Below are 122,331 nucleotides of genomic sequence, written 5' to 3'. Positions count from 1 at the left end.
GGTAGCTGGGAAGCTTTGGGGTCAGACAAATGCCTGCCTTTTACGCATAATAAAACAGACCTGGAGAGGTGAAGTATCAAGTGCAAAATCCAGCGCTCACACTTAAGGCCGTGGTACAGCAGAAAAAGAATTGGATTTGAAATGAGGACAATTTGAATTCTATTACCTGTAAATTCCTGGCCAGGGGATTTCAGAGATTCAATCCCCTTCTCCAGTTGTATCAACCGATTTAGGAGATCCCTTTCACGCTACAGTTATGCACCTATGAATTATTCCGACACCAAGTCCAATATTCTTTCCGGGATGCCTCTGCACTCAAAAAATGTCTAATTGTCAAAGTTAATGAGGCCAGTTTTTGGTCCCATAACCCACCCAGTTTCACACAAACCTTTTTTTTTTTTTTTTTTTTTTTTGCTAAGGTTTTGAATTCAAAGAGATACTTCTATACAATTGGGATTAATACATTCAAAATTTATAACATGTTCACTAAGTGGTGTGCAATAAACACTGAAAACGCCTAGGAATGCTGCTTCTTGTTTCCTTAGTCCAATTCTGAAAGAAGCTGCAAAAGTAAAAAAAACCTAGTCTTTGTAGGCCAGTGCTAAAGAATATTGATTGTAAAATAATTAAGAGTTGAATACAGATAAACTCTAGAACAGGGAGATGAAAGTTTTTTTTTAAAGTGTTTTAGGTTCAGTAGCAGGTTCTGTTTTTTTTTTAATTTTTTAAACTATTCCAGAGTTCTTAAAAAAAGAAAAAAAGCCCTCTGCAAATTTACTTTTTACTAATGTGGCCCACTGTATTCATGAGATAGCGTCCGCTAGGGTGCAGTATAATCTAAGGCTTGGAAAAGACTTGAAGCAATCACGGCTGCTAAAAGGTATAAAACTCCCATCTGACAGTTTAACAACGATTTATTTTTCGTGGAAATGATAATAGAAAGTGAGGTAGTATATTATATCTACATGTTAGATTTTTGGAGTTTTCTAAATTTAATTTGCAAATTTTTTTGCATAGATCTCATTTGCTTGATATTAATAACGGGGCTTGTGATAGTATTACAATGTTTTTCAGCAGTATCTAGTAGCAAGAAGAAATAGAAAATATAAGAAAGTAAAGATTTCATTTCATTTTCAGTTAGAAACACATACATATTCATCAGGAAAATACTAAAGTGGGTCCAAATCTAAATACTTATGTAAATAATTTCTTAACTCTAATTCTCCATGGCTAACAGTAACTCTTTATAACAGCTGGATTTGGGGAGTGCTTTAGAAATATCTCATTTTATCTTCACTCCTTTGAGGTGGATACTATTATTCCCATTTAACAAATCCAAAACTGAGACTGAGAAATGTAAGTGTCTGGCCTTGGTTCACATAGCTAATGAATGTCTGAGACCAAATTTGAATTCATTTTTGTTTAACTCCAAGCCCAGTACACTATCCACTGTGTCAACTCTTCTTATCAGTTATATTAGTCTACTATTGATTAGTTGTTACCAAGGCAATGTCTAAACCAGGAATTAAAGTAGACCTTGGCAGTTTCAGATAATTCAACCAAAACAAAACACATTCTTGCTTTATTTAGGAAACTTGGTTCAGTGGAAAGGACAATGACTGGAGTTAAAAAGGCCTGGGTTCAAATGTGTGTAATGCTTATTAAACCTAAGTAATCTTGGTCAGGGAAGCTGAAAATTAGTAGGTTGAAAACTATGAAGTATGGTCTGCTATGTATAGAAGATGTGAGTTTAAATTCGGTTTGAGATACATTTATATAACTTGCACAAGTCATTTAACTTGTCTGTGTCTCAGTTTTTACAAAATGAGAATGATAATAGTTCCTACCTTACAGGATTATGAGTTTCAGATGAGTGAACACATATGTAAACAACTGTGTGAATCATAAAATGCTATATAAAAGCTATTATCCCAAATATGTTGTAGGCTTGAATTAAATTATTACCTTAATTGTCTATTTCACTTTGCTTTAGTAGATTCCCCTCCCCCATCTAATCTACATTTAGGCAGCAAGGATTACTAAATAGTTTCTAATATTGACTTGCATTCTTGTTCTCTTGAATTCACAAAGGACATAGGCCAGGGGTGAGTTGAAACAGCTCTAATGGTCTCTAGGCCAATTGTTAAATCTTTTGTATAAGCATTTTACATTTCATGCTATGTGATTTTAAAAACACAATCCTGAGAAGGGTCCCTAGGTTTCACCGGATTAACAAAGGGGTCCACGACACAAAAAAGATTAAAAATCCCTTGGTCTAGACAGAGAGTATGTGTATTTTTCCCTGCTGTATATAGTGTCAAGCAAGCATTTACTTCTCAGTGCCTCAGAATGTTCTGACTCATGGAAGAGAGAGCTAGGATAAATAAAGTCTATTCTTCCCCGATCAGGATGTGAAATGTGATTCCCACTCAAGGGCTAGGTGCTTGTCTTGATTTTGGCTTCTGGCTTGAACTAGATAGCTAGTTTTTTAACGGTCATGAGGGGCCTGACCAAACTAATCTTGGGCAATTTCCTCTCCCAATTCAATCAAGGAAAACTTCACACTTCTTAAAAGCATGACAGGATATAGACACATTTTTACACTTAGCTTAACATCCCTTATTTTCTGTGATTACATTCCTATCTTCCTAAACTGGAAAGATTGTGTGTGTGTGTGTGTGTGTGTGTGTGTGTGTGTGTGTGTGTGTGTGTGTTTGAGATGTTTGAATAAGTGTGCATGTGTATATACACGAATAAATAACATAAATGTAGATAAAGCATATATACATATGTGTACACAAATATATGGAGTCTCAATGTGATTTTTTTGTATACCATGTCCATGCATGTATGTGTGTATGTTAAATACATATATATTCATACATTATAAGCAGGCATGGATAAGTTATATTTTTCATTATTGGAGGAAAGACCTATATCAATGAGATCATGGAATCAGCTGAGTAAATGGGGAGCATACTAATATAATAGCAAATAATAAAACCACCATTTTTATAATAATATAAAATATAAATTATTATAATTTTTAAAAGTGACACTTTTGATCATAGATGATATTTTGCTTATTATTTAAGACCTCGGAACACTGCAAAGATTCCTAAATAATATCTATAGATTCTCAAGAATTTGACTTGGCTAACTACCAAAAAAAATTAAGTGAATGAAAAATGATTATTCACAAAACATGAAACTGGATGGACAATTTATAAAACTGAGCCATCACTTTGTCCAAGATACATATAAACTAGGTTTCAAATTAAACAGGAGAAAGACAATAATCTGGGATACTTTTAAGAAACTGTGATATTCTTTTAATTATCTCCAAATTTTTCCTTGCAGCAAAAGGCCATATTTAAAATAAAAAAAAAAAAAAACAACCCACTGGTAATAATGTATGCTAAGTCATATAACATTATAATATGACAAATATTAAAGTTGAGGGTTATCCAAAAACTAATTAAGAGGTTCATGATGAGAATAGCCTATAACATATTGCAAATGAGGAATTGCACAATAAAAACTTTATATGAGTTTTAGTTCTCTGGGAAAGTCATGTGTATCAGTTCAGTTCAATAATCCCAAATTCTTTATTGTGCCCTTCAAAGTCCTGAATCTTTTCCTAGGCCCGGTTAGCTTTCTTAGAGGCCTATCTCTCTCCTTGATTCTGAGAGCTCCCATCTGAATGTCTCCAGCCAACACAAAGGGAGAAATTGGAATGAATCTTGATTCTGCCTCCAAGAATAGGATTGTGGGTTTTTGTGGACTTGTGAATCTTCCAAAAGTCAATCTTAGTTGTGAATCTCCCAAAGTTCAAGAGTGAGCTTGTGAACTCCTCCTGATTTATGTTGTCTTAAAGGTGAGAACTCCTTTAAAGGTGTAAACTCCTTTAAAGGTGTGAATTAAGCACCTTGTTTCATGTTCTGTCCCATAACATCTCCTTGTAGAATTAAATAAATCATACTGAACCATGCTAAATTAGATAATTATTGTCTCTCTTCATTCCAGTGACTTAGCATCTTGTAAGAATCCTAACACTTTTCCAAGTGAGACTTTAAATTACTGTCAGGAGGGCAAGCAGGAGGGGGAAGAATAAAAGCTGACTATTATGTTCTCAGAAAAAGAACATATCAGACTAGAATTTTATATATTTTCTTATTTAATTGACTCTGCAATGCCTGAGAGATTATTTTCAAAACACACAATTCTAGGCCCAATGTTCTTAACAAACAGTATGTTGTTATTTGTTGTTTGTTTTTGAGACCAATGACATCTTGGGTAATGACTGGGCTTGAGCCTAAATTTTATTTAATGAGGCTGAGATGCACAAAGTACCCAGCCTCATTCTTCCTCAATCATCAAATCCAGTGGCAAGACAAAAGTCAATATGATTAGTGATGGCCCAGGATGCAGTAGATGACCTTGACATCGGTGATGTTTAACCAAGCTCTTAAATACTCTACAACAGCTGCTTCAGCTACCTTCATGGTCATATATAGTGTTCCTCTCAAGAACAAGACACTTCAACAACTAATGAGACTTTCAAAAATGATTTCAAACGATTGAATTGTAAGACTGTAGAAAAGGTATGAAGAAACTGTAAACAGCGAATCATGTTTTCCTATAGTGCATATGCATCATCTAAATGTATATAAACTACTAGTCTTGAGTATCTAGAGTAGATACAATGCCACATATTCAAGATGCCCTGGTTGTTTGCTAATCAGGCTAGATCTGCATAATGGATAGTATCCAATTCCCATGACAGAAGAAAATAAGGAAATATCTTTTTTTAATCTACCCAAAAAAATCAGCATATACCATATAGTATTATTAGGACACTAACTATAGTTCAATTATTTATGGAGAAAGTAGTTGAAAGTATGAACTATCTTAGTATATACACTGATGACATCAATTATATTTGGAAATGCCTTGGAGGAACACGAGGAAAGAGTAATGAAAGTGTAAAATCAATTGGAAGAAGCCAGTCTAAAGCTGCTCATTGAAAAATACTAGTTTTATGGAGTGTCTGCTAAGTAAGTGCATCATATAGTATCTTAGCAGGAAGGAAATGCTATTTCAGATAAAATACATGTACTTGCTAACTGGCCATGCCTAATGAATCTTGTAATTAGCCAATAAGCATTTTAAGTATCAGGCCCTGTGCTAAGGCTAAGGATACAAACACAAATAAAAAGAAATAAAATCCTTGGCCTATAAGGAGTTTCCATTCTAATGGGAGAAGACAACATATAAAAGCAAAAGTGAAAAGTAGAGTAGAGACATAATGAGATGCTCAAAAAATGAGGGATGATTGGTCTGGAGCCCTTCCCCAAAATGGAAGTTACAACAAGAACTTACCAAATAGAAAAGGGTCCCCTAGGAAGAGAACTAAATATATTTCCAGGATTTGGCAGCTATTACTAAAAACATATGAAAAATTATGTTTTCTTGCTAGCTTAATTATCTGTCTTAATGATGTGTACTTGAGAAGAAATGAAAGTAAAATGAATGAGAAAGCATTGCTAAAGTGCTTATTAGGGGCTAAGTACTGAGGATATGAATAAGACAATCCCTGCCTTCAAGGGGTTCACATTATAGTAGGGAGAGACCACAGACACAGGAGAATGGGACTAGAAAATTGTAAATAGAAAATTGTAATACCCCTTCCAGAAACAATGGCAGAATAGATTTAATCATAATTGACTTTTTATTCATTTATTTACAATTCAGTATTGTTTCACTCAACATTACTTTAGATAGATCCATTTTTCTCTAAATTCCTAAGTATTTCTTACTGCACAATCATCCAATACAGTTTGTTCAGTCATGATACTACTAATGGCACCCATCTTATTTCCAGTTATTTAATATCAGGAAAAGTGTTGCCATGAATATACTATAAAAAATTTAAAACCCCCTTTTTCTTCTATCTTTGACCTCCTCTGGATGTATACACAATAGCAGGAATGCTAAGTTAAAGGATTTGAATAGCTGAATAACTTCTATTGGAATTATATATAAACAATGATTTGGGCCCAGAACTAAAATAATTGCATTTGGGAAAATTCTTAATGCCCACAATAATGATGAGTAATCTTGTGCCACAAGTCCCATCTTTTCCATTTTATTTTCAAGGCAATGGGGGTCACTTGTCCAGGGTCACATAGCTAGTAAGTGTTAAATGTCTGAGGCTATATTTGAACTCTGGTTTTCCTGACTCCAGGATTGGTACTCAATCCACTGTGCCATTTAGCTGCCCAAATCCCATATTTTCAACACTAGTATTCTGCCACTGATGCTAGTGTGTAGAAATCATGCAATACCACAGTTTTCAACCAAGTAAAAGTTCACTAATCCATTTTCTTGGGCAATGGAGAATTGCATTGAAGGTACAGGTAGGCTGCAGCATTAATAGAAAAGCCTTCACTCAAGAAGTAGCACTTAAGTGACTTGGTGAATAGAGTGTTTGAAATTAGAGTCAGGAAGACATGAGTTTGAACACTACCTCAGACACTGTGTGACCCTTTAGTTCTTCTGAAAAACAAGGATAATAACACATATCACAAGGATTGTTGTGAGAGTCAAATGAGGTAATACAAGGAGCCTTACAGAGTTATATAAATATGAGCTATTATAATAAAGATATTAATAATGATTAAAAGATGTTCAGAGTTCAGAATACATAAGGATCCATCCAATCTAGTCCTTTAACTTTACAGATGAGGAAATGTAATGTGACATAAATAATAAACACCAGAGATAGGATTTGAACCTAGGTTTTCAATTCCTTGGCCACTGCTTTTTCTTGTGCCACACTGCCTCATATATAACAAAAGAATGACAGACCAACTATCTAATAAGAGAGAGAGAGACAACAGATGGATAATCCAAGTGTTGCCTTGGCATCTATCATATTTAAAAAGGTTGTCTCCACTGCATGGCACAGATTCTCTAAGAAAATCTTTGGAATAAGTTCTTCCATGAAGGATTTGTAAAATGGCATAAACAATATAGAATACAAAGACATGAATGGGTTTCATCTATTCACACATCAATAGATCTACAAAATATTAAAGTATAAACTTATTTCAGTAATAAGAAATTCTTTAATATAGGGTAAAGAGAAGAATTACTGCCTTGAAGTCAGAAGATCTTGGTTGGAAATCTAGATTTAGTATTTATTAGTTTTATAACTTGAGGTAAGTTTCAAACTCCTAACCTTACTTTCTTTACCTGTAAAATGAGTATAATATTATTTACACCATTTGTATTTCAGGGTTACTATAACCATCTGATGCGATAATATATATGAAAACATTGTTAAATAAAGTGCTATGTGAACATAAGTAATTATATGATTATAATAGCAATTACCTATTCATACTATCAATTAGTATGTTATTTATTAGAAAATAGTTTTAGGGATAACTCAATTCAAGTCTTTTACCACAATTAGAAAAATAATGCAAAACATACGTACTACAGATGGTGAATCAGTATTCTCATCTTGTTAAAGAAAATTTATAAATATTTTAAATAGTCATGATAATTTCTTATCTTTTCATATAAAAGAAAGATAGGGGAGGTAGGTTGTGCAGTAGATAGAGCACCAGCCCTAAAGTCAGGAGGACTTGAGTTCAAATTTGGTCTCAGACACTTAACACTTCCTAGCTATGTGATGTTGGGCAAGTCACTTAACCCCAGTTGCCTCAAGGGGAAAAAAAGAAAGATAAAAACTTATTGAATCATCTTGAATCAACATAAAGCAAGTATAGAATTTAACATGAAAAAAAAAATGAAAAATGACTAAACTACTTATTTTTCTTTTGGGGCTTCCTTATAAGGTTTTCTTAAAATAAGGGAAAATGCAATTTTCCCCCCTGGTTTCCAATAATCCATACTCCACTTGGGATTTGACACAAGTACTATACTTCTGCCTTTTGCATCAGTTATAAAGCCTCAAGGTGAAACTTAACTGACATTTCTATTTCTGTAGCAAATCCCCCTTCTGTGACTATAGATTATTGTGTAGAATAAACAGCTGGAGAAGTTTGTTTTTCAATAAAGAAAGCAGATATGACTCCTATTCTACCATATGCTACATATAGTTCTCATATATTGAATCTGAGAATATTATTTTCATATAGTCAGTCACCTTTTAACTTTCCAGGAAATATAAGATCTGTTATAATGTGAAAAGGCAGGCAATAGAGTCTCAAAACCCACAATTAGTTTATGTAAAATAGAGAAAATATATTTTTGGAAAATGAGTATCTTCCTAGCCTACTCACAAGGGTTGGCATATGAATGGGTCCATTTTGAAATGCTTTCTCTAATTTTTTAAAGTGGCAACAGTCATGTTTCATGAAAAACAAACTATAAGAGATAAGTATGTATGAAGATTTAAATTATAACCAACTAAAAATTGCTGACATATTAATATGCATAATTATTAATTATACTGAATGTTAATTCAATATAAAGAGTAAACAATTCATATAAATGACTATAATTAATTGTTTTTACACAGCTAATCTCTCCTATTTGCCCCAGTCTGATTTCTACCCGGACAGGAATTCTTGACACCTCCTAATCTATCTTGTTGCTGGGCAGTTGATGTTGGGACTACTTTAGTTTCAACTCATGGTGGTGAATTCTATGAGCCGGAGTGCCAAATGAGGTAGAGCTTGTGATGGGACAGGAGAAGAGTTAAGTTTAGAATGGGAGATGCTAGGAAAATAAAGGCAGAAAAGAGACTCTAGGAGGTCTTTTAAAAAGAAAAGAAAGAGGGGGGGGAAAGGAATATTTTGATCTCTATATCTCTCGTTTTAAAATATTTTTCTTGTAAACAATATATTGTTGGGTTTTGATTTTATATTACATATTGAATTATGTTATATAATTATATTATGTCTTATAACATTATTTGATTCAACTTGTCCAAATCTACTTTTCAAGGTGTTCTTTTTTTTTCCTTGGTTAACTAGCTTTTCATAATTTTCTTGAATTGCTTTTTTTCTAAAATTTCCTCCTGATTTTTTAATTCTTTTTAAAGTTCTTCTGTGAAATTACACAAGTTTTTGTAACCACTATTAATTACAAAAATACCAAAGAGCTCACACAAGCTAAAAGCAAAAAGCTTTCTTTATTACATTGTGCTCTTACACATGTCAGAGCCTTCTCCAGTAAGAGACCTATGGAAATAGGGCTAAACCTTGATTTATATATTTGTGACCAAATAAATAATCAAACAATGTAATGTAGCTATAGTTGTAAAGCACAACAACAGTGAGGCAGGATTGTCTAGTGAGAAAAAGTCCATTCATATCAGTTTCATTTCTGGGCCTCTTGGTATTTCTTGGAGCTCAGGAACCTTCAGTTCTGTGATTTAATTGCAGTAGAAATCATCCAGAGGTTGAGCACAAAATATTGTTATGTCAAGCTTAGGGCACAGCTTGCTTGCTAGGTCTTAGTTTCAGAAAACAGGGTATCTCTTAATAGTAAAAAAGAGAGGAGTAAAAAAAAAGAAAAAATAGTCTTGGATCCTGATTAAAAACTTCATTGTTTTCCTCTGACTGTGAGCTCAGATCTTCTTTTATACCAAAGTTCCTCCCTTTTGGTTACAGTCAGATCTAGGACAGAATTTCTTCTTATATTCTTCACATTTTGAAGGATGAAGGAGGGCTTGTTAAAATATTAGAAGACAGAGTATCCAAAAATATTTTGACAGGTTAGAGTATTAAGCTGAATCTAATAAGGAAATTCAGTAGTGTTAAATTTAAAGTTTTATATATATCTTAAAATGAAATTAATTATATATATATACAAGATGGGGCTTAGGATTTGAGTCAGAGGCATTAACTTCAAGCTCTTCAAGAGACAGTACATCAAAGTGGTAAAAATTGAAAATTGCTAGTCTAAGGGGCAAGTAATATAGACTGCTAGCTTTTTTCAATATTGGCTTCTTCCTAGAATCATTTCCTTTAATTATCTGGTGTAGCATTGGCATCTTCCATCTTCACTCTTGAAACTAGAAGCTAAAAGTCCCAAACTATAGAACAAAATTAGAGATTCTAAAGAGACACAGTGACTTGAAGAAAACTGAGCAGCTTTCCTCAAACATATTCTTCTAATTCTTCCCTGCCCTTCACATGGGTGCCAGACATTGATTTCCACCAGTGAGAGAGAGCACAATATAAAGGGACTTGGGGATTTAGATTACATCAAACATATTCAATCATCCTCTCTGTAAAAGCAGAAGTTCTCAGTTTCACATTTTGTATTTTTCCTGATTTTATGGGTTACCATGGCTAAAGGATTCATGATCAAATAGCTATCCTGCTGAGAAGCTTCATGTCTTTAGTTAGGTGATCCTTAGAAAGCAGTCATAATCTTATGCCAGAATCATACTTAAAGCCTTTGCAGGACGGTATAGCCTGTCACTTGACTAGCATAGCCTTTGAAAAATAACCATTTTTACTTTTGTGATGTTATTTGGTGCTCTCATGTCTAGTGCCTTCCAATTCTTTTATAACAGAAAATTATTTTATAAGAGAATAAACTACTTTTTCCTGATGTGGGAGAAGTTCCTAAATCAGTTCTCTGTGTACTTATAGTCATACTGTTAATTTGTACAAAAATTAATCTAATTAAGAAAGAATTAAAATGGGAAAATATATGATATGCCATTAAAAACAATTCAAATTGAAAATGGAAAATAGATGTAAACAAAAAAAACCTAAAACAATTTAGGTCAACAAAAAAGCTCACTTGTCAAAAGTCTCAAAATAATGTCACTTTTAGCATGGATTTCTTTTGTCTAAGGCAACTGCTGTTGTCTTTCTCATCATACTCTTCGCCTGCCACCCTGAAGCACATCTAGGACACCCCAAATAATCTTAAGTATCTTTACTTAATACTGTAAAAAGTTTGTTATAAAAATAATTGCAGATCTTTCCCATTGTTTATCTATTTTCTTATTTGAGAATTTTGTCAAGCTTTAAAAAAAAAAAAAAAAGCTTTTTCCTTCTTCTACTGCTTGTTGTTTTATGTGGCCCATAATATTCTACTACCCTTCCCTCATAACATTTTACATACAAGATAATATTCTAAACCAGGGCTGCTTTTGACTAGCCTAACTCTCAGGAGTATTGTGAAAGTTAAGAAAATAGGGGAAAGACAGTGAATTCTCTTTTAATTTAGTTTAGAAATGCTTTTGGGATAGAGATGTCCATAGGGTAGTTGGTGATATGGAGTTGTATCTTAAGAGAGAGGTAAGGGCTAGATTTATAAATTTGGAAGTCATCTAAAAACAGAACCTCTTTAGCTATTTAAGGGATTCTTAATAGATGTCAAGGTTATCCTTCTTCCTACTTCCCATTCCTTACTTCAAGAATATTAAGAAATTGTTGGTAATCTTGGAGAAAGGGTAGTTTCAATTGAGTAGAAGAATTAGGAAATGAATTTCAAGAGACTGAGAAGAAAGTAGCAGGAAGGAGGTGGAGGCAACAAAAGTGGTAGAGATATAGTATGATAATTTGAGGTAATGGAAGGGCCAACTGAAGGGCTTTGTTGTTTGTTTTTATTACTTATTTTTAAAAACTAGGGAAATCTGAACATGTCCATTGGCATCTGAAGTCAGTGGCTAAGGAAAGATAGAAGTTGAGAGAAAAAGAGGAAATGAAAGATAAGGTTCTGTCCTGGAAGAGAAGGGCAGAAAAGGAATTAAGAGTGAAAGTGGCAACTTGGCACACAAAAGGCCCAGATCTTCACCTGAGACTGGAGAAAATGAAGTGATAATGTAGGATGAGGAAGATAGTGGGGCAGAGGGGAGTAGAAGAGGAAACTTTTGAGTTCACATCAGTTGTTTTTTTTAAGCAAGTTTCTCTTCTTCCTGATTATAATTGTTTGTTTTTATACCAATAGAAGAATTTCATCCTTGAGTCTCTTCTCTTTTGACCTAACTTCTTTTGTAGAATTTTAGTTCCTGTTGAACATTTTGAAAATAATCTACCAAAATTTCATTGTCACATTGTCCCTTGCTTCCCTGGCCTTCCCTATCACAAATTCTGTTCCCCAAGATCTTTCTCCCTTCCCTTTCCCCAGAATTGTTCTTTTGTGAGTCATTTCCTTACATCATATATATCATATGGCTTTTATGTTCACTTTAGCTAGACTTCCCTTTAATTAAAAATGTTAGAGACAAAGGAGATCACAAAGTGTGAAGTGTTCTGATCCAAAATCTCCAAGGGAAGAGTTGTATTGTGCACCCTCACTAAGCTGCCCTATGAAAGGGAACTGGAGTATGAACCAAGAGCTTCATTTCAGTCATTTCTGTCTGGTTCTCTGGGTTTTCTTTCTGGTGAAATCTACCACATCCCTTTGTGTTGTAAGAACAGGCATTTAGAAAAATGGTTGTAATTCTGAGTCCTGAGGAAACACTCCCTTGCTTCTCTTCTTTCCTTCCTTTTCTAACTTCCAACATAGCTTAAGTCTAAAGGAAACTTAGACTGTATCTTTCTTTTGCCAATGGCAACAACATGTTTTATTCAAAGACATCCCTTCTAATGGTCTTTCTGAAGGCACAAACACTTTCTAAACCAAACTCCTTCCTCCCCAAACCAGGAAAAAAATTCTTAATGATGTTATACATACAATTGAAAATTGAAGGTTACACAGAAAACCACTCCTAAGAGAAGGCATTTTCCCAAGGACACACAAGTTGAAAAAGCAGAGCCTAAATTTCTCATCTCCTTTGATTTCAAATTTAAGGAAGAATTGAGGAAGATTGCTTTCTAGGCAAGGGATCAGTCTAACCATGTCACTCTTTTGCTCAAGAAATTTCAATGGCTTCCCACTCCCTTTATGATAAAACATAAACTCTTCTAGTTGACATTTAAAATCTTCACAATATGGTTTCAATCTATTTTTCTAAGTTGATTCAACTTTATTTCCTCTCACTTACTCTATCCTCTAAACCAAATTGACCTACTTGCTGTTCCTTCCATGGGAACTGCATTCTTGACTCTGATTTTGCATAGGCTTTCCTGCAAAGTCTTCTTTTCTCACTGGTACAAATCCTTGCTTTACCACAAGATCATCCATTTGATCTTGAGTATATCATTTTCCTCTCTAGGTCTCAGTTCCTTCCTTTATAAAATGTGATGGGGAGGTTGAACTAGATTAGATTCAAAAATATCTTCCTTTATGAAATCTGTTATAAAGGAGTTCCAAGGGGTTTTTTTTGTTTTGTTTTGTTTTGGGGTTTTTTTGGTCAGTGGGATTGATAATGGAGTAGAGATTCTTTTAAGAGGCAATGAGATGTGTTGGAACTTGGAGCCAGAAAGCCCTGGCTTTGAATATAAATAGCCAACATAAATATAAATATAATTATGGCTTACATCTTAGATATTCAGGGAAATTTGAAAATAAAGTGGAGGAGGACAGAGTTAGAATTCAAAAAGATCTTAGCAGTTTAGAGCATTGAACCAAAATGATTAAAATAAAATTTAATAGCATAAATGTAAAATATTATACTTGGATTCAAACAATCTTTAGATTTTGTCAGGGAGATATATCTAGATGGAAATTTTCCTGAAAATGATCTAGGGATCTTAAGGAAATACAACCTAAATATGAGTTAATAGCGTGATATAGCAGTAAACAAAGTGAAAGTGCTTTAAGGACCATTAAAATGATGATCTACTCTATTCTGCCTTGGTAGGACTGCTTCTTGAACATTATTTGAAATCAGTTGAAAAAAAAGTGTGAAAAATGACAGGAAAATAGAATACTTTTTAGAAAGGTCATTAGTAAGCTACAAAGTGTCCAGAAGATGACAACCAGCATTGTGAAAGGTTTTGAGTTCTTGTCATTCAAAGATTTTTTTGAAGGAACCAAAGATGCTCAGCTCAGAGAAGAAAAAATTTTGGAAGATAACTCAGCTATCAAGTATTGGAAGGTTTGTTGGGATTGGGGGTAGAAGGATTAGACTTAATTTTGCTTGACTTCAAAGAATAGAACGATACTTGAAAATATTGAAAAGACAAATTTAGGCTTGGAGAAAGAGTCAATGCCTAAAACTTAAGAGTTTAGAATAAGTTACCTCGGGATACCATCAGTTCTCTCTTACTTAAGGCTGTCATGTGTTTTGTAATAGAGGGAATTTTCCCTCCACTTTACAAGTTGTATGGCTATTATGCTCCTTTCTGACTTGGATTCTGTTAAGAATTTTGACATTTAAACCTGAAGTTTGTTTATCTTAACTAGAAACTTTATATGTGTTTGAGGCACTAAGGCCAAGGACAACTAAGCTCTCTTTATTAGTATTATTGATTTCCACCACATCTTCAAAGATTTTTTTTTATTGATTTCATGACTAGCCTAGATTTAAAGCTTTCTTTTCTGCAAAAGGGATGTTCTGCTAATAAAGAGAATAATCTTCATAGAAAAAACAGCAGTAGAGTTGTCTCAGTCCCTGTGGTGGGGGCAGATCCAAGGAAAATGACAGTCTTTTCATCATTTCTATAGAATTTTCATTCTATTTTCCTGTCATTTTTTCACACTTTTTTTTCAACTGATTTGGGTAGTGAGGGAGGGGACTATCTTTTAATTCCCAAACTTTCAATTCCACTAATTATTTTCAAGCATTTTTCTTGTGTTAAGTATGCTATTTGATTTTATTATACATATGATATATAGTATTTTATAAATTTTTAAAATTATATATTTAATGGGGGAATCCCATGTAAAGGGCACTACTATTCTATCAATGACTTCACTGACAAATGAAATTGGATACAAATATGTACCACAACATACAAGTTGATTAAACTCATTAATACAACCTATGTCTAATGTTCTTTTGTCCTGGAAGCATTGAATTGTGTTTTCATATATGTATAATTGGCATCCTTGAATATAAATTTTAAAAGCCTTTCTTGCCCACTTGGGGAAACTGGAGAGCATATGTAGGACAAAAGTACAGACTTTGAGGGGCTTGAATTAGGATAAAGAAGAATGGTTTATGATGCCATGTGGGAATATGATAGGTTACCACTATCTTACTACCAATGCCAGATGGAAATCCCTAACTATTGAGTGAGTAGTAAAGTAAGGGTTAGAACAAGGAAATTATATATACTACCTATGCTAAACTGAGAGATTAGGGAGCTGGACAAAATTCCTTCCTTCTTGTGGCTGTGTTAATCAATGAACTTCTGAGCTACACTATGCAGGATTTCTTAAGATGGTCATTGTGGAAAGGTCTGACAAAAGATAACCCTCTCAAGAGGAAAATAGTAAGCCACCCCAGTGTCTTTGCCAAGAAAACCCCATGGACAGGGCCTGAGGTATTATGGTCTTACAGAGTCAGAAAGAGTTGGACACGATTGAATTGCTGAATAATAACGATTAATATAAATCACTATCACCTCTCTCTTTTTTATTATAGCTTTTTATTTACAAGATATATGCATGGGTAATTTTTCAGCATTGATAATTGCAAGACCTTTTGTTCCGATTTTTCCTCTCCTCCCCACCATCTCCTTCAGATGGCAGGTTGACCAATACATGTAAAATATGTTAAAGTATAAGTTAAATATAATATATGTATGCATATCCATACAGTTATTTTGCTGTACAAAAAGAATTGGACTTTGAAATAGTGTACAATTAGCCTGTAAAGGAAATAAAAAATGCAAGCAGACAAAAATAGAGGGATTGGGAATTCTATGTAGTGGTTCATAGTCTTCTCCCAGAGTTCTTTCGCTGGGTGTAGCTGGTTCAGTTCATTACTGCTCTATTGGAACTGATTTGGTTTATCTCATTGTTGAAAAGGGTCACATCCATCAGAATTGATCATCATATAGTATTGTTGTTGAAGTATATAATGATCTCCTGGTTCTGCTCATTTCACTTAGCATCAGTTCATGTAAGTCTCTCCAGGCCTTTCTGAATTCATCCTGCTGGTCATTTCCATAACATTCATATACCACAATTTATTCAGCCATTCTCCAACTGATGGGTATACACGTAGTTTCCAATTTCTGGCCACTGCAAAGATGGCTACCACAAACATTCTTGCACATACAGATCCTTTTCCCTTCTTTAAAACCTCTTTGGGATATAAGCTTAGTAATAATACTACTGGATCAAAGGGTATGCCCTTGAGAACCTGGCCCCATCCTACCTTTACCAAATTTGTTATACCTTTCTTCCCTTCTGTGATCCAATGGCAATGGCCTTGCTCTTCATCAAAGAGTTTCCAACTGAGTACATTCTTACTGGTTGTTTCCTATGCTTGATATGTTCTCCCTCCTCATCTCCTTTCCTTCCAGTCTCAGTTAAAATCTTGCTTTTTTCAAGAAAGCTTTCTCCATCTCCACTTTCCCCCACCCTCCTTATTACTGGTGCCTCACTTCTGAGATTCTATCCAGTTTTTTTTTATATATATATCTTGTATATACATAGTTATTTTCAGTTGTCTCCTCAGTTAGACTGAGTCCCTTGAAGAGAAGGACTGTTTTTTGTTTTTTGCCTTTCCTTATATTCCCAGCACTTCATATAGTGCCTGGCACAGAGCAAGCAATTAATAACCACTTATTGACTTGATATCAAAACAATATCCAATTAATTGAATTCAGTAGATGGAGTAAGGGTGAGGGGAACAGAAGAAAAATAGTCAAATCCTCAGTTCCACAGAATTTGTTGGACCTGCACTCCCAAACCAGCTGGCATTTGGGCTGCCTATCATTCCTCCTCTTCCCCTTCTCCCAGGCAAATTATAAAGCCTTTGTGCCTTTAAACACAAATATGTAATCAAGTTAACAACACTCTGTGAAGAGAAACAAAGACTGAGATAATAATGGTAGTACAAATGGATTATTGCTATAAAGTAAACCAACATTCATTTAAAGTCTGTTTACTGTTGTAGACAAAATAAACAATTGACTGAATTTTTCACTTTTCAGGGGATTGTTTTGGCTGGATGTCCTTAACATTAGAAAACATAATTCTGAAATTAGACCAGCCATGAAAGTCTGGGTGTGAAGCATTTGCGATTTTTAATTAACAGATCGCTCCAGTTCCTAGGCATTGCCAAAAAAAAACCCCAGATATCAATTCCAAAGGGCACCTGAAAATTCAACTGAACAATTTACACAGATGTGGAGAGAATGGCAATAGTAGCTCAGCTGGAACCTTTTGGGTTGTAGGAAATCGATGCCACTTTAATTACAAGTTATAACATCATGTCAATGTGTTTGAATCAGCTATGTTTGAAATGAAAATATATAATTTTTCTTTTCTCTGAGCCAAATTTCTCAATCTGTTCGGGGCTAAATGATTGGAATTTATCTAAAAATACTTTGGAAAAATGAAAACTTTGAATATTTGTCCCTGATTTATTTCTACTTTACACAAAATTATCTGCCTTTTTTAAGGCAATATCTTGGACAATTTAATTATCATTCGATGATTCCCATGAGTTAATATTTTATCAGAATTATGCCCCTTTTCAATATTCCCCTTATAATACTAAATAAGTACCAGATCTCAGATGAATCCTTAAGCTGGGAAGAACAAGAAATGAAAATAGTAGCCAGGATTCTTTACTGAGTTTGTTTTTGTGTGATCCCTTGTAGACCCCTTTTCTGTGGTTCCCAGAATGCTTCAAAGCTCCAAGGCATTTTGTGGATATGGATAAGCATCCACTCAAAATTGTACCCGTGTTCTGTTTTTAGGAGCAGGGACTATTTTTGCCTATCTTTATGATTTCAGAACTTAGCACACAACCTAATGCTTAATAAATACTTGTTGAATAACTGACATTTTCACTAAGTCAAACAGGATATATTAGTGCAAAGCAAAAATTATTTAATTTTTAAAAATATAAATTAAGTGTCAAGAAAAGATTTCTCTATGCTGGTAGGGAACATGCATGATTTTTTTGGGGGGGATAGGGTAAATACAGAGCAGGAGGAATTGTTTGTATGTATTCATCCTGAAAAAACTGCTAATTCTTCATAATAATGGTATCACACGCTATATATATGATTCCTTGGCCTGTAAGCAAAGTAAAATTTCATTTGAAATGTAAAATGTTAAAAAGGTTAAATGATAATGTATTCTGATTTTCCCAATAAATGAAGATAATTCTAAACTGTACATATTTATCATCAAAGAAATGAAATATTAAACCTTTGCAATGGAAAATAGTGTTGTTCATCATATATATGGCTTTTTTTTTGATCCTGTCATATTTAACATATTCTCCTACTTTTCCTATGATTAATTTCTAGTATGTGGATATTATCTATGGTCATAAAATTTGCCTTATATATTTGATTTTTAAAATCATATGTAATTTGTGAGGAAAACAGACATTTTCTATTAACACCAGGATCTATAAGTGTCAATAATAAGACTTTGAGCAAAACATGATTACACTTGTTGGCCAAATATGCTTTTGACTCCCCAGAAAAATATTAAATCAGGTGAAGAAGTCACTTCTATATTCCTTATTTTATTATTTTTTTTAAGTTATAGGGATATTTAAGTATTTGTCAATTACAAACAAATGAATCTAGGGATCTTTGTCATCCACGGAAAATCCTCTTCTATTTGGGCTCTGAGCTGGATCTCTTCCATCACAATGGAGAACATCTTTAAAATTAGCATATCTTCTATATAGGAAATTCAGGTTAAATTACTTGCTCAGAGTTACACAACTAGTAAATATTAAGTGTTTAATGTTGGATTTGAACTCAAATTCTCCTGGTTTTAGGGGCAGTGCTCTATATATTGCACCATTGTTTTCCCTTATTTTAAATGATAGATTCAGATCAATTTAAAAAAAAAATTCAACAAACAAGGATTGGACATAAACTTTAGGGGACCATATTGGGAAGTGGGCCTAAAAACATATTAACATCCAAAGTTAATGGCTTTTAAATAGAAAATTCAATTACTTGATTCTTGAATTTTTAGATAAATTTTGATTCTGTTTCCTTGACAATGAATTTGTTTGATTTCACACACACACACACACACACACACACACAAATCTATATCATTGGAGTCAATAGCAAAGCCAAGAATACAGCCATATACTCTAGTTTTAAATCTTGAACCCTTTTATTGTATCAGTCTTTGCCCAAAGAATTAAAAAACAAAGTTAAAAAGGAACAGTTCTTTTATCTTCTGACATTACCAGTATATCCAGGGTGGGTAGCTTGTTGTCTAGGTCACATGGTTTTCCACTAATAGAGTATATTTTCTACTCACACTTTTTAAAATAGGAAAAGAAAAGAAAATTACAGGCACATTTATCCAGAAAAATAAGTCAAACCAAGTGTTTAAAGATGAAAACCAAATATATTTTTATAATTATTTTGTTGGAATAGATGTAGGATTTTTTTTTTACCAACTCCTTATAAATTTCTATTTATGGTATATTTTGACAGAATTTTCATTCCTGAAACCCCAACTCTATCTTGTAATTCAACATTCAACAAATATTTACTTTAGTTTTGAGTTGACTCCTAATCCAAAATCAGTCAACTATTAAGTAGCTATGCAAATATTCAGTCATTATTCTAGAAATAAAATTATTTCTTTTTATTAATTTATTTAAAGCATTATACATAAATCTGTATGGATTAGGCAATAAAAATATAATTACAAGTATCTGATATCTGTTCAGCTGGTCTAGAAATTAAAATGGTAGTTTGGATATTGATTAAAGAATATGGAAATAGATTATATCATAACAATTTTAAGTGATATCCTTTCCAGAATTAAAATGAGAAAAAATTTTTCATAGGTTGCTGCTTATGCATCAGGTTAGTATGAAATGGAAGGAAGTTGCTAGCAAGAATGGCAAAATTCTGAGGATTTCATTTATTTTGAGTGGAAAGATCAGAAAATTGTCAGCAGTGAAGAAGCCTGCATAAATTGAGTAATGTTTGTTTTTCTGCCATGGACAAATGAATTTTAACTATGCTCAAAGTGTAGTTTTATTTCCCCTGTAGAATAAAAGATGTGGAAGGAAGTAGGATACTTTTCCACTTTACAGTTTATCATTGAAGCACCTCTTTCCTCACCATCTCCCTACTCAGGATAAATCCCAACATGCTATTCACTTGGGTCCCTATAAGGCAGCTGCTACCTTGGGTTCCAGGGTACTCTGTGAGTTTGTACTTCCAAAATTACAATTAATGAGTTCCCATTGATGTGCTTCCTTCAGTCACTAGGGATAATTAATTATTAACAAAAACATTTCTTAAGACGGTGTTTAAAAAATAGCTTCAAAACATCCCCCCCATAAATTTAAGATATATTCTTCTATATATACCCACAAGATAGGAAGAGTGGGCTCAGAGTATAATGGTAGTAAGGCACACATAGGTCAAAGGGAAGAAAAGAAGAATTTATTGCCACATTTTGTACTGGCTGGTTGGTTGATTATTGTCCTTTGTGCTCAGAGAGGACCAAAATGACATCTATGTTGGGCTCAAAGTATAGTTTGTCCAACCCTTATGAACTCGGAGGGCTCTATGACATGTGGGGCACAGATAGTCTATATGAACATTTGGAATGGAAATGTCTCCAAGTCTGCACATTTCACATTTCTTTTGAACTACTGAAATTCTGTTTTGCTCATAGAATATAGCATCTTTTTGATGTGGGCATACCATGCTAGGTAGTATCTCCCATTTTTCACAATTCCATAGTTCTTCAGAAAGCCCTTGATAGTGTCCGTGTATTGGTTTTTCTGACTTCCATGTGAGTGCTTGCCTTATATGGATTCTCTATAAAGTAGTCTTATGCAAACATACATTTGGCATTTGAACAATGTGGCTAACTCATCAGAGTTGTATCTCCACTGTAGAGTTTGAGTGCTTGGCACTTCAACTTTTTTTTTTATTAAAGCTTTTTATTTAGAAGATATATCTGAAAAGTAATAATGGAGAATTTCATCAGAAATGACATCCCAATTTTGTTTAATATAGCTTTGATAAGAACAATTACTTTATTTTATTCTATAATATGTTCTATATATAAAACCATATAAACATGTATCTATTGATCTATATATATATATACATGTATCTATATCATACACATATATGTATATTGATATTAAGATAAAATGTTGGATTGACTAACAAGACAAAATTTAATTAGGTTAAATATAAAGTTTTAAATTTTGCTTTAAAAAATCAATTTAATAAGGATAAGATGTGGGGATTATGATTAGATACCAATTTATCTAAAAAAAGATCTGGGGCTTTGATGACTTAAGCCAGAACGTGCAAAATGAAGTTGACCTGTCTTTTCTCATTGCCCAGTTTCCCTTTGATCCTTAGTCCTTCCTTATCAACAGTTGTCTTGGGTGATGTGATCATCAGCCTTCTGGGTCCTGAAGCTGCACAAACTTTGTTGCCTGTATACATCAGAAACAACATTTTGTTCTTCTTAGAATCAAAATTGAGTGGCATGAATATGACAGTGTCATGATCTTGACATTTACATAGCTCTTTGACATTTGCAAATCCCCTTATATGCATCATCCTTTTAGAACCTCATACTCATTCTGGGAGTATGAGTACCACTACAAGTATTATTTCCATTTTACAGAGAAGGAAACAGAGGCTCAGAGAGATTTAAGATTTGCTGAGGTTAAACACAGGAGATGTCAAAGTCACAAACTGATCGAGGATCAGTAAGGACAGTATGGCCAGCGATCTTTCCATTATATCATGTTTCCTATATAGCAGAATGGGTATCAAATGAATCCAGTTTTGGGACCACAAGTACCACTATTATTTAAAACCTTGGACCAAGAGTTTTCCATGAAGTAAATGCAAGAGTATTCAATTGATTTAATATTTAAAATAATAAAATTATTTTAGCATAAGGGTAAAATATTATGCTGTTCTATATAGATCTAACTGATCTAAATTTTTGCTTTGGTTTTGCTTTGTTTCCCCCAAATTCTATGCCTTAGTTATCATTCATCTGAGTCTTTTTAGTCCTAATAGGTTGTGTTTCCCTCAAGGGATAAGAGCCATATTGTCCTTTTAAAAGAAGTTTTGGGAAAATTCCAGTATGTATTTAAGAGTGAAAAGAAACATTCCTTTGGCTTTGAATGACCTGAATATACACTCTCCTCTTCACACTAATGTGCATTTTAGTACTTACTGGATCTGTAATATCACTGGTGCAAGAACTTCTTACTCAGGCTAATACAAATCACAACCTGTTGGGAGTTAATTCATTGTCTTTGAGATTTGTTCAGAGTGAAAAATTTAACACCTTGTAACCCAACTAGCAACAGAGCTCTCCAAAATAGGTAGTCATAGAATCTCAGACAGAATCCCCAAGCTGTAGTCAGAAGCCATTTAGCTTGCCATGCCCTATCAGATTTTGAGCTTCACATAACCTTCAAGAACCCAGGACCTGCTCCAAGCCATGAGGTAAAAGACAGTTAATGATACATTAGGAAGAATGCTGGATTTGAACCAGGAAGGCCTGAGTTTACATCCTGTTTCACACACTTATTAGCTATGTACCAATGGACAAGTCATTTAACTTACACTTCTCTGTTACCTCATTTACAAAATGGAGCCAAAAATTGTATTTTTGTTACAGGATTGTTGTAAATATCAACTGGGATTACATATATAAAGTGGACTGCAAACCTGAAATACTATTTAAATGTTATTAATATCACCATAAGGTGATAAGAGGACTTTAGTGAAGACAATCATTTTTTATTTGGAGCTCCAGGAACCAGTCACAGAGGCTATCCATTAATATTCAGGGCCAGAAAGTGACTGGAAAATAGCCTCTTAACTATCTACCTATCATACATTACATAATAGATGACTAACTTCTGGTTGGGATTTCACACATAGCAGAGAAGTTACTACCTCTTTGATTTACTGAAAGTCACACATTGGCACAAACTTTATTATCAGTTCCAAAACTGTCCTATTTCAGGGGTTTGCAAAGCTTCTCAAAGCCCTGAGAGGTCAGTGCCTTACAGGTATTACTAACCTTATTTCAGAGCTAAGTAAACTTGGCAGCTAGGAGGAGCAAGAGATGGAACACTAGGCCTGGAATCAAGAAGATTCATCTTTTTTAATTCAAAAATGCCCTCAGACATTTACTAACTGTGAGACTCTGGGCAAGTAACATAAGCCAGTTTACCTTGGTATCTTTGTCAAGAAAATCCCAAATAGAATCATAAATTGGACATGACTGAACAACAACAACAAAAAATCTACGTACAGATAAGTCAAGCAATTCTATCCAGATTGTCAGAGTTGGGAGGAACCTTTGAGATTATCCATTCCAGGAAGGCCTATTCCCTATTTCCCAAATTTAATGTGCTATTTCAGGCCATTGTCTAATCAATTTGAAGATTTGAATCTTTAATGACTTTTTTACTAAGCTTTGCCAGATGATATAAAATAAGGGAAATATATATTTGATAAAAACAGAATGCAACTTATAATAAGAACTGAATCAGGTTATAAATTTTCTCAAATTAATGTTTGATGTTCTAACCCAGAAGGGAAAGGGGCATATCAGTTTAATTCATAGATCAAAGTTCTAAATATTTTCTCTGTTTAGCTATTTCTCTCTCCATCTCAATATAGCACATAGCAATGGTAGACCTTTTGAGAACCATAGCTTTAGAATATATGGGCCAGTTCCATAATTCTCAACTGATTTTGACCTCTCCTCTCTTGATGTCTATGTTTCTGTCCAATGAATGCTTTAAGCACAATTACCATTTATCTCCCTTTCCTTCTCCCTCTCCCTCTCTTTCCCTCCCTTTTCCTCTCTCCCCCTCACTCTCCCCTCTCTTCTCTCTCTCTCTTTCTGTCTCTCTTTTTGTCTCTGTCTCTGTCTCTATGTCTCTCTCTGTCTCCCTTTCTCTCCCCCTCTCACTCTTTCTCTCTTCTGCCCCCTTCTCTCTTCCTCCCTCTTTTTCTCTCCCTTCTTCCCTCTTCTCCCCTTTTCTCTTTCCCAACTGTGTTTATGTCTACTGACAACTGTATCTCATGCCTTTCCAAACTCCTGTGAAACTCTCTTAGTCTTTTTAAATTGCCTGCATTGAGATATATTAGTACTTATTCCAAATATGTACTGGGCAACCATTGCCATGGTACACAGCTCCTACAGAGTTCTCTTAGGAATGTGGTTCTGAGAATTTCCTTGAAAGCAAAGGGCCAAAAGAAAGTCAGATTTTCTCTTAATCCCTTGTTGGCAGGGGCATTTTCAGAGAAAATGGCTTTTTCTTAGTCTCAAACATCGTGGGAACATGGAGTCTGTCCATTCTATAGAGTCTGTGCATTCTTCTATGTCAGCTGATGAAGCTGGTCCAAACAAATTAAGAGACTTCTTCATGATCATCTTGCTAGTTAGTGGCAAAACTTTTATCTCAGCTAGAGTATCCACTCTGACAAAAGTACCGACAATGTGCTTTTTCACACCAACTGTATTGAACACCAGAATTTCAGAAAACTTGAGAGAAATAGGCCAGAATCAAAAGATGTTTTTTGCTGACAAAAAACATTTTTGAAAAGAGAGCAAAACTGCCTTTCAAGGTAACCTAATTTTTATTTTCATCTCAGGAAAAAAAAACTTATTTCCAAAAGGATAATGAAATTTTATGTTGTTTTTTAATTTCTTGTTATCTATGAGACATTGAAAATTACTAATAATTTTTTAAATTGCCAACATGAAAAACTCCTTGTCTGTCAATTGAATTCAAGCTATTTTCATTAGCCTATGGAGGAAAGTGCATCAGCAATTTATTTTAATAGATGCATTCAAAAGAAGCCATCGTACATGATCTTCTTGAGCATTGTATATAGTCTAGACTTTGTCATTTGACTATTAATATGTCATTACTAAAAGGAATCATATAATTCAGTAAAAGTTAGGGGGAGTATTTCTTCATGAAATAGAAACTCATTTTCAAAGTAAGGGACTTAGGGAAAATATAAACATATTCCTAAGTTTTTGAGAGGGATATTTGTGTGAACAGTTCAGTGAAAAAGAAAAAGCCTGAAAAGTAAGATGTGATAAGAAGGATACAAGAGATGCTAAACTTCTTTGTTGATGTTGTTCAGTCATGTCCAACTTTATATGATCCTGTAAACATTGCCCATAAGGTTTTCTTGGCAAAGACACTGAATAGTGTTTCCATTTCCTTCGTCAGTGTGTCCCCATTTTATAGTTTAGTAGATGAGGCAAATATAGGTTAAGTGACTTGCCCAGGATTATACAGCTAAAAAGTGTCATACAGCTAATAAGGTAGATTTTTTCCCTGACTTCAGGCCTGGTACTCTATCCAATGAATCATCTAATTATCAACCTTTGGTCCTTAATACACTACTAAGAAGACCATTATTAATGTCATCGAAATAAAAGTAATTTTTCTGGAGTCTTTTCCATAAGAGTTAGTTGTTAAGCCTTTTTATTTATTTATCTATTTATCTATTTATAGAATTATGCCTAGCTTTGTTAGTCACTTGCCCATGTGGCTGAGGACTCACACTAAAAGTAATGATTGAGAAATTAGCTGGGATTGTTCTGATTGCTCCAGAATAGCAAAAGCTAAAACTTTCTCAAATGACTATAGCATATATAGCACAGCACAGAGACTATGTGGGTATATACTTATGTGTAAAACATGTCAGTGCCCCAGGCAACTCTTTCAGACTACAAATTGATGATTTTGGATTGATAGAAAAAATTATTCCTTGCCACAATCAATCAATCAATTAATAAAAATTTATAACATGCCTACTATGTGTCAGACATTGTACTAAGCATTTGAAATACCAAAAGAGGCAAAATATAGTCCCTGACCTTAAGGAGCTCAAGATCTTTTAGAAGAGACAATGATACACAAAAACATACATACATACATACATATACAGAATAAATAGGAAGTAATTAACATAGGGAAAGCCAATGAAATAAGTATAGAACAAGAACAAAAATGAATTTCATTTAGCCAAATTCTCTGCTTAATTTGGATTGTTGAGAGTCAAATGTGAATTATCCATATGGCTGTTATTCCTTTCTTAGAGCACTTATACTGATAAAATGTAGCTCTTTTTCAGTTTCTTTACTGGATGGGAAGAGAAGCCCACTCCTTTTGGTAATGCTATTGTAAATACTTTCCAGTAGTTAAAATAGACCCTTATTTTGGGAATGTGTTAATGAAGGGATATTTGTATAAGCAATCTTCAAAATAATTTAATGGAACTCTTAGGGAAAATTTTGGGATTAATGAATTTCTCTATGCAGCTTTTGCCCATTTGTCCTAAACCTAAAGATTCTGAGAACAGATAAGCTATAGAATCTTTAATAACTTGGGTATTGTCTTATTTTAGAATCTCTGTCATCAGTTTAATGCATTACTATTTTTATACTTTAATTCAGATAAGAAAGATTTTACCTTCATCTTTGGGCTTATGACATTGACTGCCAGGAATAGCCATTAAATTTAACGCAACATTGTTTTATTAGCTATGATTCAATTAACATTCATACCAGTCAACGCTAAATGTCCAGAAGCTGCCAAAAGATTCTAAAAGAAGCTTTGCATTTCTTTAAGAAATGCTCAAAAAGCAGTAATCCTTTGCTGATTTCCTTTTCATCTGCCATTATTTTTAGCATATAGTCTTAGAGACACACCTGGATGTGCTGACAAAACTTGCAGCTGAGTCATGGAGTACGGTTCCACAGCTGGTGTTGTGATAAGATGAAACATTAATACATCATTTTAAAAGATGAACATTTTCTCATGCTAGAAACCCATTTTACCATACAAATTTATTATACTTTGGTGCTGATGTCATTATAATTTTCCTGAATTTAAGAAAATTTTCTTTGCTTAATGATAGGGAATAAAATCATGGTGTCATCAGTTAAATATAGACTGTTTTCATTTTTTAGAATGGGCATGTGAAATAGTTTGTGTTGTAGTTGTTTTTCAGAGAATAATCTTTCTGGGAAAATAGTTAAACTTGTTATGGAAACTCTGGACTAGGTTATTCTTAAGAATTGCTAAAAAGTCCATCCTGAGAATTCAGTTATTTGGGAATAACTGTTTTGTTTGAATAGAATAATGAGAGGGGAAACTCTTAATATGGCAGGCTGAAACCAGTTTTCCATTGCCTAGACCTCCAATCTAGTTTTGTCAATCTAGATTGTCTAGTTACTACCTTTAAAGATCGTCACAACAAACTTGAGATCTTGATTAGTTTATCTTTAGGTAATTCCGGGACCTAGTCAGCTAGATGGATTCCACTTGGCTCCTCCTAGATCCCATTTTTATTTCCCCAAACTCCTCTTTGATTCCATCTCCTGACTTCATAGATCCTGCCTCCACTCCCCTGAAATTTTAAAAGTTATGTACCCTGAAATGCAAATTGATCATTCAGTATGACTGCCTTCTGTGTTTTATTTGCCTGAACCCATGCAACTATTTACATAAAATATAAAGCAATCCTTTGTAACTTGTGATGGATGCATATGATATAATTTCTTTATGCCATGAAATAAATCTCTGTTATAACATTTATATAATATTCTTTTACATCTATTGCTCTCCTGAATCTAATTCATATTACCACTCCTGTTAGCATTTCCCCATTTCACTTGGAAATAGGTCCATGATTCCTACATATTTTTGGCATTAGGCTATCAGCCTTTTTAGCCCTCCTGCTTCTTCCCTGATAAAATTAATATTTTCTTTAAAACTAAGGTAAACTAAAATTAATTTTGGCTGGATAAAAATAGAAACATTTAATGACATCAAAAGCTTTTCAAGCAACAGAATATACAAATGTTTAAATATCTTCTGAGATACATGTCATAAAAAGCTGATTTGATGTTGAAAGCCACAGACATGAGAGGGATCCCTGGCAAGGTTTAAAACCCTTTTGTCCTTGGAGAACTCTACTAACTCTCCTGGATGGGCCTCTACATCCCTCCTGCAGGTGGCACGTCTCCTGAGAAGTTGAAGGATGTGTCTGACCTTGCTGGTTCTTGATATCAGGGCCTTGGAGGAAGGCATGATTGCTGACTTCTAAGAAATGTGTCTGGAATACATCTGCCAGATATCCTGTTATCTGTTATCGGAATACCTTGATGTATTGACCATAGTTAAAATACAGATGTAGCAATCTCACTGAATACCTAGGCATTTGTAACTGAGCACGTAAATGTTAGGTATAAAAGCACTGATATAATTCTGAATAAATGCAGTCCTGTTTCACCATCCTCCTGAGTCCCACCTCTTCATTCCTTGTCTAAGAATCAGGGCACAGGGCTGGCCCCAGACAATTTGCAGTCTGAATGCTTTGAATTTCAAGGAGTTTTTCTGGCCCATATTGTCATAGTCCCATGAACTCTGGCACTAACCCTTTGTGTTCATATTCAAGAATGCAGGCAGTTCAAAGCATAAGACCAAGGATTTCGACACTATAGAAACACCATCAATCAGTAAGAATTAATTTCTTATTTTGCCAGGCACTGTCCTAGGAACTAGAGATTGTACAGAAATTGTTCTTGCCATCAATAACTATGCATTCCATGAGAGAAATTACAACATATTTACAAATAAGTAAATATAGGAAAATACAAAATAAGTACACAGTGATTTGTAAGGGAGCACTATCACTGAGGACTTTGAAAAGACTCTTGATGAAGAAGTTCTGATTGAAATGTGCCTTAGAGGGGTGAAAGGTCCCAAAAAGTGGAGATGAGGAAAACAGTACTCCAAAAAGGGAGGTACATCTACGTGAAACCATGGAGGTAGAGGATAAATGTTGTGTATTGGGGCCAGAAACCAGTTTTAGTTTGGCAAAAGCTTGGAGTTCACCATGTAAAAAATCTATAGATAGGTTAGAGGCAGATATGAAGGGCTTTAGATGCAAAACAGATGAGTGTGCATTTTATCCAAAAAACAGTAGAAAACCATTCATCTGGGAGAGGATCTTCTCTGTGTGGCAGAGGATTGAATAGAGATAGAAGAGACTCCAGTGTAATTAAAGGGAAGAGAACTGAGATGAGAGATTTTGAGAATGTGAAATCAAAAAGACTCAGCAACAAATGGAAATGTTGGGGTGAGGAGGGGAAGAGCCAAGGATGGCTCCAACTTTGTAAACTAAGATGGCTAGAATGACCATCAAAAATAGGAGAGTGAGTTTGGGGGGAGGGAGTGGGGAAAGGGAATAAGTTCTGTTTTGGATATGTTAAGTGCTTTACAAATTTCTCATGTGAACAGAAGAAAGGAAAAATCAATAGGATCAGAAAGGTAGAGAGGGTAATAAAGATGAGGACTATTAAAGGTCAAAGGATTTAGCACTAAAAAGATCATTGATGAGCTTGGAGCAAACAATTTTAGTTGAATGGTGAAGTGGTAAGGAGTTCATAACTAAGTGTTGAAAAAGTAAGGAAAATGAAGAGAGATAGCCTTTCCTGGGATTTTGACTCTGAAATAAGGAGACATATAGGATAATAGTTTGAGGAGATAGTAGTATGATAGCAAAGAGAGAGAGGTCCTGCATATTACCTCTCCTGGCATGAATAATTCCATTTTAAAAGCTTCCATTTTGATATAGAATGAACAGGAAAATCCATCCCCTTCTCTTTGTGTTTTTGTTTTGGTTTTCCCTCAACTCCCCCTCTTATACTTGCACAAACAAAATTTGGCATTGTTGAGAAGAAAAACCATTTCATCTTTTAAGTTAAAGAGGCTAGATGATATTGGGGTGATACGAATTGTGGAACTGGGAAGGAGAAGAGCTTGGGATGGATGGTCTTGGTTTTTCCATTTAAGGTTGAGGTGAGACCAGGTCCTCCGCTGAAAGGAAGAGGGAGGTGATAATCAAGTTTAATTGTGAAAAGAAATTTGGTTCATCTTCAGTGGGTAGTGGGACAGTGAATTGAGAAACAGCATTTCTATGCAGCAGGGAAGACCCAGTTGGAGATTGAATAACATAAAACTAAAGTAGTAAACTCAGTTGGCACTGTGCTTCAGTACTGTAAGAAAGAGTTGACTTTCAAGCAGACAAAGTAGAAAGATAATAAAAGGTTTAGGACAGTGTAAAGTTAAATTAGCTATGGTCTAGCTACCTTTTTTATTACAGTAACAACTGTTATTTTGGGAGTTCTAGTTAGCGAATAAAAATTTTGTCTAAAAGATCATTTGCCATTCAATCACAAACACACTCTTTCCTTATTGTTTCCATTATGTATTCTAAGATGGAACAAATAGAAAAGTTCAACAATTATACACCAAGAAAACCTTATTCCATGACAAGAAATCATGTCAAAAATTCAATGAGCCAGTTACATGCTACTTTCATCCCAATTAAACACCAAGACATCAAAATTTAACATGCCAATTATGCACCTAGAAAACATCAAAATCTAGCAATTACATGCCAAGAACATATAGAGCATATGCCAATTATATGTGAGAAAGCAATGTTAAATTCAACATGCAAATCACACACCAAGTCTTCTCAGACAAAACCAAACCCTTTTCACACAAGAACGTCAGCTAACCCAGTAAAAAACCCTCTCACAACTAACCCAGCCTACATTCTGGATTCTATTAAGTTTTATACTGGTTATTAGATTGCCAGTTTCTATAGCTTACCAGCTAGTAAAATTTCAGATGACAAACTTTGGTTATATTTTCTCTATTTGTGTGCAGAAGTGTAACTCTTCAATATTAAATTAAATTGGGGAGCATGAAAAGGGGTGGAAATGAGGAGGCCATGTTTCCAGGAATGCAAGGGAGCAGCTCAGGGCACAATGGATGAAGCCATGTCCTCTGCTTTTGTGTCTGATGTGTTGCTGAGTTTATATTAAATGGCTAATCTCTTTGCTGGAAAAATTATCAGCCCTATGATGTTTGAAACTTGTTCCTGCTACCAATAATTTTGTTATAAATTTATTGTTTAATATTTAAAAGTTTTACTTTTCAGGGAACAAAAATCTGTCTTTTCTCCATCTCTTCATGCCATTGAAAAAGAGAGAAAAACTAACTCTTGTAACAAGTACATATAATCAAGCAAAACAAAAATTCTTGCATCTAGCAATCATTTTTAGCAAAGCCTGAATTCATCTTAGTGAGGATTAAAAAAAAAACATTTTCCATTTTCCAATCAAGAAAATAGCTTTTACTTTTATTTCTGTGGCCTATTTTAACTCACCTAGGACCAAGAAGGTTTTTTTCCCTTGGTCATGATGATAGTAAATGCTAATTAAAATCTTCCAATAAAAGAGAGCAAATCCTCATTTAATTCACTCAATATTTTGGTTTCCATAATTCACAGTAGCTTGAATGGCTTTTCTACAGTTTGGTAGCAGGATAATAATCCTTGTATCAGTAGGGAAGCAAAATGTTATTTATTTTAAGGGTTTTTAATGTTCCTTTAGAAGGATTGGCAGGTCCGAGATCTGTAAATCTTAATCTAAACCTGATTTCAACACAGCATACAGAGGCAATGATGAAATACCAGCGATGTCCTACCAGTATACCTCAACCTTCTGCTAGAGAGGCTCTAGAGAATCACTCCTTAAGTGCTTCTGAAATTGGCCAAAGAGACCACTTAGCTATTGTATAAGCTGCTGGACAGGCCCATGAAGGCTACTATGCTGCTAGAAAGTGATAACTTGGAAAAAGCTGGGAAAACCACTCTGTTGTTTGGCAGTGGCTACCAGATAAGGCTGTACAATTTCTCTGCTGCTGGATCATACTAAAGCTTAATTAGTCATTTGGTTGCCGATTCTTCTCAGGATGTGGCATCTTTGTTAGACAAGTTCCCTGTATTCCCTGGCGAATATATCATTTATCAATGATCAATTGCAATTATTTTCCACCTTCAACCATTAGCTTGACTTGGCAGTGCTAGCTAGAATGTTACTCTCTTTAACTGCAATGTTACAATGCTCTTTTTAGCTAAACTACATTTAAAATAATAGTTGTTAAGATCAGTCAATGCTCCTAATCAATGTTGCAGGTACTTGTGACACATTGATTGTGACTGAAAATTCAAATTCATGTTCAAGGGCAAACAACATTGCAAGTAATGTCTCTTTAGAATACAAAAGGATTTGGTGTTCTAAAAGCTTAGTATCCTTTCTCTTCAAGTTGGGACAAAATATTTGTGCACTCTAGGCAAGATTTGGAAATCATATTTCTTATCTTCTTACTCCCAATGATCTTAAAAGCATGAAGGTAATTTTATTTCAATTTATTTTCATATGGTGTTTTATAATCATATTTGTATGTCTTGAATGTATTTTAGTAGACTTGCTACCATTTTATTCATTTTTATAGTTATATTGAAAGGAATTTCTTTTTCTTTTACTTCTATTGAGCTTTTTTATTTCTACATATAAATGTTAATAATTTTGAGGGATACAATATATATTGCTATTTTAATGAAACTATTTTGTCTCAATTTCTTTGCCAATTCCCTGGGGTTTTTAAAGTAAAATGTTCTATTGTCTGCAGATAGAGATGAAATTAACTCACCCTTGCCATTAGTTATGACTTTAATTTCTTTTATGTAATTGTTATCACTAACATTGCTAATGCTATGCTAGATAATAGTGAAAGAAGCTATTTCAATTTAGCATTATGATAGTAGTAGTACAAGAAGATGATAGTTACTTATATATCATTGCACATTTAACTTTTACTTAAAAAATGTTTGATGATTCATAAATTCTTGTGTTCTCTTATACACATAGAAATGCAGTTTTTGTGGCATATAGAAGGGTGGGTAAGTTGTATGTGTGTGTAGTGCAGGGGTTCTCAAACTACAGCCCTCTGAGGATGTTAATGAGGCCTGCTAGTTTATGGCAAATGGGCTGAGGGGCGGAGACAGAGTGTGAGCTTTTGTTTTTACTATAGTCCGTCCCTCCCACAGTCTGAGGGACAGTAAACTGGCCCCCTATTTAAAAAGTTTGAGGACCACTGCGTGTGTGTGTGTGTGTGTGTATGTGTGTATGTGTGCACGCAGCATAGTGATTGACTATATTTAGAATTAGCTTCAGAGTCAGAAAAGCCTGTGTTCAGAATTTCCTTGTATGAACTTTGTAGTAAGTTGTTTATTCTCATAGGCTAATGTTCTACAAAATTTTTGTACTATATCCCTAATAGTTAGAATAATTATATATTTATTTTAAAATCCTGTATATTTCCTAGCATATTCTATAAATCATAAAACATAAACAAAAATAGAAATTAAAAGGATAAGACAAAAATGAAATAAATAATATGTGAATGTTTTAAACTTTTTATTGATGCTACAGTGTTTTCTTTCTTTTTCAGTAAATCCTTTCTCTCTTTCACCTTTAAAATCCAGCATTACCAGGTGAATTAAAAATTCCACTATTTTAGAAAATCATTATGAATTTTTTGAGGAGCAGACCAAATTCATAATTAATTAGTTGATTTAATCAATGTAGCTAGCTAAATAGGTTTATTTTATACATTCATTCATTTAATTAACTTGTTTATTTTAGTCACATTTATGTCCAGGTTACAATAAAATCAATTAATACATATATACATACATACATACATACATATAACTCCTACCTTTTCTGTTATATGTGTGCCTGCTCTTCAGTTTAAGAGTATTAGAGTTGCCTAAATTTCTAGTTCAAGATCACACAGCCAAAATGCGTGAGAGGTTGTAATTGACCCCCAAATCTTCTTAACTTGGCACTCATTCATTAGTTGTATGACTCTAAGCAAATCACTTAACTCTATTTGCTTCAGTTTCTTCATCTGTAAAATGACATGGAGAAGAAATGGCAAACCACTCCAGTATCTTTGCCAAGAAAACCCCAAATGGGATCACAGAGACTCAGCCATGAATGAAAAACATCTCAGAATCAACAACCTCTTAACTATGAGAATGGCCTCCTCTCTGCTCCAACACTATGGCCTTTCTCCCATTTCATTATCTTCCCAGATTTTCATTGTGCTTCTTTGGACACCACACTCAATCCAACATGAATATTAATTATTTGAAAGTGTAACCATCAAGAGGAACTGCCTGTTCCTCTCAATTAATCAACTAACAAGCATTTGCTAAGGGCCTTTAGATGTACCTGGAACTGTGTTAGTTGATGAAGATACAAAGGCAAAATTAAGTAGCCCCTCCCTTCAAGAATCTTTTAATCTCAAATCCTTCTAGTACCTGATTGGCTTTCATCCACTGCTTCTGTCAATCAAAATCTCTGGTTAGCTACTTTCTCTTTCCCTTTACCACAGTGAAATTATTGAATAAAGCATTTACTAAGTATTAAGTATTTAACTATGTACAAAACACTGTCCGGAGAACTGGAGATACAAATAGCAGCTGCAAATCAAATAGTACTTAGGGTGTATCAGCAAAGAAAATGTTAATTCCTCTTCTTTAATAATTTTTTACTGATAGAATCATATCAGTTTCTGATGAAGAATTATTTGGCAGTGCCAAGAATTTTCCTTTCTGGGTCTTTACTACATATAGCTGCAGTACCTGCAGGAGCAGTTGCCAGGTTATATCTCCTCTATAGGTCTTGTTTCCCAAGGTGAAGGCAGTGGGCTCTGGGCTGGAAACAACACTTCTTGGGTTAGCATCCGGCTATCTCTGTTAGGATCTGGGGTGACACTGTAGCCAAGGTAGTATTGGTAATTTTATTTTCCTGGCACATGCTGTCTTCTGCCTCTCATTCAGGTACCTTACTGTTCTCAGAGCACTTTCTCAAGGGTGTCTTGCTGCTTTAAGTAGTCTGGCTTGGGGCAAGTAGATGGTGCAGCGGAGAACAAAACTAGATATAGAACAGTTCAGAAAAGGCGGTAGTTAGTTGGTAATTGATGGGAATAATTAGCCCCTTATAAGAGTTGCTTCATCAGAATTGTAAAGTTTGTAGTATGCCATAGGGTGAGACTGGGATGAATAGTGATCATTCTCAAAATCATTCATTTAACAAATATTTATTGAGCACATGCTATGGATGGAACTAGGAGGCAAGGAACCCAAGTTGAAGGTAAATTTCCCCCATATATCTGCTACGGCCCACACCATCTTTGCCCAATTCCTCTTGGCTTATCCCACCATGACATCCTGCCTCACAGTGATGTCTTTCTTCTCATCCCCTCCCTCATACTGCATAGTGTCTTTCTTTTTCTTATAGTTAACTAACTCTTTCAGGGTGCTAAACTCCTCTACCGATTTAGCCTACCAATTAATGGTGCATTCTCACTGCATATTCCCTTTGTCCTGGTTAATTGTGACAAGTTCCTATTAGGGACCTTGTCTTTTCCATTGTTAATAGTTAAAGTCACTTTCCTTGTTAACCATGTGCTCTCCCAAATTTATTTCATATTAACCATTCCTGGTGTTTATTTTACCTTTTCATTTTATTTGTAATCTCTTCTCATAAATAAAAGTACCTTTTGTCAAAGAGAAAGGCCATTGTAAATTCATCACATTGACCTAACCCCAACATTTGGTGCCAGTTGCTCTCCTCAGGCTCACAATTTGGTGTACTGAACCTCAAGCACATCATATAGAGCTATGAGAGTGTAGTAGGGATTTTCTACATTTCGAAAAGATTTCCCCTAATTCCCTAGAGGCAGTGAGGTGGTACAGTAGATAAGAACTCTGAGTCTGGAGTTTGGAACATCTGAGTTCAAATCTAGCCTCAGAAATTTCCTAGCTGTGTCATCCTGGGTAAGTCATTTAATCACTGTCAGTCTCATTTTCCTCAACTAGTGTATTTGTAAAAATATAGCACCCACTTCCTACGGTCATTGTGAGGATAAATGAGATAATATTTGTATGGTACTTAGCACAGTGCCTGACACATAGTAGGCACTTAATGAATACTTCCTTTCTTCCTTCCTTCCTTCCTTGCTTCCTTCCTTCCTCCCTCCTTTCCTTCCTGCTTTAACTTTTAAATGATTGGAGTTACCTAACTTTTTAGCACCCCTGGCAATACTCTGAGTAGCAGAGCAAGTGATAACTTGCATAGACATAGTGAGTTTCTTCCTTGAGAGTTTTCTATTAATGAAATCTGTCTGGTTGAAAAAAAAAGTTTGGGATAATGGAGTGAATAATATATATTGACTGATCAATAAGTATCAAATGAGATGATATAATATATATATATATATATATATATATATATATATATATATATATATATATATATATATATATATATATATATATATATATAAAGCTTTACAAACCTTAGAGCATTATATAAAAGTTAGCAATTATTTTTATCTTTATTAAGTAGCAGCATTGTGTCAGACAGTATAGACAATGGCAAAATTGAAAATCATTGACCTCAAAGAATGTGTATTCTATTAAGAGTGAGACAACATATACTTAGATAAGTATAAATAAAAATATACCAAGAGAGTACACCTCTGATTTCAGTGATCTGAAGAACTGCAGGATGGAAAAGGAAGGGAATAAGCATTTATGTTCCACACAAAGGGCTTTACAAATATTCTCATTTGATCTTCACAAAACTTGGGAGAGACGTGCTATTATGATCCCCACTTTACAGCTGAGGAAACTAAGGCAGAGAGGGGTTAAGTGATTTGCCCAGAGTTACAGTAAGTATCTGAGAGTCTTGAACTCAGTCTTCCAGAACTCCAGCTGTAGCATTCTATTGTGCCACATAAACATTTGGTAAGGAAATTCCTACAAAAGCAGCATCTTCTCTGCAACTTAGAGTCTAAGTAAATTGTCTAGAGCACTAAAAATAAATGATATGTCTAGGGTCACACAACCAACATATACCAGAAGCTAGATTAAACCTAGGTCTTCCTGACTGTAAGACCAGCTATCTCTAGCTACCATCTTATCTTAACTTTCTGTATAAAATATGAAAATATACAAAACAAATTGAGCATGGGGACGAGGGGGAAGAGATCACTAGCCCCTGAGGGGGATCAGAAAAAATCTCATGTAGAAGCTGGCACTGGAACAATTTGGAAGGTAATCAGAGATTTTAAGAAGTATAGATGAGGGGATAGAACATTTTAGCATGGGAGAAACATAGGGGTAAGGGATGGATGGGCAAGGAGGGATTGGGGGGGGAAACAACCTATTTTTTGTTTTAACAATTTTTGTCTCAATTTTGGCTGATTTCTTCTCCTTTTCTCTTTTAGGTAGATCTTTGGTTACTTATCTTGGCATTAGTTTCATGGAAAAGTCCAGAAGCAAAAAAATTTAGTACTATAGAAAACACAGCTAAATATATTATCCTTATAAGTCTATCCAAAATAAGGAATCAATTTTTCTCACTCACTCATTTCAGATTGCCATATTGAGTTTCACTCTAGCTTTCTAATAGCTGCACCCACATTCATTCGTTCCTATATCAAATAGCTTTGTTATCAGAGCAGTTGCTACAATAAAGTTTCATGAATGATGAATGGCAGAATACATAGCCTTATATAATTATGATCCTTTGAGTCAGATTCTCTCAGCACCAGGCAACAATTGATGGGAATGTGGTGTATGTACTCATTTACTGAATGGTACCCTAGTGGTTCAAGTTGCTGATAATTGAGCTCTCAAAGTGGTCTTACCTGTCCAGGGAGTTTTTTAAGCACTAGATGAATTTGGCACAATGCCTTGCTGAAGCAAATGAGAACTGGTAGATATCAGAAGTTTTGTTTTTTTCTTTTAGTGTTCAAAATATTTGATCTAAATAATATATTAAAAACTGTTCTGTTGAAACCTAAAATATTCTTCTTGTTCTGTTAGATTGTAATGCAATTCCCTTTTTTTCCAGAATTGATAAAACTTCATGTCCTGATTTCCTTGTAGCATTTCAATGCTCATTTGCTAAAATCCCCTTAAAGCATATTAACTGTCTGAAAGGTAAGTATATTTTAGATTTGAAATTGCTTTTTCAAGTATCTATCTATCTATCTATCTATCTATTCATGTTTTATGTTGTTTCTCTTAAGTTCTTTTGCCTCTTTTTGTATCCTTGGCACTTAATGCAATATCTGTTAGAACAGGTGTTTAATAAATGTTTATTGGATTGATTGATGCATGCTTGGGTATATTTGTTTTATTAAAGAGATTATTATTAACAATATAAACTAATATTTATATAATGCTTTGAGGTTTGCAAAGTGTGTTGATGTAAGTTACCTCATTTGATCAGCAACCATTCAAAAACAGTGGGTTCTAACCATTCTTTTTTCTGATGTTTTTGTGTGCATATATGTATATAAAATGATGACTACCACCAAACTTGCCCAGGACTAACTGTATTGAATTTCTAGGATTGTCATAGAAAAGGAAGTGCTAAGATCATTGGTGGTCATTCTTACATGAAATGAGGTTTAAGGGACAGCACATAGGGGCAGCTAGAAGATGGAATGCCAAGCCTGGAGTCCAAAAGACCCGAGTCAAAATAAATCCTCAAACACTGGCTAGCTGTGTCAACCTGGGCAAATCACTTAACTTCTGTTTGCCTCAGGCTCTTCATCTATAAAATAGGAACAATAATAGCACCTATTTCCAGGATTGTTGTGAAAATCAAAGAAGATAATATTTGTAAAATGTTTAACATGGTGCCTGACATAGTAAATATTGTATAAATTTTGTTATATAAATCATTATATAAATGTAAATGATAGTTTCAGTATTTACATAGTAGTTATAGTGGGGCTTGTAGAGTTAATTGGAAGTCAAACTTGAGAGTCATAAAGAAAGCCCATGTCTAATTACAAAAGAAAGGTGGGGGAAAAATAAGACTAAGTATGTTTTATTTTCAGCAGCATTTGATGTGCTAATGGTATTTCTTTATGAGATATAACTTTTTAATGGAAGGCTTGGACCTTTTGGGCAGCCCTGACCCTGGTTTAGAAATATTTTTAATTTTGAAGGGAACCCGCAGGATGAGGAGAATAAGATTCAAGTAATATCAAGTTCTTCATACCAGTAATTCTTTGAGTTAGTCTTAGGAGGCAGGTCACTGGGGACAAGCAGGGGGTTGAGGCCAAGGGAGCATTATTTTCTGAATATACATGGCCCTTGCTATCTGGTTTATCTATGAAATTTAAGATGCTTGCTCAGAGTGCTTAAAACTGCTGACATTTTTTTACTTACTTGTCAATAAGAGGAAAGATGAAGATTTTTCCCACTGAGGCAACTGGGGTTAAGTGACTTGCCCAGGGTCACATAGTCAGGAAGTGTTAAGTGTCTAAGGTCACATTTGAACTCAGGTCTTCCTGACTTCAGGGCTGGTACTCTATCCACTGCCCCACCTAGGTGCACCAAGATGAAGAGAGTAACTGAAGAAGATGAGTTAATAGTAGTATCGTGTCAATGTGGCTGTGAACAACAGAGTTGATCAGATCATATGAAGTGAAAAGCATTTATTAAGAATTTACTGTGTACCAGCCATTGTGCTAGGTCCTAGAAAACCAAATAAAAGAAATTATAGAAGCACTAAAAGAAATTTAGTTGCTTAAAAGTCTAAAACTTACAAGGATTAGAATGTAAAGGGAAGTAATTTATATTACTGTTATAGATTTTACGAAGTAATAACCTGACTATAAAAGTTTTATAGACTAGTGTTGATCCATGGACCAGTAATCTGAAAACTAGGTTAGACTAGAAAACGATTTTTTTCTTGTAAGCTTTTAACAGATATGATTGGATATGATCAAAATTCATCTGGAGCTGATCTGGGAATTCTAGTAGCTTTAAAACAACTTCTACTTCTTTTCAGGTCAAAAAATAAATTGAGTGATTAATAATGACTTTCTAAATACAAAAATAGTCCATTTCTCAGCACTCTCATGGGAAAAGTTCGAGAAAGAACTTCTAAACTCAATTCATGGAGTGGATTAAAGAGGCTTTCTACAACCGAATCATAGCCTCCAGAGTATCTCTAAAGGCTTTTCCGATAAAGGGAAAATTTCATGACAGCAGTGAAACCTCATCCTACTCCTTTCATAATGGGCACTTGAGACCAAGATAGGGCAGCAGTAATACTTAAAGAATATTAGAGGAAAAGAAGCATATCAAATATTTATACTATTTAGCTATAATCTCCTTTCAACTTGTGCTATAGAATTGTGTTGGTTACACATATCATATGATTTCTTTTGCATCATTCAAAAAGATGTTCTCCTTCAGCCTTTTCAACTTTTCAGGTGACAAATTTTAATTAGAAATTGTAATGCCATTTTCATTATCCTTTATGTTCTTTTTCTGAGAGGTTGAGTCAATTACTACAGAGGTATACAGTTTTGATCTGCTACAAACTCAGAAGGATAGAAGTGAGATATTTTATTGTGATAGAGTTCTCACTATCTAGGGAGAAGAAACAGTTAAAGATAATACTAAGATTTCATGTTGGAGACTAGGAATAATGGTGGCTCTGAAAGAAATGGTAAAGGCAAAAGTTTAGGGGTAAAGATCTTTTAGTTTGGTACATGTTTGATTTGACGTGTTGTTAGGAGGTCTAGAATATGCAATTCTAATTGAGGTTCTGAAAGTAATGAGAGGTTAAGACTAAAAATATGGCTCTGCACAGAAAAAGTGGTTGAAACTTTCAATGAATGGTATTATCCAAGAAGACAAATGAAGAAGACCATGAACAGACCTTTGTAGAATATTTACATCAGGGACTTTGGAAGAGGATGGAAGTCCAGAGAAGGAATTAAATAAGGATTAATTGTAGTGAGGAGAAGAACTGGAAGGGTGTGGTGTCTTTGAAATCTAGGGTGAAGAAAATATCCATTAGTAAAAGTAATCAAAAGTGTCAAAACCTATAAAGAGGCCAAGAAGGAGGAAAAATGAAGAAGAGATTATTGAACAAGGCTACTGGTGAACTTTAGAATGAATGAATGAGTAGGATCTATAAATTGGCAGATGGGAAATCTGATTATAAGAAGATAAGAATAATATTGGAAGTAAGGGAGGAAAGGTATTATTTACATATATTTTCATGTCAAATGAAATTGAAAACAAATGAAATAATAATAACTTTTTGGTTTGTTCTTGTTTTTTCCCCCCTGAGGCAATTGAGACCAAGTGACTTGCCCAGGGTCACACAGTTATGAATGTGATACCAGTTTTGAACTCAGGTCCTCCTGACTTCAGGGCTGGTGCTCTATCCACTGTACCACCTAGCTGCCTCAATAGTAACTGTTTTAAAGTTTGTGAAGCATTTTATACATATTATCTCATGAAAGGCTTTTTTAGAATTATGAAGACTGTCCACATGTCGTTCAAACTCATATAAACATAGAGTATTAGAGGTCATCTCTCCCAATCCCCTCATTTTATAGAAGAGAGCCATTTAATAGCCATTGATGCTGCTGGGTTAGATATTGAACTCTATTGTTCAGAATAACTGAAAAACTATTCATAAATTCATAACTGGGCTCCCATTTCAAAAGCTTTACTCTTGTAAAGCATAAGTACTACAGAAATTTTTTTGGAGGGATTAGACATATGATATCATTAGGAAGCCCCTAATGAGAAACTAATTTTGTAAAAGCCGATGGATACATTCTCTGAAACTGATAATCTTAGTATTTTGTGGGAAACTAAGGAGTTACGTGATTTGCCTAGGGTAACACAATCATTAAATTTCAGAGCCAGGACTTGAATCCAGGTCTTCCTGATCTCAGGGCCAGCTAAGTATCTACCTGCCAGGCTGTCTCTGTACTATGCAATTACGTCATACCATTTCTTTGTGTAAGCAGGAGCTTTTAGTTTCTTTAGCTCCTAAATAAACAAAAGTTAGGCATTCTAATATAAAATACAATACTTGTAGAATGCAAATGTGACAAGTTTTGTCTTTAAACATTTGTTATGGTTTTTAAACAAGAGTACTAGCAATACATTTCTTTCTTTCTTTCTTTTTTTTGCTGAGGCAATTGGGGTTAAGTGACTTGCCCAGGGTCACACAGCTAGGAAGTATTAAGTGTCTGAGACCATATTTGAACTCAGGCCTCCTGAATTCAGGGCTGGTGCTCTATCCACTGCGCCACCTAGCTGCCCCAATACATTTTTTAAAGTTAAGACCCCCATTCTTTGCCCTTTTACATCACATTCATCAGAAAATCCCTGAGTAATGGAATCTAATGGAAGAAAAAAAGAGGAGCATTTTTCCATTCCTTTGCTTTCAATCGAATTTCAGCCATCTTAGGGAGAAGATCGTTTGATTTTAAAATCTCTTACAAAGATGTCTCAGTAAGTTCTTATAATTGTTATAAACTCTGTCAGAAGAGTCTTCCTTCAGTGTATTTCCTAGGAGACTCAATCCTTCCTTTGTGCTGTAACGCAAACTCAGTGACACTTTTTCATCCTCTGGGAATATGGAAATCAACTCATCGTTCTCTCTATTCCACTTTATGTTTGATAAGGTTTGATAACAAACAGTAATTCACATTCTTTCTTTCCCAGAAAATATGAAAGAAATCTTGCTCAATTAAATATATATTGGTATTACCAGTAAGATAGAGATAGGATTGCCCTTCACCTCTTTCTCATCAATAGGACTTTGCCGGTGTATTTATTCTACAGGCAGCATAAGGAATTTACTACTTGCCATCTCAATCACAGACACTGATGGCTCCACTTTGAAAAGAAGGTTTGACAAAACTAATGCAGATAGGATTAGAAGGGAAACAATAAACTGGGAAAACATTTTTACAGTTAAAGGTTCTGATAAAGGCCTTACTTCCAAAATATATAGAGAATTGATTCTAACTTATAAGAAATCAAGCCTTTCTCCAATTGACAAATGGTCAAAGGATATGAACAGACAATTCTCAGACAAAGAAATTGAAACTATTTCTAGCTATATGAAAAGATGCTCCAAGTCATTATTAATCAGAAAAATGCAAATTAAGACAACTCTGAGATAGCACTACACACCTGTCAGATTGGCTAGAATAACAGGGAAAAATAATGCAGAATGTTGGAGGGGATGTGGGAAAACTGGGACACTGATAACATTGTTGGCGGAATTGTGAATACATCCAGCCATTCTGGAGAGCAATTTGGAACTATGCTCAAAAAGTTATCAAACTGTACATACCCTTTGACCCAGCAGTGTTACTACTGGGCTTATATCCCAAAGAGATTTTAAAGAAAGGAAAGGGACCTGTATGTGCCAAAATGTTTGTGGCAGCCCTTTTTGTGGTTGCCAGAAACTGGAAACTACGTGGATGCCCATCAATTGGAGAATGGCTGAATAAATTATGGTATATGAATATTATTGAATATTATTGTTCTGTAAGAAATGACCAACAGGATGATTTCAGAAAGGGCTGGAGAGACTTAGATGAACTGATGCTGAATGAAATGAGCAGGACCAAGAGATCATTATATACTTCAACAACAATACTGTATGATGATCAATTCTGATGGACATGGCCATCTTCAACAAGGAGATGAACCAAATCAGTTCCAATAGAGCAGTAATGAACTGAACCAGCTACACCCAGCGAAAGAACTCTGGGAGATGACTATGAACCACTACATAGAATTCCCAATCCCTCTATTTTTGTCCACCTGCATTTTTGAGTTCCTTCATCACAGGCTAATTGTACACTATTTCAAAGTCCAATTCTTTCTGTATAGCAAAATAACTGTTTGGACATGTATACATATATTGTATTTAATTTATACTTTAATATATTTAATATGTATTGGTCAACCTGCCAATATGGGGAAGGGGTAGGGAAAAGGAGGGGAAAAATCGGAACAAAAGGTTTGGCAATTGTCAATGCTGCAAAATTACCCATGCATATATTTGGTAAATAAAAAACTATAATAAAAAAAGAAAAGAAGGTTTGAGAAAATTCAGAAAAGGAATGAACAATTAACACCTGGAATTTTATCACTGCATAGAAAATCTTTTCTTCAAAACTATATGCCCTATATTTCAAGAGAATTGTGATTTCACTGATTTGAATACTTCTACGTTAAGTGTGAATTACCTTCTGTACCTTCTGTGTGATTCTTTTTTTTATTTTAATTTTAATTTTAAAAATTTTTATAAATTTTAATTTTTTAAAAAAAATTTTTTATAAAGCTTTTTATTTACAAAACATATGCATGGGTAATTTTTCAACAATGACCCTTGCAAAATCTTCTGTTCCAAATTTTCCTCTTCTTCCCCACTCCCTCCCCTAGATGGCAGGTAGTCCAATACATGTTAAATATGTTAAGATATATGTTAAATCCAATATATGCATACATATTTATACAGTTATCTTGCTACACAAGAAAAATCAAATCTAGAAAGAAAAAAAAACCTGAGAAGGAAAACAAAAATGCAAGCAAACAATAACAGAAAGAGTGAAAATGCTATGTTGTGGTCCACACTCATTTCCCATAGTGTTCTTCTGGGTATAAATAGCTCTCTTCATCAATGAACAATTGGAACTGGTTTGAATCATCTTGTTGATGAAGAAGGCCACTTCTATCAGAATTGATCATCCTATAGTCTTCTTGTTTCTGTGTATAATGATATCCTGGTCCTACTTATTTCACTCAGCATCACTTCATGTAAATCTCTCCAGGCCTTTCTGAAATCATCCTGCTGGTCTTTTCTTACAGAATAATAATATTCCATAACATTTATATACCACAGCTTATTCAGACATTCTCCAATTGATGGGCATCCATTCAATTTTCTGTTTATAGCCACTACAAAAAGGGCTGCCACAAACATTTTTGCCCATGTGGGTCTCTTTCCTTCCTTTAATATCTCTTTGGGTTATAAGCCCAGTATTAACACTGCTGGATCAAAGGGTATGCACAGTTTGATAACTTTTTGAGCATAGTTCCAAATTGCTCTCCAGAATGGCCGGATTCTTTCACAGTTCCACCAACAATGTATCTGTGTCCCAGTTTTCCCACATCCTTTCCAACATTCATCATTATCTTTTTCTGTCATCCTAGTTTATCTGAGGGGTATGTAGGGGTATTTCAGAATTGTCTTAATTTGCATTTCTCTGATCAATAGTGATTTGGAGCACCTTTCATATGACTGCATGAGAAAATTGTCTGTTCATATCCTTTGACCATTTATCAATTGGAGAATGGCTTGATTTCTTATAAATTTGAGTCAATTATCTATATATTTTGGAAATGAGGCCTTTATCATAACCTTTGACTGTAAAAATGTCTTCCAACTTTATTGTTTCCCTTCTAATCTTGTCTGCATTAGTTTTGTTTGCACAAAAGTCCAGTGTGATTATTTTCCTTGTCCTACCATAAATATTCAAATATCAACTTAGACACAGATGGAGATTTTTGTATAGGTCTTTAATATTCTGTGGAAACCAGTAAATCTGTGAGTACTAGCATAAAACTCAGATTTTGAGCATGTTATATGATGCTTTGCTTCAGCAATCAGGAACAGAAGGTTTTGCAAGGGTCATTGTTGAAAAATTACCTATGCATATGTTTTGTATGAATGGCATGCTTTGCCTGAAGTCAAGAAGACCTGAATTCAAATATAGTCTCAGGCATTTATCAGCTATGTGACTTTTGGGTGAGTCTTTAAAACTTTGCCTTGGTTTCCTCAATTGTAAAATGAGGAGAATAATGTCATCTAATTCATAGGGCTGTTGAAAAGATCAAATGAAATACTTGTAAAGTGCTTGGTATGTAATAAATGTTTGTTCTTTTCCTTCTCTGTATGACTAGCCTGACTTCTTTTCTGATCACATATTCCTGGATGATATTTCTTGACACTTTTTGTGGACAAATCCTTATTTATAATATGTTGCAGACTTAGTATATCCACCATGAATCTCTCCACAGCCCTTTGGGTGCTTTGTAGTTTAGATTTTTTAGAGTTTATGGGGGCAGCTAGGTGGCGCAGTGGATAGAGCACCAGCCTTGAATTCAGGAGGACTGGAGTTGAGTTCAAATCTGATCTCAGACACTCAACACTTCCTAGCTGTGTGACCCTGGGCAAGTCACTTAACCCCAGACTCAGGAAAAAAAAAATAGAGTTTATGGGATTCCATGATTAACAGTCAGAGAGAATTACCAGGAGACTACTAGTGTTAAATAGAACTTTTGTATTGATATCCACTCAAGATAACCAAAAGTATTATGTAATTTTACTGATGCATTCCAGTCTGTATTCTTTCTTCTATTCAGCTGTGGACCTAGTTCACTTTATATTTGCTACATCGTTCTTATTGGTATTGATTGACAAACTCAATGGCATGCCCATTTATCTGCATGTTATAGACTGGACAATTGGCACTCAACATCCATTCGGTATTTTTTTTCCTTCCTGTCTAAGGATTATTAAGATTTTCCCTTTGGAGTGTTTGTAGTACTCTAAGGCTTGATACAATCAGCCTAATTCCATTCGTGAACATGAGGATGTGGAAGACAAACAATAATCACTCTACCATTTGAATTCTTTTCAGGATAGTCTTCATAAAAAAAACTTCATAAAACATACTTAATAGTCATATGTCTTCCTGTTTTACTATTGGGATTGCAATGGCTAAAAAATTATTATAAAATGTCATTTTATGAAAAAAATTAAATTGCATACTGGCCTTCATTTGAAAGCTTATAGCTAAGAGTAACTGGCAGCTTAGGAAGTAACTCAGTTCTTTTAGAAGTTTCCTGGTAATATAGCTATAATTTAGTTTGGAAATTATGGCTAACAGTTTTGTGAAACCTCTTTTTATCCAAGTAACGCAGAGAGAGTTGTTGAACAGAGGGTGGTGGATGTTAAACATCACAGTTTTTGGACCACTTATAAATGGTACTTTAACTATTTAAACTCTAAATATGAAATTGATGGTGAGTGAACAATAAGTGTACATATTATTGCCAGAACCAAGTTATATCAATGGAAGCATTTTTATCATGCACAAAATCTCAAGGCAAAAGGACATATAAAAGATGATTGCCTTACTTATATGTTCTACTTGGAGAAGCAAATGCTTTAGTTGACAAGCAACTCTTTAGTTGACACAATAGGTTTCATAATGCATCCAAAAGGTACAATAAATATATTATCAGAGGACTTTTGGCCATCTTGTCTTGCATCTTTCATGAGGAACTTGTGGAAAAACCACCATAAAAGTGCATGCCTTAGAAAAGGTTACCATTAGACACAAATATATATGTATGTGCAAACATATCTTTATGTGTATAAGCATATATATATATATATATAAACATATTATATCCTCTTCTATTTATAAATTATTTTTCTGGTTATGAATAGTATCTTCCTTCATAGGTCTTGATAGTTGATTTGAATATTTATATTACTCAAAGTGACTTAGTCATTCAAAGTTGTTCTTAGTTATTGTGTATAATGTTCTCTTGGCTCTACTCATTTTACTGTTCATTTTTTCATGCAAGTCTTTCCATGTTTCTATATAATTAACCAGCTCATCATTTATTATAGCATATATTATATTTTATAGATTAGTAAATTCCTTTATATATTATTGAGATAATAATTACAAACTTGTTTATGTATTCATTAAAATAGATCCCTAAGGATCTCTGAGATAAATTTTGAACAATAGAGGAATAATGCATTTTACCAGCCTAATCTAAATTATTTGTACTACCAAATAAACAGCATTACTTTTACCAAAGTTTTATAATGTAAACTTGTTTCCCACCACCAAGTTAGTGTCATTAAATGTTTTACTCTAATTTTTAAGCATCTGCAAATAATGAAGGTATTCCTAATATACCTAAAGTTTAATCAGCCATCAATCAATAAACACTTATTAAGTGCCTACTATGTGTCAGGAATTGTTCTAAAAAAGAACAAAAACCAGTCCCTGCTATCAAGGAGTTTATAATCTATTGTTTGTAAGCAGTCAGAAAGAACTGTAGCAGAAGCCAGCAATCTTCCCAAGCAACATTAAGTAAAGAAAATGTCAATGAGGATTTTGGCAGAACAACTATTGTTACTTGTTCTATACTGGACCAGAACTCAGGGACAAACAGTTCTCATTTGAAAGGCCTCACTAGCTTATGAGAATGAAGACTACAGTTTTGCTTAAGAGATGGGGCTGCCTCAGCTTCTTTGAAATACACTCTGTGCTTAATTGGTTATTTCTAGAATCTGTGCTGAAATTTATTCAAACTTCAGGTACATCTTAATCCAACAGTAGGTTCAAAAGAAACTTGCAGTGTCTTCAAAGACTTTTCTCCTGATTTCTCTTTGAAAGTTCACTATATACGTGAATGTAGTGGAATATTACTGTGCTATAAGAAATTATCTATGTGATGAATACAGAAAAGACAAGAAAGATCTATATGAACTAAGACCAAATAAAGTAAGTGGAACCAGACCAAACCAAACCAAATCAAAACAATATACACAGTATCTACAACAATGTAAGTGAAAAGAACAATAGTACATCAAAAATCAAAAGTAATATAATAAAATTACAAAGATCAAGTATCATATGTACTGTCCAAAATGTTATAATTATAAAATTAATTTAAAAAAATAAAAAATAAAGATCAAATATGACTTGAATTAAAGAGATAGAAAATTACTTCAACTTATCCCTTTGTAGAGGTCAAAGGTCCACAGATGTTATACATTTCACTTTTTGGATTTTCTCAATGTTTTGATCAATTATGATCTCCCCTCTTCTAAAAAACGCACCATTTGTCATATGTGATGGTTTTCAAGAAGGAGACAAGAAAGGGAGGTGACATAGGATACTGTGGTGATGCAAGAAACATAAAATATCAATAAAATTATTTTTTAAATGCACCATAATAGATAGAACCATATGAGGATGGTATATACTTGAGTATCAACCAATTTAAAGCTAGATCCCAGTTTATTCTTAGTATGTGTGGTGGTGGAGGGGGAAAACAGAGTAACAATACAAAGTTAATAATTTCAGAATATTGACACAGCTATTTTGAGACTGTAATGAATCAGATTTGGGCTTGTCTGTATGATCATGGGAAAATGGGGTGCTATGGTAGAGAGAAAAAAAGATGTTAAGATTTTTTGCTCAAAGTATAAATATAATTCTCCCCTTCATTTTTTGTATAGAGTAGCCACAGTACTTTAGAAGAACTGTTTAATGATTTATTTATTTCACAAGCCAACTGCTAAACTTTCAAGGTAATTAGAGTAAAAGGCAATTTTTATATAGCATAACATGTGGGAAAGTGAAAGCCTATTTCCCACCAACTCCCCTCCCTCCCAAATTATCCAGCAAAGCTCATTTCATTGTCACAGTCATTAGATGAATTTCTTTGCAATAGATGAGTGAAATAACAATTTATAAGAAGCCTCAGAAATTTTTTTCTAGCAGCCACAAAAGCCACCATTGTCAATAAAACCATATCGGAGAGACTTGGGAATATCAAGGTTGCAGAGTTACTATAGTCTGGATGTCGGTTCAGTTCTAGCCCATCTGGGACAGAAATCCTTCATCAACTACTTCTCCTCCCCCACCTTCCTGCCCATAACTTCCTAATTTTCTGGAAGACCAATTGAGAGCATATTTCTAGAGTGAGAAAACCAATTAAGAATTGAGAAAATTCAGCTCTGCTTTGACCATTATAATCTGTCTCCTTTGGTCTTCCTGTGTGAATCTGTGGGTTGCCTTTAAGGATTTCAGTCATGGGAAGAGGGGAGACTATTGATCTCTTTGTCTGCCACAAACAGAAGAAAGTAAAGAGATCCTGATTACTATGAAGATTGGACTCTAGTGTCAATTGATTTGACTAGTTTACCCACATTCCTGTCTGACTATAATATTAGGATGATATCCTTCCCCTTAACCTCTTCCCAATCATAAAATCAGAGTACTGTTATAGGAGTTTTCTCAACTTAGATTCCTGGAGAGCCCAGGGAATATTATCCACTACTGGATCTGTTCGAGGGTGATGATATTATTTGATATAAGGAATACTGCTAGGGCTAGTAGCAGCTTCAATTTCTTGGATATGGATTGGATTTTTATAGCTTTTTATTTTCATTTAAAGTTGACAGTTGATTAGTGGCATTCCTAAAGCAGAAAAGGAAATATGTTGGAGGAAGTTAGAGAGTAAAGAAGGGGAGGATGAATGCATCTGAGTCACAGGAGTTGGTAAAGATCAGAAGAGATCTTCTTTTGGGAAAATGCATTTCTCAGTAGTTAATAATCTCTGAGATAATATGGTCTTTTTCAGAATAAAATCAATTTGACTCATCCTTTGTTTTTCCTACAAAGAGGAAAATGTACCGTAGTTCAAGTATTCCTGTTGACACTACTCTATAGCTCTATTTCTTTGAATTCTAGCTTCTTTATTTGAGGAAACATTTTCCCCAAATGCACATTATTCATGTTTATTCTCCTTCCACAGTACCTAGGCTAAAATATCAATTAAAATGGATAACAGATCCTGAACTCATTTAATATTTGTTTAAATTCAAATTTAAAATTTAGTGAAATACCTTCATTAACTCTGGGTTTCCCTCAAGCCATTATATTGCAGGATTGGCTTCCAACAAAGCACTTTTATCCATTTTTCCTTTCTCTGGGTCAGTTCACTTATCCCTACTGGCCAGTCTTGAGGATTTTCTCCTGTGATACAGCCATGGTCATTCAATGTTGCTATAATTCACATCACTCAAGATCCTCGGGAAAAACTTTGTGTGGGGAAAGCTGTATTAGGTTCTGCAACCCCTGAACTCCTGTTCATTTCTATTTATAATAACTGTCACAATTGCACCACTGACTTTTTTTCAGTTATTAAGTATTAAGTATTCACTATGTATATAGCAATGGATTTACAAAGACAAATGTGAGAACCATTGACAGTTTTTTAAAAAATTAATGTAATTTTTTAGTGACATTTAAGTTCCAAACTCTCCTTTCCTTCTCCTGACACCACATGAGAGAAAGTCACCATTTGATAAAGATGATAATATTTTTATGAGTTGGAGGTAACATTTTCTTATATAGGAAGTAAATAAATAGTTTGACTTTATTAAATCCCTTTAATTGTTTTTTTTTTTTTTTCATGTTTATCTTCTTATGTTTTTCCTTCTGGGTAAAATTTTCTGTTTAGTTTTGGTCTTTTCATCAAGAATATCTGAAATTCCCTTAATTGATTAAATAACCATTTCACCTTGCAGACTTACATTCAGTTTCCTGGGTAACTTATTCTTGAGTGCAAACCCATTTTCTTTATTCTTTGTAATATCATGTTCCATATCCTTCAGTCTTTTAATGTAGATGCTGCTAAATCTTGTTTTATCCTGACTGCAGCTTCATAATATTTAAATTGTCTCTTTCTATTTGTCTGGAGTGGGGTAATTAGGTGGCACAGTGGACAAAAGTGACGGATCTGGAATCAGAAAGACTCATCTTTGTGAGTCAAATCCAGCCTTAGATAATTATTGGCTAAGTGACTCTGGGCAAGTCACTTAACCCCGTTTGCCACAGTTCTTCATCTGTAAAATGAGAAGGAAGTAGCAAACCACTCTAGTATCTTGGCTAAGAAAACCCAAATGAGGTCACAAAGAGTTAAATACAACTGAACAACAATAGTTGATTGTATTTTCTTTTTGACCTGAAATCGTCAAAATTTAGCTAAAATGTTCCTGTATGTTTTCATCTTAGGATCTCTTTCAGGTGATGATTGTTTTTTTTTTTTTTTTTCAATTTCTATTTTTACCTTCTAGTTCTAAAACTTCAGGGCAATTTTCCTTAGTAATTTTTGAAGTATAGTGTTCTAGACTTTTTTTGAATATAACTTTCAGGTAATTCAACAATTCTTTTATATATAATATCTCCTCAATCTGTTTTCCATATCAGTTGTTTTTGTAATAAGATGTCTCACATTCCCTTCTATTTTTTCATTCTTTTGATTTTGTCTTATATCTTTCTGTCTTAAAAAGTCTTTAGCTTCTCCTTGCCCAATTCTAATTTCTAAGGAATTCTTTTCTTCTCTAAGTTTTTGGATCCTTTTTTCTAGTTGTTGACTTCTTTTCATAATTTTCCTAATTTTCTTGTATTACTTTTATTTTTTTTTTAATTTTTCCTCAACCTCTCTTATTTGATTTTTGAAGTTCTTTTTAAGCTCTTCCAAGAACTCTTTTTTGGGCCTGTGACCAATTTACATTTTCTTTGAAGTTTTAGAAGTAACTGTTCTGACTTTTCTGTCTTCTGAATTTGAATCCTCATCTCCCCTTCACCATAGTGGCTATCTGTAATTGAGGTCTTTATTTTTTGCTTATTTATTTTTTTTAGTAGATTATATCTTGGCTGTTAACTTTATGTTAGAATCAGGCTCTATTTCTGAAGTATGGGGGATAATGCATCAGGCATCAGGGTTTTTGCTTTCGTTTTTATTTTTTGCTGTTGTTTTTTGAGATCTATCTGTAGGTCTGATCTCAAATAATTGTCTCCACCCCTGAACCCTAGCAGAGCTTCCAGTAGTACTGTCACTGCAAACACACTTATTCTCTGGGTTTTATCTGGTGCCTACAAAGCAGAAACAAGAATAATGATTATATTTACTCAACAGGAGGCGAGATTAAGAATAATCATAACATTTCCTCAATAGAAGACAAAAACAAGAATAATCAAAATATAATAGTTCATCCATAAATTTATGTTACATTCTCACTCTACTATATACACTATTTGTTGGGAACAATGGGCACAGACTTACAGAAGTCTGGCAGAAAGGAAAATGGGGAGGAAAACTTATGTACTCAAGGCAACTCAGATCTCTAGATGGCAGGGCTTGATATCCTTGTTTTTTGGGGGGTTTTTTGTGTTTTTTTTTTGTTTGTTTTTAAGAGAGCAATTTGTACTGTATATTACTCCTTGAGAAATTTTGTTTCTGCTATATAATCCCCTTTTGGTCCTTACAACTTTTCTGTTGGGCCAAAAACTGCTTTTCTGCCACCATCAGGCCACAGTCTAACAAACACACAGCTGTTCTTGGCAAAGTTCTAAGAAAATATTACATGGAGCAAAAACATATAAGTATAGCTCCCACCAAAATAGTTGCAAAGCCTCTCTTTCCTCTTCTTCTTTTCCTTTTATTAAACTATAAAAGGTCAAAAACTATAATACACATACTATTTCCCCTTGTGCCTCTTAGTTTGAGCCAGGCATTCTTAATATTTTTTGTGTTATGGGACAATCTTTTATAATCCAATAAAGTCTATAGACCTCTTCTCAGAATGTTTTTAAATGTATTAAAAAAAACCACATAAGCTTACAAAAGAAACCAATTATATTGAAATGAGGATTAGTTTTTTCCCCATATACAAGTTCATAGATCCCCTCTAATTTATATATGGACATTGAGACATCCAAGGACCCCAGATAAGAATCATTGATTTAGATTCAGCTAAAAAATCTCAATTTCTACAGGAAGTTTTTCCTTGTCGCCCTAGCTGCCAGTGCTTTCCCCATGAGATTACTATTCATATATTCTTTCCATATCTTGTATGTACCTCACTATTTATATATCTCCCCTAAATCAATAATAATTTATGTAGTAGTTTAAGATTTGCAAAAATGCTTCACAAATATTATCTCATCCTCATAACAACTCTGGGAGATAGATGCTATTATTATCTTTTTTTTTTAATTTAATTTTGTATTATACAACTTGTTATTCCATTTACATGTGTAATAAATATATAAATATAATTTATAAATAATAAATTTCTTTTTTTTTCTTCCTTTCTTCTTTCTCCTCTTACTTAGATTTGGCTACCATTAGACACAAATTATTCTATTCTATATTATTATTCTGTATTATTCCATACTCTTCATTTTATACATACTTCTATACAATTATTCTATATATACTTCTATTTATCAGTTCTTTCTCTCAATGAAGATTGCATCTTTCTCTATATATTCTTTGTAGCTAATTTGGGTATTTATAACAGTCAAAATTACTTATTGGCTCAAAGTTTTCCTTAAAACAATATTACTGCTACTGAATTGCATGTTCTTTTGGTTCTGCTATTTCCCTTAATTATTTCATGCAAGCCTTTCCATTTCATCCAAGTTTTTCTAAGGCCATTTTATAGGTGAGAAAACTAAGGCAAGCAAAAGTATGATGTGCTGACCAGAGTCACACAACTAGTAAGTATCTGAGACAGGATTTTAACTCAGGTCTTTCTAATTCTATTATGCTGTTATCACTGTGCTGGCTAGCTGTCCAATGGGCTTATATTAAAATAAAGTGAGCTCTGTGAATTCAGAAACTGCTTTGTTTCTCTTTGTACTCTCAGTGTTTAGCACTTTAGCTCAGTTGAATGACTGAGAGAATCACAATATTCCTAGAGACCCAGGTACTTATTGTTAGGATGATCTTTGATTCTACTTCTTTTACTTCCCGTGTTAAGACATCTGCCATGTTTAATTGATTCTACTATACTTCCTATCTATTCCTTTCTCTCCACTCAGATGGCCACAGCTCTAATTCAGACTCTCATCACTTCCTAAGGGGTTTCCTTGCTTCCAGGCTTCTCTATCTCTAGTTAATTTTTCACAAAACTTCTCAAATAATCTTTTTTTTAAGCAATGAATCTGATCATGACCCTTCTCTACTCAAGAAAAGAAAAAAAAATCCTTCAGTAACATCTTTTTTCTTTTTCTTTTTCTTTTTTCTTTTTTTGCTGAGGCAATTGGAGTTAATTGACTTCGGGGCTCTAACTACTATACCACCTACCTGCCCCTTTCAGTAGCATCTTAATGCCTAAGGAATAAACTAAAAACTCCAGTCTTCTGTTTGAGACCCTCCACAATCCAACTCATACTTAACTCTAATCTTATTTCACTTTACTGTCTCTCATACACTCTGTTTTCCAGCTAAACCAAACTCCTTTCTGTTCCACCATCATTCCAATTCTGCATTTGTAAAATTGACATTGAAGACCTCTTTTACTGTGTGTTCTATTCTTTATCTTAGACTTCTGTTTTCCATTGTAACTGTTACTGGATATTTAGATTAAGATTTCTGTTTGTTCTCATCTCCTTTTCTTAATTAATAGTGAACTTTTGAAGACTGCATCTTTGATGATAAATATGCAAAAAGAAAAACTACACTCAGAAAAGTAGAGTTTTATGTATTACAGATATTTTCCAAAATATACCTCACAAGCTCTGATTTTCTCTGAAATCCCAGTCATATTTAAATAGCAGCTACTTAGGTGAGGTGATAAGTTTTCCCCCAAGAAAATTCATAATATTATAAATCAAAATATCTAAAAAGGAAACAGTTCAAATAAGGCCCACAGAAGACAAGAAAATAGTTTCCTTAATACTCTTTACAATTAGTACAAAGAACATATGAAAACATTTCAATAGGAGTTATCTGGTTGGAAGCAGGAGATGTCCCTTTTGTTTCATTTCATTATATTGTTGAAACATTTTTTTTTGGTGAACTACCACTCTATTCCAAAGTTTATTCCGATTATAAAATGAAGGTAACTTTTTACATGGAGTCCCTTGGGGACCATTTAGAAAAAGCTTCATTTGAGATAAATAGTATTCTGTATCTGAAAAACTAAATAAAATTATAACTTTCTCAAGTGACTAATTTATATTTCTTTCCCTCTTAATATTATTTTATATTTACTTATTTATACACATGTTGTATTGTAAACAATTGTGTAATAATTAGGGAGATCTGGAAAATCCCATAGGAGATAGTTAATGCTTTTGGTCAGCACCCTTGCAGAGGAATTGGGAACTTATTGAGAACTAGATTTTTATTTTCTAAGCAAATCTTATAGAAAGACAGTTAGTTACCCTCACCAAATGCCAACTCATTACTACCACCAAGGTATACAGTCTAGTTGAAGCAGCAAGGCACTCTGAGAGAGACACAGAAAGTTGCAGGTAAATCAAATCACCACTGTTACTTCAATTGCTGTCTCTTCTTAGATCCTGATGGGACAGACCAGGACCTCGAACCCACAAGCCTTTAAAGCAGCAGTACTTCCAATCCAGATCCCAAGAATCAACCTTTGTGAGATTCATTCTAGTAATTGCTTCTGCAATCCCATAGCTACCAAAGATCCAGGGCACCAAAATTCTTGGTACTGTCAAATAATTCGACGTCAGAAACTGAGGGTCACTTTACCAGTAGAAATAACTTTTAAATAAAGTCATTAATTTCTGTTTTGTCATTGTATTGTAAAGACTATGGAACTTTTCTAAACTTACAGCTGAAAGCTTCCACATGTGTTATCTTTTGCATTGGATTGTAAATTCTTTGAAAAGAGGAACAGTTTAACTTTTTTTTTTTTTTTTTTTTTTTTTATATCCAAAGAACTTACCACGGTGCTTTGCATATAATAAAGATTTAATGAATGCTTCATTCATTCATTCATTTACCAGTAAACCTTGGTTAATACAAAATGAATTATAGGGATTTTTGCTAGAAATAAATACTGCCATCTAACATGCAAAACACAGAGATGTTATAATATATTTTATTATACAAAAACTGTCACTTGGTTTTCATCCAGCCATGTCTCTTCAGAATCTTTCCCCCTATTTTCTATCACATTAAGCAAAAATTTCTGTGCCAGACTTTCAAGATTTTAAAGAATTCATCTTCATTGTACTGATCTAATCTTGTTTCTTTTACTTAACAGGTAGCCTCCACTCTAGTCAGACTGGTTTCCTAACCATTCCACAAACATGTGATACTCATTGCCACATCATATTTTTCTCTTACTTAAGATCTCTTTTACTTTTTCCTTTTCATACTAAGACCTTCCTTACCCATTTTTCAGGACTCAGTTTAAATTTTCACTTACTTACTCCTCCAACTTTTTAGCTATGTACTTTCACTCTCACTGAGCTTTCTTTCTTATGAAATCCTATAACACTCAGAGTCATGCCTCTGAGGTTTTTATAGTGGCAAGTATTGTTTGATGCTATTTCCCTTTTTGGTCTCTTCTGCTAAATTGTAAACATTTTAAAAAACATACATACATACAAAACACAAATTTTTTTTAATTGCATCTACAACTGGGTGGAGCAAATTAGTTAGTGCCTAATGGCTACTTGTTGTTTAGTTGATACATCTCATATCCTTGTCTTTGTCTTCCGAGGATGTCAATATAATTTTTTATCAAGCTAATTCTTTCCCTCAGATGTCAATCCTTCTTCTGATATAAGGGGTTAAAGGAAGAATGAAGTGAACTCAAATTATATATATAAATATTAATATATGTAAGATCAAGGCTTTTGATGTAGCTCTATTCTCTTAACCTATTTTATTTCAGCAAATCTCAGCTATATAATGGAGGAGAGAGAAAATTATCAAGAGATGCACAAGGGAATTATGTGCTTAATTAAAAGAACATGATATAATAAGAGCTGACATTTTTTTATGGTGCTTCTCTCTATAAAAATCTTATTCTGTTTCCTCATTATGGCATAGAGATGACCTTGGCTTTTCAAAGGCAATGCTAGTAGAGAACACATTTGGTTTAATGAAAAGAACACTAGACTAAGATTTTTAAATCTCTAGCTCTATAATTAGTCAGTTCTACATGATCTGTGACAAATTATGCAACTTCACAGAGCCTTAGAATTTTTTTCATTTGTGAACTGATGACATCTTCTCTACTCCAATTCAGTTGTTATTGTTGTTGTTTTTCAGAATAAAAGGTAAGAAATATCTGGGTCAATGCTAACTAAGTATAACCTAGAGATAAGAAAAATTGAATGGTATATGGAAGAATTTCTTGAAGCCCTTTTCCTGGAAGGAGAGTATTCTGAAGCATCAATTGGGTCACCTTGACTTCTCTATTGGGTTTGGGGATATTCCTTCAGGTAAACAGAAAAGGTTTGAGATACCTTAGAGAACAAGATGGGTAAAGACTATATAAATGATGCTGGATTTTACTGAAAAGTACTAGAAAAATTACACAAGCACAGTACAAAAGTTCATCCCATGGAACTATCTGAGGTTTTCTTAGGCTCTATAATAGATTCAGACAGCATCTCTACAGTGCCAGCACACTCTAGCAGTGATGTAAGGAGTCTCCATGGAAACATGTAAGTTTGGTTTCCTATAGACATTTTCACATATTGAATACTAAACTGAGAAAACCACAAGGGACTGGGGTGGGGGGAGGGAGAAGTATTTTAATCCCATCATTTTAATACAGCTCAGCAAAATGGAAACATTTAAATAACATTGAACACAGAATTTTATATGGGAGCCATTATCCCAGAGGACTTTAAGAGGAAAGGGAGATAAATACAAATATATTTTTAAACAAATAAAACAGAAATGCATAACAGATATACAATCATTTGTACTATTTCTCTCTGATCCAACAAGTATTTTTAAGGGCCTATTATGTATAAAGTACTGTACTACACTGTAGGAATAGAATATGGATAGGAAATGGGGCTGTGATATCATAGCTTTAGCAAAAGGTGAGGAAGCTCCTACTTATGACATCTAACACTTCCTCTGCAATTTATAGTCTTAAAGAGATTACTGAGAAATTAATTGACATGTATAAGTCACACAATCATTATTTGCTGGAAATACAAAGTCAAAATGAAAATAGTTCATGCCTTTGAGGAAGTTACATTTTATTGAGGGAAAAAAATCAACATCTCCATTAAACACAAAACAATTTGAGGAAAGGACACTAATAATCAGAAAGGAGTTCTCCTAGGAGGTGGCCCATGGTCCAATCCTTGAAAAAAGCTAAGGATTTGAAGAGGCTGAGGTGAGAAGGGGTTAAAGCTAATTTAGGCAAAAGCATGGGGATAAGAGACAGAATGTAAAGGTGAGGGAACAACAAGTAAAGCCAGTTAGATTGTGTGAAGGGGAGTAATGTGAAATAAATTTGAAATGATAGATTAAGCCAGAGTTTTAAAAACTTTACTTTATGGTGGTAGGGGCAAGGAAAGAACTTTATTTTATTTATCCTATATCCTGTATTTTATTATATTTATTTTATTTTGAGACAATCATTGATGATCCAGCAAAGGAGACTGAGAAAAACCAGAAAGACAGATAGAAGCAGACCTGGGATAGAGCAATATTAGGAGAAAAGAATATCAGAGAGGAAGTGATCTTCAATAGTGTCATAACTTGACGAAAAGTCAAGAATTAAAAAAACAAAAATAAAAAAGGTTATCAAATTAAACAATTATAAAGTCATTGCTAACCTTGAAGACAATTGCTTTACTAGAGTGGTGTTAAATGTAAAAATTAATCACTCTTAGAAAGACTGAATTAGAAATGCAAAAAAAGCCCTGGAGAATTTATATATCTTCATCTAAATGTGACTGGTTTGTGTGGCTCTAATTATTTCTGTTCTGCTGCCAGAATAGAATTAGGGCGAGGTGACCAAGTTTTGTCCCAGGACACCAAATTTAGAGGACATTAACAGCATTTGCCATTCTTTAGTAGCATAGGAAAAAAAAAAACCACCCTTACTCCCAAAATACAAATCAAAAACACAATTTACCACCTAGTTAGTAAGAATAAAGCATCTCAATTTTCTATTCACCATTGTCTATTCTCCTCTCTAATAGCTGACATGAACCAAGCCTATGCTGCTATCCCGGGTCTCTGTCTTTCCTCCCTTAATTTATTGTAGAGTGCCCTTAGTGCCTCTTGACCCAGCACATACATTTCTAATCATGACTGTCTGCTGCCTGAGAAATAAAGACAAAAAGGCTTACAAAAGGGAACAGGCAAATCCTAATTAATATTCTTTACCTGCCATACCTTAAAAATGACTTTAAGTGGAACCACATTAAAGGGGAAGACTACTACTCAGCAACAATACAGTGTATGTAAATGAATCAAATTATCTTGATTTTATGGCATACATTTTAATTCCCTCCTCTAAAAAAATTTGTTACCTGAGAACAGAGACTGTTTTTGTTTTGTTATGCTGTGTTTTTGTCTTCTCAGGGACTAGTTTAGTGACTTAATAAATGTATGTTGCATGTATAACCTGTATCTGATTGCTTGCCATCTCAGGGAGGAACAAGGGGGAGGGGCAAGTGGATAGGGATAGAATTTGAACTCAAAACTTTTAAATAAATGCTTTTAAACATTTGAACATTTAATTTTTAAATTATTTTATTATTTAAACATTGAAAAATTTAAAAAACTGTTTTAAAATTTTCTTTAAAATGGGCTGGATTTTATTAAAATAACAGAATATGATTGTTTGTCTGTTTATGCATTTCTGTCCCTAATGTTTATATTTTATATATGTATATAAACATTTATTTATCTATTATGTTGGAGTATACAAGTGTTCAGGGTAGATGAATACTTCTGGTTTGAGGGATGCTGAGCCCTTTTCAGGTCTGCTTTCTACCTTTGATGTCTACCTGATTCATACCTGTGGCTCCAAGAAATTGAGCATAATAGCCTTTGGCCACATACTGCTAAACTGGGAAGACAGGCTAAACTGGATTGAGAGCAAGGAGGGGTTACAGACCCTTTGGTGTATTAAAGGGGTATCTACCCCATCCCTGTGAAGGCCTCCCTGGCAGAATGTGAACATGAATGTAATTTGTTCCAGGGGCCATGAAGACAATCAAAGCAAGCGGTGTGAAGTGTAAGAGCCTGATTAGACATTAAAGATGGCAAAGTCACTTACTATATCTCAAGCCATCAAAGGTCATCTTGACTTTTGTCTTGCCATTGGACTTCTATTATTCTGGAAGAGATAATAAGGCCAACAACTTTGTATAACTCTGCCTCAAATCCTGATTGTGTGCAAATCAAAAGACATCTCCCATACCATTTTACCATTTTTACCTATCTCAAAGTCTCATAAAGACAAGCAAATGACAAAGCAGCAAGTGTGGGTGGACTGGGAGATTTGGTCCCAATCCTGCTACCCAGACCATAGGGTCAACTTCTCACTGGATTGATGTAGCAATGGAGCAGCCCCTGGGTATCTGAGCAGCTTATTTAAAAGACCACACAACTTATCTCTTGGCATAAGAAGGGGCTAGAAAGAAATCTTTAAAATTGTCTACTTCACCTAAACTAAACCTGGAATGCTTATAGCAGCAGATGGGAATCCTACCCTGTGTTCAATACACACACACACACACACACACACACACACACACACACACACAAGGTTTACCAGCAAAATAGTTTTTCAGTTTCTAAGAAGGTAGCATTTAATTCCATCAAAAGTAAAGTGCAAGCAAAGCTTAGAGAGATACAGGATATTCTTGACTCCCTGAGAAGGCAGATGAAATTTAATTTTAAGTTGATAGTAACACTCCAAAGCACTTTTATGATGTCCTGAAGGTTATTTATGGACCAAAGACCTATGATACAGCTTAACTATTCAGGGGTAATGGAGCCATATTGATTAATGATAAAGACATAATCCTGGAGAGATGTGCTGAATACTTCCATAACACTCTCACAGACTGTCATTAGCTAATGATGAAGCCATTGACCATATATCTCAAGTTAAAGTCAATCTCTTTCTAGCTCAACTGTGGAATTCTTATTTTTTCACTTAGCAGCTTCTGAATTTCCCCAACATGGCAGAGTTCTGACCCATAGAGGTAAATGCTGTTTATCAAATCTCTGAAAGCCCACTCCTCTTCTGCTCCACTATTGCCAGTTGTATCTTGGCTTATTGGAATCCAGCTCCAGTGAATATTTGTAATGTTCTTTTCTCTTAATTGTAATGTTCTCTGGGTGCAGGTTTCTTGGGGGTCTTCCGGGAGCACCCTTAGTTTCAGTTCAGTTTCAATAATCCCAGATACAGCCAGGAGTTCAAGTCCAGATCCCTTGTTTTCTCCTACAAAGTCTTTTTTCCTGGGCCCGGTTAGCTTTTTTAGAGGCCTATTTTTCTCCTTGGTTCCAAGAGCTCTCTCCAAATGTCTCCAGCCAGCACAAAGGTGGAAGCTGGAATGAATGCTCTCCGCCTCCCAGAGTGGGATTGTGGGCTTCTGACTTGTGAATCTCCTTGACTTGTGAATCTCCTCCTTATATATGCTTTCTAAAGGTGTGAACTAATGTGCGAACTCCTTTAAAGGTATGAACTAAGCACCTTGTTTCAAGTTCTGGCCCATAACAAATTTTGACCCAAGGCCAGGTGGAAGATATGCTTTGCAATCTGCATTTATTAATGTGAGTGCTGGGGTTTATATACTTTTAAACTAATATTACATTAACAGTATCTACCTCCAATTGATGCTATACATCTTCCAGGGTTAAAGACCATACTTTGACATTTCCAATTCTACTTAACTAGCAATAAACAAGATATCTATCATAGCAGGGACATCAATAACAGAAATTATCGATGGCAAGATATTTATCAAAACAGAGTTGTACCTTGTTCCTGTCACCTGCATTCTCCATCAAGATTATCCTAAATTATCCTAAATTTCCATTGTTAAGGAAATGTTATGCCAATGTCTTGAATTGTTCAGCCCTTACAAGTAACACTTGGACTGGACTCTTCCTGTTCATGGATTTATTCAATACTGACCCTCTACATTATCTCAGTTGTTCACACTTGGAGAAGTACTCTAAGCTGTTTTTATTTTTAAGATATTAAGTCTTCTAGCAGTCATCTTGTCTTGGGGATATCCCCCCTTTTTTGAATTAAAATATTTGAATGATAAACATTCAAACTCTACTGTCCAGAGTGCCATGTTGTTTAAATATCAAATGTATATTTACCTAAAAGGCTTTTATTTATTTATTTATTTATTTTACAGAGAACTCATACTAGGCAAGTGCTCACATGAAGGTCAGAGAAAGCAATACAAGGATACTCTCAAGGTCTCTCTAAAGGAGTTTGGAACTGATTATGAGATAAGGGAGAACTGGCATAGGACCACTCAACATAGTATGCCTGCATCAAAGAAGGCACTGTGCTCTATGAGTAAAGCAGAATTACAATAGCTCAAAGGAAATCGAGATGCGCAAATTGAGACATCTCCACTCCAAAAATTCATATGGACTATTTGTGCCTGGCTTCTCGTAGAACTCTCTGAGCTCATATTGTCCTAGCCAGTCACAATCAGACATTCTTCATAAGTTTTGTCATTTTGATCCTCTCTGAGAATAAAGGACAGCAACCAAACAACCAATTATTTATCCATTATTTTCATACCAATCAAAATTCAAAGTAAAAATTTTAAAGTAAAATAATAAAAATGATTTAAAAATAAAATAAAATAAAAATATATTGCAATATATATTCACAGTTGTAATATTGGCTTTCTTCTTCCCTTAACCCTTCCTCACAGTTTTCTTCTTTTTCTCCCCTAGACCTGAGGGTCTCTCCTCTAATAGAGGAGAGCAAAATGGTAGCTATTTCCATCAATGTTGATCACTCTGGAGGAGAGCGTGGGTAGCATAGGTTAGTAAAAATAACTCCTTCATAGTTTTTGAGATTTAACAAAATGTTTTCTTTCTACCCACCCTTTAGTTTAGTTAACACCAGTATTATTATCCACATTTTACAACTGATAAACTGGTATTATCTTCCTTACTCCATCTTGGTCCTTTGGTTAACCAGTTCAACTCTACACTGTCCTCTTGGGTAGCTCATCCTACTATTCCTTCTCTGATTTTACCTGGTCATACCCTGATCTTAGACCACTCCCAGTATTTGCTGTCCTTGATCCCACACATATGCTATGGAATGAATCCCAAGGAAATCCTAAAACTGTAGTAACTGGTCTACTATATGGCTGTTTTGATTTGGAGCTAGGATTTGAATTTATGTCTTGATTCTAAACCTTGTGTTCTTTTTACTATCTCATAGTACTTGGGTCTTCAGCTACCTTCCCTCCTCCTATGCCCAATTTTCACAAAGTCTTCTATATAATTCCTTATGTCATCCTTTTTAGCTCCTATCTGCAATTTACATATATGAATATGAAAATCCATGGAATAGATTCTTTCTCAGCTTCTACCATTGGAATTCAATGAGTTGAAATTAGGGATCCAGAGGCTTTTTTAGTTACCATTGCAATGATTTTTTGTGCTTGTGATCTTATTAATTTTCACATGTAAAGGAAAAAATAGAGAGAGAGAACTTTTAGAGAAGGGAAATTAGTTTACAGATAGAGAGATATATGTTTTGAGCAGGTTATTGGGTAGCGCTAAAAATTGCTTTAATACAAATGTTTTGCTTTTTTCCCCTCCTGCTGCCAGTCCTTCAGAATCCTCTTCAAGGATATCTCTTCCATTTTATCTCTGGCTGTTTCTCTTTGCCTCAATCCATCTTGCTGTCATGAAGTCCTAGTTCTTGCTGCCTTTCTAGCGCCTAGATCTCTCCCATTCTTCCTTCTGCCTCTGTCCTCATCCATTTACATTATTTGCCAAATTGATACTTATGAATCCCCCTGATACTTCCTACTACCCAGTCCTTTCCGTTAATCTCCAACCTCTGCATGCTGGGTGCTCAATGCCAGGAATTACTAGCTCCTTTCTACTCTCACTAATAGTCTATTATAAACTCATCAGAAATATTCACTGGGGCTCATATCACTGTTTCCCCCAATCCCCAATTCTGACTCTGACAGCTGGTGTTGGGGGGAGGCCAGGTCCACCCACGTTAAACCTTCCCATATAAGCTTTAACTAGCAATTATTACAAATTTTAGAGTTGGAAGAAATGAGAGGAGAGAAAGTAAGAATATAATTAGAGGGATTATTTCCTAGCTCATTGATTCTCTGGAGTTGTCAAGCCCCTATACTTAAAGGTCTGGATGGTCCTTTCTCTTCAGGGGAAGATGATTTAGGGTTTCCATCCTGCTCTTCATCACTTAACCGTCCAGGATTCAAGCTTTCCTCTCTTCACAGAAGAAATGCAATAAACAATCTCTGAATTACCCCCCCCCATGAGAAATCCTATCTAGCTATAAATTCAAGTATTTGAAGTGGAAGAGGGATAAGATTTGATTTTCATGGAACAGAAGGAAGAACCAGAACAATGTGTGTTTCAAAAAAAGAAAAAAAGAAAATGAAAAAAAATTAACTTTGTTAGAAGGGAAAAACATTTATAATTTGAGCTGTGCAAAAGAGAAAGGGGCTGGCCCTAGAGATGGTGGATTCCTCCTCAAGCAGAAGCTAGATGGTTGCTTATCAACTATATAATAATACTAATTGGTCTTTATGGTCACTGAAATTTCTTCCAATTAAAATTCTGGGATTCTGCATTAAAGTATCTCTGAGAATATCATCTAATAAGCACAACATCATAGCCTTCTATCTCATGTTTCCCTGTGTGAATGTGTGTAAAGAATAATGAGAGAATATGGATTATAGAGGGGGCACAGGCTGCCAGAGAAGATGGAATGAAATGGGACCAATTGGGGGAGAGTTTTACTTTGATGAGCAGTGTTGACTTTTTATGTGGGATGGGATAAAGGAAGTAATAGTGGCAGAAGGCTTTTGGGAGATGAATGAGGAAGAAGGAAAAAGAAAGATTTCTTTAATGATTGATGTTTTCAGTAATGTGTTAGACAAAAGTCTCTGCTGAGAGGGTAATGGGAGAGCAGCTATGATGGGGAGACAGAGGTTTGGAAAAGTTGCTGTACTGAGTGAGATAGTGAGTTAATTAGGGAGGTTTAAAAGGATTGCCTTGCAGCAATGAAGGCCCAAAAGAAATGACTTAATATATTTTTCCCCTAAACTCAGTCAATCAATTGTTATTTCTCTAATCTTCTCAGCAGCAGGTGAGTAGGAGGCAAGGCAGTAGATGGTGGGAGTAATCAAAGTCTGGGGATTGATGAGCAAAATTGGTGCTATGATAAAGGACAAAGGGCTCAAGAAAAGAGGACAGTATAAAATTGAACAGGTTTGGTAGGGTAATAGACTGGAAAAGAGTTGCGGGGTTGAGGTATTTGAGGTTACAGTGAGGATGAATAACAGGATTTTGGAATTTCAAGGGAGAGAGAGACAGATACAGAGACAGAGACAGACAGACAGACAGACAGACAGACAGAGAGAAATGAAATGAGAACATTGTGATCAAATAAAGGAATTTCAGAGTTCAGGAAGATGAAGGTCGATCACCTGTGGTGAAAGGTTAAAGGTAAAAGCATCTTTCTGTATAGCTGTGATAGGATAGAGTAAGTTATAAGAAATGAGCATTGAAAAATCTAGAGATTTGGATGACTGAGTTCAATATGTATGCTGAACACCTTAGTACAAGAACAGGATTTGAGGAGAAGAAAAAATAAACACTATAAGACTGCATTGAATTTTTTGAGGAAACAAGGAGAGTATCTAGGAGATCTGTAACTGGGTGGTAAGTATAACTCTTGATTGGGTGATAAGATTTTGAATGCATCTCAGTGGACTAGAAGTCTATGAGTCATGTTGGGAGAAGGAGAGCCTTGAAATGACTTTGCTGAAGCAAGAAGTAATCCCAACTCCCCCAATGAGTCAGGGATTATGAGTGAAAATGCAACTAAAGCTCAAAAGAGTAGTTAAGCAATTGTGTTATTAGGAGAGAGTCAGGTCTCAGGGAGTGTGTCAAGATGAAAGGAGCATTAAAGAAAAAAGTTTAAGATGAAAACTAGTTTGTTAACCTATGAAGCAGGCATTCCATAAAGGTTAATGGAAAATTCAGGAGGCTTTGGGATTGGAGGTGGTGAGGGGGTGGAGATAAATTAAGGGGTGGGGGCAAATAAGGCAGCAGCCCTTGGGGGATGGAGAACAATAAGGAGGTATTTGAATAATGGCAAACAGGTGTTAGAATCACTGGGATACGATGGGTCTGAGGGGTAGATAAATCACAGAGGAATGAATTCAGGTAGATTATAATAGTTCATAGGGATTCTTTCTTGAATGAAGTTGTTGCCGGACATCAGTCTGGAAAGGGGATAGGAGTGGTGGTGGAAGTGCCAGAAGGCAAAAACAGACTTGCAGATCTGTGGGTGGCCTAGCGGGTCCCCAAAGTGTGATGGACTGGCAAAGGCAAGGTAAGTTTAATCTTTAATCATTCCTTATCTACTCTACTCTTCTACTATCTAATTTCATGTGTATTATCTCCTTCATTCTCAAAAAAATCTTCACTTGTTCTGTTAACTATCATCCTATATTTTTTCCTGTTTTTCATGGCCAAACTCATTGAGAAGGTTATCTACAATAGATAATTCCACTTACTTTCTTTTTATTCTCATTTTACCTCCTTTCAATCTGGCTTCCAATTTCATCATTTAATGGAAATTACTCTCCAGAGTCAGTAATGATCTCATTAATGTGTGTTGCTTTTTTTTTAAATAAAATTTTATTAATGTCTTTTGTTTTTAATATCATAATTTTCCCATTTATCCCACCCTCTCCTCCAGAGAACCATTTTATATAATAAATAGGAATTTTTAATGACAAAAAAAGGAAGAGGAAAAAATCAGCATAAACCCCTGATAAAAATCTGAAAACATGTGAGATATGCAATACTTGTGGACTTTTGATCTCCATGAAGTCATAGATTAGGAGTATCCTCTCTTGTCTCTTTTTTAGAGTCATACTTCATCTTTATAATTTTGCTTCATTCACTTTCCATTTTATTATATTGACATAGCCTAACCATGAGCACTGAATATTGAGGAATTTAGCCATGAAAAGGAGAGATGTCAGCAGTTAAAGGGGATGGGTAGCTTGAGTAAGATATGGGCATATTTATAGATAATAAGGAAATAATCTGTAGACAGGAAATTATTGAAAATTAGGCTTTCCTTGCCTATGTCTTGTCACTGACAATTTAAGTTGCTCTCAGGAGCTCTGAATTGCTCCATCCCAAGGTAGGATAAGTAGTCTCCAAAAACAAATCCTTGCAAACAACTCCTAGCGTAAAGCCTCTATTTCTATTCACAGATCATTGCTCTCTCCTATCACCAAAACAATGACTCCTTTATTCCCCTACTTTAAAAATATTTCCCTTCTCCTCAGTCTCTCACTTTCCTTCAGACTCCTCTCTCCCTAGAGACTATAAGAGTCACCTTCACCTCATTGCTAGTCCTAGCCTTGATCAGAACATACTCCTTCCATCTTCCTCTTCCTCTCTCCTCTTCCAAGTGTCCTCCCATTTTGTCCTGCAAAAATCACGATTCACTGTATGCAGAGTGTTTCCACACTTTGTTTTCTGTGTTCAGAAGTTCTGGTCAGTTTTCTTGTATTATTTATTGCCTTATGATTTTCAGGCTTTTTTGACTCATATTCTTCTGGGTTGTTTATGATTTTTAGGCTGTCTCTACACATCTTTGAGATCTTGTATGGACAAAATGATTTCTTTTAATGTTAATACTTTTTGTTTCTCTTTTCCCAGATTCATTTTGTATATTTGCGTTCTCAATCACTTGTCTTCTCTTTTTTTATTTTAATAAGATTTGTCACTACAGATTCAAGTTTTTTTGTTAATTTTTTCTGCTGTGCAGGCTGATTTTTTTTTTTTTTTTGCTTCAACAATTCTCATTTGTCTAGTAAACATTTTAAATATTCAGGTTCCATGCTCTCTTCACAATCCTCAGAGTCCTCTTTCTCATTAGATGTTAAGTCATTTTCTTTGTTTTGTAGTATTTATTCATGGATGCCTCAACTCCTTTTTTATATTTTCCTCCTCCCTTTCCTTCCTTAAGAAAGCAAGTAATTTGATATAGATTATATGTGTGAAGTCATGGAAAACATATTTCTGTGTTGCAAGAAACAAGAAAATGAAAAAGAATGCATCAATCTACATTCAGAGTTCATCAGTTCTATTTTTCTGGATGTTGGTAGTATTTTTCATCATGGGTCTTTTGTAATTGTCTTGGATCATTGTATTGGTCAGAATTAACAGAGAGCAGTCTTTCACGGTTGATAATCCTTACACTATTGCTCTTCTGCTTCTACTAACTTCAATTTGCATCAGTTTCATGTCTTCCCAAGTTTTTCTGAAATCATCCCCTTCATCATTTCTTATAATACAATAGTACTTCTATCACAATCATGTCATGTGTTCAGCCATTCCCCAGTTGATGAGTATTTCTTCAATTTCCAATTCTTTGCCAGAACAAAAAGAGCTGCTATAAATATTTTTTGTATATATTGATCCTTTTTCTCTTTCTCTGACCTCTTTGGGATATAGACCTAGTGGTGATATTGCTGGATTAAAGGGGAATGCACATTTTTATAGCCCTTTGGTTATACTGAACTCCTTTTCGATATCTGGAGACCATATTTTCTTCTGATATTATACCTTCCTTATTGATTTATCTGCTTATGTGTAAGGTCTTTAAGTTTTTTCCTCTTAAGATCTTTGGTATTCTCAGGCATTTCCCCCCCCCCTTTATTTTCTCCTACTGCTCACTTTCTGACCTCTAATGGTGGTTTCCCTAGAGACTGTTTTAACCCCTTCCTACACTGTTTCATCAGTCTAATGCTATTTTGAGTGATTTTTTAAGGAACAGAACTGGGTCCAGGTGGATGCTGGACTTTTTCCCTTAGGCATAGTAGAGTGCCATACAGCCCACTACACAATATGTCCTACCTCATTCCATCTGTTCCTGTTCTCTGGCTCTGCAATCCAGAACATTACAATGCTGCTGAAATTGCAGCCTTGTCAAATATCTGCCTTTTGGAGTTTGGATCTCTTTGGCACTGGGAAGAAATGGGGGTCAGAATATAAGTTTAGTACTATTATAAGTCCAGCTATGACCTTACCAGCTTTCCTCTTTTTCTTCACTCTCCTGTAAAGTTCAGTTGCACCACAGAATGCTTTTGGTACTGGCTTTTATGGCCTCAGCAAATTTCTTCAGTTTGGCATTTGGATTTTCAGCAACTGGAAAGAGAGTATATGTCTATAAGGGGTGGGGTGGGATGGTGGAACATGGTATGTAGCATTCAATTATAAGCCTATGGCTAGACTAACTTTGCTTCTAGGAAATAGGAAGGGGGGTCAAATGGGAGGAAGATGCTGAGTGAGCTCAAGTTAGACATTAGTAGTTCTTATTATTATCTTCTTTTATTTTTTAACCGAATCAAAAAATTTTATTTTTTCAATAAACAAAAATAGATTTTCCCCTCCCACCAAATGTCCACAGTTGAAAAACAAACAAATCTTTATAATGAATATGTATAGTCAAACAAAATACTCACACTAGTAGACAAGTTGGAAAAAAATCTCATTCTTCACCCTATAAATTCATTACCTTTTCCCTAGATCTAGTCTTCCTTACAACTTCCCTATTTCTTATTTATTTCTATTGGAAGAACCACCATTATCCCTATCACCAAGACTTAAAATCTCTTCTCCCACACTTGCCCAGGATCGCACAGCCAGGAAGTGTTAAGTGTCCAAGGCCAGATTTGAACTCAGGCCCTCCTTACTTCAGGGCTGATGCTCTATCCACTGCACCACCTAGCTGCCCCTTCCCCACACTTTTTAAAGAGAAAAAATAGTTTTTTATTTTTCCAAATACATGCAAAAATAGTTGTCAATATTCATCTTTGCAAAACTTTGTATTCCAAATTTTTTCTCCCTTCCTCCTCACCCTCCCCTCCTCTAGATAGCAAACAATTCAATATAGGTTAAACATGTGCAATATTTTCATATTTATCATGGTGTGCAAAAAAAAAAATCAGATCAAAGAAGAAAAAAACATGCAAACAAATGACAACAAAAGGTGAAAATATTCCACTTTGATCCACATTCAGTCTCCAAAGTCCTCTCTCTGGATGCGGATGACTCCTTCAATCACAAGTCTTTTTTTGTTCCCTTGAATCACCTCATTATTGAAAAGAGCCATGTCCATCAGAATTGATCATCACATAATCTTGTTGTTGCTGTGTACAATGTCCCCTTGGTTCTACTCAGTTCACTTAGCATCAGTTCATGTACATCTCTCTAGCCTTTTCTAAAATGAGCTAATAATCATTTTTTTAGAATAATATTCCATTACATTGATATACCATAGCTTATTCAGCTATTCCTCAACTAATGGGCAACCATTCAATTTCTAGTTCTTCCTTGCCACTACAAAAAAGGCTGCTACAAACATTTTGCACATGTGGGTCCTTTTCCCTTATTTATGATCGTTTTGAGACACAGACCCAGTAGAAACACTGCTGGATCAAAGGGTATGCACAGTTTGATAGCCCTTTGGGTATAATTCCCAGTTGCTCTCCAGAATGGTTGGATCAGTTCACAACTTTACCAAAAATACATTTGAGTCTCAGTTTTCTCACATCCCCTTCAACATTTATCATTATAGTTTCCTATCATCTTAGCCTATTTAAAAGGTGTGAAGTGGTACCTCAGTGTTGTCTTAATTTGTATTTCTCTAATCAATAATGATTTAGAGTACTTTAAAAATTTCACTAGAAATAACTTTAATTCATGAAAATTGTCTGTTCATATCGTTTGACCATTTATCAATTGGAGAATGGCTGATATTTTTATAAATTTGAGACAGTTCTCTATATATTTTAGAAATAAGGCCTTTATCAGAAACATTCATGTAAAATTTTTTTCCCCAGCTTTCTGCTTCCCTTCTAGACTTGGCTGCATTGATTTTGTTTGTACAAAAAATTTTAAATTTAATATAATTGGGGGCAGCTAGGTAGCACAGTGAATAGAGTACCAGCCTTGAATTCAGGAGGACCAGAGTCCAAATCTGGTCTCAGACACTTAACACTTCCTAGCTGTGTGACCCTGGGCAAGTCACTTAACCCCAGCCTAAAAATTAATTAATTAATTAACTAATTAAATATAATTAAAATTATCATTTTGTATTTCATTACATTCTCTAATTCTTTTCTGGTCATAAATTTTTCCCTTCTTCACAGATATGAAAGTTAGACTATCTCTTGTTCTCCTGATTTGCTTTAAAGTATCACCCTTTATGTCTAAATTATGAACCCATTTCTACTTTATCTTGGTATAGGGTATTAGATGTTGGACAATGCCTAATTTCTGCTAAACTATTTTCCAGTTTTCCAAGAAATAGTGAGTTCTTATCCCAAAAGCTGGAGTCTTTGAGTATATCAAACAGTAGTTTACTATAGTTATTGGTTGTTGTGTCTTGTGAACCTAACCTATTCCACTGATCAATACTATATTTCTTAGCCAGTATGAAATGGTTTTGATGACCACTGTTTTATACTATAGTTTTAGTCCTGGTACAGCTAGGTTTACCTTCCTTTGCATTTTCTTTTCATTAATTCCCTTAGAATTCTTGCTCTTTTGTTCTTCCAGGTGAATTTTGTTATTATTTTTTTTCTAGCTCCATGAAGTAATTTCTAGGCAGTTTGATTAGCATGACTAAAAATAAGTAGATTAATTTAGGTAGATTTGTCATTTTTATATTAGCTCAGTCTACCCATGAGCACTTGATATTCTTCCAATTGTTTACATCTAACTTTATTTGTGTGAAAAGTATTTTATAATTGTGTTCATATCGTTCCTAGTTTTGTCTTGCCAGGTAATCTTTCAAATACTTTGTTATCTACAATTATTTTAAATGGGATTTCTCTTTCTATCTCTTGCTACTGGACTTTGCTAGTAATATATAGAAATGCTGATGATTATGTGAGTTTATTTTATATATTGGAACTTTGCTGAAGGTAGTTATTTCTAGTAGTGTTTTAATTAATTCTCTGAGATTCTCTAAATATACATCTTTACATCTGTAAAGAGTGATAATTTTGTTTCCTCATTACCTATTCTAATTGCTTCAATTTCTTTTTCTTCTCTTATTGATAAAAGTAACATTTCTATTATAACATTTAACAGTGGTGGTGATAATGGGCAACCTTATTCACCCTGATCTTATAGGGAGTGCTTTTAGTTTATTTTAATTACATACAATGCTTGCTGATGATTTTTGATAGATGCTATTTATTATTTTAAGGAAAACACTTTTCCTATGCTCTCTAGTGTTTTTTAATAGGAATGGATGTTGTATTTTGTCGAGTGCTTTTCTGCACTTATTTGTATAATCGTATGAGTTCTATTAGTTTGGTTATTGATATGACCAATTATGCTAATAGTTTTCTTAATATTGAACCAGCACTGCATTCCTGGTATAAATCCTACTTGGTCATAGCTTATTATCCTGGTGATAAGTTGCTGTAATCTCTTTGCTAATATTCTATTTAAGATTTTTGTAAGATTTTTGCATCAATATTCATTAGGTAAATTGGTCTATAATTTTCTTTCTCTTTTTTGGCTCTTCCTGCTTTAGGCCTCAGCACTATATTTGAATCACAAAAGGAATTTGGCAAAACTGTTTTCAGACCCATTTTCTAATAGTTTATATAGTATTGGAATTATTTATTCTTTAAATGTTTGGTAGAATTCACTTGTAAATCCATCTGGCCCTGGCAATTTCTTCTTAAGGAGTTCATTAATAGTTTGTTCAATTTCTTTTTCTAAAATTGAACTATTTAAGTAATTTATTTCCTTATGTGTTAATCTGGGCAATCTATACTTTTATAAATATTCATTCATTTCACTTAGGTTGTCACACAATTGGGCAAGATAATTCTTAACTATTGCTTTACTTTGTTCTTCATTGGTGGTAAATTCACCCTTTTATCTTTGATACTGATAATTTGGTTTTCTTCTTTCCTTTTTCTAATCAAATCAACCAAAGGGTTATCTATTTGGTTGGTTTTTTTAAATTATAGCTTTTTATTTACAAGACATATGCATAGGTAATTTTTCAGCACTGACCCTTACAAAGCCTTCTGTTCCAACTTTTCCTTTCCCTACACCTCCTCCCCTAGTTAGCAGGTAGTCCCATAAATGTTAAACATGTTAAAATGTATGTTAAATACAATATATGTATACATATTTATACAGTTCTCTTGCTGCACAAGAAAAATAGGATTTAGAAATAAGGTAAACCTGAGAAGGAAAACAAAAATGCGAGTGCATAATAACAGAAGGAGTGCAAATGCAATGTTGTGGTCCACACTCATTTACCATAGTTCTTTCACTGGGTATAGATGGTTCTCTTCATTACTGAACAATTGGAACATATTTGGATCCTCTCATTGAAGAGGGCCACGTCCATCCAGATTGATCATCATATAGTATTGTTGTTGAAGTGTATAATAATCTCCTGGTTCTGCTCATTTCACTCAGCATCGGTTCCTGTAAGTATCTCTAGGCCTCTATGAAATCATTCTGCTGATCGTTTCTTACGAACAATAATATTCCATAACATTCATATACCACAATTTATTCAGGCATTCTCCAACTGATGGTCATCCATTCATTTTCCATTTCTGACCACTACAAAGAGGGCTGCCCACAAACATTTTGGCACATACAGGTCCCTTTCCCTTCTTTAGTATCTCTTTGGGATATAAGCCCAGTAGTAACACTGCTGGATCAAAGGGTATGCACAGTTTGGTAACTTTTTGAGCATAGTTTTCTGTGCTGATAATTCTCAAAACTATTTTTCTAGTCTTTAATCTCTCTGCTGACCTCCAAATGCCTATCAGTCAACTTGAATTGAATGTCCCATAGATATCCTAAACTCATAATGTCCAAAATTAACCTTATCTTTCCCCATCCTTTCCTCCCATCCCAATTTCCATTAGTGTTGAGATTACTAAATGTCATCTGTGACTGTTCCCTTCTGGATGCAAAGATATCAACAAGTCAATTTTATATGCTTAGTATCCCTTTTATATGTCCCTTCTATCCAATGTTACCATAACCATCTGAGTGCATGCATTTATTACCTCACTAGACTTATTGTAATTGTCTATTGGTTGGGTTCCCTACCTCAAGCCACTTCCCTCTCCAATCTATCTTCTACTCAGTAGTCAAATTGATGTTCCTAAAGCATAGATAGGACTATATCAGTGACACATCACTCAATAAACTGCAGTTATTCCCTCCAGGATAATATCCCCTAGCTTTTAAAGCTTTTCATAACCTGCCCCTTCCTACTATTCTAGCCTTCTCACACTTTATTCTTCTATACATATTCTGTGATCCAGTGATACTGACTTCCTTATAGTTCCTTGAACATGGAACTCCATCCTCTGATTCTTAAGCACTTTGTTATCTCCCATACTTGGAACATTTTCGCTCTTTGTCTTTGCCTGCCATCTTCCCTGGTTTTCTTCAAGTCTCAGCTAAAATTTCACCTTCTGCAAAAAAAAAAAAAAACTTTTCTAAATCGTCCTTAATCTTAATGTCTCCTTCAAAGGCTATTTCCTGCATATTTATCCTGTGTATATCTTATTTCTACAATATTGTTTACATATTGCCTCATGCATTAAACTGTGAGTTCATTGAAGACAGGGACTGGTTTTTGCCTTTTCTTATATCCCAGAGCTTCAATAGTACCTAACACAAAGTAGGTGCTTAATAAATGCTAATAGTTTGATCAGTTGATTAATAAAAGTATTGATACATTTCTTGTGGCTAAAATGCTTATTAGTTAGCATGGCTTCCATGTCATTGTCATAATTCAGTATAATGTATTAAATGTTGAGTGGCTTAAAGACTTTCTCCCGATACTCCAAGCATATTTTTTAGGTAACTGAATACTTAATTATACTGAATAAAAATGAAAGTACTTGATACTACAATAATGGGTTTTATTTTCTTGGAAGAACAAAAGACTGAACGATAGAAATGATGTCTGGAATGTGCCTTACATTCTGGTGATGGCAGCAGCATACAAATCAGGGAAGGAAGCTTTTGGAATGCATTTGTAGGAGATGAAGGTGAAATCTGTGACAAAAAGTCCAAGGATGGTCATGCCCTTGTTAAAAATGTGTAGGATCTGAGATAAAAATAGTAACTGCTAGATTATGAAAGGAAATGAAAAGCAGCAAGTGACAGGTAATATTCCTTTACTCTGACTTGCACTAAATAATCAAATAAAGATAGAAAGTGAAGTCAGAAGTCTGTGAAAACATACTATGTGGTCAAAAGAGTCCCAGGTATGGAGCTAGGAAAACCTGGGCTTGAATTCTGCCTCAGATCCTTACTACTGATATGATCCCAGGCAAATAATGGAATTTCTTTGAATATCATTTTCCTCATCTTCAAAAGAGGGATAATAATAAGACAAAACTCATGAGATTATAACGAGGATTAGGTGAGATAATATATGTGTAAGGTGCTTTGCAGACCTTAAAGGTCTACATATATATGAGATTATATTTACTAATTCTTTCTAAAAAGCAGAAAAAAACCCACATAGAGCTTAAATATTTAAATATCTGCAAATCAATGAAAATGCAAATGAAATATCTCCTAAAGCAGGAAAGAAATAATGACTCACACAATTACTTTTTATCTTGTTATAGATTACATTATCAATTTTTTTCTAATGTAATTTTATTTATTTTGTTAAATATTCCCCAATTACATTTTTATCTGGTTTATCTGGTTCAGGATGTGAAGTAGTACAGCCTGCAATTCCATGGAGGGCTGAGTGTTTGATGTCTCTGATAGAAATGATAAACTAGCAAAGATGACAAAAGAGCAATAAGAAAGATGGGAGGAAAATCTAAAGGGGATTAATAAAGTCTACCACAGTAATGGAGGTTAAGGAATACCTCAATGCAGGAAAAAAAATCAGTGTTATTAGCAAATCTTGCAACTCTCCTTTTTGGAAGATCTTACTATATGACTCATAGCACTATTTAAGATATAAGTCTAGATTCCTACTCCATGATAGTGTAATAAACGGAATAGAGTACTGAATTTAAAGATGGTTAAAACCAGACCCAAATCCCATTTCTGACATTTAATAATTGAGTGACCAAGTCAATTAATCATTCCGAGTCTTAGTTTCTTCCCTATAAAGCAGAGGTCTCCTTAATGTGACTTGGACTTATTGATGCTCATGGCTCTTTTAGACGCAATTATTGATTCAGATCCATACATCTGAGTTTCCTATTTATAATGACTTTCACAAAACCAAACTAAAAGATACATAAATTCAAAGCAAAATTATTTAATGAAGCAAATACTTGATTTAGTTACAAATTTTTCTCTAAAATTGCCACCTTCACAAATCCAAAAGTGAGTATATATGTCCATTCTACCATTAAAATCCCCATACAGTATAGGAGAGCGACATAGGCAGTTTATTTAATTCATGCATTGATAATGCAACATGGAATGTGAAGTGAGTTGTGCTTTAATTACCTCTTCTTTACTCTTTGCCTGGCAGGATACAGAGTTTTGCTGGCCAGGCCCTGACACACTAAAATCTCTAACTTCTTCACCATACCTAATTCTTTTTGGTTGTCTACAAATGCCAGAGTTTAGGACATAGCTATCATTCTTTCTTATCCTATCCAGCTATCCAACATCACTCCTACCTACACATATTAGCCATTCTATCCCTTGGATACTTTCATCTCTTTAAATTATATATGCTAAACTAAAGTTCTCATATTCAGACTATATGAGGAACTTTATTTATAAGACCGAGAGCCATTTCCAAAATGATAAATAAATTTCCAAAATTGATAAATGGTCAAAGAACACAATGAGGCAGTTTTTTTTTCTGCCTTATATATATATATATATTTTATAATATTATCCCTTGTATTCATTTTTCCAAATTACCCCCCCTCCCTCTATTCCCTCCCCCCGACGACAGGCAATACCATACATTTTACATGTGTTACAATATAATCTAGGTACAATACATGTGTGCTAATATCATTTTCTTGTTGTACAATAAACATTAGAATCCGAAGGTACATGCAACCTGGGCAGACAGATATTAGTGCTAACAATTTTCATTCCCCTCCCAGTGTTTCTTCTCTGGGTGTAGCTACCTCTGTCCATCATTGATCAACTGGAAGTGAGTTGGATCTTCTTTATGTTGAAGATTTCCACTTCCATCAGAATACATCCTCATACAGTATTGTTGTTGAAGTATACAGTGATCTTCTGGTTCTGCTCATTTCACTCAGCATCAGTTGATTTAAGTCTCTCCAGGCCTCTCTATATTCCTCCTGCTGGTCATTTCTTACCGAGCAATAATATTCCATAACCTTCATATACCACAATTTACCCAACCATTCTCCAACTGATGGACATCCATTCATCTTCCAGTTTCTAGCTACAACAAAAAGAGCTGCCACAAACATTTTGGCACATATATGTCTCTTTCCGTTCTTTAGTATTTCTTTGGGATATAATCCCAGTAGTAGCGCTGCTGGGTCAAAGGGTATGCACAGTTTGATAACTTTTTGGGCATAATTCCAGATTGCTCTCCAGAATGGCTGGATTCTTTCACAACTCCACCAGCAATGTATTAGTGTCCCAATTTCCCCACATCCCCTCCAACATTTGTCATTATTTGTTCCTGTCATCTTAGCCAATCTGACAGGTGTGTAGTGGTATCTCAGAGTGGTCTTAATTTGCATTTCTCTGATCAATTGAGGCAATTTTTAAGGGAAGAAATAAAACAATCACTTGGAAAATACTCCAAATCTCTATCCAAATGAAAATAACTCTAATTTTCATCAAATGGAAAAAGATAGCAAAACAGAAAAATAAATAGTGGAAGGGCTAAGGAAAAAATAGATCCAATAATGTATTACTAGAGCTGTGTATTGGTTTAGTTCACCTGGAAGGCAATTTAGAACTATTCATTTAAAAAAATACTTGCTAAATACGTATGCACTCTGATCCAGTTATTCCATTATTGGGAAGACTTATAAGAACTGATAAGAGTGGACTAAATAGAACTAGGAGGACAACTTATATAATGGTAACATTATAAAAGCAACTTTGAAACTTTTAGAGTTCTGATTAATGCAACGATGAGCCCCAATGCCAGAAGACTAAAGAAGGCATGTGTTTATGCTTCCTACCAGATAGGTGATAGACTTGTGTGGAATAGAGAGACAAGGTGAAGAACTTATAGGAATGTGTGAATTCTTTTTCTGTATTTTATTTTCATTATTTCTGTGTTTCCCCTATGACCTGTATAATATGTGCAGGCCCATATTTACTTGAGCCTTGGCCAGCTATAAACATATTTACTTAACCTGAGCTGATGACATTTATCAGTATTTGACATTTATTGATATTTAGTCTATTAGCTTGACCATTGTCTACTTGATTATCTAAAGCCAGAAGGCCTGATTTTCTGTTTCCTAGAAATCAGGTGTTTTGGGGGAAACAGAAACCTTCCATCCCAATCTCTCTGGATAGCAACAACCAATTAGATACCTCCCCCCTTCTCAATGCTCTCTTACTTGTGATGTAATCTCTTGTATAAAAGCTTTGTATCTTTTAAAAAAAATTTTATTAATTTTATAATTATAACATTTTTGACAGTACATATGCATAGGTAATTTTTTACAACATTATCCCTTGTACTCCCTTCTGTTCTGAATTTTCCCCTCCTTCCCTCCATCCCCTCCCCTAGATGGCAGGCATTCCCATTCATATTAAATATGTTATAGTATATCCTAGGTACAATATATATGTGCAGAACCGAATTTTTTATTGTTGTTATTGTTGTTGTTGCAAAGGAAGAATTGGATTCAGAAGATAAAAATAACCTGGGGAGAAAAACAAACAAACAAAAATGCTAACAGTTTACACTCATTTCCCAGTGTTCTTTTTCTGGATGTAGCTGATTCTGTCCACTATTGATCAATTGGAATTGGATTAAATCTTCTCTATGTTGAAGATATCCACTTCCATCAGAATACATTCTCATATAGTATTGTTGTTGAAGTATATAATGATCTCCTGGTTCTGCTCATTTCACTCAGCATCAGTTGATTTAAGTCTCTCCAAGCCTCTCTGTATTCCTCCTGTTGGTCGTTTCTTACAGAACAATAATATTCCATAACATTCATATATCACAATTTACCCAACCATTCTCCAATTGATGGACATCCATTCATTTTCCAGTTTCTAGCCCCTACAAAAAGAGCTGCCACAAACATTTTGGAAGCTGTGTGTCTTTACTACTTTTTTAGCCCTCCAACAATGAGCTTTCTCTTTCCCTTATCTCGTGGTTATTAATCCTCATCCTCATCCTCATGAGGATTAATAAACAATCTTTCTGCTTTTTACTTTGAGTGATATGAGTAGTCATTTTGGGTAAGGATCTTTTTACATCTCACACATACTTAAAATACAGAATGTGATATACATTTTTGAACATGATCAATGTGGGAATTTGTTTTGCTGAACTATGCATATTTATTATAAGGATTTAGTTTTTTTATTGTTCTATGGGAGAGGTAAATTGGAGAGACAATTAATAAATGCTTGTAAGAATAAAAAAAAAACAAGAAAATTTTCATTTAAAAAGTGCATGGATTTAATTTTCCTAAGTTATACCATGAAGCAAAGTTTCCATATTATCTCCAGAGAGGTGTCCTTCAAAGAGACTATGAGGTCTATATATCAATCTGGCCCTTCAGCCTACATTAAAATAAGACTAATAATACCTTTATTTTAGAAAATTATTCAATTTTGTGGTCAAGTTCAATTTAAATAATATATTAAACACTTTTCTAACTTAGAAGTGTAATATAACTCCCAGTTATTATTATTATTTTAACTCAGAACTATGCAAATGATACAGCATATAGGTCTTTCTCTTGAGACCATCTCTTGTTTCTCCAAAGGCTATAATCTTTCTTAGGGTCATATGACCCTTCTGAGAACATCTCCTTTCCTACAGGGAGGAACAAATGAATAAACTAGCTTTCCTGAGGTGCTAGTGTATCTAAAGCATAGTTTGTCTCTCTCAGATTTCAATTGCTCAGCAGAATATGTATACTGGTTCTCTAAAGAGATTCCAAGAATAGTTCTCTAAAGATATTGCAAAAATATATCAGACCGTGTATAAAGAACTAAATCTTTCCTGTATAAGTTTCTATGTGACTCTTTAAAAGGCCAAACTTTAGGGAAAGGCTTGAAGATGTGAACTAAACCATGAATTTGAGTATCAATTAGAACAGCAGAGAGACTAAGTCAGGAATTCTCACCTTCAATAGAAAATCTATTTCTGTCAAAAAGAAAGAAGAAAGAGGAAAAGGATTAGGGAGGAATACGTGACCTACTCTTGGGACATGCTAACCTACATAATTAATATTCTTAATTTATTTCTGTTTTAATCTAATTATTGGATAGTTTTTTTACAGCCAAGGATGTAACAGCACCTTAAAGTTAGGAATCTGGCTTTTAATCTTTTAAGTATTTCTCTAGGAAGAAGATGTGTAATCATAGAGAGCATCAAAATACTGGTCAATCCTGCCTCCCAATCATTAAAAGCTTTGAAGTCCAGAAATCAAAGGCACTCTAACATATATCAGAGGTCTTTAGAACTAGAAGATACAGGCTTTTGAAAAACTAGTAGCTATTAAAGAGAGAAGAAGCAGAGAGGAAATATTTTGGGGGTAGAGGAATTATGAATAGTGTTGGCTACATTTAGGAGAAATGTTGGAAAGATGCAACACAGCAGCAGAAGAGTAAGTGACTAATGGCCATATACACAATTCAATGTTTGTCTTTCTTTTTTTTGACCCTTTTTTCTCATTAGTATTTTATTTTTCTAAATATATGTCAAAGTAGTTTTCCACATTCACTTTTTTAAGAGAGGCAATTACAAACTTTATTTCCTTTTTTTCTTGTTGAGATGATTTTGCCATCTGATTTTTTTAATTAAAGCTTTTTATTTTCAAAACATATGTATGTATAATTTTTCAACATTGACTCTTGCAAAACCTTGTGTTCCAATTTTCCCTTCCTTCTCCCACCCCCTTCCCTAAATGTCAAGTAATCCAATATATTTTAAACATGGTAAAAATATATGCTAAATCTAATATATGCATATATATTTATGTAATTATCTTGCTTCACAAAAAAAATCAGATCAAAAAGGAAAAAAATGAGGAAGAAAATAAAATGCAAGCAAACAAAAACAAAAAGTGAAAATGCTATCTTGTGATCCACACTCAGTTCCCATCAATATTCGTTTCTGTAAAATTTTGTGTTCCAAGTATTTTTTTCCTCCCTCTAACCTTCCTCCCTCCCCAGCACCTTTGTCTTTCTTTCCATCTCAATGCTACCACTCCAGTCTCAAGTTATCATCAAGTTTCATAGAGAATAGTTTCTGGAGATCTTGAATGCCAGGTTAAAGATTCTGAAATGTGCTGAATAATCAAAGGATAATCTTGAATGTTTTCAAATAGGAAAGTGATATGTTTAAAGCTGAGTTTTATGAAGATTAGTCTAGCAGTGTATACAGGATGTATTGAAGGGGAAAGATGCTTCCATCCCTAATCCTACCACCCCAGTCTCAAGTCATCATCAACTTTTATGGAGATTACCTTCAAAGTAGGTCCCTTTCCTTCAAGCCTCTTCCCTCTTCTACAACTAGAGCCTGATATATATTCTATGTTCTAGCAAGGATGGGCATTATCACCTAAGCATGACACCTATGTGTCACCTTAACCTTGTTTAGGTCATTTTCACCAAATAGATATCCTTTCCCTTCTACCATTGAGGCAAATCTTATCATCATTCAAGGTCCAAATTTAATTCAACCTCTGGCCTATAGGAAATTGTTGGGTTATAAAATTTGAAGAAATATATTCTTTGCTAAGATATTTATGTCTTTTAATCTGGGTTTTTGCAGTTCTGAGGTCCAAGGGAAGAGAATGTCTTTGGAGGCTTTATACGTTACCAATAATAGTATGGAGTATAAATACTTTGGAGGATCAGCACTATAACTCTTTATCCATCTGCACCAATTAAGTTGATACATAGCTAATAGAGGGTCACTAGAGAACTCATTTAAGGCAGAAAATCTCCTTAAGTGACTGCAGAACCATAATAGTCCTCAGAAATTCCCCAAACATTCATTCCATTTGTCTTATAATAGTTCCTGTCTTTATCTTATAAAAAATACTTTATCTACATCACAGAAGCACTAGAGGGGAATTTGGCAAGAAACTTGTTAAAGATCAAACATACCAAACATACCAGGTGTCCTAGGTATCTCTCCTGCTGGGGAGATTGAATCTGGTGAATTGTTTAAGCTTAAGAATTCTTTGCTAAAATCTAGGTATCATTAAGTCTGGCACAAATATGATGAGTCCCCAAGAGTAGGGAGTCACCAGTGGCCTAAGATTGGGTGAACCAACCTAGGCTGAAAAAATAGAGCAGGTTAAAACTTCAATAACAATTTGTATTGAGATTGGGACTATGTTGTCTTGTTGAATTTCCAGCCTGGACAAGATAAGGAGACCAGTTTTTAAAAAAGAAGTCAAATAAAACATTTTGGAAATAAGTACCTTATTCAATGAAAATATCATAAAGGAAATTTTCACTCAAATAAAGCTTGGACCCTGAAGTCCCTCCAAATATGAGAATCTATGATTTTGTGAAAATCTAAAAATTGAAATCTGTGGCACCCAGGAAAAGAGGAAGGTTTTTTGATGTTTATCCCTTACTAGGTGTTATATTTCCAGGAAAATATTAAAATAAATGCTAAAAAATAAATTTTTATATACTAAATTTAGAATGTTAGACAAAAGAATATAAGTGAATCCAAAATTTTAAAAATCATTAAAGTCAATATTAATTAATAAAAAAGTATCCAGCAATTAGCACACCACGTCTTCATTTAAAAAATATTTACCATTGTGTCTCATGAATTTCTGAAAATTAATTCAAGCTTTCTTGGCTTCACATGATATTCAATGAAGTAAAAACTGAAATGGGAGTAAAATTGCAAGAGAAACTGACCTGTGATTCAAAATGAGGTACATTTAAAGAGGAAACCTAGATTAATTTAACATTGGGAACTCTTGGGCTTTTTTCTTATTAATCATCATGATATGTAGTTAATGTGTTCACTAAATTCAAAGATAAAAAATTCTACAGAGGAAAGATGAGATTAAAAATCTGGTCCATATTATTATGTGCATTTTTGATTAAGTAATCTGTAGAACAAATATTTAGCATTTGCGGAGATGGGTGGTGAGGAATAAGAAAGGAATACTAAAAGGTTCTAAAAAGTCCTGTGGGACATTAGGGAAGATTTTATTTAAATAAGCCTGAAGATTTTAAATTAATGATTTTGTTGGCTTTCAATGCAAATTCATGAGGCCAATCTGTTAGCAATATATGAGCAGGGAATCAGGTCTGGGATTTGACTGTCTGAAGGGCAATGAAGACAAATATGATCTCAGGTTTGTGAGCTGACCAATATACCTGCCATATAAACCAGACTCTGTCACTTTCAAATGTCAGTGAAGAGAAAATACAGAGATCAGCCCTAAAGAAAAAGACACAGTGCATGGTTTATTTATTTATTTATTTAATTTGTAGTGGAGAAGAGATGGTTGATTTTTATTTCCTTATTGTTAAACTAGAGCGAGACAGAGGACAAGGTACATTTTAATGAGAAAATGAGGGGAAGGAGATTTAATATGAATTAAGAAGATGAACTGAAAGAAAATGAGAATTTGTGATTTAAAAAAAAAACATGGTAGCATACTTAGCAAATTCCTTCTTTGGGCTATGGGCTATAGACACTATGTCTTGATTTTTGATAGGTAAACAGCAAGATAAATAAACATCTGTTCTCTGAGATGAAGAGAAAAATCTAAGTGGTAAGAGTATGATCAGAAAGCTTTATTTTTACATGGAATATTTTTATATGAAAATACTTTGCTTTTACATAGGTAGCTAGGTGGTATAGTAGAATTTTATATTTGAAGAGAGAGTTACTAATTTTTTGAATTTGAATTCAAATTTTCCCTCAGATACCTATTAGCTTTAGATCTTGGACAAGTTATTAAATTCTATCAGCCTCAGCTTTCTCTTCTGTAAAATGGGAATAATAATAATAATTAAAGTAATATATGGGCATAAATATAAAGTAGATTTTAGGGGAGCATAATTGTAAAAGAATATTATAAAATAGCATAATAAAGATTTTAATCACAACACAGAGTTATCTATCACAGATTACAGAGATTTGCTATTTTATTATGTGAATAGCACATGGGGCTCAAACAAGCACCATGAGGTAAGGCAGTTATGCTAAATGAGTAACTTGCTTTTGAGGGGACGTGACTTTTAAGGTCTTGGGGAGGGGGGCAGGATCTAGGAAGTGAAAACTTAGAGACAAGATGGATGGGTTAACAATAGATCTTGGCTTCATATCATTCTGTGCAAACTGGACAATCTGGAAAAACTGTCCAATTACATGATTAACAGGAACAGGATGGGTTCGTTTTAACAGTTCTTGAGAATAAACTGGTCTATCCCATATGCTGGTGTAGAGTTCCCATCAATCATTATCATCATCATCATTATCATCATCATCACCACTACAACATCTTCCTTAGAGGGTTGTTTCCAAGATTAAGTTAGATAAGTTATATAAAGTGCTTTGAAATCCCTAAAATGCTATATAAATACTAGTTATTGTTATTACCATAGACATATTTTTGTATTTACTTAACTGTGTTCAAGTTGTTTCCAAGTAGAATGTAAACTCCTTCAGGACAGGATCTCTTATTCACATTTGCTTTTGTATCCTTAACTTTTAATACCTCACCTTTAACAAATGCTTGAGTGTTGTTGACAGATGGAATTGAAGAGTTTCCCATGGAGAATTCAGCGATGGATTAGAGAGTTTTAGAAAATAGATCCAGTAAACAATGAGTGGTGAGGGAAATTTGTCTTTCCTTCAGAAGGGTCAGAGTAAACACTTTTCTTCTTTCTTTCTTTCTTCCTTTCTTCCTTTCTTTCTTTCCTTTCTTTCTTCCTTTCTTTCTTTCCTTTCTTTCTTTCTTTCTTTCTTTCTTTCTTTCTTTCTTTCTTTCTTTCTTTCTTTCTTTCTTTCTTTCTTTCTTTCTTTCTTTCTTTCTTTCTTTCTTTCTTTCTTTCTTTCTTTCTTTCTTTCTTTCTTTCTTTCTTTCTTTCTTTCTTTCTTTCTTTCTTTCTTTCTTTCTTTCTTTCTTTCTTTCTTTCTTTCTTTCTTTCTTTCTTTCTTTCTTTCTTTCTTTCTTTTTTTTTTTTTGCTGAGACAAGTGGGGTTAAATGACTTGCCCAGGATCACACAACTAGGAAGTGTTAAGTGTCTGAGATCAGATTTGAACTCGGGTCCTCCTGACTTCAGGACTGGTGCTCTAGCCATTGCACCACCAAGCTGCCCAAAGTAAACATTTTTCAGGGGGGAAAAAAATCTGTTTTTGACAGACATAGTATAGTTGAAAGAAAACTAGTTCTGGAATCAGAGGAGTTGGATTCAAATCTTCCTTCTGTCACCTATGTGATCTTAGATAAGACAGACATGTAAATGCTCTTAGTTTTTTTTTTTCCTCACATGAATAATGAAGGGTTAGACTAACTAACCTTTCAGTTTCCTTCAAGCTTAGTTTATGATGCTATGAACTTGATTTCCTTACAATAGACAAAAGAATGATATGTCCCTGATGAAAGTTTCAGTCAAATTTAAATTATCCTATGGGACTTTATTATCATACATCAAGAAAGTCCTTTTGATAATAAACTTGTTACTGAAAATAAAACAAAAATCTCTGAGGAGTCACCTTGGGAACATCTGGATGACTCTTATTCCAGAACCACTCTAGCATTTAAAGACTTTTCCTTTCAACCATGATAAATCAAAGAATGAAAAGCACTGGAATTGTGGATAGATAAAAGAAGCCATGCTCTCACTTTCTCAAATATCTCAAAAATAAATTTTCTTTCCTCAACAAATTCTGCTTGCTCATTTAAGACACTTCAATTTAATTCACCTTCTTTTGTTATGCTACAGTTCTGTTTCCATAATTATCCTAACCCAGTCCTAACTCAGTTTCTCTGCTTCAGTTTATAATTATCAGCTCAAAGCTCAGTTCTGCAAAACCTCCCCTCCCTCTTTATCAGAATATTTAATAAGGATAAAAGATCTTATGTTTTAGAATATCAGAATGCCTCTCCCCATCCCAAGCTACCAGAATGTCAGATATTGTCTTATCAAGATGTCTCTCCCCATCTCCGGGGTGCCTCCCCACATTATGTCATCCCCATCTCCAGTGGCTCACCCCACCCTTTCAGAATCCCATTCTCACTCTCAGCACCCTGACTCCGCCCCTGCCTCAACCTGAGTCTGAGCCATGTGTATATAGGTCATTGAAAACTCTCATTGTTGGCTGGATTCTTGGAGACCATAGTCTCATTCAGCCCTGGGACCAAACCATGGATCCATTTGGCCCCAGTAAACCTCTCCCATTTAATAAATTATTAATATTCTCTAATTTCTATCTTGCCTCAGTTTCTCCAGCATTACACTTTATGTATTACATACAAAATATTTTGGGGTTTGTTTAGTATGTTATCATGAGCTCATTTATTTTATTCACTTTTTAATCTTATTTTGACATATCAAGATATGTATAGAAATGTATAGAAAGATGGTCTTGAAGTTAGGAAGACCTGAAATCAAGTCTTTCCTTAGATACTACCTTGTGTGAACTTGAGCAAGTCATTTAGCCTCAGTTTCCTCATCTGTAAATGGGGATAATGATAGTACCTACCTTTCAGGATTGTTATGAGAATTAAATGAGATAATATTTGCAAAGCACTTAACTAATCTTAAAGTTATATATATATATATATATATATATATATATATATATATATTCTATAATGCTAACTATTATTTTCCCATATCTGAAATGGACCTCTTCCTCACTATTACTTCTTAAGATTCCTAGTGCCCATCAAGTGCCATCTCCTACATCATATCTTTCCAGGTTGCTATTGTCCCCCTGAATTACTATATAATTACTCACATATATTTTGTGTTACATATATCATTTCTCCAATAGAACCTTCCTAATGCTCTTTTTTCTGTAAGCAAGGAAGTATTTATTTTTTGTTGATACAACTCTAACACCTGGCAGTGATGCTTGCCACAGAGATGATCAATGCACACTTGTTGATCAGATTCATTCATTGATACAGAATCCTTAAGTGTCTTGCCTGCCTATTTTAATTTGGGAGAATTTGGTTAGTGTAGCCAGGCTTAAAGCCAAATTTAAATCTTCTTGAATCACTTAGAAGCCTGGTAGGATGGCTTTGCTGGCATTTTCTTGCATCTTCCTGCAGAAGCCTTATACTGGTAAACAACAGAGCATATTAATAAATCTGGTATCTTTCAATTTTATCAATACCCCAACACTCTCACTGTCTCCCCTCCCACCCCACCCAAATCTTATTTTGTGGGCTCAAAAGACAAAGTTTTTGGAAGAGGTAAGGTCATTTATTGCTTGATAGTACTCTGGGAGACAGTAACCAAAGGAGAATTTTTTCCTTTCCTTAGAAAATAGCCTGAATTGCAGCTGCTGATGATAATAATCATTATCCTCAATTCATGTTTACTGAACAGCCTGCTGGGTGTATGGTACTGCTACTATATTAAGGACTTTAGTTTGCCAAATGTCTGACATAGTCTATCAATCACAGCCCCAAAATGTACCTTGGGTGACAGCATCTTTGGATGATCGCACCATAATGATACTATCTCACTCTTCTAACAGTCTTCATAACTTCAGGAAATAAAAATGTAATTATCACATTATACTGTGATTTAGAACCATCTAAACCTTTATCATTTCATCGTAAATGTCCTACAGAGATGATGAAAAAGACTCCTATGTTTTATAAATGGGGAGTGGTTTGCAGCTGGACTTCAGATTTCAGGGAACATGCTGGCTTCTATTTACTGAATCCTTTTTTTGGATCCTCCCCAATTATATTGTTGGGTTGTTTTTGATGTAATGTTTCTGTGTGTCTGCCCTATTCATCTTGATTTATGATTGCTCATTATTATCATTACCAGGCAGAACTGAACAATAAAAGCCAAATGGGAAAAGAGAAGCTATGCAAATTAGTTAGTTAGGAGCCTCAGAAAGGACTTTAATGGATTTGCAAATGGAAAGCATCAAGAAGATATCAAACTAACTTTTAATATAAACTTTAGAGGGGGGAAATAACTAAATCTTGAAAACTGGAAAAAAGCATTGTTAAAAGCAAATGAATTCATTCATTTATTCTTTAACTTTACAACATGATTGCTTAGCTACTCCTTTCTCTGCTCAGCCTTTGTGCAACCTTGCTCTTAAAATTCTGATTTATAAAGGTGTTTGTGTTGCCTTTACTTCTTTTTTCTCTGTATGATAAGACCTTTTGAAAAGGAGAGGGTCTAAAGTCAATTTTTAATTGTATTGGCATATACCTCTGATAAATAAACGTTTGTTGCCTGGGCGTGCTTTTATTGATGTCAGATGACAGTTACCTAGAACCACTCTGACTTTTTGTATGTATATCATAATTGTGAAACTCAAGTCAATCATCTAGATGACAGTAGATAAAGTATTTGATTTGGAATCAGGAACCCTTGTCTGAATCCTGCCTCAGACAGTAGCTGGGCAAGTCACTTAGCCAGTCTTGACTTCAGTTTTCTCATTTGTAAAATGGGGATAATGCCATCTATGTCATAAGGTTGTTGTGAGGATCAACTTTAAAATGCTATATATTTAGATACAGGATATTGCTAGAGTGCAGTGGTAAGACACTTACTATAATGCAACATTCTGATTCAACACGTGTATTAATGTAATAGATTAGGATTGACCAATGAGAGCATAGTTCCTATATGAAATCACATGGATTTTGGTGAATGTACAGTTTTGTTTTGTTTTTTTCTGTTCTACTACTAATCAAGAGTGAAAGAGCAGATTTTTGATTATGTAGCTCGGGCTTGAACATGCTTATTTTGCTTAGCACGGCGTTGCCCACTGTGTTGCTTTCCATGTGAGTGGGGTAACCTCCTTTGATTGTTTGTTTCCATCTTTTAAAATGGTGACACCATATACTCTCTAGTTCCATCATCTTTTTATTTTTTATTTTAAGTTAAATATGTATAATTCTTCTAAACATATTTCTATATTTGTGAAAGAAAAATTAGATCAAAAGGGAAAAATCAAGAAAAAATAAGCAAACAAATACAACAACAAAAAGATGGAAATACTATCCTTGGCTCCACATTCAGTCTCCATAGTTCTCTCTGTGCATACAGATGACATTTCCATCCCAAGTCTATTGGAATTACCTTGAATGGTGATTCAATATTGTTGAAAAAAGGCAAGTCCAGCAGGGTTGGTCATCACATAATGCTTACTAACTAATAAAAGGAGATGGAAAATTCTGGTTTAGTTTATGAGCTTATAGCAAGAAAAAAAAAAAAAAAGGATGAAAGAGTCATTACTCCATTTTGCCATTTTTAGATACTAAGGCATTCAATCAAAGAAGGCTACTCCACCCACATGGTAAGGGACACAATGGGCTCTACAGTAAGCAAACTGAGCAAGCTCATGCCCGAGCCATAATGGGCTTCTTATCCAGAACTGAGTATGTACCCAAAAGGTCTAAGACATTATCCCCTATGCCATAGTCCCTATCTCATATCATACTCCTTAGAAAGCAAATTGAAAGACCTAAAACTACTCACCTCTCACTCACTTTGCAACATTTAGCAAAATGATTCTTAATCCCCTCATTTGACAGACACATGTCTCTCAAGCTCAAAAGCTATTTCTTCATTGCTAAATCTTTTTAAAATTCTTTAATATCATAGCTTTTTATTGAAAAAACATATGCATGGATAATTTTTCAACATTGATCCTTGCAAAACCTTCAGTTTCAAATTTTCCTGATCTTCCCCCCACCTCCTCCCCTAGATGGCAGGTAGTCTAATACATGTTAAATATGTTAAAATATATGTTAAATCCAATATATGTATACAGTTATTTTGCTGGACAAGAAAAATCAGATCTAGAAAGAAAAAAAACCTGAGAAGGAAAACAAAAATGTAAGCAAACAGTAACAGAAAGAGTGAAAATGCTATGTTGTGGTCCACACTCATTTCCTATAGTCTTCACTCTATGTGTAGATAACTCTCTTCATTACTGAACAACTGGAACTAGATTGAATCATCTCATTGTTAGAGAAAGCCATGTCCATCAGAATTGATCATCATATAGTCTTGTTATTGCCGTGTATTTCATTGCTAAATCCAATGACCTTTTCTCAGTCTTCATCCTTTTTAACCTCTCTATATCATTTGAAATAGTTGATTACTTCCTTTTCCCGAGTATTCACTTCTCTCTTCACTTTCATAACACTGTTCTTTTCTTGTTCTTCTTCTCTGACTGCTCTTCTTCAGTATCTTTTGGAAGATCATCATTAGTGTTCTGCTCTTTATGTGTGGGTATCTTGAGGGGTCCATCCTGAGTCCCTTTCTCTTCTGTCAACATTCTCTCTCAGAGATCTCATTGGCTCTAATGGCTTTCATCATTACCTCTATATAGATGATTTCCAAATCTACTTAATCAACTATTATTCTTTTGTTTAATTCCAGTCTTGCATCTCCAACTGCCTGTGGGACATCTTCACTTGGATAGGTGCTTCAAAAGCAAAATGTGTAAAACAGAACTTTTTCTTTTCTCTAAAGCTGTGTTTCCTAATTTCAAAGATGCTGATAGTCTTTTAGGATCTTAAGGTCCCTAGGGCTTCAGAGTCACCCTCAACTATTCACTTTTTACTACCCATTCCCCCACAGCCCATCAATTGTTAAGTCTTTATTTTGTTAACAGAATATTATTTAGATCTGAGAGATGCTGCATGTGCTATCATAGACAGTTAGGAGGTCCTGAGCCACAATCCTGTCTCAGATACTTATTTGATTGTGAACCTCACATGAACCTCAGTCTTCTCATCTCTGAAATGTGAATAATAGCTGTTATTCTCATTTTAAAATCACAGGATTTTTCTGGGGATCAAATGAGATAATCTGAACAAAGAACTTTGCAAACTTTGGAGAGTATATAAATGTCAGTTTTTGCAATAGCCTCCCAAATATTTTCCCAGAATCTAATCTCTCCCCTCTTCAACCAATCACCATATAGCTGGCAAACAGAAAATCCCAAAGTATAGGTCTGACTTTATCAATCCCCTGCTTTAGAAGTAGCAATGGGTTTCTTGCTTCTACATTAAGATATAAACTCCTTTATTTGGCACTTAAAACCCTTTACAACTTGGCTTCGACCTTTCTTACTAGGCTAATTACACTGTTCTCCTACCTTACATTCCACATTCCAATTTCACACAAACTAGGATAACTTTTTCTTCCCCTATGGTAACAAAGCTATTTCTATATTTTAATTAGTCCAGAGGCCTAAGACTCAAGCTATACCTCCATTGATGAAGCTTCCTGATAATCTCTGACAGAATAGTCCTGGTTTCCTAGTCTCTAAGAGCAAATAAAGACCCACTTAAGTGGAGTTAGACTTGATGGATATCCCCAAACCATGCAAGTTACCACACTCTGCTCTATTGATCATATAGTTGTTTTTGTTTGTTAGTTATTGTTTTTGTTTTGTTTTGTTTTTCCATTTAGAGACAAAGGGTCAAGACTACTCAAGCTAAATACTGAAATATCTTTGTTATTCTTTTAATACTTTTGCTGATCAAACCTCCTGTTATTAACTATCGAATGATCTATGAATGGCTCATTTCATTCCAACATTGGATCCAAACTAAGCCACTTTAGTCAGGACCACCTCTAATAACTGTATATAGCACTCATCTCATTTTGCTTCAGCAAGGCTGTCCTAGAGTAGTGGTATCCCTATCCCCATTCAAGGTTCAACTCAAGTGTCACCTTCTATAAAATGCTTTTCTAGATTCCTTCAAAATTATTCTGAATTGTGTTTAACATACACTGGATTGCTTGTTATCTTGAGGCAGGGGAAGAAGGGTAGGGAGGAATAAAAATTTGGAATACAAGGTTTTGCAAAAGTGAATGTTGAAAACTATCTTTGCATGTGTTTGGAAAAACAAAATAATTTTTAATAATATGAAAAAATTTATTCTATATTTACTTCACTTTTTAAATGATTATATTTGTAGGCATTTGCTATTTCTTCCAGTAGAATTAAATTCCTTGGTGTAGGGAGGGATAAAGAAAGTTGTGATTTTCTTTTTGCTCCCTCAATACCTAACTGTCCAGAACATAATAGGCACATAATAAGAACATATTCGTTAATAAATATTTGTTGAAACCTACTGAAAGTATTTGGGAAAATCATTTTTGGGAGGAAAGCATGAGACTCATTTTATTTGACCCTTGATGACAAAATTGGGAATGATTGAAAGAAGATGCTGAGAGACAAATTTAGGCTTGCTGTGAGGAGAGATTTGGAGTTTTACAAAAGTGTCATGGAGTATTAAGGAGAGAGTAGGTTCTCACTCCACAGAGATTAAGGAGCAGATAACAGCAAATCATAGGATATGTGGGAAGGTGGTTCGTCTTACTTGGATAAAATGATTTGAGAACCTCTTCAAATCTGAGATGATACTGTGCCCAAAGATGATAATTGCATACATACAGATAAATAGATCAATTCATTGATAGATGATTTGTTGATTAATAGAAAATAGATAAATATAGTAAGACATAAATGATAGAGAGATAGACATATGATAAACAGATCATTTGTTAAAGCTTACTAAGTGTCAGGCACCAAGGATAATTGCTGGGAATAGAGAAATAAGATTCCCAAGGAATGTGCACTCTAATGGGAAAAAACAATAGATAAAAGAGAGCTGGGAATGGGGGAGGAAATTCTTGGTTGTATCAAAGCAGTTGGTGGGGAGGTGGAGCAGACCAGAGCCGAGTCAGAAGGGAAGTGGGCAGCCTGACTGGCAGTTCCCTCTAAGGACCCACCAAACAGCCTGAGAGTGGAGTCATTCTCTTGGGGCAAAGCAACTGGTGTGGAGGTGGAGCAGACTAGAGGGTGAACAGGAAGGGAAGTGGGCAGTATGACTGGGATTTCTGGTAATATGGTGGTTCTTGGCAAGTTCTCAATATAAACATTGAGGGAGCCTGAATTTGAACCAGACATGACCTGATCAGGGCAGAATAGAGTCAATATTAGATCTAGACACTATGCTTCTTAATGTTAACTCAGGATAACATTTTGGCTATTATTTCATACTATTGACCTATATTGAATTTGCAGCTTTTAAATCCCCTGGATCCTTTACACAAAAACTCATGTCTAATAACACAATCCCTAGCCTCTATTTGTGAAAATGAACTGCTTTTCATTTTTTTTTCCATATTAGATTTTATCTTATTCTATTTGGACTCTTTCATTATCAGGTACTTTGAAAAGGGAGTACAAAAAGAAGCCCAAAACCTTAAGAGTCTAAATGTCTACGTAGGATTGCTTAAATTAAATAAGTGTACTTACCATGTTCATGACACAAGTTAATGACAACCTAGAAAATGCTAGTTCTAACTTTTTTTTATTTTTAGCTCCAGCTTATTTATTGGCTGACCCCCTTTCTTTTAATTTGTCTCCAAGGAATGAATACTGTCCAAAGTTTTCTTTGCCCTTTTTTCATCCTTTGAGCTGGGAGTTCTCCTGAGTTTCTGGCCCTTCCTTGCAAAAGCAAACACAATTGAAACCCTTCTTTACTCTCCCCTAATCTTTAATCTTCATTTTGTAGAGAACACACAGACAAGAACTTGGTGGCCTATACTCTAATGTTGGATCACCACTGCAAAGAGAACTCAGAGCGATTCATTTCAGAGACAATTCCACATTGTCTTTTCCATTCACCATTTCAGGCAGAAGGTCATCTTGGGTCATGTCCTTATTGTTCCAATTAGATTGCTAGTTCCTGAGAAATTCCTACTTCTTTAAACTTAAGCTTCTCCTTTCCCAACATACCTAGTATTTTTTTATGACCGAATGAGTTAAAAATATGCTTGCTGAATGACTGAATTAACCAATGATAGGATGTTAGACCTAGTAGATTAACAGATCATTTAGTTCAACCAGAACTGGGAAGAGGCATTTTTATGCCCTAAGTTTGAATGTCAAAATCCTGCATGTTTCTATCCACCTGAGGCTATGAATCTTCAATGTAACATGCCCATTTAACTTGTACAAAATAAGTGTACTTGTCATGGAGGGAATTTTCTGGCTTTAAAAATGTGTATATATGAAAATGATTTTTAAAAATGTGCATTTATGAAAATAATGAAAAATAGGAAAATCATATTTATTTAAAAATAATATTGAAAAGTGTCTTGTTCCTCTTATATTTTACAACTTAAATCACTACCTACTTTGTTTGCCTGTGGTCTTAGTATTACTTTCAACATCCCAGTTTTGCAGATGTGAAGCACAGAAAAGTGAAGGAATTAAAGGTCACACAAGGTGATAGAATCTCACATGAAATACACATCTACATACTCAAAGCACAGTAAATAGGAGTACCATATATAATCATATGAAATAGGACTATGAAGTAGATTGGGAGAGCACAATTGTAAAAGAATATTATAAAAATAGTATAATGGTTCAATTCACAACATGAAATAATCATGACAGAGACACCCATCATAGATAACAGATTTGCCATTTATTTACATGAAATAGTTAAAAAGTTCAAATAAATATGATCATGCAAGGCAGAGTGGTAATGATTGAGCAACTTGCTTTTAGTGGGACATAACTTTTTAAAGCTCAGAGGGAAGAAAGGGAAAAAATGGCAGGATTCAGGGAATGACAAAAATGTGTATTGAGATGTTGAGAATGCAAAAACTTCAAGGTTGTCCCAAATATACTAACAAGAACTTATTGTGATTAATAATAGGAACAGGATAGGTTCATTTTAGCAATTCCAGAGAACAAGCTGGTTTAGGGTTCACATCAATGCCAACTTCATGGTGTTTTTATAGCTTAAAGTACTATAGAATCACACAATCTGAGTCAGAAGAAACCCCAGAGACTGTCTAGTCTCAGCTTTAGCTAAGCAAGAATCTTCTCTACAAATATATCCAAGGGTTCAGCTACTCTTTACCTGATGACCCCAAGTGAAAGGGAAGATATATCCTAAAGCAGATATTGCACTTTGGGTTTTCTTTTTTGCTCATTGTTTCTACAAATCTAATCCTTTTTTTACATGACATCCCTAATATTTGAAGGTAGTTCTTGTGTTCTCTTCATTCTAAACATTCCTAGGTCTTTGAAATAGTCCTCATGTAGCTCTTTCACTATTCTAGGTTGTTTTTTATTTGTTGTTGGGTGTTTTGTTTTTTTTTTTTTCTGTAGTGTGAGAAGTATGAGAAGTTAGGTTTCCACAGATATTGTCCACAGATGAAGGGAGGGATGAGGTATCTCATTAAGATATTTCCAACCAATCACCATGTGAGTCAAGGATCTGGCTAAAAAACAAAGTTCCTAATAAAGGGGCTCAGGCTTAAACTGGCCCAATGACAATGGGTCAGTGACAGGACACAAGCCTTTTGACATATGGGATGGGTGAATAAAGAAGATTGTAAATCGACCAGTTGTAACTCTGATTGTAAATCTGACCTAATTGTAATTTAGATTGTAAAACTGACCAATTGTAACTGGTTGTAAATCTGATCTGATTGTAATTCAGATTGTTAATCAACCAATTGTAACTAACTCTTGACTGTAAATGCAACCAACCTGAACCTTGAAGGGAGAGGTAAAGAACTGAACTAACAGTATAAAGCTTGCTCCAGCTTTAATATTTGGGGTGTGTCTCACCAGTGAGCACATCTGCTTTGCATGAAAATTTGTGAATAAAGGATTTTTCTCTCACTCTAAAAGAGCATTGGTTGTAACACTATTCCTGGGCCACCTTGCAACTGGGGAAGCAATGGGAAGTTTGCCCCAGGCTTATTCCCCCACTCCACTGAGTTCCATGGAGTCTTTTTATAACAGTAGTCTCAAACTTTTCAATATATTATCTAAAATTTTCCCAGAACTAAAGACAGAACTAATACTCTCTAATTCCATCCCTTTCCTGTACAGATGGGACAACTAAGGTAAAAAGTTATTTGCGCAGTGTAATTAAAAAGAGAAATGAGAACAGAAACCGTGTTTCCTTACTCTCAGTTCAGGGATCTTTGCACTCTACTCTGTATCTTCTATCATCTGAATTTTTTTTTGTGTGTGTGTGAAGGCTTTTCCACCAAAAAAACCTCATTTGATTCATTGATCTCTAAAAGATCTCATTATATATTTTTCCTCCTTTTCCATAGATAAACAACTTGAGAAAGACATATACAGTTAGGGTCTCCTCTTCCTTTCCTGTCATTTTCTTTTTAATGCTCTGCAATTGGTTACCAAACTCCTCCAAGTAAGAGGCTCTTCAACATTACTGGTGATCTCCTAATTTACAAATCTAACAGCCTTTTCTCAATCCTTCTCCTTTTTGACCTCTGTAGCCTTTGACACTGACTGAGAAGTTTTGACATTCTCTTTGATACTCTCTTTTCTCTAGATTTTCATGACACTACTCACTTGCTTAGTTTACCTTGTATCTTCTGACAGATCCCTCTTAGGATCTTCAAAAGCAGATAAAAGTATCATACTATATCTATGGTATGGTAAATAAAGCACTGGGCCCGGAATTGTTCTTGCTCAGTAAATTTTTAGTCCTATTTGACTCATCACACTGCTGTGGCTGATGGAACAAATGATGTGGCACCAGGCCATGTGCTTTAGAAGAACCAAATGTTAGGGTTAAGTTATGTGAAGCATTCACAATGACTGTTCTTTTTGGCAAAAAGTAGGTTTATTTAGGGGAAGAGGTTACAGACCAAATGAAGAGATACAATAGATACCAGGAATGGTCAGTATGAAATAAAGTTGGGAGAGTATAGAAAAAGGATAATTAATAATGGCAAGGGGAAGTTCCCTGTTAGAACTTGCCATTTGCCAGGGTAAAGGAAATACCACTAGGTTGGGACATACCCTTGGTTGGTAGGCTAAATCCTGAAAGGGATTTAGCATTAGTCAACTATGAGGAGGATAAGTGGGATTGAGAAGCATAGTGGGATTAGGATATGTGGCAAGGGGAAAGACATGGAACTCTGCCTTGGGGACTCACCCAAAGGAGGGCAGTGGAAAGCCATGGGGCACAAGCAGATTTATAGGGAAAATGTAGCCTTAGGCTCCTGACATAAGTTGGATTTCTGATTAGGTGACCTCCACAGAGGATGGGACCATGAAACTAAATGGCTCTTGATTATCAGAGCCTTTTTCTTGCTTGTTCCAGGGAATCATTTTATCAATATTCCAGTTTCTCTCTGCCCACCACACCCACCATTCAGGACCTCATCCATACAAACCATTGGGATTTTCTTGGCAAAGATCCTAGAGAAGTTTGTCATTTCTCTCTCTAGCTCATCTAGGTCAAAACCAGCATCCAAACTAGCTAATTGATAGTGATGCAGAAACATATCATTAATCACTCTTTGATGGATCTGAAAGGAAATAACTTTCAGAAGAGAATGATCCAAGGGAAAAGGTAGGAAGAAAATAATACTTATGGAAAGGAGGGAGTCCTATAGAAGCCTCATCCACACAAAGCAATTCAGGGCAGTAAAATGACTTACAACTCTCCTGTTCACAGTTATCTTAGGGCTAAAGTTAGGTGTATACAAACTGTCTCCCATTTTAGAATGAAAGCTCATTGAGGGTTGGACAATTATTTAGTCTATATAGGGTCTAATATAATTTTACTTGGGAACATAATTAAGTACATAAATCCTTACTGACTGAATGAATGGTTGGGAAAACTTTTTCAGTTATAAATACCTTCTACTAAAATTACAAATATCATTGAAAATCAAAATTAAAAGAGATTGTAGGGCCCAAAGACACACATCCTTTTGCCTCAATGATCTCTCTGAAACTCCAGCAGAATAGCAGAAAAGATGGTTGGTGAATTTTGCAAACTTTATCTCCCACCCTGCAGTAATAACATAGGTTCCCTCCTTTCCTCCTTCTCCTGCACTATGTAATTGAAGTGTGGACTATATGTAAGTAAAATATTTTGAGCCATAGAAATGTCCACTGATTTTATCTAAAGCTACTTAATTTATTTGTGCAGCACTCATTGTATAAGCAATAACAACTCTATTTGCCTCTTCTAGGAAACCCAGAACTATTCTTAAATGCTTTAATTAGATGAGAACATCATCCAAGTCGCTATCTGAGGCCTAAGGAGAAAGAGTAAAAGTGAGAGAAAGAAAAACATTTCTTTCCTTTCCTCCATTTTTTTTCAACTACTTAAGTAGATTTATTTTATACAAGGTATGGATGGATGTATTTGTTTAACTACTAGAAATGGGCCGGAGAATTTTTCCTGACTTTTTTTTTCTACTGGGCTTGTATGGTCATAATTAAAACTTATGCCTTATGGAAAACATATTTTGGAGTTACTTAAGTTTAAATGCTATTCATTTATATGACCCTTCAATTATTTCTCTGCCTCAGACACACGGTGTTCTTTGGAAAAGCAAAGTGCCAAAATTTCCAGGAAATGTTGATCTTTTGTCCCACTGAGAAAATTGAACAGGAACTAAAATATTATCTCAGCAAGATGAGCAAAAGGATTTCTAAAAAATTTGGAAATGATAAATCCAATGCTTCTTCTCCTTTGATTTGGGGCTTTGCTAAAGACAGAGGCAATAGGGAATAGAGTTATCAACCTGAATTAGAGAAGACTGCCAATATAGCAAAAGTTATGATCATTGATTTAGGCAAAGGTGTTGTGACTCAGAAAGTGCACAGTAACAGCTGCTGGGATGCCCAAGGAGCAGACTGAGTGCCAGATTCATATAGAATACTGAGAGAGGAATAAAATTCTTGGAACAAACCAGTTGCAGGTGCAAGTGGGTTAGGACACCCCATGGTTTTATGAGGTAAGTTGTTTTGCATATCAACCAAAAGTCCTTAGAGAGTTTTTTGAGACTAGTGTTGAGTTTTTTGTCTTTTGTTTTTTGTGAGGTTTTTTGTTTTGTTTTTTACAAAATAACTAGAGGCTAAAGGGGTGGCAACATGTGGTTATCTTCAGGCAATTCATAGGTCAGGTAAGGGGAACTGGTCAGCTGCAGTTTGCTCTTAGAAGCATTCAATAGTAAGTTCTATATAAGGGCTTCAATATAAATCTGATCTTAAGTCCTCTCACCCCCCAAGTAAAATATTAGGTCCTCTGAGGCAGGAAACACTTATTTTTTGTCTTTGGATTCCCAGTGTATAGAGCAGCATCTGGCACATAGTCTAATACTCTAGTGGATCCCTGATATTATGAATGTAATTATTCTGTCATTCACCAAAGACCATAATCTATTTTGATCTCTCTCTCTCATTTTGATCCACTATTATCTATGGTGATGCAAGGAGCCATTTCCATATTACAGGGATACATATAAGTGAAGCACATGGAATAGCCATCAGTTATCCTTTGTTCTCATCCTGTGACAAGCTTATCTTCTTTTCTGTTCATGTATTTCTTTCATAACAACAGTTAAACCACTTCCCCTTTGCAGTTCCCTGTTCATGTGTTCAGCCTACTTATGCATGACATCTACTGTTGTTCCACAGTTCCTTTTAGTTGTCCTAGCTCAGTTTCCCTAAATTGTTCTGTCTCAGTTTCCCCAAATTGTTCTGCCTCAGTTCCTTGAATTGTTCTGCCTGGTTGCAAACCCCCCCCTTTTCTGTTCATTAGGACTGAGATAATTAGGACTGTGGAGATCCTTTGGTCCTAGAAAATCTCTCCCTCTCAGAAATAAATATTAAAAATTCTCTAATCTCTATCTTGCCTTGGTTTCTACAGCATTACAGTACTTTCCCATTGTCTTTTAGGTAAATCTGTGGTTCAGTTCTTTGGAGATCATAATATTCCACAATTCACAGTAATACAATAAAGATCCTGGAGGAATACTGGTATTAAAAATACAGTGATGCTATCTATGTAGGGTAAACCTCTATGGAGTTCTACTCCAATAACTGAGTAATAGAAATGAGTCAACATTCTCAAAAACTATAAAAGCTCTGGCATTTTCCCCAAGGTTTCATGAATGATACCTGAAAAAAATTAAGTTCGTGTTCCAGGGATCAGTATGTATGGAGAGTAAGTATGTATGTATGGAGTATGGAGAGCTTGTAGCTCATTGATGGGCTGGATTTAACCTCTCCACTTTCACACCAACATCCAGCTCTGTTGTATGCTAAGGATTGGTGGAGGAAACCTGGGGCAGTCTAAACTTTTTTCTGAACGTAGGTAATAATTCTGGACCCAGCTATGGAACCTTTCCCAAAGTGTATATAAAATAACTTTATCCCTTAATGGAAAGTTCCTAAAACCCAGAACTTCCTTGCAGCCTTTATCTCTTTACAGGTAGATTTTATTTGTTTTTACTTTCCAGTCCACAGGAGAATGGAGTTTATTTGAATTTGTTTTACTTAAAAGATTTGTTTATTTGAGCCTTTAGGCGGTGAGTTAACCATTGCACTAAACCCGGAACCACAACCAGGACAAAGAGAAAGGAATAAGAGAGGTCAGATCTTTGAGAAGAGAATTAGAAAGTTCTGGATATGGTGAGAATTGAATAACACCTTCTATAATCAACCTAATCATATTTTAAAATACTGAACATGACTCATTACTGATGTGGGGAGTCATTCCTGAATTAGCTGTCTGTATGTAGTCAGACCATTAATTTGTTCCAGTAAAGATCCCAATTAATATAAAATTAGAAGAAAGAATAAAAATAAGGAAAAGATAGAGACAGGATTACAGATTGAACTTGGGGGGGGGGGGTGAGGACACTCTCTAGACACCAAAAAACATGGTATACTAGTAAGATAGTTCTAGTTTGAACTATTTAAAATAGTTGCTGATGTCAAAAAGGAGGAAAGAAATGAAGAAAGGAAATTGATACAGATGATGACAATTCCCTAACGAAGTTTAACTATTGAAAATTAATTACTTGTGAGGAGACTAAAAGAGATTAAAAACTGCCCAGTCAGCAAACTACTGGTCTACTAGAAAAGTGCCAGATATGAAAGCTGAGGGGGCTATTAGTTTAGGAAAATTGTGAGCAATATTACCTCGTAAAACATCAAGAAGCAGCAGAAGAAAATATTGGTTTTGGGAAAGGTTAGAGAGCGATCCAATTAGTGAAATCATCCTAATAACTTTTGAGAATGAAAAGGAAGACAAGCACTAAGTGAAACATGGAAAAATTCTAGAGAAAAATTTGAAAACAAATTATTCACCATCAGCATAGCAAAATCTTTGCATTTATATTCTTCTCACATCATAGTCCTAGATGTACTTATACAGGAAGTTGGAAATGGTATCGAAGAAAAAAAATTAAGGGGAAAGCCACTGAATTTGACTATACAAAGGTCAGTACTGAAGGTGACACAATTTTAAGGGCTTTATGGGATCGAGTTTCAGAGTTTTTGAAGATACCAAAAGGGTTGGGAAAAAGTCTCAAGCCCCATTTAAAAAAAATTTAAAACGAGGGGAAAAAAACCCAATAAAGCATAAAAGAGCCATATGGCAACTTTTCCATCTCTATAAAAATTTTCGTGAGAATAATCTATATATACATCAAGGGCATCCTTGATGAGGCAGTTAAAAGAGAATCGCAAAATTTTCCAAGTGATATGCCACAGCAGACATATTTATCATCAAACAACTCACTGAAAGATAAGAGAATTCAAGATCCCATTGGGCTTATATTATGTTGGTAATTAAACTCACACATACATACACACACACACACACACACACACACACACACACACACACTTGATTTGATGGAACAAAACACCTCTTTTCTTATATTTTGTCTCCCATGCATGTCAAAAAAAAAATCAAAATTCTTTAAAAACTATAACAGAGTAATTTAATTTGATGACCCCCTGATCATTAATAGCAACTGTGGCTTAACATGATTAGGCCAAAGGTGTCCTAGAAGAGATCTAAATCAGAGTACAAATCAAAAAGGCATTCTCTATAAATGGAGAAGTTTTCTAGATGTTTTCTTTGCAGATACCTCTCATAGATTGTATAGATTGTATAGAACCCTAAAATATTACATTTTCCCAAGTGGGAATAATAAATCCAAAAGGTTTTGCCTATTCAGAAATAAAAACCACAGGAAAAAACCAATTGGATGAAAAATGTCTATTTTGCACACAGATGGATGGACAATCGTCCATCAATATATGGTAAATATTATTTAGAAACTGGACATGGTAGTGAATTGTACCCAGATAGGAACAGAAAGAGGAGAAACTTTCAAGCTTTGTATATAGTGAACACTTCATAAGAGTTTGGTTGAGTTGAATTGAATATCTGAATATCCTACCTAACTTTCATTTGGTCATTGGTCTAGGAGAGAGATTTTTTTTAAGCTTAAAAATGCTTTTTGGTTACATTTTAAGTTCCAAACTATCTTCTTCCTTTCCCCCTGTACACTATAGAAGACTACCATTTGACAGATATAATCAAACTATGTTTGCTTCTATTTATTAGAATCATTCTAATTATATTATACATTATATATTATATATCATATCATATTATATGTTATATTGTTATTATTATTCTATTTATTATTACATTTATTCTTTTTTCTGGAGATAAATAGCATCTTCCTTCATAAGTCCTTGGTAGCTGATTTAAATATTCTTAATACTAAGAGTAACTTAGATGTTCACAGTTATTAGGATTCTTTTTTTTTTTTTCCCTGAGGCTGGGGTTAAGTGACTTGCCCAGAGTCACACTGCTAGGAAGAGGATAGATTCTTAATCTAAGGTTTATGAACTCATTTTTAAAAAGCATTTTGAAAACTGCATTTTATCATAATTGATTTCCTTTTTAATCCTATGTATTTTATTTTACACATTTAAAACATTACTCTGAGAAGGGTTTCATATGTTTCATTAGGCTGCCAAAAGTGTCCAAAGGCACCAAAAAAGTTTGAGAATCCCTGGCTAAGATTCCTATGCCTAGTCCAGTCATATAGGCAGAAGAATTGATATTGCATTAGTTACTCAATCACAAAATTTTAAGTCTGGGAAAAAAAAAACCTTAGAGGATAACTAGTCTAACATACCTGAACAAGAATTTTCCTTTATAATTGCTGATTTGTGGTCATTCATGATCTACTTGAAGGCTTCTAGTCTTGGTGAATCCATGACATCCTGAAGTAGTTCACGGAACTTTTGTACAGCTTTAGATGTTGATAATTTTATTATTAACATCTAAATATAGTGATATTTTTTCTTATATTAAATCTAAGTTTGCTTCTCTGCTACTTCCATCAGTTCCTCCTATTTCTGCCTTCTAGGGCCAAAACAGTTGTCTTCCTTGGGATAGCTCTTGCCTGATAACCTGAAACCTGATACCTGAAAACAGACATCAAGTTCTTCAAGGTCTTCTCAGTGTCACATTCTCCATTCCTTCAATTGCCCATTGAATGGCACGACCTCCTTTTAATATCTTCTGGACATATTTCTAGCTTGTATGTTTTCTTCTTAAAATGTTGCAATACTTCAGATGTTATCTATCTAGGAAAGAATATAGTTGAACTATTAATTCATTTGATCTGGCTATTAATATTCTCTTAAAATAGCCTAGAATAATATGAGTTATTTTGTCTGCCACATCACACTGTTAACTTATATTGAGGTTGCAGTACACTAAAATCTTAGCTCAGTTCCCCCATTTTATAATTATGAAGTTAATTTTTTTAACTTAGTGTAGAATTTTATATTTATCCATTTGAAATTTCAACTTAATTCAATTCTGTCTATCCTAGCCTATCAAGATTTTTTTTGGATTGTGATTCTCTTTTCCATGATGTTGACTATGTTTTTTAGCTTCTTGTCATGCAAATTTGATAAGCATGTTTTCTTTGGCTTCATCCAAGACTAAAAATTTTTAACAGTATAGGACCAAATAAAAATCATTAGGATACTCCTTCCACATTAATTTTGGCCCATTTATAACCAATGATAATTCATATACTAGAGCCAATGTAATAATAATAATAATAATAATAATAATAAATTCTTGGGTCGAGTTATTGAACAAGTACCAGGTACCAATAACTATACTATTTATTTACCTGATATCTCTACATCTTGTTAAAAAGAGTAGCAAATTAATTTCTTTTTTCTTTTATTATTAGTATTATTGTTGTTATTATTATAGCTTTTTATTTACAAAACATATGCATGGGTAATTTTTCAACATTGACCTTTGCAAAACTTTTGTTCCAACTTTTCCTATCTTTCCCCCATTCCCTCCCCTAGATGGCAGGTAGTCCAATACATGTTAAATATGTTAAAATACATGTTAAATCCAATGTATGTATATATTTATACAGTTATCTTGCTATACAAGAAAAATCAGATATAGAAAGAAAGGAAAAAACCTGAGAGTGTGTTGTGGTCCACACTCATTTCCCATAGTGCTTTCTCTGTGTGTAGATGGCTCTCTTCATCACTGAACAATTGGAATTGATTTGAATCATCTCATTGTAGAAGAGAGCCATGTCCATCACAATTGATCATTGTATAATTTTGTTGTTGCCGTGTATAATGATCTACTTCTGCTCATTTCACTTACCATCAGTTCATGTAAGTCTCTCCAGGCCTCTCTGAAATCATCCTCCTGGTCATTTCTTACAGAACAATAATATTCTGTAACATTCATATAGCACAGTTTATTCAGCCATTCTCCAATTGATGGGCACTCATTCAATTTCCAGTTTCTAGCCACTACAAAGAGGCCTGCCACAAACATTCTTGCACATGTGCATCCCTTTCTCTCCTTTAAGATTTCTTTGGGATATAAGCCTAGTAGTAACACTATGGGATCAAAGGGTATAGTAAATTAATTTCTATTGTGTCTTCAGATTTTTATTCTTGAGTTCTCTTTCTTCTAAGGAAGATTTAAGTTACTGATTCTATATTTACTTTCTCTGAATCTTTTGATCTTTCTGAATCTTTTTTTTTTTTCTCTCTTTCTTTAATATGTACTCTATGATGGAGAAGCCTTTTGTTCCAAGGTTTCCGTCCTTTCTGCTTCCTTTTTGTTTGGTGAGAACCTGTTCCAGAACTGTAATTCCGCTGACTTTTCTTCACCTGTTGAAGGATAAAATTATCATTAAGACAACTTACAAATTTATCAGTTGTTCTTCTTTTGGCGGAGAGAATTACAGCAGATGTCTAGATAATTGAAATCCTTCATCACTGGAATATCCTACCTCTGTGCCAGAATGTCATCAACAAAGGCTGGTATGAATACATATTTGAACTCAAAGATATTATTGAGACTTGAGATGAGAACCAGAGAAAGGAAGCACAGAGGATAATATTTTAGTGAAGATAAATTGAGTCAGTAGCAACTATTTTGTTATTGAGACACACAGCCATGAGTGTTATGTACAAAATAACATAGATTCCCTGCCTTTTTTGTGGCTGACCATACATGTCTGATTTAGCATTAAGGTGGCTTGATGCTTTGAAAGGATAATGTAGTCCCCCTCAGTGGCGACTGAGGTGAAAGAACTGATGATTTAGTGGATATTTAAAAGGGAGCAACATTGTCCTTGGTGTTTTCTTTCCTAATAATGTCAGATTATATCAGCATTACTTCCTGAAAGCTGTAGAGTTGTAATGGAATGCCCCACCTTCTATAATCCACCCTCCTTTTGTCTCAGTACATAATAAAGTACAAGTCCTGTCTTGGAAAGCCTAAACCTGACTTTGGTTTCATGTGTGTGTGTGTGTGTGTGTGTGTGTGTGTGTGTGTGTGTTCTTTCCTAATTTTAGGTGAATGAGCCCTTTTGAATTCAAGAAGTCTGGAGGTTTTGAATAAGGTTTTGAGTAGAGCCAATTTGTGATTTACTGAGGAGTCCTTGGAAAATACACTAATGCTTGTAGAGAAAATGACCACCAACAAGGAAATATGCCCAAATCCTGGACTGATTTACTAGAAAATATGGACTTTGAGGGACATACTAAAAAGTCAGGGTAAAATGTTAACTACCCAGTTAACACCCCTACAAATTACTCTGTCCTAATGAAATTTAAGTTAGCAGTCTCCCAGGAGACTGTAACAGTGGTTGTTAAGTTAATTTATTAAATCTTTCTGTAAATACACTTTATTTTTGGGTTTCCTTTTTTATCATTTTTTATGTGTAGGAAATAAACACTGACCTTATAACTGATTTATGTCATACATTAAATACTTTTTAAAAACTCTTTTCTTTGGGGAGACATAAACATAAACCACAAGCTAACTTCCAATAATTTGCTATGGAGAATAAACACAGCAGCAGCAGCTGTCTAACTAAAGGAACTTCAAAAAACAACAACAATAAAACAGTGATCTGCAAAAACGATGAGCAATGTTGAAATTAAAACTATCAAAAGGATCAATGCAATTTATAAATAAATACAATTAATTTAGTCAGTTCCAAATACCACATCCTTCAATTCCTGGATGAATTATGTTTTTCTCAGATTGTGATAGTCCTAAACTGCTTTGCTTTTTAAAAAAATTCTCTCATTAGTCAATATGTATGGTTTGGCATTTCACAGAAAATCAAAAGAAATTAAATAAAATGAATATTTGAAACAAAGAGAAAGTATAAGCAGGTGTTCAGGGGCAAAGTTTATAAAAATGCTGAAGTGTTGTTAAGGAACAGTAAAAACTGGTTAAAATAATTCTGTTGCTGAGTTCTCTGGCTGCTGCTAGCAAACATGATGTCATTTTATATTAAAAATCACATTCAGAAAGAGTTCCATGAATAGCTATTTTAAATAAAGTTTTATTCACAGCCATTCTTTCTGAGAAATATTTCATCTTATGAATTTTCAAGATGTTGTGACAAGGGAACAGATTACATGGTTTTGAAGTTCTTGAGAATAACTCTTCCCTTACCTAATAACACCTGGTGCCCTCCCCTCACAGACTGTGGAAGAGGTTAGAAAGCTAAAATAAAACAATAGAACCATGGCTTGCACCTGTACAGAATTCAATAGAGATTATGCATCTAATTTAATGAAGATAGAAAAGTGACGATATGATAATTTTCTCTTCAACTTGTACTTTTCAGAACTCAATCTTAGAATTTTCCCTTTTAGACCAGTAAAACTTGGGGACCATCTAGCTCAACCCTCTCATTTTACAAATGAGGAAACTGAGGCTAAAGAGAAAAAAAAAGCTTACCTTGGGATTACATAGCTTTTAGATACCAGTTAGTAGCAGGTTTTCTGATATTAGATGTAGCACACTTAGACACCATTGATTTTAGTGATGACATAATCCATTGAAATTGGAGATTAGACAATTATCTGATTAATTTGATGAAACTAGAAAGTAAAATATATGACAATTCTATCCTCAATGTGTATTGTTCAGTATTCAGAGAATGAATACTACTAATACTAATACATACTAAGAATACATTTTCTTTTTAAAGCTGTTTCTTCCTTCTACATAAGACCATTCTTAATGTCTCCAGCTGCTCATGATTCTCAGTCCTGAAATTAATTTGTGTTTACTTTGTATACATTTCATATTTATTTATGCATATATATTGCCTTCCTCAATAGAGAGCAAACCACTTGAAGGCAGGGATGTTAATTTTTTCCTTCATATCTATAACACAACATAGAATGTGGCATATAATAATCATTTAATAAATGCTTTCTTTTAATTTTATTAATTTTATAATTATACATTTTTGACAGTATATATGCATGAGTAATTTTTTTGTAACATTATCCCTTGATTCCATTTTTCCAGATTTTCCCCTCCCTGCCTCCCTCCATTCCCTCCCCTAGATGACAGGCAATCTCATACATTTTACATGTGTTATAGTATAACCTAGATATAATATATGTGTGTAAATACCATTTTCTTGTTGCACATTAAGTATTAGATTCCGAAGGTATAAGTAACCTGGGTAGATAGACAGTAGTGCTAATATTTTAATAAATGCTTTCAACTGATTCATTATGGGGAAATACTATACTATTATTTAGTATACAGAGAATGCCAATTAAGGCAAAACAAAACAAAACCTTAATTTACTTTGAAAGAGAGAAGTTTTTTAATAAAATATTGAAAATAGGCAAGAATAAAGAAAAACTATGGAAATAATTATTTTTAATTGTTTTTTATTATGAACTTAAGAAACAAATCAAACATTTCCATAACAGCAGAATAATGGGGAAAAGATGATTGTACATGAAAGTGCAAATCTGTTATGTATAACTTGCTATTCCTTTTGCACAAGTATTATAATGGAAGGAGGAAGCTTTTCTAACCACAATTGTTGTCATCTCTAAATAGCTATTCCTTGGTTATATGCAACCTGCAACTATTTCCTGACCATTAAGAAATGTAGAGTATAAAGAATTTTACTTTCAAAAAACTAATCTAACCATTCTAGACCATGATATTTATCCTGATTCTAAGGAATCCTTCTAAAGACTAGAGGGGCAGGTAGGTGGTACAGGGAATAGAATGCCCAGCCCAGAGTCAGGAAGCCCCGAGTTTGTATTCCAGCCTCAGAAACTTACTAGAGACCCTGGACAAATCATTTACCCCCGTTTGCCTCAGTTTCCTCACTTATGAAATGAAATAGAGAATGAAATGACAAACTACTTTAGTATTTTTGCTAAGAAAACCCCTAACAAGGTCATGAAAAGTCAGACATGACTGAACAAACAGCAATCACTAAAACTAGAAGTTGCAGAGAAAGTATTCTTCTACAGTGGTAGAAGGAATTCTTTATTCTGATGTAAGCACAGGTCCAATAAAAGAAGAAAAATTAAATGGAATCTTTGATTCCAATTCATTTTTGCCAATAAATAGCCTCTTCCCCCTTCTGATCCCACTTCCTTTAGAAAACAGAAGTCATATGATTTAGAGAACTTAACTCAAACTGATTTCATTTATTTAAACTTGGTGTTTTTTTTTAACAAGATAGTAGATTAGTGAAATCAATTTACTTAAATTCCATACAAATTAAATTCTACAAAATGCCAGACATTTTGTCAGGTAATAGAGACAAAGGCAAAAATGAGTGTTTCTGCAGCCTTTCTCCTTATGGGCAGAAGACAACATATACTCAGGTAAATAAAGTATAAATACAACATAATTCAGGGTGTGTGTGGGGAGGCAAGGAAGTGAATCAGAGAATTCTTGTAGGAGATGGCATTGGTCCTGAGTTTGGAAGAGTATAGGGAATCCAAGTAGAAGTGAGGAAGGAAAGGATTCTACACAGAGAAGGCAGTGTGCTCAAAACTGAGATGAAGACATGCTTTTACAATGAACATCAAATCAGCTTTTTAAAAATCTCATTTAAAAATCTGACCCAACACAAAACAGATCTCCTCCACTTCATTCATAAAAGATCGAAAACATCTGGTCACTATCCTCTTTCCTCACCTTTCAGGAATAGGAATTTATTTTTAGGACCAAAGGTTGAATTATGAAATATAGAACTTTAAGTAGGGAAACCAGCATTCTCTTTCTGGGCTCATTGCCATTCCTGCTGGATGCTAATCCTGTGTAATGCTTTAGAAGATACATGAGAAATTGGTCTAAAAGTCTTTTCACTGTAGGAGACCAGAAAATGAGACCTGGGTTAAAAACTACTCCATAATATGAAGACTGTTCACAGGAAGTCCATCCACAGATGTCTGACTAGCTAGAAATGCCAAATAATAGTATAATCAATGATAAGCTAACTAGGTAGGGTTGGCAAAGAAACACTGAAGTACTGATGGAATTACTCTAGGAAGCAAGCAGAGAAGGGCACTGATGGGGATCAGTTTAATCTTGTTATGTCCAGTCAGAAATCCAATTTATGTTAATCCCTGAGGTTAAATGTCCCCTCTAAGTCCGACTCACACCATCTTTGCTGAATCCCTTACGTCTTTCCCCTCACTCCTTCCCCATGATACATGGTGTCTCTCCTATCATCCCCTTCCATGTCTTTGTTCTTTCTTCTCCTAGCTAACTCTTTTAGAGTGTTAAACTCCTTTATAGAGTTAGCCTGCCAGCCAAAGGCATATTCCAACCTTTCTCCTGGTTAATTGTGAGTTCCATTAGGGAACTTGTTTTTTCCATCATTGATTGCTAAAACTCCTTTTCTTGCTAACTGTATGCTCTGCCAACTCTGTTTCATATTTACCATTGTATCTCTTCATTTTGTCTAAAACCTCTTCTCTTAAATAAACTTACCTTTTAAAGCCAAAGAAAATGGATCTTTTGGTGTTAAATCCCAAATACATCATTTGGAACTAGAAATTACCATCCTAAATGTCCCAAAGTATATCTTCCTCCTAAATTGTTAAACTGACTTAAATCATTGTTCCTTTTACCTTATTGGATTTTTATTTGTATGAGAGCCCTTTATGACAAAGGTAAGACTTATTAGATCCACCATGAGCCAAATCTAAAATTTGGTGTAGAGCCACTGTATTTCTTGTAGAAACTCTATATAGGATAGTGTAGCGAGCTGTCGTCTCCAGAAGCTGCCGGATCACTCTCTGGGAAGAGATCTGCTGTGTCTTCTACTCAAATCTCTCCGACAGATTCTTCTTCCTGTAACAAACCGTTGTCTCCAGGCAGTTGCTGTTAACTCTTGTCCAAAGAAGTGACTTCCCTTCCTGCAGAGAGCCCCGTCAAGCCTGATGCAATTCAGAGTCTTCTTCTATCTCTGGGAGTCCTCTCTTTTATTCTCCCAGAGAATGGGCGTGGGATAATGCAAGGGCTTCTGGGAAGAACCACCTCAACCAATGAGCCTGCTCCTTCCATCAAGTCAACCTGAGTTCTCACCTTGTAATTGTCCAACCTGAATTCTCACCTTGTCACTATCCAGACAACCCGAGTTCTCACCTAGTAATCCTAACAGGATAGAAACTTGGCTGAGATTTGTTATATGCAAAATAATTGCTCTAAAAGGAATAATGGTCACAAATGATCACTTCTTAATTTAAAAATATAATAGGCTAGGTATTAGCAAAGGGCTTCTCATTCTAATCCTGCCAAGTTGTAAGATTTTGGTTAAAATATTTGAATATCTTGTGCCCATTTCTTTTTTTTTCTTTTTTGAAGTTTTATTTACACTACATTAGTCCATCTTCCTCCATATCTACTCCTTGAGAATTTCTTCTTATATCAAACAATAAGCATCTTATCTCAAAATATCTACAACATTACATATCTATAGCATCCTACTTCAACCTCTCTGGTTTAAAAAAATGAATTAATAGAATGCTATTTTCTTCCCCTTTTAACTTACCACCAAAAAAGAAAGAGAAGAGACATACAGAGACAGACAGAAAGATAGAGATACAGAGAGACAGACAGACAGACACACACACAGAGATAGAGAGATACATACATAGAGAGACAGGGAACACAAACACAGAGAACAAATTCCTTGCAACACATGTAATTAGTCAAATAAAGCAAATCTCTTCATTGATAGTATACAAAAATATGTATGTCTTATACTGTATCCTAAATATTGTAACCCCTCTGTCAGAGGAAAATAGTATGTTTGATTCACTGGTCCTCTAGAATCATGAAAAGTCATTGTACTGATCATAGTCACTTTTGTATTCAGAGTTTGTCATTACAGGGTTGTTATTATTGAATTCTATCATTCCCCCCCCCCCATCCAATTCTGCTCATTTCATTCTTCACAATTTATAAAAGCTTTAAAAATTGTTGGTATTTTTTTTACAATATTGATGTTACAGTAAAAAAATTATTCTCTGATTGTTTATGTCACCCTGCATTAGTTCTTAAGTTTTTTTTTATTTTTTTCCTCTTATTTTATTTTTTAAAAAATTGTTTTCCCCAATTATATGTAAAAAACCACACTTTTTGGAGGGTATACATGTACATTTATTTTTTTGCATAATTCCTTATGGATAATATTGGGAAAGAAAAATAAGAACAAAAGGGGAAAACCTCCAGAGGGGGGGAAAAAAAAACAGAAGAAAAAGAAAAAAAAGTGATTGTAGCATATGTTTATTTACATTCAGTCTCCATAGTTCTCTGTCTGGATGCAGATGGTGTTTTCCACTCAAAGTTTATTGGTATTGCCTTGGATCAATTAACTGCTGAGAAGAACCAAGTCTGTCACAGTTGATCATCATACAATCTTGCTGTTGCTGTGTACAATGTTTTCTGGTTCTGTTTTATACAAGTTTTCCTATGTCTTTGAAAACATTTATTTCCTTATTTCTTAGAGCACAATTGTATTCTATCACATTTATATATCACATATTATTTAGCCTTTCCTCATCTCTAAAATGAATGGATTGGACTGGATCAAGGATCTTCAACTTAACCACACTGAAAGAATTCTTGATTTAAAAGAGGATTTCTTAAGAACTTTTGAAATCAAATATTTTTAAAATTAATTTAGTGCCCTATACAATAGATGAGAAGCAGTGTGGCGTATAGTGATCAGAAAACTGGTATTGAGATCAGTAAGACCTGAGTTTAAGTCTTGCCCCCAACATAGCTTGGTATAAGGAGGGGGAGTTATCCCCAACACATTTCTCATCTCTCCCCACTGACACTATGTTGAGCCCTAGCTAAATATTTAACCTCGTGTCCCAGGCAATTTTCTAAGATTATAAATGGTTGAGTAGATTTTGAATCTGACAGTTTTCTATATCAATTAAATCATACTATCTATATCTATATCAAATATTATCTATTTCTATATCAATTAAATCCAAAATTCAGCCCAAAAAACACTGGAGAAACAAAATAGTGCAAGACAAATTATAATAGACTTAGTGCTCCAATAACAAGCTCCAAGGGTGAAACCTTTCCATCTATTCTAAACTTGTCTTTGTTCTTTGTTCTTCAAACTCAATGAGAAGAGCATGCACAGGAGATAGGCTACTTTAAGAATTATAATTGCTAGAGTCTCCCCAAGGCACTAGAAGAAGAGAATAAGGGGTATATGGCTAGATGTGGCAATTTGAAGGAAGGAAATTGAACAATCCATTTCCTCTAGAGTAGGGTCCATAAACCTTTAAGATGTCCATAAGGGGCAGATTTTAAGGTGGGGTCCATGATTGGATGAGAAGAAAATTACATTGTAATTTTTACTAACAACTAACTGTACTTAGTATTTTCCTTCAATTCTTTAAATTCTTCCTTTTAATTCTTTAAAACCATGACTCTCAGAAGGTGTTTATTGACTTCACCAAACTGACTGAAGGGACTACAAACCAAAAAAGATTAACAACCTCGCTCTAGCATTTAATGCAGGAAGAGAAAAGAAGTCTAAGAGGATTCTTTTCCTCCAGATTACACTCCCCAGCTTTCAAAGGGGACAAATGGCTATCAGAAAAGCACTGAGTTGGAAGAAACCTAAGATGTGTTTTTAGTTTCATTCCCATCTATGCGGGAGACCCCTCTTCAACTTCTCTTAGGTGTGATCTTCCAATTTCTTTTTGAGAATCTCAAGTGATGAGGATTCATTTTTTCCCAAGGCAGCTCTTCCATATCAGGACAGTTCTAAGTACAAAAAGATTTTTCATTAAAAGTTTTTAAAATACCTCCATCCACTGCTATAAATTTTGCCCCCCTGAGTCAAGTTGAACAGATAGGAAAATTCTTACATGGTCACTTTGATCATGGGATGACCCCATGCTCAGTGAACAATCCCTTAGAACAAAGAATTTTAAAAGAGAAAAATGAGCAGTTCAGTAAAAAACATCATAATCATGTCGGAGAGCATATGCAATATTCTATATTCATATTTTTCCTCATCTCCATAAAGAAAGAAGTTTACTTCACTTTGCCTCTGCTACTTTGCCTGGTTTCAATGCCAAGGAATAATATAATACTTGCTGTTTACCTCTTCTTCCTTCACCCCTCACTCCCTTCATGCTCCTGTCTTCTTTAGATTGTAATCTCCCGGAGAGAAGGGACTGATTTTCTTTTTATTAATTGTATCCTCAGCACTTAGTACAGTGCCTGGCACATTATAGGTACTTAATAAATGTTTTTTTGATTTTGGGGTCATGATGATTCACTATAATCTATAGCATTGAATTTTATGATTATTTCTGTTTACATCACTTAAATAATTATGTATATAGTATACTCGGTTCTTTTTATTTCATTTTGCATCAGTTTATATAAGTCTTCAGATGCAAGGTCATCACGGCTAATCTTGTGCTACCCAAAAATTTGAGAATGCCATCTATTTCTTAAGTAAATGAAGGAAATGTTTGACTAAAACCAAGGACAAAATTCTAAGGTACTCTACTGAATAGTTTAACATAGGCCAAATAAGGCATCCAATAAGAACTTATTTCTTTCCTTCCTTTCTACAGATTCTGAATCTATGATTAAGATTGTGAGGATATGAATAAGATACATTCAATTGTATTAAATAAAAAGGAAATTACATTTTCAAATAGGAAGTCAAGTAATTTTGGGGAATAAATTTATGATTTCAATAATGAAGAAATAATTAAATTTCCTATAGTCAAAATGGTACAGTTTCTGGGTCTTGGGATTTGGATTATTTTTTTCAAGAGAAGAATGATAATTACCTTAGGAACAGCTGAGTATGAATGTTTTGCTTCTGTGGTACTGCAAATTGGAACTCTGAAGAATGTTGCATTTGTCATTGTGGAAAATTGGATTAAACTAAACATTAATTAGGGCCAAGATAGAGTGAGGGATATGCAGTTTATGTAAAGAAAATTTCACTATTTAATCACTGAATCACAGATCTTTAATAAGCTGCACCAGTTATCGGTTGAGATCAGGTCATACTGATATTCTTTATTGGGAATTCCCAGGTGCCAATAGGGCATTTTCTATGAAGTTGGGCATGTTTTAGAGTTGACTTTCCCCAGTAATCTTTTCTAATGACTGCATGGTACACTGTGCTAGTCTCTTCTCCAGTATGATCTAGCCTTTTTGATGTGGTAATTGATCAAATTGAATGAAAGTTATCTTCCTATCACAGTGACACAATGACTTTAGAGTTATCATGTCCTTATGTTAATATAAGGATGCAAATTTAGTGGAAAGCTATAGAATTTTCCTATAATCGATTATCTAAACACTATTGTAACAAATCTCTTATTTCTGGTCCCAAGTAATTTCCAAATGTCACTAAACAGTTTTAAACCAAAGAATTTATCTTACAACAAAATGAATCAACTTCTTAGGAAGTATAATGAAGAGATAGCATAATGCAATGCAACAACAACAACAACAAAAAACTGATTCTTGGGTTAGAGCAGTTGAATACAAATTGAGTCTTTGATGCTTACTCTATGATCTTAGGTATGTTATTCTATTCCTGTGTTTCAATTTCTTTCTCTCTTAATTAAACACTTGGACTTGATTTCCAAGGTCCCTCTGATAAGTAGGTAGTACAGTGGACTGAGTACCAGTTCTGGAGTCAGGGAGTCTCCTCTTCATGAGTTCAATTTTGGCTTTAGACACTAACTGTGTAACCCTAGTCAAGACACTTAATTGGGTTTGTCTCAGTTTCCTGAACTTTAAAACCGGCTAGGGAAGGAAAGGGCAATCCAAATGGCATCATGAAGAGTTGGATATGATATGACTGAACAACAACGACCATGATCTTCTGATCTGGAATATGCATTTTGTTTGAGTATCTCCTTGGGGTACAGTTTAGTATTGTCAAAGTACTTCTTTATTCTTATTACCAGTTGTTTTTAGGAGCTCACTCAACTGATTAAATTTCCTTATTAATAATGAATAATTTGAAACAACTTAGAATTTACCAAGTTTGAAATGTTTCAAAGGCAATATATGGAGATTATCAAGATAATCCTAGTCAAGAATGTACATATTTTGTTTAAAAGAAAAGAATATATTTTTCTACACTTTAATGAAGAAAAAACTTATTTAACTTAAAAAACTTAATAAGATCACTTTTTATTTTTTCCTCTTAAATTCACCCAGTGCTTTGGTATATACCTATCTCACTAGAACATGTACTTGTTTGATTATTTCTTATTGGACAAAACTCTGAGCTTTTAAATTATTTTATTTTTAACTAAGTAGCATAGATATGATAGTTTACAAAGCAAAAGGTAACTTCAACAAATAAACATTTTAAGAAAATGTGGGTGTGTACCTCAAAACATATTATTTACATGTTTTAAAAACTATATATCAACTATATATAGTTTTATTTATGTTTATAGTACCATGTTTATATATAAATATATATTACATATATATTATATATATATAGTTTTTAAAACTATAGATCAAGAATCTAATAGATTTACGAATATATCTCTGATAGTTTTATCACAGAATTTTATCTTCTGAATGAGGCAAAAATGAGGGGAAAAAGAGACGAAAGGTTAAAAAATTAGAATCTATATACAGGCATATCACTTTTTCTTTTTTCTTTTTTTGAGGCTGGAGTTAAGTGACTTGCCCAGGGTCACATAGCTAGGAAGTGTTAAGTGTCTGAGACCAGATTTGGACTCTGGTCCTCCTGAATTCAAGGCTGGTGCTCTATCCACAACGCCACCTAGCTGCCCCTTATATAGGCATATCTTTAAGATATTGTCGATTTGATTTCATACCACTACAATAAAGCAAGAATCATAATAAAATTAATCACATGAATATTTTTGTTTCCTATTATATATAAAATTACATATTACATATAAAAATTATACACTAAACTGTAGTGTATTAAATATGCAATATTATTACGTCTAAAAAGTACATATGCCTAATTTAAAATTCTCTATTACTAAAAAATATTACTAATCTTTATCTGAACCTTCAGTGAGTTATAATCTTTTTGCTGGTGGAAGGTCAATATTGATGCTGCTGACTAATCAGGATGCTTGCTAAAGGTTAGGGTGACTATGGTAATTTTGTAAAAGGACAAGGAAGTTTGCCCTATCAATGTGGGCTCTTTTCCCTCTTTTTATGATTTTCTTGGGGTACAGTCCCTGGATCAAAGGGTATGCACAGTTTGAGAGCCCTTAGGACATGAATCCAGATTGCTCTCCAGAATAGTTGGATCATTTCTCAGCTCCACCAACAATGCATTAGTGTCCCAGTTTTCCCACATTCCCTCCGATATTTATCATTATCTTTTCCTGTTATTAGCTACTCTGACAAGTGTGAAGTGGTACCTCAGAGTTGTTTTAATTTGTATTTCTCTAATCATTAGTAATTTAGAGCATTTTTCCATATGACTAGAAATGGCTTTTATTTCTTCATCTGAAAATCATTTATATTCTTTGATCATTTATCAATTGGGAATAACTTGTATTCTTAAAAATTTGACTCAGTTCTTTATATATTTTAGAAATGAGATCTTTATCAGAAACATTGGCTGTAAAATTCCTCTTCCCTCTCCTTGTCTCCCAGTTTTCTACTTCCCTTCTAATCTTGGGTGTATTGGTTTTGTTTTTGTAAAAACTTTCTAATTTAATATAATCAAATGTGTCCATTTTATGTTTCATAATATTCTCCGATTCTTTGGCCATAAATTCTTACTCCAAATATCTAACAGCTAATTAGCCCTTGCCCTCCTAATTTGCTATAATATCACCCTTTATGACTAAATCATGTATCCATTTTGACTTTGTTTTGATATGGAGCGTGAGATGTAGGTGAGTTTCTGACATATCATTTATAACTGGCCTAATTTCAATATTGTTATGTCTTAGAGAATATGGAGGCCTGAGAAGAGGGAAAGAAATGGGAAATAGCCAATTGGTAGAGCAGTCAGAACAGACAAAACATTTATCGATTAAGTTGCTGTCACAACTTCATAAATAAATGTTTTTTCTGTCCTGACTTCCAAAATAATGACAATAGTAAGAGTTAAGATGATTTGCCATAGATCACCATAACAGATACGATAATAATGAAATAGTTTAAAATATCCCAAGAATTACCAAAATGTCTTCCAGAGACATGTTGTAAACACATACTGTTAGAAAAATTTTGCTGATAAACTTGCTTGATACAGAGTAAACACCAACCTGTAATTTGTAAAAACAAAGTACCTGTGAAACAAAACTCAATAAAAAGGTATGCCCATATTCAAGAGGAAAAGCAAAATAAATTTTTATAGCAATAGCTCTTCAGTACTGAGATTATTTCCCATGTAATTAAAAAAATTATTGATGTATTTTGTTTTTATTTTTCTGGGTTATTTCCCTTTGATAAATTTCTCATAACAAAGAAGTATAGTTAAAACTCCAAACAGAAATCTAATCTGACAGTGTGCCTCATTATTTATTCTTGGTTCCCTTCCTCTTTACTGAAAGGTAGAAGGGATATTTCATCATTTTTTTTTTTTTATGTAGAATTGTTCGTTATGTTCAGGTAGAACAATGTATAGAATGCTGGACTGGGAATCATGAAGACTTGAGTTCAAATTTAGTTTCAGACATCTACTAGTCATCTAATTCTGGGTCATTTTAGCTGTGTGGTGCAGGGGATAATGTTCCAGGCCTGGAATTAGGAAGATTCACTTTCATGAGTTCAAATCTGGACTCAGACACTTACTAATAACTATGTGGCCCTGAACAAGTCACTTAGCCCTATTTGCATCAGTTTCCTCATCTGCAAAAATGAGCTGGAGAAGAAAATGTTAAGTCACTCCAGTGTTTTTTCCAAAAAGACCTTAAATGGGCTTACACAGAATTAGACACAACTGAACAAATAAGTCATTTAACCTCTTTATCCTTGTTTCCTTCTCTGTAAAGTGAGAATAATAATAGCATATACTCCCCAAAGTTATTTTGAGAATAAAATGAGATAACATTTGTAAAGTATTTTGTAAAACTTAAAAGTGCTATATAAATGCCAGCAATCAAATGTTCAAATTTATGTTTATTGCAGTCATTGGGTACAATATGTACAATGATCACCTCATTCTCCTTACTTTCTTCTACATCAATTCACATGAATCTTCCCCTGAATTACTCTTGTTTAATGCTTTTTTTTTTAAACAGTGCAATTCCATTACAGTGATATTCCATTCATTTATATGCCACAATTTGTTTAGCAAGTCCCCTGTTGATGGGTACCTGTTTTTGTTTTTGTTTTTTTCAGTAGAGATTCTTTGAATATTTTGGTGGTAATATATGGTGTCTTCTGTCTTTACAGTTCTTGGGGTTAATGCCCAGGAACAGAACTAGTGGATCACATAAAGAGTAGGAGTAGTATAATGACACTTCTTGCATAATTACAAATTATTTTTCTTTTGGTGGGACAATTGGGTTTAAGTGACTTGTCCAGGGTCACACAGCTAGGAAGTGTTGAATGTCTGAGGTCAGAGTTTAACTCAGGTCCTCCTGACCCCAGGCCTGGTGATCTATTCACTGAACCATTTAGCTGCCTTTTGCAAATTATTTTTCAAAAAGATTGGATCAATTTATAATTCTACCAATATTGAATTTGTATGAAAGTCTTCTGACTACCCTTTCAACTGAAATATTTCTACATCTTATCATCATTGTCACTTTGATGGGATGAGGTGAAACCTGAAGTTATAAAAAATTAATATTGACATTATTACTAGGTATTTGGAGCAATCTTTTGTATGATTGTTGACAATTTGTCTTTTGAAAACTATTTCTTCATATCTTTCATAATTATTGAGGAATGGGTTTTGTCTTGGTTTATATGTTTTTGAAGGAATTTTGTCAGTAGTATGATTTCTTTTACAATACTTACATATTTAACCAAATTAGATTGACTATTTTGTCTTAATAAAAACTTATTCTTCTAATTGTTGACAAATCCAGATGAGATTTCCATTTCTATGTAACTATGTGTCTTTAAATATAGTTCCATACTGCTTATTTTATTGTCATTTTAAAATATTGATTTTAATCAAATTTAGCCAAGACTAAAATGGACCACAATGTACTTGAGGTTAAATCTATGGTTTAGTCCATCATCTTGACATAAGAAGGAGACAGACAGCAATTTTTAAATATGCATATTTAATTTTTAATTCATTTTAATGAGATTTGGTGATGTCTAAAGGTTATAGAGATAATGATTGAAATAAATGAAGTATGGGGTTGTCAGAAATAGTAGTAATAATTCATTATATAGCAAGTTTCTTCTTAATAGCTTCAATTCAATATAATTCAACAAGTATTTAATAAGTACCTACTATGTGCCATATACTGAGTAAACAAAGATAAAAGTAAAAAAAAAAAGTCACTACTGTTGAGGAACTTGTTTTCTACTGTAGAAAGCAAAGAAAACTAAGGAAGAGTTTATTATCATCTGGGAGGATCAGTATAAGCTTTCTATAAGAAGTAACACTTGAGTTGGGCTTTGTTTAGTTAGAAATTCTGTGAGGTTGAGGTGAGGAGAGTCTTCAAGGTATGGGGAACCACCTGGTTGACAGCAATGAAGCAGGGGATTTCAGGTTATGCAAACTGCAAAGCAAGCAGACCAACTTGGAGAAAGTGAAGAAAAGTAGCAATAAAGGAGGAAAGGCAGGCTGAAGTCAGATTGTACAGGACTTTAAAAGACAAATAAAGGAGTTTTTATTTTATATCGGAGGAAAAGGAAACTATTAGAGCTACTTGAGTAGGGGAATGACATTCTAGATCTGTTTGATATTTAGACTGAAATATTATTTTCCCACATGTGTATAGGATAGATTAGACAAAGAAGAAATTGGAAAAAGGGAGACCTCAGGAGGCCATTGGGATCATCTAGGCTAGAGATAAGGGCTGAACTGGGAGGTTTTGAATGGAGTGAAGGAGGAGATATGAAATGTTACATGCAGATAGAATGGACAAGACATGATAATTGGATGTGAAGGATAAGTAAAAGTGAAAATTTGAGGATTACTTCTAGATAGCAAACTGGATAACTAGAGAATGATGACATCCTCTGTAGAAATAAAGAACATAGGAAGAGGGAAAAATTTGGGGGAAAGGCTAATCAACTTTGTTTTAGACATCAGACTATCATCAAGAAAATAAGGAAAGTGAAGATACTGGAAGTTCGGTTGTAGTGGGTTTATAAGAAAATAAGAGGTGAGGAAAGGGAGGCAACGAATATAGATATATTCTGTTGTATCTATTTACCAGATTTTAGATGGAGATGTCCAGCAAGCAGTTCATGATATTGAATCAGAGGAAAGATTGGGGCTGGTTTTATAGAAATTGGAGTCTATGTTCAGAAGTGATAAATGTAGAATGTTGTGGAGAAAAGTAAGAAAGTA

At 34.4% G+C, this 122,331-nt stretch overlaps 1 long non-coding RNA gene across 1 annotated transcript; it reads right to left on the bottom strand.

The window, feature by feature from the left end:
- Nucleotides 1–33,361: 33,361 nt before the first annotated feature.
- Nucleotides 33,362–106,480, bottom strand: LOC141566015 (uncharacterized). Its single transcript, XR_012489218.1, has 6 exons — nucleotides 106,309–106,480; nucleotides 105,669–106,186; nucleotides 104,152–104,605; nucleotides 69,791–69,908; nucleotides 60,748–60,807; nucleotides 33,362–34,905 (listed from the first exon to the last, which is right to left on the bottom strand). It is a non-coding gene; the product is annotated as an uncharacterized LOC141566015 (long non-coding RNA).
- Between the last annotated feature and the right edge of the window lie 15,851 nt (nucleotides 106,481–122,331).

This window comes from Sminthopsis crassicaudata, chromosome 4 (genome assembly GCF_048593235.1).
Source record: "Sminthopsis crassicaudata isolate SCR6 chromosome 4, ASM4859323v1, whole genome shotgun sequence".
In the NCBI taxonomy this organism is placed as follows: domain Eukaryota; kingdom Metazoa; phylum Chordata; class Mammalia; order Dasyuromorphia; family Dasyuridae; genus Sminthopsis; species Sminthopsis crassicaudata.
The sequence above is the reverse complement of the archived record's forward strand: the minus strand, read 5'-3'. Positions and strand labels throughout refer to the sequence as shown.